Here is a 144,179-nt window from a genome sequence, read left to right as displayed (position 1 = left end):
AGCAAACATTTGAATAAACAATATTAAATTCAAACTATTGTGGTGGCTAGGAAAAAAGGGGGCTTTAATTAGTGAACCATTTTCAGAGTGAGAACTTGTAAAGTGATATAAAAGATGTCTCTTCAGCCCAGCCATGAGTTTAAGCTTTTTATTTTTGGCATATACAGTTTAAATGTTACTCTAGGGCTTTTGTACTGACATTTCAAGGATCAACCATTACAGAAGAGTCCAAAAACATTTAGCAATGAATTATTGTTTTCTTCAAAAAGTGATCACCAGCCGAGGGTGGTAGCATACACCTGTACTTGGTTTAGGACCAGCCGCAGCAACTTAGCACTCTTTGCAACCTAGCAGGATCCCGTTTCAAAATAAAAAGTAAAAAAGCCTGACGTGGCCCGGCGTGGTGGCGCACGCTTGTAATCCCCGCGCTTGGGAGGCAGAGACAGGAGGATCTCGCAGGCTCATAGTCAGTCTCGCTGGCTTAGGAGACCCTGTTTCCAAATAAATAAAAAATATAAAATAGGTCTGAGAGTGTACCCCGGAGGTGGAAAGGCTTTCAGGAACCCCAGTACCACCACCATAAAAAAAAAAAAGCCTGACGTGGTGGTACACACTAGTAATCCCAGTACTTGGGAGGCTGAGACAGGAGGATCACGGGTTTGCAGCCAGCCTCTGCTACTTAGTGAGACCCTCTGCAACTCAGTGAGACCCTGCTTCAAAATAAAGAATTTTTAAAAAGAGGGTTGAGAGTGTAGCGCGGAGGTAAAATGCCCCAGAGTTCATTCAATCCCCAGTTCTGCAAAAATACGTAAATAAATAAAATTTTAAAAAAAAGGTTAGGTGTAGCTCAGAAGTAGAATACTCCGGGGTTCAATCCACATTCCAAAAAAAAAAAAAAAGAAAAGAAAAAAGAAAAAAATCTCTAGCATCGGAGAGGTGAATGTGGGCAGAGGAACAGCTAGATACCAGGTTTCTAACTCTCTCATTGTCTCACCGAAAGCTGCCAGTAAACCCTACCAAGCCAAAACAAAGAGCATCCATCGGAGGGGCTTGTCCAGCCAGGGACCAAAGCAAAGATTATCCGGGGAGCCTGATCGCTAGGGAAGCATCTTAAGAGGGCAAAGTCTGAGCGAGAAAGACTAAGCATCCTGCACATGGAGAGACCACTCAGGGGCCTGTCACTCACCGCCTGCATCCCACAGCTCCGGGTACCCAAGACGCTCCCCCTGTGAACGGTCTTTTCTATGCTGGAAGAGCCGCGCCTAGGATCCCAACCGCACCTCCCGCTTAGATTTAAATCTTCTCCCGGAACTATTATTGAATGAACCTGCGCCTGCACTCTATTAGAAAGAAACTCGAGCTCCAGGCTCCAGAAACACCAGCGGCTACCTGGGCGCACGGGAAAGCCAACACCCAAACCAGGTGAACCAAGTCTCCTCTAGGAGCGAAATTGTAAACTGATAGGCTTCACCTTTGCGCTGACGCCGTGCTTTTTTTTTTTTTTTCCTCCCGCGGAAAACAGACTAAGGGTTCATTAATGTGTATTTACAACAGCTGAGCCCTTTCGCATAGGAAACAGTCATGTACCCTGATATTTTGAAAATATTCCTGGTGTTACAAAAGAACGTGTTTTTGTTTTGTTTTGAAGTACTTTGGTGGAAGGCAGGATGCCTAAAAAATAAAAAAATAAAAAAATAATATGCTTGCTTTTGCCCATTTTTTAAAACTCATGTGTGCTAATGGCTGTGGTTGCCTCTGGTAGGTAGGTGGCTCCTTACAGGTAGTCAAAATAGAACAAGGTGTCAAAATTAACAAAATAAAAATAACAAAATACAACAGGGTAACAACAAACGAGTCAGCCTAGAGTTTTCTTTAAAAACAAACAAAATGCCCCTTCAAATTCAAATAGTTCTTGTGCAAAAAAAATGGGTGGTATTAGAGTGAGATGCTGTATTTCATGCCGTGATGTGCAGAGAAGATACTTGTCTACGTCAATGTAAACCATACTACGTATAACCAGAATTCTTACTAGTGAACCTGGGGTTTGAACTCAGGTCCATTTCATTCAAAATTGTTTCTGTGCCCGCCGGATATACATCAATTTTCTGGAAACTATAATGTAAATATACTTTCATTAATTTGCCAGTTTTAGTCTAACCCTAGAAACTTCAAAAGGTTTCTTTCCTTTTGTTTTTTAATTAATGGATTCTTAGAAATTCAGACTAGTCACTGAGACAGGGACAGCTGTGAATAAGACAATTCTGAATTATGCAAATATTAGGGCAGGAAAGATTGAAGCATAATAAAAAGCAATGATCAAAATATAGTTTAAATGCATTTTATTTTAGAGAGTGTAAAATTTAAGTTCTTTAAATATTAAATAAAGTTTTGATAATTATTTTTAGATTTGGGGAATATATCCTTTTACCCTATAATGGCAATGCATTCAGATCCTCAGGAGATATTAAGAGCAACCTAATACATTGTTTCTTTACCCTATTTTCATGTTTATTTAAATACCGTTTATTTACTCTATTTTTATATTTATCAGCTTCTTGTACTAACATGTTTTGCTCAGACAAAATTTAGGGTAATTTGGAATATATTATTCTAATTCTTCACAAACTAAAAATGATGAAAACTCTGTTTTTTGGGGGGAGTGCCAGAAATCATTTGGAAATTAATTGATTTGCTTTTATTGTTAAAAGTTACATTTATTCGTATCTCTAAGGGTCAGGATTCTCTAGGAACATTTCAAAAGTATAGAGGCGTTTCCCAACAATGCTTGTAATAACAGCAGAAGCTAATTTCTATGCACTCTCAAAAGTAATGTTAAATGACTATCTTTGATGTTATTCTGAAAACATTTAAAAATGTAAATTGTCAACTATCAGGTTTATTGAAATATCCACTTACTTGAAAATGGTCGATTATTTTAATTTGGAAAGAAAAATGAACATAAAAAGCGGGAATTTCGGGGAAATTCTACGTTTGATAAGATGCAAGTCTGAGGGTGGAATTGTGTGCAGAGAGGCAACAGACACATCGTCCGCGCCCTAGAAAAGGCGACCATGGAAGCGTCATTTTAATCAGAAACCCGTACAGATTTCAGGAGAAGGGAAGGGAAGTTTTGAGGACATGACAGTTGGTGTGTGTGTGTGTGTGTGTGTGTGTGTGTGTGTGTGTGTGTGTGTGTGTGTGTGTTGGTACTGGGGATGGAACCCTTCTACTTCCGGGCTACACTCCCAGACCTATTTTATATTTTATTTGGAAACAGGGCCTCTTAAACCAGCGCGGCTGGCTCCGAACCTCCGCGATCCTCCTGTCTCTGCCTCCCAAGCGCGGGGATTTCAGGTGTGCGCCACCACGCCCGGCGCAGTTTGGGAGGACTCCAGCTTAAAGCTGGGAAGAGAAGGCGAGGGACTGCTAAAGTTAGGGAAAACAAAAGTTTTTCCCCACACCCCGGCTTTTGGCTTCCGCTGGAGGCGCGCCCTGCCCTTGGGTGGACTTTTCTAAGCCAGCCTTAAGGTGTGTGCCCTGGGCGACCGGGAGCCATCCATCCTTCCTTCCTGATGTGCTTTCCTCAGACTGACCTCAACAGCCTTCTCCGGTCTTTTGCCAACCAAAGGGTTAATGTCGCAAGAGGCGGGAACCCGCATCCTCCTGGCGGTCCCGCGCACCCCTGGCCCGTGCCGGGAGCACGCTCCGGGATGCCCAGGTCTAGAAGTGCGGGTGCCGGGGCTTGAAAGGACGCGGGTTCCGGACACCCTAACAGCGTTGAGCCTTGCGGGGTCCGCTGGTCCTCCGGCAAGAGATCACCGTGGAAGCAAAGGCTGGGGGTTGGGGGCAAAGAAAGACTTCAGTGTCCGCAGTTGATGTCTTTAATTGTGTCCCTCTGCGGTGAGGCCGATGCCCACGGGGGAAGAAGGCTTCGTCTCGCCCGGGGGGCGCCACATTGTCCTCGAGGGGGTTCTATAGGCTACTCTTCCTACTTCCAACAAAACAAAACAACCCCCCTCCAAAAAAAAAAAAAAAACAACCTCCTAAGATTGTACGGGGGTAAATATGACTTTGGCATGGTATTTCCACAATAGCAATAAAGATTTAAAAAAAAAAAGAATTTGTGATCATGTGGATGACAACCGAACAGCTGAGAGTTCGCAGAACCCCAGCCCCTTATTTAACACATAAAAAATCTGAGGCTCAGGCGGCGGCAGCAGCCCGGAGAGCTACTTCTGAGCTGGGGCGGCGGAGCTCACTTTGACCCTCTCTGCCTCCCTGGCCCAGGCTCCCCTCCTCCAGCCGCCTCCAGCCGACTTTCTAGGACTTGCCGAGTCTCTCTCCGGAGCCCGGGTGCGCCTAGGCCCGTGCGCCCCCTCGGTGTCCGGAGCAGCCCAGCACCGGCTCCGGGACAGGCTCTTAGGGCTCCAGAGAGCGCGCACCTGGACACACAGAGCAGCGCCCCCCGCACCGCGCTCGGAGCGCGGGCTTCTGCGACCCGGGAAAGCGCGCGCCGCGGGCGGGCAGGTTCCACGACGGTGCCCTCGCCCTCCTGGGACTGGGCGTTAGCTCTCAGTGGACCTCGCGGGGACACCTCTGCTTCAAAAGGCTCCATGAAGCCCTCTCCCAAACCACCGAGCCCGGGGTGCGGTTACAGGGCCAAAAAATTACTATATAAATTTAATTTATATATAAATGTATTTTTTTCGGTACTGAGGATGGAACCCAGAGGCTAGAATCTACCTGCGAGCTACACCCCCAGCCCTATTTTTTATTCTTTATTTTGAAACAGGGTCTCACTGAGTTGCAAGAGGGCCTCACTAAGTAGCTGAGGCTGTCCGCGAACCTCGATCCTCCTGTCTCAGCCTCCCGAATGCTGGAATTACAAGCGTGCGTTTTTTTGTTTTTGTTTTTAAATAAAAATTGCAACTGCTCCCTGTTTCCCTTCGATTTAAGGGCTCGGTTTAACCTCCTCCTGAGTTCCTGGCTCTGTCGGGGAGCGGGTGACTGTGGCCAGGAGACGAAGAAAGGCGGAGCCGCGGGGGGCAGTGTCTTTATAAACTTGTCCGCAGCCAGACAAACGCTGCTGCTGTCGGGTGGAGACATTTCAGCACCGAGGCTCAGGACAGGGCTACCTCTTGTTCCTCTTCCACCTCAGGATCCCTCTCTCTCTCTCTCTCTCTCTCTCTCTCTCTCTCTCTCTCTCTCTCTCTCTCTCACACACACACACACCTGATTTATTCCCTGGCGAACCTCTCGCTTTTTCTTCTGTCTTTCAGATCCTGGAGGGAGTGTGAGCGAGGCTGGGCAGATGCCAGCAGACGGTGTGTGCTCCAATGGGATGAAGACCACCTGGGACATCAACGACCCGCAGATGCCCCAGGTGAGTGCCACCGAGTGTGTGCGGGCACGCGCGGCGCTGCCTGCCCAAAGGAGAGGACGAAACATGCAAGTTTTTGCAGACTCGAGAGGGTCTTCGAATGTAGAAGCAAATTCTCTGGGCTCTACAAAAGGCAGAGTTGGGTTTACAGATGTATCTACTCCTAGAAGTTTTCTCTTAATTATCTGAAAACGCACTGATAATAATAATGCAAAAATGGCTCATCCCACCAGCATGTTCTAGACTGCCCAATAAATAAAGATGATTTTTTCCTTTGGGAAAATGGATCTTAATCAGGGAGTATATATAATATCTCAAAATGTTTAATCTCACTGGCAGATAAAAGGGGAATGGGAGAAACTTAGCATCCCAGCTCTGCTCCAGCTGAGTGAGAAAACACACACACACACACACACACACACACACACACACACACTCTTGAGAGAGTCCTTGAGTTGTCTTACTCTCAGGCCACTGACCTGTCATCAGGTGGTAAAACTATATAACAATCTCAAGCTCTTGTCCGGATCTGCTGTCATATTCTGTGTGTGTGTGTGTGTGTGTGTGTGTGTGTGTGTGTGTACAAATACACACATGTGACAATATATTAAAGGAAGTGAAATTCATTCTTGGATATGCTCTGCTGTTGTTTGATTTAAAAAAAAATACTTTCTGTGGTTTCACCTCCAATATCCCTGCCTCAGGAACTGGTGTGAGACATGGGGGACCTAGTCTACACCCTTAAAGGAGAGTACTAAGGGAATTCTTCTAGAAAATTGTTGATTTGTTACTGAGACCCCTAAGTGGAAACATTCATATTTAAACTCAAGATATTTGCTTTTAATATAAGCTCAGAGTTCATAATACACTATTATATATGTTATTTGTGACTTACCTTATATTAATGCATTAATTTTTATCAATTCTTATGTTTTAAAGAAAAAGATCAGTTGTGCTGGTTAGGGCTGAAGGTGTAGCTCGGAAGTAAAATGCCTTTGGGTTCAATCCCCAGTACTGAATACATATATATATATTTTTTTTTCACAGATTAAACTGCATTTCAGTGATAGAGAATTTCAAATGCTTTTTGCCCTGATATTTTGATACTTAACTTGAAAATGTTTTTAACATTTAAACACACCAAGAAGTGGAACATACTGAGAAGGAATACAGACTCTGGAGTCAGACAGCCAGGGCCCAAACCCCTAAAGTCAAGTCTCACTAACTGCGTGAACTTGGATGAGTTGATTAATCTCTTGACCTTTTATTTCCTGTTCTGTAAAATGAGCATACCGATCGTACTCATTGCCCGCATGTGCTCTGGAGACTGCACAAATTTATACGCGTGCAGCGTTTAGAAGAGAGTATGATGCAAACATTATTAGCCAGTCGTCAGAAGTCTGCATAGACAGGAGGGGTGGTATTTTGTAGTAGCATCATCTGGGAAGTCCACAACACTTCTGGCTTTTAAAAGAACCTATTTTCTATTCAAATGCACTTGGAAAAAGTTACAAGCATGATGTGTGTGACTTGGGGTGGGTGCAGTCAAGCGCCTTTCCTTTCTGCGCTCTCCTAGGCGCCAGCTCACTTTGACCGTTTCTGTGAGTGGCCGGACGGGTACGTGCGCTTCGTCTACAGCAGCGAGGAGAAGAAGGCGCAGCGCCACCTGAGCGGGTGGGCCATGCGCAACACCAACAACCACAACGGCCACATCCTCAAGAAGTCGTGCCTGGGCGTGGTGGTGTGCTCGCGGGGCTGTGCCCTGCCCGATGGCACCCGCCTGCAGCTGCGGCCAGCCATCTGCGACAAGGCTCGGCTGAAACAGCAGAGTGAGGGCCAGCCCGGGAGGGGTGGCCTTGAGTCCCGGCTTCTCCGTCTCCTTGTTATTAATCTTTCTCCTTCTGGCTTTGGCAGAGAAAGCATGCCCCAACTGTCATTCGGCTTTGGAGCTGATTCCTTGTCGAGGGCACAGTGGATACCCTGTAACCAATTTCTGGCGGCAGGAGGGCAACGCGATATTTTTTCAGGTAAGGCGAGGTACAATTTCTGATGGCTATTTGCATGGAGTCCAAAGAACCTGTCATCTGCTTGGGAACTCTGAATCGAACCAATTACGGCTCAGAAATAGGCAGTACAGCCCCCATGCCCTACCAGCTTCAATGGCATTAACATAGGCAGGTGTGCTTTTTAAGGGTTAGACGTAAACAACCAAATTATAGTTATAGTTCATGTCTATTATCGATGGTGTTTTATCTTCAAGATTTTTTTCCTCTTTCATTTTGAAAAATTAAAACAACTAGGCTCTCGGGGAAGGTATGATCTTTTTTTTTTTTTTTAACCAGCTTCAAACATAGCCAACTTTCTTTAAAGGAAGAAATAGATGACTCATTTCTTTATTAACATAGGCTAAGGGAGTTCATGATCATCCAAGACCAGAAAGCAAATCAGAAACAGAAGCTAGAAGAAGCGCCCTCAAGAGACAGATGACCTCTTTTTACCAACCCCAGAAAAAGAAAATTCGAGAACTGGAGGTAATGGGGAGCCGATGTTGTACTGTGGTCTGTGTTCATTTTCATTGTGAGATATACTGATAATTAATTGAAACATGAATGCCATGTGTTAATTACAAAGGTTTGATCTTATGTGATAATTATACATCTCTGAAAAAATGTCATTTAACATTTTGATAGGATTCCTAATGTTTTCTTTAAAAGAAGCAATTTCTACAGACAATGGTAGATTTAGGATGTGTGCTGCCATCCTAAAACAGGGGCAATTATCCAACAATAAAAACAAAGAAAGACAGTAGGATACTCTTATCCTCAGAGAAAACATTCAAGGCTCACCTACCTCTTTCAGTGATGCCTGAAACTGCAGAAAGTACCAAGCCCTATATATACTATTTTTTCCTATATGTGTTTGCCCATGATAAAGTTTAATTTATAAGTTAAGCTCAACAGGGTTAACAGCAACTAATAATAAAATAGAATAAGTATACCAATATACTACAATTGAATTTATTTAGAATTTATACATTTGGGCTGGGCATGCTTGTAATCCCAGCATTCGGGAGGCTGAGACTGAAGGATCACAGTTCTAAGACAGCTTCAACTACTTAGTGAGGTCCTTTGCAACTCAGTGAGACCCTGTTTCAAAATAAAGAATAAAAAGAAATAGGGCTAGGGGTGTAGCTCAGAGGCCGAATGCCCCTGGGTTCCATCCCCAGTACTGCAAAAAATAAAAATAAAATAAAATTTACAAATTATTTATTTCAGGAATTTCCTATTTATTTTTTACATTTGGACCCTGGTTGACCATGGGAAATTTAAACCTCAATAAACAAATCTTTGGCTAAGGAGATTCTACTGTTTTGTGCATTCCAATAGTAGAATAACAGGGCATCTTTGAGAGGGCCTTTTATGTTTGTGTTAGTCCGCTTCCATTACTGTAACAAAATGCCTGAGATATTGAACTTAAGAAAAGGAAGGATATATTTGCATTTACACTGTGGGAGGTTTTAGTCCATGGTTGGTTGGACCATTGCTTTTGGTTCCCTGGGGAGGCAGAGCATCACGATGTAGAGTACACTGTAGAGGAAGCTCTCGCCTCATTGCCAGAGGCAGAAGAGAAAAAGAGAGCAAGGGGCCAGCTCCCAAAACCCCCCTCAAGATCATACTCCCAATGACTTAACTTCCTTCTACTAGGACCCACTTTTTTTTTTTTTTTTTTTTTTTTTTTTTTTTTTTTTTTTTTTTTTGCGGGTTTGGGGATGGAACCCAGGGGCATTCGACCTCCGAGCTACACCCCCTGCCCTATTTTTTATTCTTTATTTTGAAACCGGGTCTCACTGAGTTGCAGAGGGCCTCACTAAGTAGCTGAGGCTGTCCACGAACCACGATCCTCCTGTCTCAGCCTCCTGAATGCTGGGGTTACAAGTGTGCGCCACCACGCCCGGCTTAGGACCCACCTCTTAAAGGTTCCCCACCTCCCAATAGTGCCATTCTGAGGACTAAGACTTTAATATATGGACCTTTTGAGGACATTTAAGATCCAAACCATATCAACACTATTGACACAGGAACAGATAGAATTTCTCTGGGCAACTTGATGCAGCTTGGGTTTCCACAAACACGCCAACCAGGCAGCATATGAGTGTGAGGATGTGAGAACTTGACCTGGTTTGAGCCCTTGCATATGCCAGGCACTGGTCCAAGAGTTGCTTATATTTAATGATTACACAAACTTTATGACAAGATTACTATAATGAAGCCCCATATTTAAAATGAGAAGCCTGAGGCTCAGGGAGGTTTAGCTAGTGAGCGACAGCGCCACCTGCCGAAGGCCAGCTTAGTCCAATCGGGGCGCGAGTTTACTCGCGGTCGAGAATCTCAGCAAAGATGGGGAAGGATAGAGTGAAATACTGCAGATTCTTATCTGCAGAGTCAGGGTATGAAGGTAGCTCTGTAGCTCCCAAGCCTCCACCATTGTGATCGCTATATGGATAAGAACAGGACCATCTCCACTCAGACCCATCCTGCCTGGGTGTCATGGACCCTGGCACTTGGTGCGCTGCATTCATATCTTAGCAACCTCTGGACCACAGTCTCAAGTCACTAGCAGTCCATTCTTTGCAACACAGAGCCTGCTAACTGGAAATTTATTTTTATTTACATGGTTGGCTATTGTTACAAGTGAGGGTGTCCACAGCATTTATATATTATACATCTATCGTTTTTTCAGGCAGGAGAGAATCGAGACAGAAGTGGACATTTCAGCAACACACTTCTGGAAAACTCTGAGCTCTTTGATATAACGACTGACACCAACTTCCCGATTCTGGGGCACCCGTGCCCTGCCTTCCCAAACCCCGATGCTTACAAAGCTATCAGTGACCTAGCCACCTTTCAAGGAGAGATAGTGCCACCCTTTCAGAAGTACCCAAACCCAAGAATCTATTGGCCTCGCCCACCTTGCAGCTATGAATTGGCAGGCCCTGGATACATGAATCCAAGCCCATATCCCACCGTTTATAAAGATTCTCCCAGTATCCCTAATGACACAGACTGGATTCATCTGAACGGGCTGCAATATAATGTCAATTCATATGGCAGCTACGAGAGGAGCTTTGATTTCACCGAGAAGCAGTGTGGCTGGAAACCTGGCCTTGTGGACAGGACTGACCATGGAAATTTCCAGGCCATGGCCACACACCCTTATTATAACCCAGAGCTTTACCTGGCGACACCCCCAGCAAGTGGCCCAGCCCTGCAGACTGTGATCACCACTACCACCAAAGTGTCCTACCAGGCCTACCAGCGTCCTGCGTGGAAACACAGCGACAGTGTGCAGGAAGCTCACAGCCTTTCCAGCTGTGACTATGCCTCTGACAACGCCCCGATGTCTGTCTATCCAGAAGTCATGCACCCTCCATCTGCAGTCACTGGGGCAGCCTCTCCAGCAGGGAAAATTCCTTTGAAAATTCCAGGAGATTGCCAGACCATGAGATCCACTCTGGCTTTTCCTCAAGAGGCAGCTCCCTCTAAGACAGATGGGGCAGATACTTGGGATGTCTGTCTGTCTGGGCTGGGCTCTGCCACCAGTCACTTGGATAGAGCGGGGCCACTCTTCTGCTATGACAATGAGGACTTTTGAAAGGTGTTCTGGGGTGTGTGTGGGAAGTGAAATGCAAAGTGACAACTCTCTTGTTGAATTGGGAGAGCATCCTGTATACTCAGAAATATAGGTGGTAGTAAAAATGCTCGTCAGCTGAGGAGGTTATCTGTGGGAAATGTTTCAAGAGAAATGGGGAATTTTGTGCAGGATTTTGCAGCCAGCTCTATTACACAGAATTAGGCCAAGAAGATGTAACTCTCTCAAATGAACAAATAAGCAAATTTGAAACCAAAAAGCTTAAAAATATTGGCCTAACATCACTTCGCTTAATACCTGGGGCAGAAACCAGGGCTCTTGGTTCTCATTCTGAGCCTTTTTCCATCACACTATATTAGAGAATTTCACACATCCTTATTTGGCCTTTAGAGGATGTCTAAATAGCTTTAGGTAGAAATCTTTACAATTTACTCCCCTAAGTCATTTCATAGAATTTTTGTTTAGCACTTAGAACCTGTTAAAATAACCTGAGAAAATAATTGGATTATTATTTTATGTCCAATGTATATATCTATAGCTTTTTTAAAAAAATCTCTTGCAATGGTAAAGTACAAATGTTTTTAAAAGAATTTTGGGTTTTCTTAATTAGCTGAATACCTTTTGTGTGTTTGTATATGTATGTGTGGTAGTGTGGACTGAACCCAGAGGCATTCTACCTTCAAACTCCACCCCCAGACCTTTTTTAATTTTTAAAAAATTTTAAACAGTGTTTTGCTAGGTCACTGTGACTCACTAAATTAGTGAGACTGGTTTTTTTTTTTTTTGAAGATTTAAAGAAGTTTATTAGAAAGATAGAAATACAGAAAATAGAAATACAGCCCCATGCCAAAATGGCATGGGGGGGTGACTCTAAATGAATACACCCGTGAGACTGTTTTTAAACTTGTGATTCTCCTGTCTCAGCCTCCCAAGTGCTGAGATTACAGGCCACCACATCTCATTTGAATACCTTTTCTTAACATGATGTTTTTTGTGACAGAGATAGCCTAACAATGATTATGTGATTTAGTGGATTATTAGTAAACTAAATGTATTTTTCTGATTAGGTATTAAAGTTAGAAATCAAATGTTTTGTGCAAATATCGCTTGCTATTCCTTTGTTATTCTTCATAATGTAATTGACAATGTTCAGCTAAATGTAATAAGGACATTTTAAGGTACTGTAGCTGAAGCTTTAATTATTTCAAACCAAAAATAGGAACAAATATTGTTCATGTTATGACTTGGGAACTTGTTATGAAATATTAAAACTTACTAAATAGTTTGATGGTTTTGTAGTTCATTTCAGAAATACTTATTTTGATGATCCAGCAATACCACTTCTGGGGATCTACCCAAAAGAATGGAACTCAAACTACCAAACTAATGCATGTGTATCTATGTTCATAGCTGCACAATTTTCAATTGCCAAACTATGGAAACAGCCAAGATGTCCATCAACAGATTAATGGATTACAAAATTATAGAATATGTACACAATGAAATTTTACTTAGCCATAAAGAACACAATTACATCATTTACAGGGAAATGGATGGAACTGGAGAACATTATGCTAAGTGAGATTAGTAAGTCACAAAAAGTAAGAGATCGGATGCTCTCCCTAATATGTGGAAGCTAGGGAGAAAATGGGTCATAGGAGGAACTTTAGACAAAGAAGGAGATACTATAGATCAGCAAATAAGGTGACCTAACTGAAGGGAATGGGAGGGAGAAGAGGGAAGTTCCCGAATGTACATGATGTACATTCACAAAAATATCAAAGTCAATCAACGAGCCAAACATGGGAAGGAGGGAGGGGAGAGCACATGGGGAGATTTGGGAAGGGCGAAATGAGTGATGTGTGCCTGTATGCCTTTACCATCTTGTACTCCATTAAGATGTATGACTACAATGTAGCAATAAAATTTTTTTTAAATAAATACTTATTTTGTACTCTGTTAACAGAGAGCCTCTTCAAAACATTTGGGACAGGAGCTGGGGGTAGATTCAGTGGTAGAACTTAGCATGCTCGAGGATCTGGGTCCAGTCACCAGCACTGTAGAAAAGGAGAGAAGAGAAAAGAAAAGAAAAAGATCTGGAGTATACACAAACACTTTTATATTGCTTCCTATATAATTGCCAATATATAATTCCAATATAATTCTAATATATTGCCACTGAGTGGCAATACTGTCTTCAAGTAATGATAACAAGCTACATAAAAAATAAAGTTTTAAAAAAGTGGGAGAAAAAGAAGCATCGTTCTCAAATTTGTGTAGAATATCAAATGTGAATAACTGAATTGTAGCAAGCTGGTTGGTTTTTTAAATCCCTGCATGCTCTCTATAGGTTACTGGATTCACAAAGCCCTAAAACCCTGAACTAACAAATACAGGCAACACTTACCCCAAGATTAAACAAGTCTGAGTTCACACCTATGGTTCCTTAGCCAAATTTTTTCTCAAAGGAAAGGATGCCCAGCACACTTATGAACTCTTTTCTTTAAACTTCTATCGCCCAAACTCACAGCTTGTAATAAGACAGTGTTTTCAGCCCTGAACACAAGTTGGCATATCCAGTCTTGTGGAGTCCCCTGAGCTGCCTGGGGGAGGTTCGGGGGTGGGCGGGGGAGACTTGTCCCTACTGTAGAGAGAACTGGGATTTGAAGCCAAGTTATCTCCAGAGTCCGGTTCTTATTCTACACATGATGTTAGCTTTGGTAATAGGTATTTATCAATGAAATTTCAGTTGCGCTTAAGTGTTGTACATGGCACAGAGTAGCATATTTTGTGAATCCTAATTGTGAGCAAGACCATAAAAAGAAGGGCCTGGACAAGACTGGGCAGACATGGAGGCCCAGTGGGGAGCGTTTCCCAAAGTGCAGTACTGTGTGAGTCTAGGCAGTCCACAGAATGTCTTATTTCATAGTTATGGATTTGTTTAATAATATCGTAAAGAAATAGAAGTAACACATTGCTTTCAGTATATTTTTGCCCAAAGTAAATTAGAATTTGGATTTTGTTTGTTTGAAAGCAGGGCACTTTAAGCAAAAGTGTTAAGCAAATAGTAGTAGGGGTGACAAAGGTCATGAAAATGTTTTGAGAAACGACTAAGGAATGACACGCACTGCCCCGTGGCAAGGGGTTGGGGCCAGGTGAAGGGAACTGGCTCACCTGGAAAGAGGACGTGACCAGACAGTGAGACTCTGCAACAGGAGCCGGCAGGAAAACAAGGTCCACAGCAACTGGACCTGAAGCCTGGCCACAGAGCTGAGGGAGTCACAAGAGGGATGCAGCAGCCAGAATGCAAGGCAGATGCCAGGACAGGAGTGTGGGGAAAGAAAGGATGGATCCCAGGTGTTGGCCAGCACCCCAGCTACACCATCTCTAAGAAGCCTGGATGCAGGGCAGAATGGCTTCTCAGAGCAGCTCTTGCAGACTGGGCCAGCTGAGGAAGGCTGAGTCCCAGGGTAGCATGCATCACACCAGAAGATGACTTGTGAGGGAGGGGAAGAGCTTCATAGAAAATGAGTGGAGGATTGCAGGGTAGTTTATTTTTTTATTTTTTATATTTTTTATATTTTTTATATTTTTTGGTGTGGTACTGGGGATGAAACCCAGGGGCATTCGACCTCTGAGCTACATCCCCTGCTCTATTTTTTTATTCTTTATTTTGAAACCAGGTCTCACTGAGTTGCAGAGGGCCTCACTAAGTAGCTGAGGCTGTCCGCGAACCGCAATCCTCCGGTCTCAGCCTCCAGAATGCTGGGATTACAAGCGTGCGCCACCACGCTCAGCTCCTATTTTTTTATTCTTTATTTTAAAACAGGGTCTCACTGAGTTGCAAAGGGCCTCACTAAGTAGCTGAGGGTGGCTGCGAACCTTGATCCTCCTGTCTCAGCCTCCCAAATGCTGGGATTAGAAGCGTGGGCCACCACGCCTTACTTGCAGGGTAGTTTAAATCCATGAAATCAGTTTGACTTACTCACTCAAGTCTCCAATGAAATAAATACTCAGTTTTTTTGAATAATCCTCATTCTTCCCTTATAGATCAAACTGATTGGTAGTCATGTATCTGAGTACAATCAGAGCCTCACAGCTTGTTGAATGGAATATTGGTACAAAAAGAGACTAAATTTCAAACTAGAATGAAAATCTACTGAAGTATCACATTCAGTTTTCAAACCACTTACACGCATAACAACATATTTGGCTTAAACCCCTCTTCTACACATTCACACCTACAATAATACCCTAGACACTGATCTGCTCTGGAACACAGGCCATTTAATCAGAGATGGGATTCTCTCAACCAAAGTTTAAATAGATTTTTAAAAAGTAATTTTTTCTTTAAAAATATTTTTTCTCACTTCCTCATCTCTTATACTGAAAGAAATAAGGGGACGCAGGGCACTTACAAGAGCCTGTCCTGTTATTGATAATACTGAATATTGCACGGCGTGGTGGCACACACCTGTCATCCTAGCCCTTGGGAGGCCGAGACAGGAGCACTGCAGGCTCAAGGGAAGCCTCAGCAACCTAGCAAGGCCCGCAACAACTTGGTGGAGCCTGTTTCAAAGTTGTTGTTGTTGTTGTTGTTGTTGTTGTTGTTGGTGGTGGTGGTGGTGGTACTGGGGTTCCTGGAAAGCCTTGTACCTCGGGCTACACTCCCAGACCTATTTTACATTTTTATTTGGAAACAGGCTTTCTTAAGCCAGCGAGTCCGGCTTCGAACCTGCGCGATTCTCCTGTCTCTGCCTCCCAAGCGCGGGGATTACAAGCGTGTGCCACCAGGCCCGGCTTAAAAGAATTTTTTTAAGTAAATAAAAAGGATCGAGGGTGTAACCCAGAGGTAGAATGCCCTTGGATTCAATCTGCAGTACCAAAAGCCAAACAACATAAAAGTCCCTAAATATTAACTAGAAATAGTGATTATTAACAATAACTACTTACTTAGTGGTTTTCTAATTAGCTTTTAAGTATGGGGAGCATAAGTGAGAGGTGTCAAGGCTGCTCTGAACTGGGAAGGGCCACGCGTGGGGCTGTGTGGCGAGCCGCCATTAGAAGATGGCGCCGGCTTCCTGCCTCTGAACTAGAAAATGGCGCCGGCTTCCTGCCTCTGAGCTTGATTGACACATGGCTGTGCAGGAAGCAACTCCATATTTGGAGGCTAAGGTTATGTAACGCATGACGTGGTGGTGGCCTGAAGAGCATGAGCCAATGAGTGAGGGAGACGTGGCAGGGAGTGATTGGGAGGGTTAATGTTTATAATCCCCTGCGCAAGGCAGATCTTTGCCAGGCCATGCCATTCTGCCATTACTAGTATCCTGAATAAACGGCTTGCAAGAAGAGCTTCGTGTCGTGTCTTAATCGCTGGTCGAGGGACGCGACAACTGGTGGCCCGTATGGGGAAGAGAATCAGCTCCCGTGCGTGAAGCTCAGAACTTGCTGTCGTCAGGGAAGGTGCACCGGTAAGTCCCCTGGTAAGTTGGGGGGTCCGCGAAAAATGCGGGTAACCGCTCTCACCTGTGGATAAGGGGAGAGCAAATCAAGTAGATCTGCGATCAAAGCAGACGCGGGAAAGTAAAAGTAGAGCTGCGGTCAAAGCAGACGCGGGAAAGTAGAAGTAGAACTGCGGTCAAAGCAGACGCGGGAACGCGAAGGTAGAGCCGCAATCAAAGCGGACCATTTTTGAGTTTCATATTGAGCTTAGTTTTGGGATGGGGGCTTTGCAATCTCATCCAATTTTTTTGGCTCTTCAGGAGCTATTTCATTCTAAATCTCATCCAATTTTTTGGGCTCTCCAGGAGCTACTTCATTCTAGAAGTTTAGAAATTAGAAAGTCTACTTTAGAAAAATTTTTAAATGACTGTGACAACGTCGCTCCATGGTTTTCTGTCTCAAGTGCCCTGACAGTTTCTAGTTGGGAAAGGCTTGGTCGAGATCTTGAATATGCCGAGCAACAGGGAAGCCTTAATCCCTGTGTTCTACCTATTTGGAAATTGATCAGAGGTTGCTTAGAAGATCAAAAATATCATGATGCAATTAGGGAAGGGCAAACTGCCCTAGAATTACTCAAAGAACAGAAATCTGAAAAGCATAAGTCAGAACGGGCAGTTAGTAAAGCAAAGGAACCTGTCTGTTCCTCACTCTATCCGAATTTGTCTGAATTTCAAGGGCCAGACTCCTCTTCTGATTCTTCTGATAAGGAAGAAAGTTCGTTAAAGAAAAAAATGGCATATGTGTCAATTCATTCAGCCTCAAAAAAATCCCATTTGCCTAAATTAAATCCGGATTTTCCTATGCCCTCAGGACAAGATTATCCTCCTCCTGAGCCACCACCATCCTTACCATCCTCCACTCAGGGATCTCATAATTCCTTTTGCCCTCAAGTTTGGTCACGTGTTAGAACTGAGCTCCCGTTGGCCTTTCCTATTTTTCAAGATACACAGGGTGCTTGTTTTTATGAACCCCTTGATTTTAAGGTCATTAAGGCATTAGCAGAATCAGTTCGCATGTATGGGGTCACAGCTTCCTTTACATTAGCCCAAGTGGAAGCTCTGGCTAGAAACTGCATGACGCCAGGGGACTGGAATGGATTAACACGAGCGTGCTTCACCCCTGGACAATTTTTGGAATGGAAGGCCTTTAACATAGAATATGCCTCTGATCAGGCTGCTGCTAATGCTCTTGCTGGATATCCTCAATGGGATCGAGATATGATTTTGGGACAAGGGCTACATGCCCAAAATCAAACCGGACTTCCTTTGGAAGTTTATAATCAAATAAATTCTTGTGCTATTAGAGCATGGAAATCCCTTAGAAGCTCAGGGGAATCTGCTGGTAATCTAACCAAAATTATACAAGGACCTACCGAGCCGTTCGCAGATTTTGTAGCTCGTCTCCTTGAAGCTACAAGTAGAATTTTAGGTCCTAATGTGGAGGTGGCAACACCTTTGATTAAACAGTTAGTTTTTGAACAGTGTACGAAGGAATGCCGAGCTGCTATCCGACCATACAAGGACAAAAATATTGAGGACTGGATGAAAATCTGTCGAGAGTTAAATGGCCCTCTAACTAACGCGGGTTTAGCAGCCGCCGTTATGCAGTTAACTCAGCGCTCCGGGATAAATCCGGGAGCCTGTTTTCAATGCGGCCAAATGGGTCATCAACTTTAATTAATATGTCCTCCACTGTGGCGCAGGCCTTAGATACTCAAACAACACTGAATAGTCAACTTAAAGGCGGCCTTATGGTAGTTAATCAGCGCATTGATTTAGTACAAGAACAAGTTGAGATATTATGGCAGCTTGCTCAGCTTGGATGTGAATGGAGATATCCTGGTCTCTATGTTACCAGCGTTCAGTATGAAAATTTTACAAAAGCCGCTAACCTATCTCGGGAGTTGTCAATTTATCTTTTAGGCAACTGGACAGGAGAATTTAAAACCCAACTAGAGAGATTACGCACTGCCGTGGTCACCGTCAACTCGACTCGTGTGGACATTAGTTTGGCCAAAGGACTGTCATCTTGGATAACTCGTGCCATGAATCATCTAAAGGAATGGGCTGGATTGGGGACCTTGATGGGATTATTGGTTGTGGCTGTGTTGTTTTATGTCTGGTGCATTGCTCGTCTTCGCCAAAGTGTTAATCATAATACAGCCATGTTTATACAGGCCTGTGTGGCTATCGAGGCGGGACAATCACCCCAAGCCTGGCTCGCGGCAGCTAAGGCATAGTGGCTCAGGTTGCAAGGCAAAGCACTGCAGCTGAGGGCACAAGTTTGGTCCTCAGGAAGAGTACGCTTGACTGCACACGGGTTAGGCACCCAAGTACCCGTCCCTAGAAAAAGGTGCCAGTGATTAATAGGGGTCAAACCTCTGCTCTTACCTGTTGCCTATAAAAACAAAAAGGGGGAATTGTGGCGAGCCGCCATTAGAAGATGGCGCCGGCTTCCTGCCTCTGAACTAGAAAATGGCGCCGGCTTCCTGACTCTGAGCTTGATTGACACATGGCTGTGCAGGAAGCAACTCCATATTTGGAGGCTAAGGTTATGTAACGCATGACGTGGTGGTGGCCTGACGAGCGGGCTGTACCGATGACTCCATTGGCTGCTGAGCGCAGAGGAGGTGGAGGCTGAGGGAGGTGAGGCTGAGCTGAGGGCTGAAGCCTTTGCTCAAGATTCCCCCATCAGCCGAGCGTGGTGGCGCATGCTTGTTATCCCAGCATTCTGGAGGCTGAGACAGGAGGATCGCAGTTTGTGGACAGCCTCCGCTACTATTTAGTGAGGCCCTCTACAACTCAGTGAGACCCTGTTTCAAAATAAAGAATAAAAAATAAGGCTAGGGGAGTAGTTTGGAGGTAGAATGTGCCTGAGTTCCATCCCCAATACTGCAAAATAAAAAAATAAAATAAATTTAAAAAAAAAGATTACCCCAGTCAGATGTCACTGATGCCGGGGACTCCAGTCAGAAACACATTGTTCACGTACAAGCCATTCTGTCCTCTTTATGAACAGCACTTGGTCTTGAAAAAGACTTGATAGACTGCAGGAGATCCTCACAGCATCGGGCTGAAACCTCCAATGAGTAGTTTCCATGGGGCATGGAAACTAGTGACTTCTTTCACAACTTAAGGACCTTGTAGACCAATCTGGACTAATAATTGGTGAGACATTGTACCAAGAAAACTATTGCAAGTAGAATTCACAACTGATGAAGTGATTGGAGAAATGGTCTCTTACTGTGCCCACGCCCTCCCTCGGTGATTCTCCCTTCTATGATAAGATGCCCATGTAGCTCAGAGTTCTTGCAAATATGGCTGACTGATGCAGACACTGGAAGGTTACTCCTGCCTACACATTAGACTCTCCTGGGAGCTTTAAGACTTCCCAGTATCCAGAATGCATCTCAGGCCAATAAAATCAGAATCTCTGAGCATGAGATGCAGCCATCCAAACAGTTTAAAGCTTCTCAGGTAGGCCCAAGGCAGAGACAGTGCTTCTAGCGCACAAGCACAGGACTGGAAACCTCTTTAGAGTAAGAAGTTCCCAGAAGCAGAGAGCAGGGTGGTCTTGTGGAGGAGACATGGGATTCTTGTGGCGATATATCTGTAGGATTCTCGCCTTTCTTTTGAATGCACTGTTCTGTTCTCTTGATGGGAAAGGGAAGAGGCTGGCAGAAGCGAATTTATCTATTTGTCACTAAAGTACATATTTAAAATTGAGCTCTAACGCCGGGCGTGGTGGCGCACGCTTGTAATCCCCGCGCTTGGGAGGCGGAGACAGGAGGATCGCGCAGGTTCGAAGCCAGCCGTGCTGGCGTAAGAGACCCTGTTTCAAAAATATAAAATAGGTCTGGGAGTGTAGCCCGGAGGTAGAAGGGCTTCCAGGAACCCCAGTACCACCAAAAAAAAAAAAAAATTGGGCTCTAAGTCAATAAAAATTGGGGTGTAGATTTAGCCCTCCATATCCATGGGTCCTGAATCCATGGATTCAACCAACGTCAGATTGAAAATATACAGGGAAAAGACTGCATCATTGTTCTCTAAACAACACAGAACCGAAGCTATTTACATAGCATTTATGTTGCATTAAGAATTATAAGTAATCTAAGCCGGGCGTGGTGGCGCACGCTTGTAATCCCAGCATTCGGGAGCCTGAGAAGGAAGGATCCAGGTTTGCGGACAGCCTCAGCTACTTAGGGAGGCCCTCTGCAACTCAGTGAGACCTGGTTTCAAAATAAAGAATAAAAAATAGGGCTGAAGGTGTAGCTCGGAGGTAGAATGTCCCTGGGTTCTGTCCCCAGTACCACAAAAAAAAAAAAAAAAAAAGAAAAGTAAAAGAAAAAGAATTAAAAGTAATCTAAAGATCATTTAACGTATTCTGGGATATTGTGCAGGTTACATACAAATACTATGCCACTTTATTCAAGGGACTCGAGCATCCATGAATTTAGGTATCTGGGGGAGGAGGGCTCCTCAGCCAATCCCCTGCAGATACTGAAGGACAACTGTATTACCCTGCCTGCAAATCAGATCGCCAGCTATTCAATTCGGACATTCATTCAAGAGCTATTTACTGAGCCCCTACTGGGAATCAATGATGTGCGAGTATTAGGTATACAGAGGTGAGAATTAGTGGCTGGAAAGATAGAAAGCCAGGATAGAGAAGGAGGTATCAAGTCAGAGGGACAGAGGCCAATATTTCTAAGTGCTGCTGAGAAGTTAGGATGGGGATGAAATAGTGTCCAAAGTGGATCTGGCAACATGGAACTTACTGGTGACCACCTGAGAGCCATCTGTTGGGCTGAGGAGGCCCTGCGAGGCAGATTGGAGTGGGCTGTGAGCCCACAGTGGGCCGGGAGTTGGAGATGTATACTCTATGGACCATGGTGAGCTGATTTCCAAGTGTGAATAAAAATGATATCTTCATTAAAAACTGTACTGAGAGCCTCAAATTTCTACCAGTAAAGTTTACTTTGGTGATGGGGTTGCCAGAGTTATCAAGTAAAAATGCAGGCTACTCAACTGCATTTTGAATTTTAGATAAAAAGGATAGCTTTACATATATGTTTACCCCAAATATTGCATGGACATAACAAATATTATTCATAATTTAGCTGAAAGTCAAATTGAACTGGGTATCCTATATTTTACCTACTTAGGGAAATACTATAATTTAATTTCCTTCTTGTCTAAAATATGCTAAATGATATTTGATCAACATGGAGGCTGAGAGTACTGGGCATGATGGTACAACCTTGTGGTCTCAGCGCTTGAGAGACTGAGACAGGAGGATCACAGGTTCAAGGCTGCCCTTGCTCAGCAATGCAGTGAAATTCTCAGAAACCTGGCAAGATCCTGTTTCCAAAAAAAATAGTTAAAAGGCTAGGAGTATAGCTCAGAGATAGAATACCCCTGGATTTAACCCCTAGTACCACCAAAAAAAAAAAAGCTAAGAATATTGTTATAAATACAAAATTTCTTTTAATTTGGCTCCTTTTGTTGTTGTTGTTGTTGTTGTTGTTGTTCTAGAATTTCTAGAACATTCTACCCAGGAGCGTTCTACCTTTGAGCTATACCCCTAGCCCAATTTCTTATTCTTTTTTTTTTTTTTAAACAGAGTCTCACTGAGTTGCAGAGGGCCTAAGTAGCTGAGGCTGTCTGCGAACCTCCTGTTGCAGCCTCCCGAATGCCGGGAATAAAGCTTGAGCCACCACACCAGCTTAGTTTGGTTCCTTTTAATTTGCCTCATCTACCAATATTTATTGATAGTATTTACAGACAATGAGTTGTATTTATTGTTACAAATAAGAACAGCACAGTAATCTTTGAATCTCCTTCATAAATCCATCTGCTCTTTTAGTTGTGTTTATTAACCTAAATGAACAGATAAGTATTTTAATTTTTACAAAAAGCGGTAAACTTTCCTATAGGTCTTGCGAGATTTTATCTTGTCATGGGGCAAATACTGTCACATGATGCAAAAATGTCTATTTATGTATTCATTTACGTACTTATTTTTGTATTTATTTTATTTTGAGGATTGAACCTAGGGACATTCTACTGCTGAGGTACACCCCAACCCAATTTTATTTTGAAACAGGTCTCACCAAGTTGCAGAGGGCTTCTCTAAGTGGCTGAGGCTGACTGCAAACCTGAGATTCTCCTGTCCCAGCCTGCCAAATGCTGGGATTACAGGCATCCACAACTGTGCCCAGATAAACTAAGAGTGCTTTTCTATAAAACAGTCTGGTTGCTGCACATTTAATAGGATATAATAGTTATTAACTGCACATTCTAATTTGTGGGAGAAAAACATTATCATCCTTAAAGTGTGTATATTATAAATGAACACATGTAAGATCTTAAAAAGCCTCAAATCTCCCCTTTTTTTTCTTTCTTGCAGGTCTAGGGGATGGAACCCAGGAGCATTTGACCTCTGAGCTACACCCCCACCCCTGTTTTTTATTCTTTATTTTGAAACAGGGTCTCACTGAGTTGCGGAGGGCCTCAATAAGTAGCTAAGACTGTCTGCAAACTGCGATCCTCCAGTCTCAGCTTCCCGAATGCTGGGATTACAAGTGTGCACCACCACACTGGGCTCCAAATCTCCCTTTGCAGCTTGTGTATGAGCCCTGCCAGCCTGAGTTCCTGCTGCTGACCTCGTCGTCCCGTTCACCCACAGTGCCATTCCTCTTGGCTTAAAGCAAACCTGTGCTTTCTGGATGCTACATCAGTAATGTATTTTCCATTAATCAACCCATTAGCATTGGACTTTCTGGTCCTCTCTCAGACAGCTGAGCTCCCCTCCTACCACTGTGTTTTATGGCTCGTCTGATACATCTTTTCAAGTGGGAAGTATTCCAGGGCTGGCTTTCAGCATGGAGGGTCTGGGTAAGGCTTTATTGAGTAAAAATGCCACCTGTCTGCCTACCCATGCCTCTGCCTAGGGAAAACAAAGATTTCCTTTTCAAATGCTTCTTAAGGGTGAAGTTTAAAAACCCTCAATTAAAAAAGCTTCCTGCCTGGAGTGGGACTATTTATTAGACTGCGGTACAGATCCAGGTTTCTATGAACCACCTGAATCCCTCTTCTTAACCCCCCAAGTACCATGCTTTTAGAGACCCTCTCCAGCTCTTGACAAGATATAGCAATAAGACCCTTTCATTCAGACGCACCCAAAATTGAGATACCTGAACAGACCTGCATAAATCATCAATTCCAGACTTCTGTCTTCAGGCTAGAGTACCCCCCACCGCTTCCAAACAGAAGGACATATGATACTTGTCTTTCTGTGTCTGGTTTACTTCATTTAACATAATGTTCTTTAGTACCACCCATGTTGCTGTAAATGACAGGATTTCATTTTTTATGTCTGAGTTCCATTCCATTGTGCATATATGTTACATTTTCTTTACTCATTCATCCATTGATGGACACCATGATTGGTTCCACATTTGGGCTATTGTGAATAGTCCTACAATAATTATGGGAGTAGAGCTATCTCTGTGGTGCTAATTTCATTTCCTTTGGGTATATACCCAGTAGTGGGACAGCTGAATTATCTAGTGGTTTGGGTGTCATGGTCCTTATGGCAAAAACAACTCTGTCTTTATGGAACTCTGATAGGAGCTTTTAGAATAAAGGTACAACTGTATGTTGTGTGGTTGCGGTTTAAAAAATCCAAGTTCTCCGGTCACAGTGGCTCATGCTAGTAATCCCAGTACTTGGGAGGCTGAGACGGGAGGATGGTGCAAGTTTGAAGCCAGCCTTAGCTACTTAGTGAGGCTCTCAACAACTTAGTGAGATCCTAATTCCAAATAAAATATAAAATGGGCCTGAGAGTATATCCCAGAGGTAGAAAGCTCCTGGGTTCCATCCCCATCCCCAGTACAAAATAAATAAATAAATAAAATAAATCCAAGTTCACATCAGAGTGATTTGGGAAAAAAAAGATGATTTGGTGGGAAAATCATGACACATTGAACAGAATATATTTTTCACTGGTTTGCTGCTAAGTGCTCACTGGATGAATTACGTAGACAAGTTACTTAGACAACTTGTGAAATGGTGACTTGGGGCTTAAATCCTGCTCTCTCTGGATCTAAGAGCTTGTCCTTAAGAACTTAGTTACACTGTGGCTCAGATAAGATGGTAATAAGAGGGTGGGGTGGAGCTCAGTTTTAGAGCACTTGCCTAGCATGCAAAAGGCCCTGGGTTCCACATCCAACACTGAAAAAAAATTATTGTTCTACCTTGCATTAAACCTTGGATTTATTAGCCAGGTTATGAGAAACCTGAAACATGTTCAAAAAATAAGGAAGATGAGAAAATGGAAAAAATATAACTTTCTTTCATGCTGTAAGAATCACAGTACTTGGGAGGCAGAAACAGGAGAATCGCACAGGTTCAAAGCCAGCCTCAGCTACTTAGTGAGGCTCTCAGCAACTTAGTGAAACCTTGTTTCCAAATAAAATATAAAATAGGTCTGAAGGTATAGCCCAGAGGTAGGAAGACCCTGGATTCTATTCCCAGTACCACAAAAACAAAAACAAAAAAAAAAATTGCTAACCCCTAAAACTCAACTTGACACACTAACACGTTGAAGTCTTGACGTATTTAGAAACAATTTAGTAGCAACAGTCTAAAATCAGATGAAAGTATGCATTAAAAAGAATAAGATTAAATGTATTCAGCATAATATCTAACTAAGGTATGGAAAAACATGTATATAAACCATTAAAATGTTTCTGTGATAACAAATTTAGTCATTTCTGACAGACTATATTTTGACCACTTTAGATAAATGAAGTGTCAATGTATTTCCTAGAATTTATCACAATAATATTAGACTGTAATTTTAGTGAATTCTTATTCAGAATTGTGACTATATTCAGTGCACTGGTTTTCTTAGCTTTTGTTTTGAATTCTCTGCTGGCCCTTTTAGTAGCCCATGCATTCAGTCTCCCCTGGGAGTTTTCTTCCTTACATTTCTTCTTGTTTTCTGGTATCCTGTGATGATGGACATTTTAAGTCTTTGTTATTGGCCATGGATTATAAAATTGGCTGTTGTAAGGCTGTTGTTATCTGCATTGGGGATCCAGAAGTTGATATGATTTTGTGATTTAAATAATTAAAATGACCAGATTGCAAGACAATGCAAAAAAAAACCCAAAAAACAAAAAAATAAAATAAAAGCTAAACGTATTTTATATGGAGAAGCAAAGAGGACTAATAACATACAAAGTTGATATATGCAAGACTCCATGTTTACTAACCAGGATGGTGAATTCATGAGCTCTGACTCTGTTGCAGGGCATTCGGTGGTAATAACTTTCTTTTGCACTCTGCGTTACTGATAGAGAGGTGCTCGGCTGTCAGTGTGGCGTGAGACCTTGCAGATTCAGTTCTCTGATGAGGACAAGGTGTCTTGTGTCTGTGAAATGTTATGCCCTGCATCCGCTGGACTTGAGGGGAGTTAGCACGTGCAGAGAGGATACCAAATGCTATCGGCGGCCTGAGTCAGCAACGCCAAAGCCAGCAAAGTCATCTCAAGGTGATTTTGCAGGTATCTGTAATAGACCGCAAATCAAAAACAGTTGGTCACCCGGAATGCCTTGCGCCCCCGTGTGACTATCTAAAGTATACCCTGGCAGGGAAGTATGAATTAAGAGCTGTTCTCAAAACATACATGTCTCTTAAATGACCCATCAAAGAAGGGACAAATGAAATTTGAATCCCTCACGGTTACCTCCAACTCTTTAAATGTTCTCCAAGAGAAATTCTAGGGTAAGTGTGGACTCCATTCTAAAACAGAACTCTGGAGTCAAGAATAACTTACCCGCTTTTTGAACTTTGGCAGTGGTGGCCTGCCTACCCCACTACATTGTACACTGCAGGAGGTAACAGCGAGGCACTCCTCAAACCTCATCCCTGCCAATGTTGTCTAAACAACTCTGGCTATAACCCACTTGAGACTACTGTCTATACTGGCTGTGGAATCATGGAAAATTGGTGCCAGGAAGTGCAAAATCCAGGAAGGAAGGAACCATATTAGTTATTAGTTAGGGTTCTCCTGAGGAACAAAACCAGTAGCACATTCTCTCTCTCTCTCTCTCTCTCTCTCTCTCTCTCTCTCTCTCTCTCTCTCTCCAGTCCCTGAGTTTTTGATAATGTAAAAATGATCGCATTCAGCAGAAACTATACTTTGGATGTGGCTCTTTTCCCAGACTGACGACAGGAGGCCTGATCCTCTCTCGGGATTCTGGGTGGTCGCAGCAACGACAGCTCCAAGTCAGCCCCTGGTCAGGAGGGGAGATAGGCAGTGCCTGACAAGGTGTGGTGTGGCTCAGCTGGGATGCCTGGTAGGTCAGGGTTAATCAATGCATTTGTGTGTGTGTGTGTGTGTGTGTGTGTGTGTGTGTGGCACTGGGGGTGGAACCCAGAGGCTTTCCACCTCTGGGCTACACTCCCAGACCTATTTTATATTTTATTTGGAAACAGGGTCTCACTAAGTTGCTGAGAGCCTCACTACACTGAAGCTGGCTTCGAACCTGTGCGATCCTCCTGTCTCAGCCTCCCAAGTGCAGGGATTACAAGCGTGTGCCATGCCCAGCAAATCCATGCATTTTTAAACTGTGATGAGCCTATTGGGACATAACCCTATCGTAAACCCAGGAGCATCTGCATACACACACACACACACACACACACACACGTATGTGTATGTGTATATGATGTGTGTGTGTGTGTGTGTGTGTATGTTATAGGTCTCTGCTCAAATGTCATCTCACAGGGACATTCCCTGGCCACCCATCTCTTCGTGCCTAGCACCCTTTCCATGCCATTTTAACACAGTGTTGTCCTGTTTCATTTGCTTCACAGAAATTAAATTTTTCACTTAGTGTTTCTCTGCCCCCACTAGAATGCAATTTTATTGGTACACTGTAATTTCACATCATTATGGAGTTCAAGTGATGGGGACATAGAGGCACACAGGACTTGGTGAACTCTCCAGCTCCCTTTCCTCTCCCTCTTCTCACCCATACATGATGAGAAAGTAATTTCTATTAGCCCAGCGTGGTGGCGCACACTTGTAATCCCAGTACTTGAGACTCTGAGACAGGAGGATTGCAGGTTCGAGGCCAGCCTCAGCTATTTGGTGAGACCCTCCATAACTTAGGGAGACTCTGTTTCAAAATAAAGAATAAGAAATAGGGCTGGGGTTGTGGCTTGGAGTAAAAATGCCCCCGAGTTCAATCCCTAGTACCACATACACAAAAAAGAATGTAATTTCTATTATAACAGATCTACCAGCTCAAACCCTTGCCCTCCCTGATATTCTATTCTAGTTATGAACATTGGCGATACAGCACACAGTACCAATAAAAAAATAAGTCGTATGGCATAATGATAGGTGCTAAGAGAGAAAATAAAGCAGAGAAGATGCTGTAGTGTGCGTGTGCCCCAAAGCTCACGTTGGAAACTTAATTCCAAGTGTGACGGTGGTGAAAGGTGGAATCTTTAGGAGGTGATCAGCCATGAGGGATCGACCCCATCAGTGCATTAATACCCTTATCATGAAAACAGGTCTGCTTATAAAACGTGAGTTCAGTTCCCTCACACCCTCTCACTTTCTGCCACAGGATGGCATAACCAGAAGGCCCTTGCCAGATACAAAGATCTTGATCTGGAACTTCCTGCCTTCCAGAACCATGAGAAATATTTTTAAATAAATTATCTGGTCATTTTGTTATAGCAACACAAAATATACTAAGATAGAAAGGGAATTGCAAATGTGTGCAGGGAGACAGTGAACAAATTTATAGAGAGAATCCATGGACATTTGGGTAAAAATATGCAGAAAATGAGAGAGATGGCCATAGGACATATGGGGTAAGATGTAGGCAGAAGGACCAGAGAGCGCTGGGACCACCTGTTCACTCTAGCAGAATGAGTGCGGGGAAAGTGGTGAGAGAAGAGGCAGGCTTTGTAGGTCTCGCCGAGAGCGGTGCCTTTCACTGGGAGTGACATGGAAACCCTTGGAGGGTTTTGAGTAAACAAAATCCATGCTCTGATGTGTGTTTAACAGAATCCCTCTGGCTGGTGTGTAGAGGAGAGGATAGACCAAAGTGAGGCTAGTGTCGAGACAGCCAGCTCCTTAGACGGCTGCAAAAACACGGATCAGAGGTGACAGTGACCTGGACCAGGGCTGTGGGCAGCGGAGGTGTTGAGACATGGTCGAATGCAGGACATGTTATCAAGGTAAAGCCTTTGAAGTTTTGTTGATGTGGAGAAAAAGAAAAAAAGCTTGCAAAGCAAGACATCATGTACTTGGTCTTAGCAGCTGGAATCATGAAGTGGCTATCAATGAGATGGAACTGGCTAAAGAAGGAGAAGCTTGGTGACGCAGGGGAAGGGGAGGATGATCGGGAGCTCAGGTTTGAACATGTGAAGTGTGAATTATTGGATTCCTAAGTGAATTTGTTGTAGGTAGTTGATTATACAGGTCTGGAGTTCAAGATGGCGGCACAGACTTAGAGAACCATCAACATACGCCTGACATTTGTAGACTGTCAATGCTTGTAAAATATAAAGCATCATTATCTAGCAACTACCTATGAATACAACATACCATCAAACATTGGTACACTTAAACCCTCTGCTCAGAACCCCAAAGATGCACTTTAAAACATATATATTTATTTTTGGTAGTACTGGGGTTCCTGGAAGCCCTTCTACCTCCGGGCTACACTCCCAGACCTATTTTCACATTTTTATTTGAAAACAGGGTCTCCTAAGCCAGCGCATGCGCTCACGTCTGGCTTCGAACCTGCGCGATCTTCCTGTCTCTGCCTCCCAAGCGCGGGGATTACAAGCGTGCGCCACCACGCCTGGCTAAAACATATTTTTAACAGAACACCTTTTTTTTTTTTTTTTTAAGAAAATAAGACATATACGATCTTAAGTGTTTTCTACTCTACCTCTCAAATTTTTTTTTTTTCAGTACTGGAGATTGAACCCAGGAGCATTTTACCTCTAAGCTACATCCCCAGCCCTATTTTTTATTCTTTATTTTGAAACAGGATCTCACTAAGTTGTGGAGGATCTCACTAAATAGCTGAGGCTGGCTGTGAGACTGCGATCCTCCTGTCTCAGCCTTTCAAGTCCTGGGATTACAAGCATGTGCCGCCACACCCATCATTCTCAACTATTTTATTGCTGGTCTTAATACAGAAAAGTTCAAGCCAGGAGTTGGTGATGCATGCTTGCAATCCTAGTATTTGGGACAAGCTGAGACAGGAGGTTCGCAGATTCATGGACAGCCTCAGCTACTTAGTGAGGCCGTTTGCAATATAGTGAGCCCCTGTTTCAAAATAAGGAATAAAAAATAATTCTGGGGGTGAAGCTCAGAAGTAGAATGCCCCTGGGTTCAATCTCCAGTACTGAAAAAAAAACCTCAGAGATTCTTAATTTAAATGGGTTTACAAAATACTATCTATTGGAAGTTTTCAGAAGGCTATGAAATGACATACTGGTTGAAATTGCTTATCTTCCTAAAAGTTGAAAAGCTCAAATGTGAAATGCATAGTCTTAAAAAGGGCAGAAGCTGCCAGGTCAGCCACTGCCTGGTGATAGCAATCATGTACTGAAAAGTAGTCTGACAATTTTTGATAAGAAAGATGATGGTAGCTTTAACACATACATACTATCAGATATTCTACCCTTTAAGGGGAATTTAAAAAATCTCTATTAATATCGATTATTTGAGGATGAAAAGACTTACACAAAACACAAAGATAAGTGTATGGGGGGGCAAAAATAATGTTTTTCTAAAACGGCAAATCCCAAAGTTATGTTGAGAACTAGAACATATCTTTTGCCATCTTCCTTTGACATACATACATGCCAAGCCACAAAAATACAAACAGAAATATTTGGGTCAGAAAGGCAATCTTGTTCTGAAATGTCTGGGTTGGTCATACTGAAAATAAATTCTTGAATTTTGGCTCTAGAAATGGTAGAGTGACTTATATTAGACTAACTCTTCTGGTTATAAACTCTAAATGACTATATAAACTCTAAATGACTTTAAAATTTAACTATTTGAAGGCCCTGGAAAAAAATCACAGAAGTTAAGTAGAAATTGGAGGGAATTTGACCCTTGAGAGAAGGAACCACACTGGCTGAGACTCTTGTTTTACAGTTTCTCCCCCTCACTCTGCAGCTTATGAGTTATGGAGTAACTGGAACACAGTGTTTGACTTGTCAGAGGATGGAGCCCGGGGCTGCCACAGCAGCTGGAAATCAAGGGGACAAATCTTGGGAAAGATGGAGCCATAGAGAGGAAGCCCCCAAATCTGTGTATAAACTCGCTTTGAATTTTTGGCTGATCCTTAACTGTGCTCACATAGACAAGACTCCAGAGATACAGGGGGAAATCAATAGCCAGAAAGCTAAACACACACACACACACACACACACACACACACACACACACACACAGCAGCAGCAGCAGCAGCAGCAGCAGCAGCAGCAGCAGCAGTCTCATCTGCTGCCCATTGTCATGGAGAGAGGATGTGGACTTTGTATATTACCAAGCTGGAAAGATTTTGTAAATACTGTATGCTTACCATAGAAACCCCAGAAGAGCTATGCGTTTGGAGTACAGGTTATGTTCTAGGTTTAAGGAATTTGCCCTAAAACTAAAGGTAAAACTAAAACAAATTCATCTTTTAAAAATGTAATATCAATATTCCCAAGTTCAAGGGGAGTGGTTGATAGAGTAAATGACTTATAGTAAAAATCGACACTCCTATATTAAGAGACATAACAAAATCTAAAGATGCTCCAACATATTATCTATAATGTACAGTACATAAACCAAAGAATTACTAAACATGTGAATAAGTCGTAAAAAAAAAAAAATCACAAGGTTAAGAGGAAAAACAATGAGTAGAAAAAAATTTACCTGAGGAAACTCATCCGGAAAAGGAAAAGGCAGAAAAGAACTTTCAAAGAGCTATTATGAGTGTCCAATGATCTAAGGAAAATGTCATAATGAGTTGATACACAGGGAATTTCTATGGAGATTCCATTTAAAATTTGAATTCAATTTAAAATTCCACTTAAAATGGAAACTCTGTAAACATTCCAAATTAATAAGATATCATTGTAGATGATCCTTTTTATTTTTTTTATAAGATTCCAAAAGCACAAGCAACAAAAATGAAGCAAACGCGATCACATTGAACCAGGAAGTATCTGCGCCACAAAGGAGACTGCCTGACCATCACCAGGGAGAAGACTGGAGCGAGCCTGTGGAGCAGATGCTCACAGCCCGCTCATCTACTGGGGGAGTGGCGTCCAGAATACGTAAGGAAATCAAACAACTCAAAAATAAAAAATCTGATTAAATATGGACAAATAATCTGAGTAGACGTTTCACAAAGGACAAGATGCAGATGGCCAATGTGTGTATCAAAACAAAATGCTGTCACTTATCGTCAGGGAAATGCTAATCACATGCAAATCATGATGAGTTTTCATCGCACTCCAGGTAGAATGGCTATAACAAAATAACAAATGCTGGCAAGGATGCAGAGAAAGGAAAACTCATACACTCTGGGTGGGACTACAAGTTAATACAGCTATTATGAAATTTACTCTGAAATTTACTAAAAAAATGAGAAATGAAGCTACCATATGACTCAGCTGCCCCACTGTTGGGTACATGCCCAAAGGAAATAAAATTAGCATCAATAGCCGGGCGTGGTGGCGCACGCTTGTAATCCCCGCGTTTGGGAGGCGGAGACAGGAGGATCGCGCAGGTTCGAAGCCAGCCGCGCTGGCTTAAGAGACCCTGTTTCCAAAAACAAAAAATAGGTCTGGGAGTGTAGCCAGGAGGTAGAAGGGCTTCCAGGAACCCCAGTACCACCAAAAAAAAAAAAAAAAAAAAAAATAGCATCAATAGATAGCTACACTTCCCTACTTATTGTAGCACTATTTACGGTAGCCCAAACATGGAATCTATCCATGGATGGATGAATGAGTAAATAAAATGTGGTATACATACACAAAAGAATAGTATTCAAATGAACCAGGCATGGTGGCACTTGTAATCTCACTGCTTGGGAGGCTGAGACAGGAGGATTGCAGTTTCGAGGACAGCCCCAGCAAAGTAGTGAGACTCTCATCAACCTAGTGAGACCCTGTTTTGAAAAAAAAATGGCTAGAAGGATGGGTAGCTCAGAGGTAGAATGTCCCTGGGTTCAATCCTCTATACCAAAAAATAATAATAATAATAATAATTGTATTCAGACATAAAGACAGAATGAAATTCTATCCTTTGCAGCAACATGGAGGAGACTGGAGGACATTATGTTCAGTGAAATAAGATGAACACAGAAAGACAAGTAAGTACCATGGGTTCTCACTCATAGGCAGAAGCTAAAGAAGCTGATTTCATAGAAGTGAGAGTCGATTGGTGGTCACTAGAGGCTATGAAGGATTGGGAAGGTGGAAAATGGAGGTCAGGTAACAGTTATCAAAATACAGTTACATCAGAGGATAAGTTCTAATACTGTACAGCACAGTGGGGTGACTATAACTTATAGCAAATTTTTTTTTTGTACTAGAGATTGAACCCAGAGGCACTCTACTTTCAAGCTACACCCTCATCCCAATTTTATTTTTTATTTGGAAACAAGGTCTCGGTAGTTTGATGAGATTCTCACTACTTGGTGAGGTTGTCCCCCAATCTGCAATCCTCCTGTCTCAGCCTTCCAAGTACTGATATTGCAGGTGTGCCCCACTATACCTGGCTTATAGCAACTTATTACATAATTTATAGAGAACCAGAAGAGAGCACCAATGGTTTCTAATACTGAGAAATGATAAATGGCTGAGGAAATGGGAATGCTAATCATCCTAATTTGATCATTACATATTGTACACAGGTATCAAATTATCACACTGTTCCCCAGCAACTTGTACAATTTAAAAAAGAAAAGCAAAAAAGTCTAGAACTGAAAAGTTAAGTATTCAAAGTGAAAACAAATATAGTCCCAACCATGAGACAGGTTTAATAGTAGATTGGAGAGGGTACATGTGTCTGAAATTTGAAAACTGTTTGGTAGAAATTGCCCAGAGAAAGTAACCTTCAAAAGTTATATTAAAAAGCCTCAATAACTTTTGGAAAAAATTAATAAGTCTAAATACATTTATATACTTATAGTCTGTATAGAAATAGAAATAAAATAACTTTAGATAGAGGCAAGTAGTCTAAAGGAAATCCTTTAATCCTACTGAAAGTGTTTTGGTGAGGAACCACTATGTTCTTTGAAGATGAATTTTAAAATTATATAACTAGCAAATTTAACAGAGCAAGCATTCTTTTATAGAAGAATCTATATAAATCAATGCTATCAATCTTGACTAAAAAAACACCTTAAGAAATATGTCTAAGATCTCTGTTTGAAGCCATTTTAAAAACTACACCAATCAAAGGCTTATGTAGAGTTTCAAAACTGTGAAGGTCGTATTTATCTTCTGTACTGAAAAAAGCTGCATAAATTTTTTTTTTGCTTTGTTTTTTAACACAACCTCATGCAGATATTCCATAGTAACCAAAATCAGGAATCATGCATTTTAAGAAATCAAAGAGGCTAGTAACAGGAATGAGAATTTTATTAGTCATTTGACTTTATTATGTCCCTGAAAACCAGTTGGTTTTCAGTTTTGTTTCAGAGCTCTTGAATTTCATTTGGGGTGGTAAGTTGAGCTATATCGTATTACAGCAAAATCATCTAAGTCAGTGAATAAAACATAAACAAAGTTGCCGGACCCAGAAATGTATCGATAAAGATCAGTTCTACAGAGTCGTTTTGACAGAACCAAACATTTGAGGTGATATAATTTATTACTTCCTCCTACACAAGGCAATCTCAAGACTTATCTGTGAAAGGAATAAAGTTAGCTAACACAGGGACTTGACAGACAGGCCAAGTCTCAGGTTCCCAGCCTGACTCCACGAGTCACCCCCAGGGTCATTTTCTGCCTGATGTTCCAGCTGAGAGTTTGGGATCACTGTCTTTTGATCTTCCAGATCCAGACCCTGGTTTTGCCCACAACCTCAGGGACCACCATGAGACAGGTGCAGAGGGTCCCAGTTCTGCAGTGCTATTTAGCTAAGATGCCGCTGTGTGTCACTGAATAGCATGGGTGTGCTTGCGCTTGTAAAAAGCAGCAAACCATGAACACTGGTAAAAAAAAAAAAAAAAAAAAAAAAAATCAACATAACCACACCTATACTTTAGTGAAAAGCTTTGTTACAAATTGGTATGGGGAAGTACTCTCTTAAATAATATCTGCATATTTTTTGAAACCTTATACTCATTGAAAAACTCCCTAATCCTGGTCCCCTACTCCCACCAGGCCTTAGCAACTAACGGTCTACTGTTTGCTTCTATGTGCTATTTTAGATCCCTGATCTCAGTTGAATCATGCAATATTGTCCTTGTGTGACTGGCTTATTAAACTTCGTGTAATATTCCTCATGTTCTTCCATGTTGTAGCATGCAGTTTGATTCCCGTTTTTGAAGGCTGAAACATATTACACTTATTATGTATATACCATTTCTCCTCCCTCCTCCTCCTCCTCCTCCTCCTCCTCCTCCTCCTCCTCCTCCTTCTCCTCCTCCTCCTTCTCCTCCTCCTCCTTCTCCTCCTCCTCCTTCTCCTCCTTCTCCTTCTCCTCCTTCTCCGTCTCCTTCTCCTTCTCCTTCTTTTTTGCAGTACTGGGGATGGAACCCAGGGACATTCTACCTCCAAGCTACTACTCCAAATTACTACTCCAGCCCTACTTTTTATTCTTTATTTTGAAACAAGATCTCACTAAATTGCAGAGGGCCTCACTAATAGCTGAAGCTGTCTGAGACCCTGCAATTCTCCTGTCTCAACCTCCCAAGTACTGGGATTACAAGTGTTCACCACCACACCCGACTTACACCGTGTTTTCTTCCTTCCTTCCTTCCTTCCTTCCTTCCTTCCTTCCTTCCTTCCTTCCTTTCTTTCTTTCTTCTTTCTTTCGCGGGCTTGGGGATGGAACTCAGGGGCATTTGACCTCTGAGCTACACCCCCTGCCCTATTTTCTATTCTTTAATTTGAAACAGGGTCTCACTAAGTTGTGGAGGGCCTCACTAAGTAGCTGAGGCTGTCCACGAACCGCAATCCTCCGGTCTCAGCCTCCCGAATGCTGGGATTACAAGTGTGCGCCACCACGCCCAGCTCACCATATTTTCTTAATGGACATGTAGGTTGTTTCTATGCCCTGGCCATTGTGAACAATCCTTCAGTGAACATCAACAGTGCAAATATAGCTTTGAGATCTTGATTTCAAGTCTTTTGAATATATATCCAGAATTAGGATTGCTACATTGTAATTGGTAGTTTTATTTTTATTTTTTTGAGGAAACTCCATTCTGATGACTAAATATGATGCGAAGTTCTGAATGAGATCCCAGACCAAGAAAAGAGCATAAGAAAAATACTAAAAAAAAAAATGAATAAAGTATAGTCCTTAGTTAATGGTAATGTGTCTGTGTTGGTTAATGATTTGTGACAAATGTACCAGAGTAATGTTATATGTCAATAATAGCAGAAACTGGTTATAGGGCAAGGCAAGTCTCTGTACTATCATTGCAATTTTTCTGTAAATCTAAAACTATCCTAAACTTAAAAGCCTATTTAAAAGTTTGAGGCTGGACATGGTGGCACACGTTTGTAATCCCAGTATTCAGGAGGAAGAGACCTGATCGTGGTTCCCACACAGCCTCAGCTGCTTAGCAAGGCCCTTTGCAACTCAGTAAAATCTTGTTTCACAAAAGACAAAGACTAGCTGGGCGAGGTGGCACAGGCTTGCAATCCCAGCATTTGGGGAGGCTGAGACAAAAGAATCATGGTTCATGGACAGCCTCAGCTACTATTTAGTAAAACCCTTTGAAACTCAGTGAGACCCTGTTTCAAAATAAAGATAAAATATAGGGCTGGGGGTGTAGCTCAAAGGTAGAATGCCCCCTGGGATCCATCCCCAGTACCGAAAAAAAAAAAAAAAAACTCAAATGAAGTTGAAATTTCTAATCATGGAATTCATAAATGGCTAAAACATTGATTTCCTGAAAAAAAAAAAAGACAGACTATTGCTCTTTTCAGGATTACAGTATTATAGAACACTGCTACCTTGAGATGACTCATGACCTAGCAAGTAAATGATAATGTTACACCTCTTTTCTAAAAACCAGTATCTAGCTGGGTGTGGTGGCGCACGCTTGTAATCCCCGCGCTTGGGAGGTGGAGACAGGAGGATTGTGCTGGTTCGAAGCCAGCCTTGCTGGCTTACGAGACCCTGTTTCCAAATAAAAATATAAAATAGGTCTGGGAGTGTATCCCAGAGGTAGAAGGGTTCCATCCCCAGTACCACCAATAAATAAATAAATAAATAAATAAATAAACCAGTATCTAACTAGTAATTTTGATAAATATACCTAGATTTAATTAAAATGGGGAAAATTGACAATATAAGGGTTCCTACAACCAGCCTAGGTGTCAATTAACAGATGAATGGATTAAGAAAATGTGGTACATGTACACAAGGGAGCTTTATTCAGCCATGAGAACAAAATTATGTTATTCATAGTAAAACTGATAGAACTTGAGAACATTAGTTAAACAAGATAAGCCAGACTTAGAGAGTCAAGGGTCATAAATTTCCTCTCAGATGTGAAAACTAGAGAGAAAAAAAGGAATAAATGGGGGTTTGGGGTCTCTTGTAAATACAAGGGAGAGCAGTAAAGGAAGAAGGTCAATAACGAGGAAAGAGGGGAGGTATTAGGGAATGAGACTGACAAAATATGTGAAAAGATATAAAAATGTATCTCAGTGTTTTGTATCATTATACTGCATCAATTTAAAAAATCTTAAAAATAAAAAGTTTCTACTCCATTACATCCTTACCAAAACTTATATAAAAACAGTCGGCTTATTCATTTTTAGTGTTTACTATGAAATGCACATGCATGATTTTTTTAACTTTTCTTTTTAGTTCGTTGTCTTTTTTTTGTACTAGGGACTGAACCCACGGCCTCAAGTATGCTAAGCAAGCATTCTTCCACTGAGCCACATTCCCATCCCCTGTCACTTTGTTTTGAAATGTAAGATTTCATGTGTAGTCAGAATATTCATTACTATCTGTTGACTAATATATTTTAGTTATTTGATGATCATACTAGAAATATTTCCTCCGTATTATGACTTACATTTTCCCTTTGCATTTTTTGTAAACAGAATACCTTAATTTCAGTGTAGTCTAACTTATTGCTTCTCCTTTAGAGTTGCCATTTTTGTGTCTTGTTTAGAAAATCATTACCTACCCCAAAGCCACAAATATATTCTTAAATATACTTTTCTAAATATTTAAAGTATTTGCCTTTCATAAATAAGTCTTTATCATCAAATGTTAATAAATACTATTATTGAATGTGGTATAAGTTAAGGTTGAATCTTATTCCATGGAATATCTAGAGTATACCTGGGCATGTGTCTAATACCTCTTCTCTGACTTTTTTTTCCAGTCTTTCTTTCCTTCACCTCCACTTTTATTTCCCTACTTCTAAAAAGATGGTATTTTTTTTTCAGAATCCCACCCCTCTTCTCGTCTTGCTGTTTATTTCCATGACTTATCCATCCACGATATCCAGTATTTCTGTATTTTCACCTCCACTCTGACAGACCTTAAGTTACAAATTTATATTTCAAACTGTCTCCTTATAGCCTCTAGTTGAGTTTCCCTCAAACTTAACGTTTTCAAAACTGGGCTTGTTGTCTCTACCACCCTCCATCCTCAAATAGTCTTCCAGTTCTTCTCATCTTGATGGTGAACACTATCATCTACCACTCTTCTGAGCCAGATATTCCCGTCAGCTTTAATTCCAAAGCAGTCCTTGAATTCTACCCCTCTGGTTTCCGTCTCATCATCACTGATATGCCTGGATCCTTAGCATTTCTTCCAAGCCCTTGCTTGGGAAGCCCTTGCCTTTTCTGCCTCTCCTCCAGCCTGGCTGTTCAAAGTCACCCCACTCACCGAGGCTCCTGTGATCTTTCCTGAATGCAAATCTGAACGTGTCACTCTGTGGGCGACTCTCCCTTGGTTCTCCCTTTGGACATAGGTTAAAACTTGGGCTGACAAAACGGGCATATGAAGACATCTAAGATCTAACATGATTTGCTTTGCTTCTTCACGAGTTTCAAGGGAGACAGCGTGTCGGTACCATCTTGGCACTATTCTCCGCGCCAAGCCCTAGCCCACACCTGAAAGAATCATTAAGGAGGTGAATGGACACCGGCCACCTCAGCCCTCCTTGCTTCTGACTCGTGGTTTTTTTCTTCCAGCCCATCTGAGTTTGTTTTGTTTTGTTTTGTTTTGTTTTCCAGCAAGACAAGTATGCTCTCCTCTCACAACTCTGGACCAGTTACTATTTACTCCTTTATTCTCACGTTCATTCATTTACCTTGGAATCACCAATGTCTAACCCTGCTGAGGAGTTTCTCTGAACAAATAAATGGAAACCTACGTAGAAGTGCAACCCAAGGCGATATCTGGGCAATCAACAATATAAGGAACTGCTATATAAGATCAGTTTTTGCCAGGCAGTGCAGAAAGTGCTGTGAATAGAATGCAAGTAGGAAAAAAACCCACATGTCCTTCTTTTATCCTGCCCAAACTGAAAACCAGATTTAATGAATCTAGACTTTGTAGAATGAATCTGAGCAAAGCCAAAATAAAGGGCAAACCAAACTCTGATAGTCAACTGAAAAGGTTATTGAATCTCTCCCAGGCCCCAAATCTAAATAGCAAAAAGTATTAGTTCAACAGAAAGACAGTCCAGGTGTGCCCTGACGTCCCTCCCCCTAGAGGGCGGGGCTTTCTCTGATAGGCCACGCCCCGAGGGCGGGGGCGGGGGCCGGGCTGCGCGGGAGCTGGCGCGCGCACGCCGTTTCCTAGGAGACGAAACACACAAGACGCCGGAGCTTCACAAGGGAGTGAAAGAGGTAAGCGGCCGGCGCGGGCAGGCAATCCCAAGCGGGCTGTGGGGCCGCCACCCTGTGTCCGACCCAGCCCACGCCTGTCCCGCGAGGCCGGCCCGGCATGTCCCCTCGGGGCCCACTCCTAACGGGGCCAGTCTCTGCTGAGTGACGCCAACCGGACGCTGGTAGGGGAAGCCGGGCCGAGGAGGGTCCCGAGGTGGGCGGAGCGGCGGGAGGGTCCGCGGGAGGGTCCGCGGGCGGTGCGCCCCCCCTCCACCTTCTGGCCCTGCACGGGGCGGAGGTCGTCGGGAGAGGCAGGAGGACCGTGGCATCCATCAGTGTGAGAGATCGCTCCGAATCCGCCCCCACCCCGGTATCCCACGCCTCTCCCCTCCTCCGCTGCCCCTGCAGTCCTGATGGAGGGGAGACTGTTGCTAGGGGCCAGGGGCGGAACTGGACCTCGGGAGGAAGCGGAATTGAGCTCTGAACTGTTAGAAAATAAAGAAGAAACTGGGTCTAAATCCGGCCCGCGCCGGTGCATCCCAAATGAGACAGGTGGCAGGCGCCCCGCGGAGCCCTCCGCAGGGAGGGTCCCAAACCTGGTGCGAGGTGCCAAGGGTCGCCCACCCGCGGGGACCGGACACTCGGGGCCCTGGGCGACGCCTTCCCGGCAAGCCTACATGACACCGGCCCCTGGAGTCTTTTTAAGGGCCCTGGATTGCGGAGAAAGATCAGAGCCTGGGTGACAAAAAAAGCCCCTTAACTGCAAATAATACGTTTTAAAAGTTGGGTGTCGGGAATGCTTATAATCACTATTCCACAAAGAAATTTATGAAATTGTGCTTAGATTTTGTTTTTTTAAGTGAACAAACATTTGCTCTGATAATAATCAGAAAAACAATGCATTGAATCTAAATGGCAGGAGGAACAGAGTTACTATCAGCCTTTGCTTGGGCAGTGTTGGGGAGGGAGAAACTTTCTGCTCCACTGAACAGACCTTTGGCAGATCTCTCCCTTGGTGTAAGTTTGTTTGGTTCTTTAATTTAGTTTTTAAATAACTTAGCACAGAGCACCGTGCTTTTTATTTTTAACCCATTTTTTCTAGCATCCCAGATACTTACTCAGTGCTTTATTTATAGGAAGACTTATATATGTAAAATATGCTATCTTGTCCCAGTGTCCTACTTATAAGACAATCTGTACTTTTGAACATAATGATAATAAAGAAGATCTAAACTCCAGACTATGAAATAAATACACATATGTCAATTTCATTGAGGTATCCACCAAATTAAAAATTCAGGACTTAATGGGTTAAGACAATTTTTGTTTCCCATTATAACTCTTATTTGAATTTCTATAAATATATCACTTGATTGGTTTGAAATTTCTTTAACCAGTGTAGGACTTTTAAAAATATTACAGTTTTGTTTTACAAATGTTAATGCCAGGCCTAGAGTGATATCATGGTAGTATGTTCTACTGAAACAAGTTACATATACTAATGCATCTTTATCCAAACTTTATCTGTTCTATGATTGGTAGACACAGTTTTACCCTCCATTTGCCCTCCACGCTAATCTTTTCAAATCCTATCTAATCCCTTATTAACCGGCAAAAGCTGTTGAGAATAAAGCCCAGTTTACAGTAATTGTGCACTTAGACGGTACTTGTGCACTTAGATAAAAATAAGAAATATGAAATAAGAGGTAAAGTTTAAGGGTATTTATTTAGTGAAAGTCTATAATTGAACTTTAAATAAATGTCTTTAAAAAAATACAATATAAGGTCGTTTAACCTCAAAGAAATGTCAGAAACTATTATAACTATATTGTAGAAAATTCTGAGTTCCTAAAAATTCTGTTATATTAATTAAGGATCACAGTTGTATTACATGTTGTTGCACATCTATCTCACGTATGTTCACATACATAACAGTGTTAAATACATCCCTGTTTTGCAGAATTAGTTTTCCCTAGACCAACAAAGAAGAATAGATGATTTAACTTATAGAGAAGTATTACTGTATGTGAGCCTATGAACCATAGGCTCTTGGGTTATATATACTGATTTTTGAGAGTAATCATCAGCTCATGACTGAGCTATACTATACTGATAAAGGTAATTGTGTATGTGATATCAGTGAGTAGGTACATATAATTAAATATTGATTTAAAAAACTACCGTCATATCCATGCCTTTTTTTTTTTTTGGAGCCAGGACTGCAGGCCTCAACCTGCAATCCTCCTGCCTCAGTCTCCCAAACAGCTATGACTACAAGCATGTGCTACTGTGCTTAGCTATATGCATGTCTTTTTACATTAGACCATTGTCCGTATATTTTCAGAAGATGGAAACAACAGTTGAATATTTTAACCAGAAAGGATCAGTAAAGCTACAGAGAGCACATTTCCACAAAAGAGAAAGTATATGTCACCTTAACTAGGGTAGCTGGAAAAGAATGATTAACAATTTAATGTGCTGGCAATAAGTTGCAAAAGACTGATAAAATCCTAAATTGCAACAAATATATTTTAGTCTTTGTTTTGTTATTATAGCACATACTACAAAACAAAACAGACATCCTATAAGACCTTGCATAACAGATTTGGTTTCTACAGATAAAGGGAAAATTGTGTTTTAGTTAGGACCCACGTACAGAAATGTTGACTTTTTCCATATTAAAGCCTTAATACTTTGAATCAGTATCTTTTTTTATATATCAAGACCACTTACAAAGATGGTTCTTTTTTCAGGCAGTTTTTCAATAACAACATTATGTAGCACACAATAGTTTTTCCAGAATACCTCCCAGGCTTCTGTAATGCACACAGGGCTCCTGAAGCTTCTGCTCCAATGTGGCTTGTGTCACATCTGCTGTTTCTCTGGCCTTAGTGTGTCACATGGCCAGTCAGGGGTGGGACGTGTGAGCACACTCCTCCACAGGCTGCAGCAAGTCAAGGGCAAGCCAGGGCAGGACTGTATGATTCTGTACAGGAAGAGTAGAAAATAACTGGGCACAAGGATATAATCTACTGCCCTGTGTTTATTCCATTATTTGTTTAAAGGTACATATCATATTCATTTTGTGTGTGTATGTGTGTGTGGTACTAGGGATGGTACCCAGGCGCTTTCTCCAGGCTACATTCCTAGACCCATTTTATATTTTATTCGGAAACAGAGTCTCACTAAGTTGCTGAGAGCCTCACTAAGTAGCTGAGGCTGTCTGTGAACCATGATCCTCCGGGCTCAGCCTCCTAAATGCTGGGATTACAAGCGTACGCCACCATGCCAGGATCCTCTTTTTTTACTCTTTATTTTGAAACAGGGTCTCACTAAGTTGCAGAGGACCTCACTAAGTAGCTGAGGCTGGCCATGAACCTGCAGTCCTCCTATCTCAGCCACCCAAGTACTGGGATTACAAGCGTGCACCACCATGCCCGATGCAGTTATACAATTATTGCTTAGAAACAAAAAAAGACATTTACGTGCACTCTCATAACTGAAAGGAGGGCTAACATGCCAACTAAAGTAAAAGTTTAGTAGGATTGGTGTTTTCTTTCCATTTCTTCATTATCACAGTGTCTCTGCCCCAGTGGCATGTGTGTGAGAGGCACTAAGCTGTCAAGGGCCAGGTGATGAGTGACCCATGTCATCCTGTGTCAGTGTCTCTCTACATCCCCACGTTCTACAATTGACTGGAGGCAGTGGGCAAATTTGGCAGCAGGTGGGCTACTCTAAAGTTTTTTCTCTTACACCGTAATGCAGCATACCAAAGTAGAAACCATCAGCAGGAATCCCTGTATACATCTTTGTACAATAAGACCTCCAGGAAATTTTTAGGGAAAGAGCCTAATTATATGAGAGTGTAATCTTCCAGGTATTCCAAACACAAATCACAGAAACAAAGCTGTAATATCCCTGAAAGTCATTAAACTCAAAACTCTCTTTTGATGGCTAATGTTTTCCTCCAAATTGATGCATGTTTATTTTTCTACTACTTAGTGAGGCCCTGTTTCAAAATAAAAGAATAAAAAATGGGACTGGGGGCATATACCTCTGACGTTGACTGCCCCTGGGTTCAATCCCCAGTATCATAAATAATAATAATAATTATAATTATAATTATTATTATTATTATAATTGCAAAACTACACTGAGTTGAGGGGGGTTGGAAGTGTTTAGAAGACACACATTCATAGTCTCATGGGTTTTAGAGCCCAGTGTCCGTGCTTTGCAGTTAGGTGAATTGAGGTGGAGGAGATTGGAAGCTTTGCTCAGGGTGCAGGAAGTTTTAAGCTAGGCTGAAATTCAAGTCTTAGTTTCTGTTCTCCTAATCCAGACTCTTAGTAATTCAGTAAGATATGGCTTTCCAAAAGTTTACACGTGTCTCGCCGGGCGTGGTGGCGCACACTTGTAATCCCCACACTTGGGAGGCAGAGACAGGAGGATCGCGCAGGTTCGAAGCCAGCCGCGCGCACTGGCTTAGGAGACCCTGTTTCCAAATTAAAACCTAAAAATAGGTCTGGGAGTATAGCCCAGAGGTAGAAGAGCTTCCAGGAACCCCAGTACCACACACAAAAAAAGTTTACACATGTCTCTTGATATAGATTGTATACTATATATATGGTATATAGTATAGATATAGATATTAAAAGTAACCCCATGTATCCCCAAATAGACAAGTATGTGTGTGTGCATTAACAGTTTTACCTTTCTCATTTTTTATGTGAATCAAGAGTGATACTCATTCCTTAAATTTTTCTTGGTTCAATGTAAATTAAATACCATATTATTTAAACAGAATATGAAGTTTTTTCTTTTTTGTGTGGGTCTGGGGATGGAAGTCAGGAGCATTCGACCTCCCAGCTACACCCTCTGCCCTGTTTTTTATTCTTTATTTTGAAACAGGGTCTCACTGAGTTGTGGAGGGCCTCACTAAGTGGCTGAGGCTGTTGGTGAACCATGATCCTTCGGTCTCAGCCTCCTGAATGCTGGGATTACAAGCGTGCGCCACCACGCCCAGCTGAATATGAAGTTTTTTTATGCTGTTCTCTTCATCTAAAATAAGTTTGCTTTGTATTTGTCTTACCTGGTTGGGGTAGCTATATTTGGCTGGGATTTTTTTTGCAAAGGATATGATTTTAAATTTTTATGCTGTTAAATATGATACACAAATTGATTCAAAGAATAGATATAGTATAGATATCAGATTTTCCAAGGTCATTTTTGGGATAATATAGGTTCTATCTAATAAAGGAGTCATCTAAATCATCAAAGCCAATATTGAACCAATGCAACATAAATAGTGGAATATAATGTAAATAAAACAATCAACAAATCAAACTTCCACATAGAACACTTGATTTGCTGACAAATGGCATTTACGTCATTCATGTTTTTTCTCTGTACTCTAGGTTGCCAGTAAATGTCTTGCAAAGACTCGTTGAAGACAATTCACTTTACTTTCATTTTTTATAGGATGTTGATAAGAATGGAAGCAGTGTTTCCTCTCCAAATTCCTTATTGCTGTATCTCATGAACCTACATAGTCCTGAGGAAGAGTCTACGTTTAAGGATGACGAACCTGTCATCAGTATAGCAACAACAGAGTGAAGGCAAAAGCAAATAAAAATAGAGAAGTATTCTAAGTTTGCATTCGACAAGGAGGTCATTTCGGGGAACAGCTGCTGCTGCGTTATTTTTCCAAGATGAACCGGTATACAACCATGAGACAGCTGGGGGACGGCACGTACGGGAGCGTGCTCATGGGCAAGAGTAACGAGTCTGGGGAGCTGGTGGCTATCAAAAGGTAGGCTGCATCGCGGCGAAGCTCCCTGTCAAGCCCTGACCTTTGTCTCCCTTGGTTTGCCTGAGAATAAGAGATACAAGTACAGAGAGGGAGGTCTGGGTCAGACCTCATGAGGGATGCTATGCTGGAAAAAAGAAAATTGCCAGGAAGGAATATTCGGCCGATCCGAGTATATGTTTAATTTTCTGCTTTGTACAGATGCGTCGAAAACCCCAGAACTGAAGTGCTTTGCTTTTTAGGCATAATGCATTTAGACTGAAGCTAAAAGTACTCTATGTTTTTCAAATTTGGTAATTCCATTTTAAGCTGAATACTGAATAGAGCTTATTATTTCTTTAAGAAAATAGACCTCAAAAATAAGATAGTATTTATAATGTCAGACTGAGTTCTGAATGGCATATGGCATTTTTCTAACCATGCCAATTAAATATCATTAATTATTGTTCATTATTTATTTGTGTGTGTGTGTGTGTGTGTGTGTGTGTGTGTGTGTGTGTGTGTGGTACTGGGGTTCCTGGAAGCCCTTCTACCTCTGGGCAACACTCCCAGACCTATTTTTTTAAATATATATATATATATATATATTTTTTTTTTTTTAATTTGGAAATGGTCTCTTAAGCCAGCACAGATGGCTTCGAACCTGCATGACCCTCCTGTCTCCGCCTCCCAAGCAGGCAGATTACAAGCGTGTGCCACCACGCCCGGCTATTGTTCATTATTTTAAACAATTGTATTTATCCATTGCTACCTAACAAAATACCTCGAAGCTTAGTGATTTAAATAAAGAACAAACATTTATTTACTTGACACAGTTCTAGGGTCAGGGATCTGGAAGTGACTTGTGGGTAGCTCTGTCTTAGGTCTCTTGTATGGTGGCACTCAGGTCTTGGCCACGGCTGCAGGGGTTAGAAGGCCTGACGAGCTGGCTGGTCCACGCCCAGTGTGGCTCACGGTGTTAGCTCTCTACAGCTGTACACAGACCGTGTGGCTTAAAGAACAGAGATGTCCTCCTTACTGTTCTGGAGGCTGGGAATTTGGGGGTGAGGTGTGGGTGTGCAGGACTGGTTTCTCCCTGGGCCTATCTTCTTGGCTGTGGACAGCTGCCTTCTCTGTGGTCTTCTCTTGGTGTGTGTCTGTGTCCTGATCAATCTCAATCTCTCTCTCTCTCTCGTATTGAGAATTGAACCCAGAGGCATTCTTCTTCTGAGCTACATCCTCAGTCCTTTTTATTTTGAAATAGGATCTCACTAGATGGCTGAGAGTCTTGCTAAATTGCTGAGGCTGGCCTCAAACCTGTCTCAGCCTCCCAGATCCTTCTGTCTCAGCCTCCCAAGCTGGGTGTACACCACCCCACATGCCCAGCTTTGTCGTGAAAAACTTTAAGCAGAAGACAAAGAGGTCAGGGTTAAAGACAGGTGACCCGTTAGAAGGTTGACTCGGTCATTTTAATAGATGTGGTGTTGTTCTGGTATAGGAAAACAGAATTGAGGATGGACATACATGGATATAGTCAAAGGAGGCAGGTTCTATAGAAACTAACAGAGAAAAGGAGTGAAAAAAGGGAGTCCAGGCTAATTCCTGGGATTCTGGCTTAAAGAGCAGAGATACCATTCACCATGACAGGAAGGAGGTGTCACAGGCTTAAGAGGTAAAGCTGAGTTCTGTTTTGGGCATAATGACTATAAGATGACTGCAGGCAACCAAATATTTGCATTTAAAGCTCAAAACAGAGGCCCAGCCCAGTGATTTGGAATTAAAAGGTTGCTCTTCCCATAACAAATACGTAAACTAACAGTGAATAACAGAACCTATGACGTAAGTAAGTGATTTACTTTTCTCATCTATCAAGAGATCTGGAGTTTCAAGGTCTTGAACCTGCGATCCCTTTTTCTCAGCCTCCCAAGTACTGCTATTACAGGTGTGTGCCACAACACCCGGCATGAACTGGCCTTTTATTCCCCCTATTAGCCAGGTTTTCCTAGATATTTCTGTCTTCATGAAACTTATTTTTCTGTCTTCTTAGTGACACCCTGTCTTATAACAAAAACAACAATGGGGGAAAAACTTAAGACCCAGAAATATATTTTGAAATATATTTTAAATAAAAACACAACATACAATTAATGATAGAAGCTAGTAGGAAGATTCCCTAACCTCATTAAGTAAATATGTATTAATCTCTCTGCCCTTGAAGATCTGGAGAGGTAATTCCATTTCTGAGGTCTTCCTTTGCATGGGAGCCCCTGTCCACAGTGGGCCCACCTATGGGCATAGACAAAGGTATAATTTGTACCTTGGAATATCAACCCCATACACTGAATGTTTCTTTCTTTATTTCAGGATGAAGAGAAAGTTCTATTCTTGGGATGAGTGTATGAACTTGAGAGAAGTTAAGGTAAAATCTCAGAGATGAAAAGAATTTAAAGCCCTAAGTCTACCTCATGCCTGGGGACAATAGCAAAGGAGCTGATTCTGCTCTCTGTGCAAAGCATCCCAAAGATAATTAGGCTCAGGATTTTTTTTATTTCCCTAAAGCAATTTCTCATATCTTCTTGCTCTTATATTAGTGGAGAAGAGGGAAAAAAAACAATTTATATTAGAAGGCTATCTTTCACTTTTAAAAGATCATTTTAAAGGAAAGAAACATGTTAATTACTACATACTATTTCCTGATCATTTTTGCTCAATGACTTGGATAAATTTTTGGAGACATTCACACGCACAATAGCAAAGAAGCTGTTTCTACTCTCGGTGCAAAATATCCCAAAGATAATGAGGCTTAGGTTAAGTCAGGGAAAAAAAAAAAGTCAGACCTATTCAATACACTTAAGAAGAAAAAAGTGCCAACTTGGAATGTGTGGCAGCTATTGTTGACCTGGTTTATTTTTGTACTTATTAGTTACTTAAAACATTTATTGTTTGTCTTTAATAGGTATTCTAAGATTTTTTTCTGAAATAATTTTTATAGACTTTTATTGGTGCTTTAGTCTCACATCATAATGTAAATCATGTTGACAGCCTCATACATGCACACAGCACTTGGTGGGTCCTCTAAGATATTTTTAAATTACATAGATATTAAATGTACTTCAGTAAGGAATCTAGAAAAAAGGAAAATTATGTAAAGCAATGATTGTGAGTTGTGATATTTTGCCAGTTTCCATCAGTTTTCTTTAAGAATTGTAATACTTTGCTCTTTTGCAGTCTCTGAAGAAACTTAATCATGCCAATGTGATCAAACTAAAAGAAGTTATCAGAGAAAATGACCATCTTTATTTTATATTTGAGTATATGAAAGAAAACCTATATCAATTAATGAAAGACAGGTATATGTTTATTTTATGAATACTGTATTTTCCCCTATTATTTCACCCATGAATTCTTTGGATGCTTTAAATATGTCATACTTCTCTGTTATTCTAAGAAGTGGATTTAAATTAATTAGTTGTTATTTTTGTCGAAAATAAGACAAAATCAGAAAATCCAAAATAGGAAAAATCAGCTATGACACAGCCGCCACTTTTATGCTGTAATTCCTTAAAGGCCAAGGTATATTTTATATAAATACACCTACCATCTATACTTTTCAAAATATAAGTCTATCTGTAGTTTAATACTCAGCAATAAAGCTGCCTTCTAGGCAGAAGTGAGGACATTATCTTCACTGTGCTCTCAAGCATCTTGTGAAAGGTCTGCAGAGGCTGGGAAGGTAGTCAGCGGTAGGGTGCTTGCCCAGCATGTGAGATGGCAACACACACGCGGGCGCGCGCGCGCGCACACACACACACACACACACACACACACACACACACACACACACGGCATGGAGAAGGGAATGAAATTCGCAGCCGGCCTCGGGTACATAGTGAGGCTCTCCACAACTCAGTGAGACCCTGTTTTAAAGAATAAAAAGTAGGGCTGGGGGTGTAGCTCAGAAGTAGAATGCCCCTGGGTTCCATCCCCAGGACTGAACTGCAAAAAAAAAAAAAAACAAAAAAAATAAATAAAAGACAGTGCATAGATGAGTGGTGGTAAAACTGAATGTGTGTCACCAACCCCAAGGAAATTCTCATTTTGATTTTTAAATTCATGGACAGAATCTCTAAAGGTAAAAGAAAAAAATAGTCATTGATCACTTAATTGGTGGTCCGGCAGAGATGAATAATTAATAAGAGATTAATCATTGTCAGCCTTACTGTAGTCCTCATTAGGATCGCACTGTAAACACCGTTTAAACACCATGAAGCCGCATCATCCACGGCAGCCACTTGCCATGCGTGGCCATGGAGCGCTTGAAATAACTCAGCTGAACTATGCTATAAATATGCAATAAATTATACACTAGGTTTTGAAAACTTGAAACTAAAAATGATATTTTCTGCATTTATTGTTAAAATAAACTAATGTGTAACTTTTATGTATATGTATCAGTTAAAATAAATTTAAAAAATTAAAATTTTAAAATAAGTTTAAAACTTAACTTTTTCTGTTTCATTTGCTTTTTAAAATGTGAATACTAGAAAAATTACAAGTATATAAATGACATGATACAGATTTTCACACTTATCTCATAGTTATTTAATTTTCCAACTTACTTTGCTCCTTGTGGAACAATTTGATTTTAACTATTTATTGACTGTTCACTGTTGGGTTTGAATTTTTATGAAACATCAGAACAGAAAAAAAGTTTCCCATTTTAAATTTATGATTAAGATGTTTCACATCTCAAATTTAAATTTCATATCTATAGATCTATAAACTATACCTCTAGCCAGTATCATAAGGCCAACAGAGGAATATCTGCCATCTTTGTACTGGTTGGCTAACAGATTTCATTCATTTCTTCCAGAAACAAATTGTTCCCCGAGTCAGTCATCAGAAATATTATGTATCAGATATTACAAGGGCTGGCATTTATCCATAAACACGGTAGGTTTCATATAAGTCTCATTTCCCTGCCTCTGTACTGTCATGATCATGCATAGAAATTGTATATCAACTATTAATAATTTTATATTAGATAACCACAGATTTGGGTATCTGTCTTCACACGGGGACTTTTTATCTAAAAATTTTTATTTTTTATAATTCTACATCAAGTAGGATATATCTATATTACCATTTTACTTTGTGGCAGATTTTTTTTTTTTTTTTTTTTTTGGTGGTGCTAGGGTTCCTGGAAACCCTTCTACCTCCGGGCTACACTCCCAGACCTATTTTTTTATATTTTTATTTGGAAACAGGGTCTCCTAAACCAGCGAGGCTGGCTTCAAACCTGTGCGATCCTCCTGTCTCCGACTCCCAAGCGCAGGGATTACAAGCGTGCGCCACCACGCCCGGCTGTGGCAGAATTTTTCACAGTCTGGTCATCAGCCTGTAGTCTCAGTTGTCATAAACCCACCCTGCGACCTCATGTCCTCTAATCCCATCATGGAAACAGAGACAGTAAAAGGGCTTCTTCTGAAAAAGTCTGGAATCCTTTGGTCTAGCACGGCAAGTCCCTGACACTTCAGTAATGATGCTCCTCTGGTGTGGGGTTTCAGAGTTGTCCTTAGCACTTATATTCAGTTGTTCCTATTCTTGAATGAAAGTAAAGCAGATACTTATTTTTATTTTCTAGGAATTTCTGTCATTTTAGCTTGCTCTTTTTTGCATATCTATCAAGCCAAAATAATTTTTAGTCCAAAATGCTAACACAGTTATTTTTCACGCACATTTGTTCAAAAGCACCATGTGTTTAGGTGATAAGTTAGAAAAGCACATCCTTCTACTACTGCCTTCTGAAAGCAGACTGAGGACTGGCGGCTGGCACCACAGGCTCCTTCCCGGTCTCATCATACATGTATATATAATCACATATAATATGTAATATAATATCATATATAATATATGATTATATTTTTTCCCTTAATTTTTACCGGAAATAATTTGTCCCCCCAAAATGCTATGTAGAACTCCACATAAGTACCTTGAGAACTTTCTTGAATTCCCAAGTGTTTTATTAGATATGAACTACTCAGGTCTTTTTAAAATTCCCGCACCCTTGAATAGTCCATTATATTTTGTTGGTAAAGGTCAGTCATTTAAATAAAAATACAGGATCCTATGCTGTTTTAATTATTCATATTGAATAGCTGGTTTTCAATGCATTTTAAACTCTGCTCAGCATGAAAACTTTTGTGTTTCTTCTCTTTCCTTTTTTTTTGGGGGGGGGGGTACTGGAGATTGAACCCAGGGACATTCTACCTCCAAGCCACACCCTAGCCCTTTTTATTTCTTATTTTGAAACCAGGTTTTACTGAGTTGCCAAGGGTCTCACTAAATGGCTGAGGCTAGCTTTGAACCTGTGATCCTCCTCTCAACCTCCCAAGTACTGGAATAACAAGTATGCACAACGTGCCTGGCAGCATGATAATTATTAATATTGCTTGAGTTGATTTATTCTATAGTCCACTTTCAAAGCATAACAGGTTGAAGGAGGAAGTTAGCTTAAAATTTAAAAATTGTGGCTTAAGGCCGGGCGTGGTGGTGCACGCTTGTAATCCCCACGCTTGGGAGGCTGAGACAGCAGTACTACACAGGTTCAAAGCCAGCCTCAGCTACTGAGTGAGGCTCTCAGCAACTTAGTGAGACCCTGTTTCCAAATAAAGTATAAAATAGGTCTGGGAGTATAGCCCGGAGATAGAAAATTTTGCCCCTGGGTTCCACCCCCAATGCCACCAAAAAAAAAAAAAAAAAAAATTGTGCCTTAAAGTAAATAACACGAATGATCGAGAATCGACTGTATTCACTGTGGACTACATAGTGATTTGGGGAACCAGGTTCTAAGGGCAAGGGACAAAACACAGATGTCAGGTGTGATATTTTGAGAACAAAATTTTAAGTAGTAGCTGTCAAGTAATGAAAGCAATATTTAGTTAAAATAGGACCATATTAGCCAGGCGTGGTGGTGCACGCTTGTAATCCCAGTACTTGGGAGGCTGAGACAGGAGGATCCAGGTTCGCAGCCAGCCTCAGCTATTAGTGAGGTCCTCTGCAACTTAGCGAGACCCTGTTTCAAAGTAAAGAATTAAAAAACATCAGGCTAGGGGTGTAGCTCAGAGGTAGAATGACCCCGAGTTTAATCCCCAGCACCGTACACACACACAACACACACACACACACACACACACACACACAAAGGATCAAATTAACAACATATTAGTAAACCTTGGGAAAACCTTGGGTAAATATTTAATTGGTGAGTTCCCAAGGATTTCATGGATTAATGCCACTTTACCATCACATGTCCACTCTCCTGTCTTTACATTGTGAAGTGCAATGACTGTATCTTGGACATTAGTGAGATGGACCTTAACAGCTATTTTAAGTAAGATGTTCCAGAGAAACTGAGAGTATAAAACTGTTGGAGATGTCGCAAACATGGAGCCCACACTGGGGTTGAAGTGACTGAAAACACTTAGGCTCAGGAATCCTATCCCCAAAGCTACATGAAACCCCTCTTGTGATAATCATCTACAATTGTGACTGGCAAGCCATTAGAGCCTCAGCCCTCTGTGTATAGCCCGTACGTGTGAGACAGCCCTGAGCACAGGATTCCCTTCAAGTCAGAGACAGACAGATAGACAGACAGACACTGGGAATTGAACCCCATAGCATTCTACCTCTGAGCTACACCCCCCAGCCCTATTTTATTTTTTTATTTTGAAATAGGGTCTCACTAAGTTTTAGAGGACCTCACTAAGTTGCTCATACTGGCCACAAATCTGTGCTCCTATCTCAGCCTCAAAAGTATGGGGATTACAAGTTTGTTTGTTCCACTGCCTGGTTAAATGGGTGTTTCTTTTTCTTTCTTTCTTTTTTTTTTTTTTTTTTTTTTTTTTTTGGTGGTACTGGGGTTCCTGGAAACCCTTCTACCTCCGGGCTACACTCCCAGACCTATTTTTATATATTTTTTTGGAAACAGGGTCTCTTAAGCCAGCGCGGCTGGCTTTGAACCAGTGCAATCCCCCTGTCTCCGCCTTCCAATGGCGGGGGGATTATAAGCGTGCGCCACCACGCCCGGCTAAATGGGTGCTTCTAAATGATCTTATATACCCTGTGAGCGCTCTTGTCAAATCATTTTGAAAGCAGGGTCCCCACATCCCATCACTTTTTAGACAATAGGTGTAGTTTGTTTTTCTAAAGCCACGTTTCTAATTACAATAGAGAGACTCGCTTATGTTTTGTCCGTGAACCAAATAAGACTGTGTTTAAACACGATAATTTATTATGCTTTTTCCTTTCTGTCTTGTCAAGGCTTTTTTCATCGGGACATGAAACCAGAGAACTTGCTCTGTATGGGTCCAGAACTTGTGAAAATTGCTGATTTTGGACTTGCGAGAGAATTAAGGTCACAACCACCATATACTGATTATGTGTCTACCAGATGGTATGTAGTTTTATGCAATTCCCCTGAGCCATAAGTCTTTAGTGAAGTTTTCCTATGAAGAACTATTACCTTTCTTTCTGGAGGTTCCATATTGGGTATTTAAACAAAATATAGAAATGACTTTTGTCATTGATTCTGACCAATGAAATAAGGACAAAGGATTCATCCTAGCTAGGTAGGAGGATTGCAAGTTGCAGGCCAATCTGAGTAACTTAGTGTGATCCTATCTCAAAGTAAAAATATAAAATGGGCTGCAGGTGTAAGTCAGTGGTAGAAAGCTTGCCTTGCATGTATAAGGCTGGGGTTCAATCCCCAGTATCTCAAGAGAAAAGGGATCTCGTTCAGCACATATTACTGAACACCTGTAACAGGCCATACATTGTTTTAGGCATTGGAACACAGCCACGAACAAAACAGAAAAGAAGAATCCCTGCCTCGTCTATTTATATGATAGCTGATACACAAGCGAGCGTGCCACAAGTACTGTGAGTCACTAACAGAAGGACAGGCGGGTTGACCAGGTGTCACACAGTAGTCCCCACTGCACACTGTCCAAATACCATCGGCAGCAGCAGGGTGCGGCACGAGAATGAACAGTCTGTACTATAATGCAGCGCTGCAGCTGAACTGCACAGAAATAATGTTGACAGCAAGACGCCAAGAAGAAAAAGGATATGCTTTAGGGTTTCATTTAAATAAAGTGAAAAGATAGAGAAGACTAAAGGATGCCACTTAAAGTGAGGACCGTGGTTCTCAGGGGAGGTGTGGAGAGGCAGAGGTGACTGGGCAGGTGCACAAGGGGCCCCTTGGATGCTGCTAACAAGCATTTCTTGACCTGGATGCTGGGTCCATGGGTGCCTTCTGATTGTGAAAATTCATCAAGCTGTACTCTCAAAAGTGCATTTTTCTGTATGTATATTATACTCTGGTTTAAAAAACCCCATATATATATATATATATATATATATATACATACACACACATACACACACATATATATCACATAAGAATATGTATATATCACATGTATGTATCACATGTACATCAAATGTATATACCACATGGTGATTAAAATATGGAGAAGAGATCAGGGAATTGGAGAGAGGGGGAAATGCTGTTTTAATGGTGGGTCTCACTTAGAATAGCCCTGGGGCAGATGCCAGAGCAGGTAGGATCTTTCAGACAGAGCGAGTGCTAAGAGAAAGGTCTTGATACAGGAGTGTGCCCTTAGTAAATTCTACAAAGAGCAAGATAAATAAGGGGGCAGAAGAAGGAACTGAGGTCAGAGAGTCCGTGGGGTGGCCAGTTCACGCAGGGCCCTGTGGGTCACCGTAAGGGCTGGTGTTTGAGTCTGAAGGAGCTGGCGTGCCACTGGAAGGCTGAAGGAGGAGGTGTGCCACGGCCTGATACATTTGCAGGCATTCTGGCTGGCATGCTCAGGACACTTTAGAGGCTAAGGGCAGAAGCAGAGAGTCCAATAATTTGGACCCCAAAAAATGACTTGGACCTGCAGGTTGGAGTTGGTGAGAACTGGGATGCTGGGCATGTTTCCTGATGAATACAGTATGAGGGATAAGAGAAGGCACAAGCTGTTTATCCTGAGTAGCTGGAAGGTTGAAGGTACCACGAGTTGAGATGGGGAATGCTGCGGAGATGTGAGGGGAGAAAGCAGAGTTCTGGGTTGAGTGAGATGGCTCTGACACAAGTTACAGGTCTCAAAGTAGTCAGCAAGATATATAATCCAGAATTCAAGGGAGAGGCTGGGCTGTAAGCATCACCACAGATCTGAGTGTTTAAAATCTGAAGAGTGAATGAGATCAGTCAAGTGTGGTGGCTCACACCTATAATCCCAGTACATGGGAGGCCGAGATAGGAAGATCACAGGTTCAAGACTGACCTCAGCAACTTAAGACTCTCAGCAACTTAGAAAGACCCTGGTTCAAAATAACAAAAAGAGCTAGAGCTAGGTATGTTGCTCAAAAGTAGACTGCCTCTCAGTTTAATCCTTAGTATCACGCACACGCGCGTGCACACACACACACACACACACACACGTCAGAATTTACAAATCATACACATATTTATAAAGGTAGAGTAACTGAACTTCAAAAATTTTATGAAGAAACTGATGTTCACTACAAGAAACAAATTGACCATGGCACCTTATGCCTTTGCTGTCTATTATTGCCCTTAATTATTTTGTAAACCAATTTATGTGATTTGCAATGGCATCTACCTTAATTGTACATTCTTTAAATTTTAGTTATGCTTTGTTCCAAATCACTTAGAAATCTTTAATCAGAATTTTTGATAAATGAAGGACCGACCACAAACTCAGAGCCTTTCAAGCTTATAGCAGATGCAATTATTGAAAGTAAAATCTGAAAACAACGAACAAATTGATAAATTCAAATAATGTAGATGTTTCTGTGATATGTAATTCGGTTTGGAAAAATCTCTTGTGGAAGATTCTTAGGAAGGAGATTCTGTTTTTAATTAGGTAAATTTAGATTTTATACAGAAATGAAAGTGAGAAGATTTAAAGCATCTCTACCTCCAAATTTGGCAAAACATTGAAGACAATTCTGTCTCATAAAAATAATTGTCAAAGTGGATAATAACAAGTGTTGAGAATGTGGGGAAAGGAGAATCCTAACACAGTGGTGACGGGAATGTAAAGTGATCAGATGCTCTGGAGACAGTCTGTGGCTCCTTGGTGGTTAGACACAGTCAGTATGGGGGCCGGCAATCACACACCCAGGTGTAGACCCAGAGAAGTGAAACATGTGTCCACACAAAAACCTAAACATGAATGTTCATAGCAGCTATTCATAATAGCCCTGAAGTAGAAGTAACCCACATATCTATTGACTGATAAATAAATAAATATGGCATGTTGATATATTGGAATGTTATTCAGCAACAAAATGGGTGAAGTGCTGGTATATGCTACAGTGTGAACAAGCCTTGAAAATGTTATGCTAAGTGGAAAAAGCAAGTCACAAAGGGCCAATGAGTGTACAATCCATTGTTATGCATAGGCAAATGGAGACAGAAATTAAATTAGTGGTTGCCTAGGGCTGGGAACATGGGACTATTGGGAGAGGGGTGGGAAGAGGTGTGGGGTTTCTTTTTGGGATAAAGAAAACATCCTAAAACTGATGGCAGTGATGGACACACAGCTCTGAATATAGTAAAAGCTATTGAATTGTACAGTTTAAAGGGTCAATGATGTATTATGTGAAATATATCTCATTAAGCCGTTAAAATATTTGTCAAGGAAAGAACTGAATAAAAACAAAAAGACAATCTGCACGCTTGTAATTTTTGCACTTGGGGGGCGGAGACAGGAGGATCGAGAAGGTTCGAAGCCAGTCTCACTGGCTTAAGAGGCCCTGTTTCCAAATAAAAGTATAAAATAGGTCTGGGAGTGTGTAGCCCAGAGGTAGAAGGGTTTCCAGGAACCCCAGTACCACCAAAAAAAAAAAAATGTTAAAAACATGTGAACTACAATATCTACAGATTTCAATGTGGAAAAAGTTAAAATTAAGACTATTTTCTATTAGCAAATTATTCTGGGTTTACACAGTTTCTTTGCTCTTGTGAATATTTTTTCCAGTTAAAATACCATCTACAGAAAGGAGTGGATTGATGGTATGAGTGCTAAGAACAAATGAGGTAATTCACCACTACAGGATAACCTTTCATTTTCTACCCATTCTGTAAATCTGTGCCGGGAATAATGCTTTGTGTATGTTTTTATTAATACATCAGAGTACTTATTTTCCTGTTATTCGTTGGTGTTCCTGACTCAGCTACATGGGCATTTTATCTACATTTATACACAGCCCCACTAATAGTCTTTGGTCAGGGAACACATGTCACATCCATTTATCCCAGCACATTGTACAAATGCCCAACACACAGGAGGCACTTAATAAATATTTGTTGATAGAAATGCCCACCTACCTGTGAAATCATACTCCAAATAGCCTTTCCCTGTCTTCTTTTCTGTTTCCAAAGGTACCGAGCTCCTGAAGTTTTGTTAAGATCTTCGGTGTATAGTTCTCCCATTGACGTGTGGGCCGTGGGGAGTATAATGGCCGAACTATATACATTACGACCACTTTTCCCAGGGACAAGTGAGGTTGATGAAATCTTTAAAATTTGTCAAGTTCTAGGGACTCCCAAGAAAGTAAGTATTCTTATGCCAAAGCTTTGACAACTTTTCATTATTTCCAACGTGTTCTATGTTGCTTTTAATTTTATAACTCAGTTATAACTTTTGCCTGGTTATCTGATATTTTCAAATACTATTATTCTTTATTGGTTTTCTCATAATCTTTTTTTTTGTGGTACTGGGGTTCCTGGAAGCCTCTGGGCTACACTCCCAGACCTATTTTTTATATATGTTTTTATTTGGAAACAGGGTCTCTTAAGCCAGCATGGCTGGCTTCGCGCAATCCTCCTGTCTCCGCCTCCCAAGAGCAGGGATTACAAGCATGTGCCATCACGCCCGGCATAACCTTTATTTTTTTTAATTGGGGTGGGATAGGATTGCAAAAAGCAGAATCCCACCAGACTAAAGAAAAAGTGCTTATCTCTCCATAAGATCTTGAGGAGAGTTGTCTAGAGTATGGCCTTGGGGTGATGGCTACTTGAGGAACACGTAGACAGCTCTCTGGGCCTTCCCTCCTTGCTCTGTGAGTGCCCCCTTAACATTGACTCATTAGCCCCTGGGGCCTTGGACCTGATTTTCTTTTTTGTAATACTGGGGATTGAATCCAAGGGCACTCTTCCTCCAGGCGACACCTCCAACACTTTCTGTGTCTTATTCTGAAACAGGGTCTTGCTAAGCTGCTGAGGGCCTTGCTAAGTTGCTAAGGCTGGCCTCAAACCCGCAACCCTCCTGTCTCAGCCCTCAAGTACTAGGATGATAGGTGTGTGTCACCATGCTGGGCTCCTAGACCTTATTTTCTCTTAACCTTTTCTCATTTCCATTTCTATACCTCTGCTGTGGATGTTTTCAATTAATATTACATTTCAGGTAAACCTTACTTCCTGAGATGTACTTAATAAGTGCAACCATTATGTATAATTACATCCTAATTAAATCAGTATGTTCCTTATAGTTAACCTTAGACAAGTAAATGTAGATAGTAAGGCTTTGACATAATCATTATTTTCATATACTAGTTGTGTATAATTCTTAACATTAGGTGCAATATATATGATGAGGATTTTTGTAGGATTTAGCATTTTTGCAAAGCTCTTATCCTCACTTGTTCAAAGTCACCAGTGTCGTCATCATCAAGATCCAAAACCAGGTGTGCTGGCACACACATGCAGTCCCAATATTGAGAGGCAGAGACAGGAGGATCACAGGTTTGAGGCAGCCTCGGCAGCTTACTGAGACTCTCAACAACATATCAAGACCCTATTTCAAAGCAAAAAACAAAAAGGTCTAGGGGTATAGCTCAGGGGTAGAATGTCTCTGGCTTCAACCCTTAATCCCTAATACCAAAATATAAGAAACAAGATAGTTTAATTTTGAAACTTACAATAGTGCTTTCTCATTTTCCCTATAGAATGTTCTATCATATAATTACATGTTCTTTCTATATTCAGTCTTTTGTTTTCCCATTTATTTATATGAGTCAACATTAAAGTTTTATGCGTGAATGATTTTTATATTATTACTGGTCTTAAATTGGTGACTAAGCACACTTTTCTTTTGCGCCCCCTGCCCACACATATGTTCCCCTACAGAGTGACTGGCCCGAAGGGTACCAGCTTGCATCCTCTATAAACTTCCGCTTTCCCCAGTGTGTCCCTATAAACTTGAAAACTCTTATCCCCAATGCCAGTAATGAAGCCATTCAGCTTATGACTGAAATGTTGAACTGGGATCCAAAGAAACGACCAACAGCAAGCCAGGTAAGACACATTTGTACACTAAACCTTTTACACCCGTACCGTTTTATAATACCAGGGGTGTTTTTCATTTGCAAAGACAAGTCTGTTCTCAAGCCGGGTCTTACCAAGAGAAAAAAAAGCCCAAAAGCATCTGATGTGATAATGAATCAACTTGTAGGCAGATGAGATTCTTAGGAGAATTTCCAAAATAGCCATTGTAATAATTTTCCTTGTTTTGTGTTTCAAAAGAGGAATAATACAAGGCTGAAATGGAATCAATTTATCAATCTGTAATGATCATTCAGACACGTGATAAACTAGTTCTGGAACACTTATCACAGGCAGCAAAAAAGGCATCTCCAATCCTCAGCACAATAGAGTTTGGTATGCTGGCCTTCGGTTGAGGGCTGGCATCCTTGATCACTTTACACAACAGCAAACCATCCCTCCCTGGGACGGGGGTAACCATGTAGAGCCTCTGGCCCCCACAAGAGGGCAGCATTGCGGCACCCACCCTTGGTTTCTTTGTGACTCCTGGACCAAGTGTCCAGGTCTTTAAAATGCTGTCTCTTTATTTGTAAAAAAAAAAAAAAGACTTTAAATTTCAATAACTTTTATTGTACTCTTATTATTTAAATGTGAAAATCACTCAAGAGTTGCTTTGCTTTTTAAAATCTTAAGAAAATGGCTGGGCATGGTGGTGCACGCTTGTAATCCCAGCATTTGGGAGGCTGAAACAGGAGGATCGCAGTTCATGGGCAGCCTCAGCTACTTGGTGAGGCCCTCTGCAACTCAGTGAGACCCTGTTTCAAAATAAAGAATAAAAAATAGGGCTGGGGGTGGAGCTCGGAGGTAGAATGCCCCTGGGTTCCATCCCCAGTACCACACACACATCATTTAAAAAAAAAAAAAAAAAAAAAAAAAAAACTTAAGAAAATGTCTTCTAAAGGCCTTTTGGATGAACAACTGGAAAACAAATAGTCAGGACATGTTTGAACAATAATAGATAGTGTGCTAGGGTGGACAGCTTGCCTGTTAGATACTAAAATGATCTGTGAAGTGATGATTATGTCAACAGTGAAAGTACTGGCATAAGAATTGACAAATGGCTTCATGTTGCAGAATATATAAGTTAAACGTGGCGTTACCAACAGGAAGACAGGCAGGGCTGTTCAGTTCTTGGGGCTGGGACGACTTGACAGCTCTTAGGGAAAAAGTAAATTTAGGTTCTAATTTCTCATTATGCTTTATACATAAGTCACAGAGGGATTAAATAATGTATGTATATATTTTAAAAGCTAAAGTATTAACTAAAAGCATGAATATTGTGCCAGGCGTGGTGGCACACGCTTGTAATCCCCGCGCTTGGGAGGCGGAGACAGGAGGATCGCGCAGGTTCGAAGCCAGCCGCGCGCTGGCTTAGGAGACCCTGTTTCCAAATAAAAATATAAAAAATAGATCTGGGAGTGTAGCCTGGAGCTAGAAGGGCTTCCAGGAACTCCAGTACCACAAAAAAAAAAGCATGAATATTTGATCTCAAGGCGAGAAAAACATTGGTATAAAAGAAAGTATGAAGGGGAAAATCACAAAGATTTGATTACTAAAGAATTAAAATTTGGGGTGCCGGGGATATAGGTCAGTGGTGGTGTATCATGAGCAACCGTAAAACTCTGGCCCAGTGTCAGGGAACAAACATTCACTGTTAATAGTGGGCAGCTTATTCCAAGTAAAGGGTGTGCATAGTTTAAGTTTGGAAACATTTAACTAAATGTAAATGTCATGTAATAGACTATTTCTGTGCTTTTGTAGGCATTGAAACACCCATATTTTCAAGTCGGTCAAGTATTAGGCCCTTCCTCACACCATCTGGAATCAAAACAGCCTTTGAATAAGCAGCTGCAGCCACTAGAATCGAAGCCATCTTTAGTTGCACTAGAACCTAAGCCTCTGCCAGACATAATTGATCAGACTGTAGGGCAGCCCCCGTCCAAACCCAGCCACCCACCGCTGCGGTCCATTCAGCCTCCGCAGGACGTGGACGCCCTGCAGCCTCCAAAGCAACAGAGTCAACAGAAACCGCCGCAAACACTGTTTCCAAGTATCATGAAACATGCGTCAGCTGTAAGTAGCCAGAGATAGTCGGGCGGAGGGATCGGGAGTCTGTCGAGGCATCTCTCATGAGGTTGGGGATGACAGAAAAGACCATTCATTCTGTGTCAAAGTCCCTGCTGCCTCTGGTAGGCGTTTGATACAGCATCCTAATACGGTGTATGGAAAGGAAAGCTTCCAGAATGGAAGTTAAGCTTCCCTGTTACACATTTCCTTTAACAGTTCCTTTAAAAGAGTTCAAAGACAGAATTGAATGATCATAAGCCTTAGGATCTTGGCAGGAATTTACTACTGCTTTTAAACACGTCAGGGATAGATCAAAGTTCCTCTTTCTGCTCTTTAATTCCTGGAGCTCAGCTATTCTCTCGGGTGTATTCTTCCAAGTACATTTGCACCGTGGCCTTTTAGGACTAAAGATCATTTTAATATTGTATCTCATTCCTTGCCATCCTAGTATAAGCGAGGACCCCCACCTCCACAGCCCCCAACAGCACTAATCATGTCCTAACATGCCATTAATGACTCGTGTCTTACGTTTACTGTGTATTATCAGGCCCTTCCCACTAAAATGCAAAGTCCACGAAGTCAGGAATGTCTTGTTCATCAATACAGTCCCCAAACCTAAAAGTGCTTACCATGTGGTAGACTCTTAATAAGTTTCTGTTGAATGAATAATTACTCACACTATTTTAAAACTACCTCCATGTTCCTAAGGAACTCACTTTGTCTTAGAGACAGTTCTGAATATCAGCAAGTTCTTATTATATTGAGCTAAAACCTGATTTTCTGCAGCTATTTAATAAAAGCTGCTGGGCATGGTAGTACACACTTTTAAGTCCAGTACTTGAGAGGCTGAAACAGGTTCAGGGCCAGCCTCAGCAATGTAGCGAGGCCCTCTGCAACACAGTGAGACCCTATTTCAAAATAAAAAATTAAAAATAGCCAGAGGTGGAATGCCCCTGATTTAATCCCTAGTACCACATAAATAATAAATAATTAAATAAATCAGTAAGTGAAACAGTAAGTTAAATAAATCAGTAAGTGAGCTTCTCTAGAAAGGCAGCCTTTTAGGTATTTGAAATAGCCTGTACATGATCTGACTTTTCTCTAGGAAAAGGAAATCTCCCCTGTGCTCTGCCTGGGCACCACTCCTGGCGCGCCTCTCAGTCCCCTCACCATCCCCTTCCCTCTCAGGACGAGGCTGCCAGAGCCAGGGGCAAAGGGGGATGGAGAACAGGAGCAGGAGAGTCACCTCCAAAACTCTAGAACTCGGGCCCACCGCTGCCACCAAGGGTTACATTTGGGTTTTATTTTTTTTTTTTTCTTGGAAGGTGCATCAAATACTAATACAAATGGAGAGGGAAGGAGAAGGGGAGTTAATATTTAGTCAGTAGCTGCTAAGTGCTGTGCACTCGTGTGTGCGCATTCTCTAAAGTCCTCAGTAACCCAGCCTAGATCTTGATATAGCCAGTGGGTTCCGGAGCTGGGATCGAGCCTTCTGTTATTTATACATGCTTCTGCTAAGTGACATATTCTGTAGCTCTACTTGTGCATTTGATCCCTAGGATTCACAAAGCTACAAGACCACATTCTTATCTCTCAGTTTTCTCATTATGCTTGAACCCCTCTTTTTTTTTTTCTTTTCATTTTAACCATTCTGCCCAATTTATTGTCAGCTATGGGTTTGTTTAGAGACTTATTTTTTTTTCCTTTATCTTCATGATGAACAAAATAGCGGTGACCTCATGAGAAGACACTAGAACCTTCTTCTAGTGGCCCGTTACTCCGTATGCTGTCAAATTATTGAACCATGTACTAATCCACTTTTGTTGTTGGTAAGGATACCATAAGAAATTATCTTATGAGCATAGTCCACATAATACCACACCTAATGATTCATGACTTGCTCTTGGTGAGAGACGGTGGTGAATATGACTCACCAGTTTTGTTTTTTCTTCCCCTTAGCCCTCACACAAAAAGGTGATTTTAGAATCTTTCTCAGGCCAAGTTAACTGATGTGGAGTTTGCCAAAATCTACCCTCCACACTGAAAATTATTTTCTCCTCTCCAGTCTTCTACACATGCAGGGTTCCTTGGACCTTATACTTACACATGCTGCTCATAAGTGCTTGGTACCGGAACCCCAAAACAGCTCAATAGACACGGGGCCAGCACTCAGCTGCAGGGATCTCCCATCAGCTCCACTTCAGATCTTTTTTTTTTTTTTTTTCTTTCTTTCTCTTCAGTCTAGAGATTGTTCTCTCGGGCAAAGAAAACAACAGTATAGAAGTTGGCAAATGCCTCCTCCTGTCATTGTCTGTCGCGGTGACACCACGGGCGGCTTCACGCACTAGCAGAGCCGATCCCGCAGCATCCTCTTGCTCCCAGCAGAGCTCACCTTCCTTCCCAACTCCATTCGCCGATCTTCACTTGCCTTTGAGATTTGTCAGTCCATTTGCCCCCAAGCCACTCTCTGTAAATGTGTTTAAACAAGCTCATTATCTGCCTCAAACTTGGACTTCTTCCTCATTCTTTATTTCTGTTACTGTGCCACCACGCCGAGACAGCCAGACTCAGACCTTCAAGTCATCCCTGTCCTTTTCCTCTGTGTGCATGAGGATTATGTTGTTACGAAACCTGACCACTGTGACTTGAACAAACAAGGATTATTTTTCTCAAATAACAGGAAGCCAGGAGATGGGCAACCCAGAGCTCCTGCAGCTTCCAAAGGAACCAGGCTGCTTCCTTCTTCCCCTGCCACCCCTCAGCAGGCGGCTTTCAGGCCCCCTCGCCACAAGATGGCTGTTGTTCTTTCAGGCGTGGTGTCTGCATTTTGGAGAGGCAACAAGAAAGACCCTGAGATATGCCAGCCTTAGGTCCTCCTTACTAAAGGATGTCCCCACATAAGAAGGACATCAAGGCTTTGAAAAGTCAAGTCACTTGCCCCAAAAGTCACAACCAAGTTTAAGTTTTCTGGATCAACAAAATATCAACTCAGATCCCAAATCCTAAATATTTAAGCCCCCCTCCCCCGATCCTAAGTTCCTCTCTCTGAACACCTCTCTTGTTTTTGGCATGTGCTACTTATTTTTGCCAGTGCTTTTAAGTGTGTATATATATATTTTTTATTGGTGTACTATAATCTCACATCATAATGTGGATCATGTTGACAACGGCATATATTCACACAGTACTTGGTGCCCTCCCCCTCTTCCCCATTTCCCTCCCTCCTGATACCGAGTGTCCAGGTTAATAATGTTATGTTCACACGTATACACATAGTCACGGGTAGTTTTTTCTTATTAATTAACCTTACCCTTCTTCTTCCCCTACCCTTTCTTCTTGGCTTTGCTAAGGTTTTTCCTCCATTATCTGGAGTTCCTCTGGTATCCCAAATACTCCCTAGCTTGAGAATATTGTATAAAACATGTCCCTTCTCTTTCTGTGCTTGGCTAATCTCACTTAACATAATGTTCTCCAGGTCTTTCCCTCTTCTTATGAATGACATAATTTTGTTCTTCTTTATGGCTGAGTAGAATTCCATTGTGTGTATATTCCATAATTTTTAATCCATTCATCTGTTGATGGACATCTAGGTTGGTTCCATATTTTGGCTATTGCAAATTGTGCTGCTTTGAACATGGGTATGCATATGTTACTGTAGTTCCCTGATTTTACCCCCTTTGGAAAAATACCCAGTAGTGGTTTTGCTGGATTGTATGGTGGATCCATTAGCAAAACAGCCCAATCAAGAAATGGGCAAGCTGGGCGTGGTGGGACACACTTCTAACCCCAGCATTCAGGAGGCTGAGACAAGAGGGTCACAGTTTGAGGACAGCCTTAGCTACTACTTAGGCCCTTTGCAACTCAGTGAGTCTGTTTCAAAATAAAGAAATAAAAATTGGGCCGGGGTGTAGCTCCGTGGTAGAATGCCCCTAGGTTCTGTCCCCAGTACCACAAAGAAAGAAAGAAAGAAAGAAAGAAAGAAAGAAAGAAAGAAAGAAAGAAAGAAAGAAAGAAAGAAAGAAAGAGGGAAATGGGCAACTGAATTGAATAGACACTTCAAAAAAGAAGACATACAAATGGTAATAGATACATGAAAAAATGTTCAACATCACTAGCCATCAGGGAGATACAAATCAAAACTATACTGAGATTCCATATAACCCCAATCAGAGTAGTAAGCATAAAGAAGTATGCTTGCTTCTTTAACATTTGTTCAAATAACAACAAATGTTGGCCAAGATGTAGGGAAATAGGCACTCTTCCACACTGTTGGTGGGAGTGCATGTATGTGATTTCTTTAAATACACTCATGCACTGCATAGCTATGTTTCAGTCAACAATGTACTATACATATGATGGTAGTCCCAGAAGATTATAATGGAACTAAAATATTGCTATCATTTTAGAAAGTGTTTCTATTTTAACCTCAGTATTATTTCAAAAAAGTTAAAGTAATTAAGCTAAGGTTAATTTATTATTAAAAATATTTTTATAAACTTAGTGTAGCCCAAGTGTACAGTGTTAATCAAGTCTACAGCCATGCAAAGTAACATCCTAAGCCTCATGCTCACTCTTTTCTCCCCCAGAGCAACATTCAGCCCTCAAACCCTCTCCCTAGCCGGGCGTGGTGGCGCACGGTTGTAATCCCTGTGCTTGGAAGGCAGAGACAGGAGGATCACGCTGGTTCGGAGCCAGCCTTGCTAGCTTAAGAGACCCTGTTTCCAAATAAAAAAATATAAAATAGGTCTGGGAGTGTAGCCCGGAGGTAGAAGGGCTTCCAGGAATCCCAGTAACAAAAAAAAAAAAAAAAAACCTCTCCCTAAACGTGCATATCATTTTTTATCTTGTATACTATTAAAATATAATATATAGTTAAAATACTGTGCCTATTTGTGTATATGCTGAGGATTGAACCCAGGGCTTCAGGCCTGCTTAAACATTGTTGTGCTACTGAACCACACCCTTAGCTCCTTTTACCTTTTCTCTATATAAATAGAGAAAGTGTTTAGATACACAAACACTAACCATTCTACTCTGGCTGCCCACAGTATTCAGTACAGTAACATGCTGCTCATGTTTGTAGCCTCTGACCTACAGGTGATAGATTATAGCCCGGGTATGTACTAGGCTATACCGTCTAGGATTGTGTAAGTACATTCTGTGATGTTTGCACAATGACAGTGTCATCTAAGGATACATTCCTCAGAACGTGTCCTCATCCTTAGGTGAAACATGGCTGGTGGAAGGCTCCTTGAGAATGGGGATCCTTCGTGCCTGGTAGAATGGTTGTGCATAAAAGGCCTTCAGCAAAGGATTCCAGATCATGATGACTGTCTTTCTACCACAGAAGCCAAACGGCACCCTGGGTCATCATAAAAGTGCGAGGAGGCGATGGGGTCAGACTGTCTTCAAGTCGGGAGATAGCTGGGAAGAGGTTGAAGACTGTGATTTTGGAGCCTCCCATTCCAAGAAGCCAAGCACGGGTGTTTGCAAAGAAAAGAGGAAAAAAGATTCTCCACTTCGGTAACATTTCAAATATCTTGGGAAAATAATTTTTTGCAATTTATCAACTTTATTTTACTCATTAAACATAATGAATGTAGACGTTAGGGAACGAAAAAGTAGCTTAATATTTTCTTCTACAAAACCCAAATCTTTATGTATACCTCTGAAAACGTAAGAATCTGGATTCCCCATAGTAATGGATGATCAGTGCGTGTGTAGGTATGGTGTAATTGTATGTGTGTGCGTGTAGGGAGGGGTTCTTGTTTGATTTTCATGTTGCTTTTATGGCTTTTTCCGTTTTTGAGATGAGGATCTTGCTACAGTACTTAGGCTGGTCTTGAACTCCGGGCTCAGGCGACACTCCTGCTTTGGCTCTCTAAAGCGAGGGCCTGCAGTGTGGGCCAGCACGCTCAGCTGCTGGATTTGTGGATTAATGGTCACTTTTCCCATTTGAAATTCACATGCCACAGTGTATCGAAAGCAAAGATAATGGTGTCCTCCAGTGGTGTCAAGATTTCATTATTAGCTTGCTTGTTGTTCTAACCTTTATTTGGCCATTTCCTGAAATTTCCCTGCGAGTTTAACATCTCCAGCAGTTCCTTTTCTTTTTAAGAGTTAGGTCAGCATTTAGGCATTATTCAGCTTGGAAGTTAGGATGGGTTAAATTTTTATGAACACTTTGAAAATATACTTTATTTTCTCATCTTTGGCATAGAGTAATAGGGATAAAAGTTGAGTCAGAGAAAGTTATCGGTTTGGCATTCGGCACTGCTGTAGTTTTCCCTTTGGGGTCCACATACCCCTGAACAGATCCTCAGTTTCCATAGGTACTCTTCCCTAAAATACATGAACTTGAGAAAAGGCCCATTTAATCTCTCCCCCGCTTTCGGCAAGAAAGTCATACCTCTAAGCCATTTCAAGTCTCGCACAACACTAGGGTGTAACAGTCTTTGCGATGTTAAGCAAAGGGGAAATCCAAGCCCTGTACCTTCAGCCCAAAGGCTTTCTATTGTTCCTTATACACGTGTCTCTTGTAGGGAAAACCGTGCACTAAAAATTGGGTGTTTTAGCCAGGACTTAGTGGCATACACCTGTTGTCCCAGCTACTCAAGACTCTGAAACAGGATGATCACTTGAAACCAGCCTGGGCAACACAGAAAGACTGTTAAAACAACCACCACCACCACCTTATAGTAGAAACAAAAAAGCTGAGCAGAGTAGCACATACTCACCCATGATCCCAGTACTTGGAAGGCTGAGACAGGAGGATTGCAGGTTTGAAGCCAGCCTCGGCAACTCTGCAAGACCCTTTTTCAAAATAAAAAGGGCTGGCAGTTTAACTTAGAGGTAAAATTCTTAGAGGGGAAAAGAAGGAAGGAGAAGGATGCGGAACAGAGACAGGCAGGCAAGAACAAAAATCTGGCATTTTAGTCTGTGTTGGGAAGCATGGAGATTTGACACCACTGAAGCACAAAAGGTTAGTGACAAGTATTCTTTTAATTGTACTAGAATGTTCTATAGGACCAGCTGAGTTTTCAAACCCTAGAGATACAAATTGTGCATACTATTTTGAAGATCCAGAGTGTTTTAGAGAGTGAGGTAGTTAAAACATGGTTTATCAAATGCTGAGCCACTGCACAACTTTGTTCTGCCTCTGGGGGAATAGGTGCGTCTCAGAAAATGAATACCTGTTTTCTGTGCAGGCGGAGGTTTCCTGGCACTTCGTTCCCCTCTTCAGTTCATCCCCAACCATATTCCCAAAGAACCTTACTAATTATAAAATTACTTTAGTAGGCAGATGAAGATGGCTATGGCCATCTACCATCCCAGGGTACCAGCTTTCCATATTTTGAATCCATAACTGCAGCAGTGTCGGGAAATACAGAGCCATATTATACAGAAGCAAGTTATTGAGGGTTGTAAAGCTTTCTGTCACATGGTCTGGCACTGGAAGCAATTCCATGTGCTGCCTAATATCTTTGGGGGCCTTTAGCATTTCTATCAGGAAAAGGACTCAGGAAACCACGTAAGTACTCCACATTGGCAGGTCTGAAACACTGTACAGGGAATGGGGGAGAACATTTCGATTTTCATGCAGTAACGCTACCTTATGTCAACTTTCAAGGCTTCCAGAACCAGTACCCTCAGGCTCCAACCACTTGATAGGAGAAAACAAGAACCTACCTCCTGCTATTTCCCTAAAATCTGATTCTGAATTGTCAACTGCTTCAACCGCTAAACAGTACTACCTGAAACAATCAAGATACCTTCCAGGTGGGTAGAGAAAGTGAAAGGTCCATTGCTGACCAGAATATAGGTACAGCAGGCCCAAAGGCCTTGGATTCTCTGGTAAAAGGGCACCAGTGAAACAAAATTTATGATCACAGGGCCCTCTGATGGCAGCATCCATCGCCAAAAGCTTTAAGGTCCTCTGGCCACTGCTACTAGTGGTAGCCTGCTCCAGAAAAGCTAGGTGTCTATCAACAGATGAATGGATTATAAACTTATGGGATATACACACAATGGAATTCTCCTCAGCAATAAAGAACAAAATTATGTCATTCATAAGAAGATGGAAAGACCTGGATAACATTGTGTTAAGTGAGATTAGCCAAGCACAGAAAGAAAAGGGACATATGTTTTCTCTCATATGCTCAAGCTAGGTAGGGAGTATTAGGAATACCAGAGGGACCCAAGATAATGGAGGGGAAACCTCAGCAAAGCCAGAAAGGAGGGGTAGGGGAGGAAGAAGGCTGCCGTTAATTAATGGAAAAGCTACCTGCAACTATGTGTATACATGTGAATATAACATTGTTAACCTGGGCACTTGGTATGGGAGCATGGGAAATGGGGAAGTAAGGGAGGAGAGGGCACCAAGTACTGTGTGAATGTATGCCATTGTCAATGTGATCCACATCATGATGTGAGACTATAGTGCACCCCCAAAAAAAATAAAGTCAAAAGAAAAGCAGAGCAGCCAGAAATGAAGAGGATGCATATGCTCCCCTAAACACCACCCCTGGAGTCAACAGGTTCTCAGTGTTTCTATCTCTAGAAATGAACAAGACAGATAGACAGACAGACGAAGGGAGAGAGAGAAAATAAATGAGAATATGAATGAGAACTAGGAGCACTGGTGCTGAGCCCCATGTGGAGCCAGAAATAAATATTCATGTGTTGAATCATAAGCTGCTTGAAAAAGTGTCATCCTTCTCATGAAGAGATGTTTCCAAGAGAACTTAGTTTCATATTTAGTAGTCACAATTTATAATACTCTTCTTTTTGATGAATCACATGCAGTGAATCATTATAACTAGCTTTTCTTGTGGTGATGGGGATGGAACTCAGGGCTTTGCACTTAGCGAATGCTAACTTCATTAAAGCAATTCTGCATCCTCATTACAACTTTCTATAAAATGTAGATTTTTGTACTGTTTCCTAAATGATCGGATGTATGCTTTGACAAGATCAATCTGGCTGCTGGGAAGAGCACCCCAGAGGTTCACAGAGACAAAGGAGACTGGTCAAGAGGCCACTGCTTACGTGCAGATGAGACGAGGTGACCCCTTGCTCCAGAGCAGAGGAAGCAGGGGGTGGGGCGGTTCAGTAGGGGAACCAGGAGGGGTGGCTGAAGATTAGCATGGGTGACGGTACAGAAGAGAAGCAATTGGTTCATCATATCTTCTGAGCATTCGGCTCGGCAATAGGGTAGGTGGTGACTTTAACTGCAAAGGGAAGATTAAGGGGAGGACAAGAGAGTGGAGGTAGAGAGTCGAGTCTGGGACATCTGTTAAACACCTGGTGTACAGATCTGGAGCATGGGAAATGTGTAGACAGGCAGCGGGGGGTTATGATGTGACTGAAAGCAGCATTTTGTCCCCTAATCCAAGTAAAAATGAAATTTAAAAATTTGTCTTACTCTAAAAAGGAATCAGTTTTTAACAGCACTGTATTATCTACACAAATGTATCAGGTCCACTGAGGGGAGGAGATGGTCCTTTGCCTTGGTGTTTCTGTGGAGTCATGAGTACTTTCTAGACACCGTGAGTAGGCCACGAGGTTCATGTGAAGACTGTTTATCTTTCACATCTAAGTCTCTGAAAGTGAGCCAGAGTCTTTATTTCCCAGAAACTCATTTGGAGTATAGGGGTAAGGCAGATGAGAAAAAAGGCTGAGAGTAGACAGTTAGCCAGAGACTGCCAGATAACACATTTTTCTGAGTACTTTTAGGGAGTCATATACATTTCAGTTCTGGCGATCCACCTGGGACCCACTCCCGTTGTTAGAAAAACTGGGAGAGAAAAACATAAAACTAGCCAAAAGAATGGGAATGGAAATGAACATGGTAGACAGGAGAAGGCATCGTGGGCTTAGAGGCTTGCCATGGGGAAGCTGAAATCATCCTATAGAGAGTGAATCAAGGCCCCGGCTCACTGCGGTGCCGAGGAGGAAGCCACTGCTGGACACGGAGTGTGTGGGAGCTCCACAATGGGGAAAAGGCTCTAGGAGCTGTGGGTTGTGTGAGCATCCATTCTTGATTACACTGACTCATTTGTTTAATCCATTTACTCAGTGATAAACATTAAATAACTAAAATGTACCAGGTACTTACTGCTCCAGGCACTGGATATATAGCATTGACCAAGACAGGTGGGGGCTTGTTATAGTGGATAGCAAGGAAAAGTAACTGGTAAAGAAAAGAGCTGTTATGAAAGCAGAGAGATGACCTAGGCTATGGCTGCTGCAAAACCATGCTCATGGGGGAGGAGGGGGTTCTGAGAAATGCTCTTGTTTGGGAGCAAAAGGCTTCCCATCTGGAGCTTCCTGATCTGAGGGAAGAGGGGGAAGAATCGAGGCTTTGTTCCTGGTCTGCTGCAGGGCATGGGAGGAGCTGAGTGGCATCTAACTTAGTGTCACGTAGACCCTCTGCTGTACAAGTCACTTGAGGATAAGACTAGCAGCAGGGAGGTGGGTTAAGAAGCTACAGCAGTCAGCGAGGAAAAGATGACGGTTTAAAGGGTGATGGGCTCTTGGACTGTTTTGGAAATGAACATGCTGATGGATTGCTGGTGGAAAATGAGGGAAAAGGTGATTGCTTGATGTTGGCTCTTGGTTGGCTGGTGGTGACAGGTACTGATGGTGTGATGGGGGAGGCTCAGGAGGAGCAGGCTTGGGTGGGGGAAGATGCTGTCTTTCCTGCGTGAGGAAGAGGCGTTACATTTGAGATGCTTGGGAAACATTCCAAAGAAGAGAGGTCAAACAGATAGTGGGATGGAAGAGCCCGGATCTCCAAGAAGGGACCTGGGTCCAGGATAACAGATTTGGAAACCATTAGCATGCAGACAGCCTTTGAATCCACAGGATTGGATAAAATTCCTCAAAGGAAAACAGAAGGAAAGTGGGCTTCTCCGTAGAGGTGGGAAGTAAAGGAGGAGGCTAACAAAGGGGGCCTCAAGGAAGCAGCCTGAGAGATAAGGGTGGAAGGCCAGGAGAAAGTGGTGTCCAGAGGCTGAGCTGGGAAAATTCACCAGCAGCTGTATAGGAAGGGATAGAAATGTCTAATTAAATTTGACAGCGGAGAAGTCTCTGATGACCTTGAGTGGTTTCAGTCTACAAAGAACTATTTGAGATCTAAACGTGAGCCTTGTCGTTGCCCTATTGGCATTCTTTGTCTTGAAGATGACCCTGCTAGAGCTGTATGAAGTAGACAGGAGGTTGAAGGGAGATCCAGCTGGGAGTGTGGCTTCAAAAGGGATGAGAGAGCCGGGCGTGGTGTCGCACATCTGTAATCCCAGTACTTGGGAGGCTGAGACAGAAGGACCTCAGGTTCGAGGACAGCCTCAGTACCTAGTGAGACCCTTATCAACCTAGTGAGGTCCTGTTTCAGAATAAAAACAAAGTAGGGCTGGGGGTGTATTTCCAACGTAGAATACCCCTGGGTTCAATTCCCGGTACCACAAATAGAGGAGAGGGGACAGAGATGAGAGGCGAGGAGTTAGGGAATGAAAGTGCAGACTACTCTTGGAGTTCAGAAATGAAGCCACCCTGGAAGGGGTGCAGTGGAGACTTGGGACTTGGAGCGGGTTTGCACTTAGGTGGGATTGATCGCTTACAGGAAGAAATGATAGTGAAGGACAGGTGAGGGATGCTTCAGGGGCGGAAGTGAGAGGAGCTGCAGTTAAGGGTTGGGGCACACTTCTGAAAGGAACAAAACTGCTTGTGTTGGAATCTCCAGGTACCAGCAGGTCTTTAAATTTTGGTGTTGCAGCCATGTGAGAGTTTTAATCAGACTACAAAGGCAGGGATGTGCTAGAGTTTCCAGAACATAGATTCCTGGAAATTAAAAAAAAAAAAAAAAAAAAAAAGACATTTCACTGACTGAAATTTGTCAGTATTTGTCTCTCTTTCCTAGAAGGGATCCCTCTGGTGGTGAAAATGGCAATGTAACTCATTGGCAAAGAATAAATGCATTCCTAGTTTTGCTTCCCAACGTGTTTTTCAGGAATACATTCCAGGGTGTTTCAGACCTGTCTGATCATTTCCTTTTTAACTGGAAAGATATGAAAATTACTTGGGATCAGAAGTATGGCTGTAATTGAGATTTTAAAACCAGGTCAAAATGAAAAAGCACTGTTGAGAATGTAAACCTGAGCCTTCCGGTTACCCTGTTGGCATTACTATCTTGAAGATGGCCCCTCTAGAGTTGGATGAGGTTATAAACTATACTTGGGCTCAGTTCAGTCACTTGACAAACATTTATTGAGCACCTATTATGAATCAGCAACTGTCAAAAGATAAAAACCCAGATAAGAAGCAGGTTTTAACACATATTTATGACCCCTAGTTATTTTTATGATTGAACATCTTCAGGAATAAGAAATAATGGTGTCATTGTAGAACCTCTTTTCTACCCTAAAACCAAATATAAAAGATCTTATTAAGCGCCAACCTGTAGGATTATGGGAGCTCTAGAAATGTACCATATAATTGCAGGGCAACATGACATTATCCTACAAGGACTGGCAGATCTGTGACACTGGCCTTCAGGGAAAGAGACGCAAGCGCCCTAGTTACTCACCTGCTACTGACCGGCTGTGTACTTGGATCAAGACTTTGAGATTGTTTTCTGTTACTTACAATGGGACTGCGGTCATCTATCAGCTCACCCTGTAAGCCTTAGGTACTTAATTATCACAGGTAGTTGCAAATAGAGCATGCGATGGAAACACTAACAGTCTCTCAGCGGTGCCCTCTGGTCTCACCCTCTCTACTCCTGGCCCCAGGACTCCCAGCACCAGCCAACGCCCTCCCCACCAGCCAGCACAGCGGCTCACTGCAGAGCACTTGTGAAACCCTGGTTGGTGGTCCTCATCTCTCCCCATTTGTCACTTACCATCTTCCTTTCCACCCTGTGTATTCAAATGTCCTGAGGCGTTTCTGTGTCAGCCTCTTCTCCACTGTAGGTTTCCTAACATGACACAGAGAGTCCTGCATGCTTCGACCCCTGGCCCCTGGCCTGCTGAACGTTGAACCACACCCTGTCCTTGCTGCATTCATACTGAACATTTCTGAGTTCTTGCTTATCCCAGGTCCTCGTCCAAAACGCGACCCCACTACCCCCCTGGACATGATTCACATTCAACTCAAAATGGCTTTTGTTAAAGACTCAATTGCTTCTGTTATTCACCTCTTCCACACCAGATTCTAGTAAACAGCTGCACACTGTGAATTACTTACCCATGCATAACTGTGAATGCTGCCCTCCTAGACTAGACTGTAGGAAACTGAAGAGTAGACACTGGGCTGTTTCGTTTCTCACTTTCTGTCCAATGCCACACACATTGCCTGGCATGCGGTAGGTGCTCAGTAAATATTTGCTAACTGACTTTTTAAGTCTCCTTTGAGGTGAGAGATTATCATCATGTAATGATATGTATCATTAAAGTAGCATTATAATATCAAATTATATTTATTTTGCCTCTTCCTAACTATTGATATATAGAAGGCGTCTAACATTATAATTCTAGGATGTGTCTCATTCCAATGAAATTACAATCTTTATCTTAAAATCAATTATCTTCAACAGAATATGCATTTACTTTTTTTTTTAAAAAAAAGAAACCTATTTAGGGATGCTGCCAAAGTTAGCTAGATTAACAAAATAATTTAAATATTCAGTACTTACTCTTTGTTGAACCATATTTATAAATACTGTCCTACTCAGCAAGGTATCTTGCTGAGTTACAGGTGGCAAGTGTGTTTTCCCTACCATTTGTCTGGCCCAGAGGACACACTTGGAAGCACAGATGTGACATGGAGCTGTCCTGTTTCCGAAGGAAAATTTTTGTGCCTCCCCAATTTTTATGAGATATGTAGCACGAATGTCAAGTGCTTACCATTACTTGTTCTATAGAAGGTATGTTTTATTCTGTTCATAAAGTCCACCGTCAGTATTTCAGGTATGTACTAAGGGCTTAGGATCATGTTAGGATCATCAAAAAGCAAGTATGTGCTACGTTTTAACTTAAAAATTAACTCTACTGTTTTGTCCACACCATGTCTTTGAATATCTTATATAATTCTTCTTCAAGTTTATGATCACACTCTAACCTGAGAAATGACTGCTTTGTTCTTCTAAGGTGTAAATCCCAAGAACGTGACCTTCGTAGCTAGTGGAAAGGATATAAACTCCTACGCGTGGAATAACCGGTTATTTCCTAAGTCACTGAGACCTATTGGGGCTGAACTTGCTTTCAAAAGGAGCAATGCAGGTAATGTAAGAACACATTTAAAATGTAAAAGTACGTTGTCTGCCTTCTGCAGATGTTTACTTTTAAATACGCTGCAGCCGCCTTCTTCCAGGGGAGGTACGTGTACCTCCAGAAGACGTGCACAGGTCGTTCAGATGCTGCTGGAGCACAGACAGTTATCAGAGATCCGGGTCTTCCACTGTGCCCTTTCCTAAGTGGATCTGCCTTACTAGCCAGGTGTCTCTGAATTCCACTTTACAACAGAAAAGTCTTCTCACCGATTGAAATAGCACCTTTCTGTTTCCCTAAAATGTAAAAATACCTGGGGTGTCAGTCAAAGGCACAGTTTGATATGCTGAAGTCAGAGTTGGAAAAGTAACACAGATGAATGGGAAGCAAATCGTTTTTAAGGTCAGGTGGATTTCAGTTCTTAGCTTTCAGAAAATTAAAGGAAGACCTGACATCCCCAGCCTCAAAAATATTTTAATGTGGTTAGGAAATTTTAAAAATGTTTTAAGTTAACAAGTATTTTTGAGCGACTGTTTTAAAGACATTTATGTCTAATACTGTATTTGGATAAAATTTGGAAGCTGAGGTGTGAGGGAAATATAATTTTAGGGGGTAAAGGAGATTTGTGTAAAAAAGGAATTGGCTTTTCCATCAACACCGGTGGACATAAATCACTATGGTGTTTAGATTCCAGTGGTTACACTCAAAAGATAAATATGATAATTTTATACTTTAAATGTTTATACTGTGCCAAAACTAACATCCTTTGCAAGCCAGGTGTGATGATGCATGCCAGTAATCCCAGCTACTTGGGAGGCTGAGGCAGGAAGATAGAGAGTTCAAGGCCAGCCTAGGCAACATAGGGAGACCCTGTCTCAAAAAAGAAAGGAAGAAAGATCATCGTTTGCAACTGCTGAACTTAAAAATGAAAAAAAATTTAGGTCACGACTTAAAAGTGTCTGAAGAGGGACAACATTCTAAAAAATGTGGGTGGTACTGGGTCACAAAAGTTTGACAGCTGTGGTTGAAGTACACAAGCCGTCTAGTCAGTTATTCTGATTTGAAGAAACATACTCAGGCTTTTTAAAAGCTTTTCAGACTCACCTTACCCATTTGATAGAGTCGAGAGGCTTTGAAAAATAATATTCTCAGAACCAACCAGTCGTACAAATCAGTTCAGCTGGCGGCAACTCAGCTTGGAGTCTCAGGAGAATCTACGACTGGCATCGAGTACAAGCTTGATGGGAACAGGCTCTCATTTTCAGAGTTCTTTCTGGAGCCTCTCATCCATCATCTCAATCAGTTTTTTCTGCATTTCCTGTAACATTCTCCTTACTGTTTATTCTTTCTTTCCATCTGCCTTCGCTTTAGAAGAAAGCATAATTAAACCAATTGAAAAACTCTCATGCAATGAAAGTTTTCCTGAAAAATTAGAGGACCCAAAAGGTAACTTCTGGGCATCATAAATGAGTATAATTTGCTCTTTGACTCTCTTATCAAGTTGTCTTCCAGACCTGCTTCTCCTCCTAAACTGCTATTCTAGGATAATCCACCCAGTCACCCAGCCTACAAACCCTGGGGCTCACTCTCCTCTGCCCCTCCACCACAGCCCTGGACACCCATTCTGTCCCTTCTTCTCCGCACCTCTGGCTTCCAACCCTCCTCTGCTCTCCTTTCAACCTTAGCAGTGACCTCCTGCCTTTAGTTTTCCTTTTCAGCTCATCCCCACGCTTCCCCCCAGATCCATCATTTGCTCCTAGTGGTGATTATGGTTGTGACAGAGATGGCAGTAACAATGACATTAGCTGACATTTCGTGGGTACAGGCTGTATGCCAAATGCTTTGCATACACTTTATCCAATTTTTACAGCAACCATGTCAGATAAGTCCACTCTTCACAGTTTTGCAAAATGAAGAAAGACACAGGGAACACTTCAGAGATATGGCCTTCCTGGAAGAAAACTTGCCTTAGTGTTAAGAACTGGTGCTAGGAAAAGCCTGGTGTGTTCGGCGTGAGCCGGACAGGCCTTGACCTTGAGCTCAAGAGTCTCGCTCAGTCCTTAGGCAAGTCATTTAACATTGCACAGAACCCTGCAGTAGGTATAGCAACACGCACCTAAAAGGGTTGTTCTCGGGACTGAAGAGTCTCTGTGATGCCCTTGGCACAGTGCCTACCTAGAACACAGCAGACACTCACAACAGTGTCCAGAAGTAACAGGTATAGTGTGCAAAGTTACTGTGCAGCCCTTTTTAAAGTCATCTTTTAGCCGGGTTTGTAATCTTGGGAGGCTGAGAAAGGAGGATTGCAGGTTCTTGGCCAGCCTCAGATCTTAGTGAGGCCCTCCACAAGTTATTAAGCCTGTTTCAAAATAAAGAATAAGAAATAGGGCTAAGAGGGGCAGATGTGGTGGTGCACACTTGTAATCCCAGCATTTGGGAGGCTGAGACCAGAGGACTGCAGTTCACAGACAGCCTCTGCTACTTAGCGAGGCCCTTTGCAACTCAGTGAGACCCTGTTTCAACAATAAAAAGACTAAGAAGGGTATAGCTCGGAGATAGAATGCCCCTGGGTTCTATCCCCAGTACCGCAAAAAAAAAAAAAAAGTCACTTTTTGACCATGAAAATTTGATACATCACTAGGAAATCTTGGAAATTATACTACTTACAGCCCGTCAGGATATATTCCTTCCTTTCTCAAAAAAGACGTGTGGTCGACTGGCCAGAGGATCCATTTAGCACCTCTCAGTGGGACGGCTTCAGGTAAGAACAACCAACCCACGTGCGGTGTTTGAGACTTCTGAGCAGGGTAGCTTTTCCTTTTTAGGTTTATACAGTCACTTGTCCTGAGTGAGAACTTGTGAATTTGTCTCATTAACACAGTCCTAACAGTTTTTATCAAAATGTCCTGTTTTTTCTTCCAAAAATATGAGTAGAAAGTCTAATAGTGAAGAAAGCACTGCCTTTGATTAGGTGGTTACTCTGACCAGGCACAGAGGGCTCCAGGGGCCACATCATTTATTCCTCGTACCCCCAACATGTAGACCCCTCCTTTACGGATGAGGAGATAGATGCTAAGTAACTTACCTAAGGTCACACGGCTCATGGGCACCGAGCTTGTCCATTTCCAAAGAGTGTGCACAAGGAGATGTGGGAAGAGCATTGTTCAGAGCTTTCCCTCAGACCCGGCACAGAGCAAAGGCTAACCAGTGGGGACACGTGGTGTCCATGTGAGTGACCTGTGGCCACTCTAAGGCTCCATCGTAGAGTATAGAAATGAATGGTAGCAGGACTGTGGCCCCTGGGTTTTGTGGTTCCGCAGCATCAGGTTATGAGAGGGTCTGTCCCTCCACTCTCAAAGTCGTGGCTTACTGAGGTCGGCTTGCACAGGTGGCGTGCCGTGTGACAGCCACGTGAAACTGAAGGGGATCATTCTTACCCAAGCCTCCCAGATTTGGTTATAAATGTTCTCTAAATTATTTTAATCTAAAAATTGATATCTTTATTGAAGTACCTAAAAACATGAAAGCAAATAATCAGAAGTTTGGTAAAGATAAACCTAGTTATTACTTAATTTATAAATCAACTCCCAAAATATTCTCACAACTGGTCTTAACCAAGATCTTATATTAAAACTATGGATTGGAATGGCCACGTGTGTGTGTGTGTGTGTGTGTGTGTGTGTGTGTGTGTGTGTGTGTTGCTGGGGATTCAACCCAGGGGCATTTTACCTCCATGCTATGCCTAGACCTATTTTTATTTTTATTTTTTAAATTTGGAAACAGGGTCTTGCTAAGTTGCTACGGCTGACTTTGAACCTGTGATCCTCCTGTCTCAGCCTCCCAAGAATTGGGATTACAGGCATGCACCACCACACCCAGCTCAAAATTACCATCTTTGAAGTACATACTATTGCAGCCCAATATGCAAAACAAAAAGTGCTTTTTATTTCTGACCACAGTAAAGTGCGTAAGTAAGTAGGACTCAGTTTTCTTACCTATAAAAAGGAATGCTCTATTGTCTCTCTGCTGAAACAAAATAAAGTTAATACTTTAACTTTTTTTTTTACAATTTTTTACAAAGCTTCAAATATTTTAAGCCAGCCTTACAATGAGTCACTCATCATGACTTAGCAGCAATATTTAATATAAAAGTAGAAAATTATGTTTCAGACTCTTTTGTTATCTGGGTACCTGCTCTTAAAAATTGAGTCTTTTAAAAAAATTTATAAGGACCTTATATATTAGTTATTCTGTCAGATTAGCATGCATATTCCTGTTTTCTTTCTTTAAATATTTTCTCATAACTTGTTATCTCTTCATTTACTCTGCTTATCAGATTTTCCTACAGATGGTGCTAGGAGGAAAGGTAAAAAAAAAAAAAGAAGTAAATATTAATCTCTCAAGTGGTCCATGCATATCCTTAGGAAAACACTGTTCTGTAAGAGATGTGTCTTCCAGTCTCCCACTTGGGTGGCAGTATCCCACAAGAAAATAAAACCAGGTCATTACCATATTTTTTCAACTATTTCCTCTCCGTTCAGTCTCCCTCTCTGCCCTTCTCACCCTCAGGTTTGGAGAAGAAAAATTAAACTAATTTCTAACTCCCTTCCCATGTAATCTCTCTCCAGACTCCCTGATACCTCTTCATGCCCTGCTTTGAAAATAACCAGAATGGCCAGGAGTGACTTCTTGCATATACAGCCACTCAGCACAGGGTTTGTTCTAAGCTCTCCACGTACACGAACTCATTTAATCCTCCCCGCTGCCCTATTACAGAGGGTATTAGGATGATCTCTCTCCTAGAAGGTGTTTTTTTTTTGTTTTTTTTTTTTTTTTTTTTTTGCGGTACTGGGGATTGAACCCAGGGGCATTCTACCTCCAAGTTAGGCCCCCAGCTGTATATTTTATTATTTATTTTGAAGCAGGGCCTCTCTAAGTTGTGGAGGGCCTCACTAAGTAGCTGAGAATGGCCACGAAGCTGCGATCCTCCTGTCTCAGCCTTTCGAGTACTGGGATTACAAGCGTGTGCCACCACGCACAGCTTCTTAGCAGCTTTTTATCTTGCTAGAAGTTACATCACAGTGGCATCACCAAATTCCTTCCCCAACTGCTTTCTTTAGCATTTTCCACAAGAAGCCAAATGCCCTTGGTAGTCCAAACGCAGCTTTTGAAATACGCACACAGCATTACAGAGCTGACTGCCATGCTTCTGGGAGGCGGCAGGTGCAGAGCACCTGGCTAAGGCACAAGGGTATTTCTGGCCCTGCCACAGGATCCGGGCTTCATGGTCAGCTACTAGGTTCTTCACCAAGAAGAACCCTGCCATTTCTAGGAAAAGAAAGCTAAATCTCAACATTACCACTCTCTTGTCAAATGATTCCCTATTTCTTTCTTTCTTTTTTTTTTTTTTTCCCAGTACTGGGGGTGGAACTCAAGGGCATTCTACTTCCCAGCTACACCCTCAGCCCTATTTTTTATTCTTTATTTTGAAACAGGGTCTCACTAAGTTGTAAAGAGCCACACTAAGTAGCTGAGGCTGTCCATGAACCGTGATCTTCCTGTCTCAGCCTCCCAAATGCTGGGATTACAAGCAGCATGTGCCACCATGCCCGGCAATGATTCCCTCTTTCAAGAAGATTTTAAAAATATTGGCCCAGACACAGACATTTAAATGCATTTAGGAGATGGCTTCGACTCAGGACTGGGAAACATGCTCCTCTTTCTGCTCCTTCCCAAACCCCTCACTTCTTACTCAGAGCCTCTCCCATGACCACCTACCTACCTTCCCACTCCCTTTCCCTGAATCACACATGCCATCACTCTCCCTTTCCCTCCGCTCCCGTCCCTCGCATACTCTCTATCCACCTACACGCCATTTTGATCTATGGCCCTCATGTGTCAGCTCAAATTAAAAAGATGACGGCTTAAAAGAATGATGTTTTGTTGTATGCCACTGGTCACAACTAAGCGTCTGCTCTTGGAAAATGTGGTGTCTTAGCTAGCCCTTCTAGACACATTGCTGCCTCTTAAGTAGCTTTCGAGTGGCTTTATCTTTGAGAATTTTAAGCTGGGTAAAAATGGGATAAATGACCTGCCATCACCCTTGGTCCCCCCCTGCCTTGGCCAAACTACAGAGCAGCCAGGGGGGCGTCTGCCCGGGGGCCGTCCACACTCCACGCTGTGTCCACTGTAGGCTGAGGCCGTCGGCACATCAGGACCACGAGCTCACGTAGTTTCCTCCTCCATCTTGTAAAATTCTAGTAAAGGATAAGAAAAGCTGGGTGGATCATGCCAGTAAGTGTGCCGAGCGCCAGTCAGGGGCATGAAATGGCCAGGCTCACCTCAGCACTGACCCCTGGGGCTTACGATGAGGAGGACAGCTACACAATGTGAAATGATGATTTAAACCCCAAAGGAAAGGTGGAGCATCCCTCAGACAGAAGGCCTGTGAGGCCCGGCTCCTAAGTCTAAGTGAGGGGGCAGTGAGAGGGACCGGAGGCAGTAAGGTCCTCCAAAAAGTGATCTGTCACTCACTCTGCCATTTGAGTTTAATCAACTTTGCCGAATGGGTAAAACAAAGCTTGTGATTAAAGGTTTGGGATCCTAGAAACAGGTTGTCATTTCAGAGGTTGTGTTATCATCCATAATTTTCCCCATAAAAAATGAAGTTTCTTGCCAGGCTTGGTGACACATGCCTCTAATCCAAGCTACTCTGGAGGCTGAGGCAAGAGGATCTGGAATCTAAAGCCAGCTTGGGCAACATAGAAAGACCTCATTTCAAAAAAAAAAAAATGGAGTTTAATTCTATAAATCATTATCATTCTCATTCATATCCTTCCTCCCTCTCTCTGTCTCTGTCTCTCTCTCCCCTCCCTCCCCACCCCCAGGGCATTGTGCCTTGAACCCACAATCCTTAGTTTCAGCCTCCCAAATACTGGGATTACAGGCATGTGCCAACCACACCTGGCTCCTTATCTTCATTTAAAAAAGGAATCTGCTATAGGACCCCATATATGTAGCTCTATTAAGCCAAGCTTTTACAGGATTCACAATCCCATGAATATATTCCTGTAGTGCTATTGTGTTTTAATATTATTTAGCTGTAACTGGAGTGTGATATCACAAAGACAAACTACCACGGGCATTGCTCATTGATTCTGGACCAAGAATCTCTCTTGGTCATTTTACTTGGCACTGCCTGTCTTAATGTGAAGTATTAGAAATAGCAGCAGCATCAGAATGATAAATAAAAAATACTGGCTCAAGCTTCCAGAGATTCTAATCGGCAACGACATAATATTACACTAGAACCTTTACTTTTAAAATTAGAGAAAAAAAAACTTCAGAGGCCACTTAATTAATCTTTTAAAGGTAAATTAGTCCTCCCCCATAAAAATGAAAGAATAAACTGCTGTATTTAAATTTGATAGTCAAATGAGTAAGTTCTAATTTCTGATTGTGAATTCTTTCAGAATATACCTGGAACACAAAAGCTGGCCGGGCGCAGTTTTCAGGACCTACTTACAATCCTACAGCAAAAAATCTAAATATCATGAACCGTGCGCAGCCAGTCTCCTCTGTGCACGGGAGGACAGACTGGGTGGCCAAGTACGGGGGCCACCGGTAGGCCCTCTCCAGACAGTGCTCCACAGAGCACGCGCAAGCCCCCTGGCCCTGGGAAATGTCTACAGATGTCTATTTCTACTGAGTTCTGGAAGAAATATGCAAGAGTGGGTACTTCAAAGAACAGAGAAAAAAAAATCATCTCCTATTTTATTTCTTTCCTAGAAACGAAATGCGTTTTCTTAGCATCATGGCCCACAGTACTGATATATGAGTAGGACTTTACAAAATATTGAATAAACTATTTGCCAAAGTATCAAGTATTTGATAACAAATTAATAGATAAGTACAATAAGAAGCCTTTTTTTAAAAAAAAAAAAATGCCTCCAGAAAGCATTGTAGAGTGTTTTGTTTTCATTTGTTTTATATTGGCCCAAACTACTCAACATTTCAGCACTTCACAGTGACTGACACAAACTTGTTTGCTGTTTTGTTTTTTCCCCAAAAGAGAGTATGGCGAACCTGGGCGTGCTGTCCATCTTGGGCCTTGCCTAGCTGAGGCTCTTCTTTCCCACCCTGGTGATGGCAGAAGGGTCGTAATTATTGTTTGTCTTTCTACTTTGCAGCTATGAGCTCAGTGACAATTCCAGTCTTGAGCAGAATGTCTTAGAAACAAGCTTATGCTTAACATAAGACATCAAAGTCATGCTGCCAGATTTTTGTGGAGAAGGAGTCTGTTGTCTGATCTTGACCAATACCATGGCCATGAACTAGGGGCAGCTGCTAGATAGACCCAGGGGCTTCATGGCCTCTGTAGTAAGCATATCATGGGTCTCCCATCATCACATTAAGAAAGTTCCTGAAAGTGTGTTTGTGAAGCTTGTTCATCTGACTTGCAGAACACGTTGTGTGTCCATGTTCCTGCCAGCCACAGAGATGAAGCGTGCCAGCTTTCCCCGGAAAAACCCTTCTGCTGCGGTCGCCACCTGCCTCCGACCTCCACCTTCCCTCAGCAGAGCAAATGCATTCAGTTGCCAGAGCAGTGGTCTCACTAGTACATTTTTTTTTTAAGTTTTATTCTTAAATTGGCATTTAAAATAGACCTTTTGAATTTAGGAGTACTTGCCACTATATGGACTGAACATTAGTACTGTATATTCTTTTTAAAGAATAATGTTATCAACTGCTGATATTTGTATGTATTTATGACTTTGTAACAAATGTTAGTGCAATTGGTATCACCTTGTTGGCATTATCCAAAGGCACAGTATAAAAAAATATTTTTGTATAGAAGATACAGCTGTTCAGGTTTTACATGTTGAAAATCTAGAGTAATTTATCCTAGTGGTAATGATTATATACATATGTACAGTTTTAATGTCTCGAAGTTAATAAAAATTTTTGTGTTTCTGAGAAATTTGCACTCTGACTAGATATTTAAATAAATATGGTTAGTGGGCTTTTTTTTTTAACATTTTAAAACTTTATCCCCTGAAGCCTATTTGGTGTTGTTTTTATTCATAGTTTTTTTTGGAGCAGTTTTAGGTTTATAGAAAGTACAGAGAGCTACAATACCCTTACGTCCTCCTTCCCTAATACTCCCTGTTCTTAACATCTTGTATTACTGTGGTCTATTTGTTAAAACGGATGAGCCAGTATTGTTATAATATTAACTAAAATCCGCATTTTACATCAGGGCTCACACTGTGTTGTCCATTCTCATGAGTCTTGACCGTGTGCAACGGTGCCTGGCATTACGGTATGGTGCCCAGCAGTTGCCCGGTCCTCACCCGATCCCTGGGCTCCACCCACTCGCCCTCCCTACCCCTGAACCTCAGGCAAAGGGCAACTGCTCATCTAGTAACTCCTAGAACAACCGTCCTACCTCCAGAACATCAGAGGTGGAATCATGCAACATATCACCTCTACAGACTGGCTTTTTTCACTTAGTAATACACGCTTTATCAAATTGAGAAAGTTTCCCTCTATGCCTGATTGGCAAGGATTTTTTGTTATGAATGATGTGGGATTTGGTGTAATCCTTTTTGTGCATTTATTGATGCGATCGTGTGATTAGTCTGTTGATGTACTGGATTACATTAATTTATTCTCTAACTGAACCAGCCTCACATACCTTGGAGAAACTGCACTTGGTTGTGGTATATAATTCTTTTTATGTATTGTGATATTTGATTTGTTAGTATTGAAGATTTTTTTCATCTGTGCTTACATACACACAGAGAATATGTGCTTAATTTTGACTTTAGGTAAAGTGGTAAACTAAGATTAAGGGTATACAGGTGCTCATGAAAATCACTGAAACTTTTCAGCATACTTGAAAATTTCTAAACTATTTAAAGAAAACGAAAGTATATAAGGCAAATACTTACTGTAAATATAGGAAGAAGCCAGGCATGGTGGTACATGCCTATAATCCCAGTACTTGGGAGGCTGAAACAGGAAGATTGCAGGTTTGAGGCTAGCCTCAGCAACTTAGTGAAACTCTACTTCAAAATAATAATGGCCAGGCGTGGTGGCATACACTTAAAATCCTCGCGCTTCGGAGGCAGAGACAGGAGGATTGCGCTGGTTCGAAGCCAGCCTCGCTGGCTTAAGAGACCCTGTTTTCAAATAAAAATATAAAATAGGTCTAGGAGTATAGCCCAGAGGTAGAAGGATTTCCAGGAACCCCAGTACCACCATAAATAAATAAATAAATTAATTAATTAACAACAACAAAGAGCTGGGGTATAGCTCAGAAGTAGAATGCCCCTTGGTTTTAATCCCTAGTACCAAAATAAGTTTAGGGATAAAACTGTATGATCATAATGAGAGTGTGAGGATTTTTTTTTTTTTTTTTTTTTTGTGGTACTGGAGTTCCTAGAAACCCTTCTATCTCCGGGTTACACTCCCAGACCTATTTTATATTTTTATTTGGAAACAAGGTCTCTTAAGCCAGTGCGGCTGGCTTCAAACCTACGTGATCTTCCTGTCTCTGCCTCCCAAGCACAGGGATTACAAGTGTGCACCATTACACCCGGCTTGAGTGTGGGGATTTTCTAAGAAAACAGATCTGAGGGCCTAAAATAAATATATGAATAACACAGCAGATTTTATCCAATGTATACGAAATAAAATTTTAACCAGTAAGGAAAATATTCAATATTATTCTTTCACACATGAAAAATCACAAAAATCTGACCTATGATAAGCTTCAAAGAAAATAACACTCAAATGTGGAAAATATATATGCCATATTCTCATTCTGCAGTATGATAAAACAAGAATATAACAAAATCAACTCACAACATTCAAAAATATTATTCTAAACAATGGTGTGTGTGTGTGGTACTGGAGATTGAACCTAGGGGCGTTCTACCCCTGACCTCTACCCCTAACCCTATTTTTTATTTTGAAACAAGGTCTTGCTGGGTTGATGAGACTCTCAATACTTGCTGAGGCTGTCCTTGAACCTGCGATCCTTCTGTCTCAGCCTCCTACATACTGAGATTATAGATGTGCCCCACCATGCCTGGCTCTAAACAATGACTTAAAAAGGAAAATCAGGGTTAAAATGAAAAATTCTTTATATTGAACAGTGATAGAACTATTTAAGACTTATAAACATAGCTAAAACATATCAAATTATATACTTGATCCATTTGTGAAAAAAGGAACATCAAAAATATGTTCAATTTGCATTTTCCACTTGACAAAGAGTAACAAAAAGCAAAATGGAATTAAAGATAAAAGCATGAAACAATAAAGATTTTAAAGCAGATTTCAAACCAATAGTGACACATGTTCCTAGCACCCAGATCTGGGTTTCTAATACCGATGTCCAATAAAAAGAACCAGGGCATTGGGAAAAATGGCTGTGAGAGCCCTGGGGCAGGAAATAGACAAGATGAGCCCAGGTCTTACAGTGCCAGACAGTAAGGAAGTTCTAAACAAACACAAACCAAGAAAGCTACACTGATGGCTATGCCCCAGGACATGACGCACGAGCCAATTAAAACAGCTCCAAATGGTCACGCTGCAACAATTTGAGGAAGAAAATCAATAAAGCATTATAACCCAAAGAAATTATGAGTCCACGTTGAATATATGAGGGAGGGAGAAAGATAAATATCCCATGTATCAGAATTTCAAAGGACTTACATAGATACTCCGCCCTGTAGGAGGGGAGCACAACTTCCCACTCATGTGTGGGGCATGCACAGCGACTCCCTTCAAAAAAAAAAAAGATTCCAGTTCTGACATCAAAACAACAAAGTGGTAGGTAGTTAAATTGTTATCAGATATCAGATTGACTCATAAACATGCTATAGCATGCTATACAGATAACAGATACCATGTTATGGTTCAGGGTAACCACAAAGCAAAAATCCTTAGCAAAAACACACACATGTAACCCCAGTACCTGGAGACAGAGATAGGATCATAGGTTCAAGCCTCATCAATTTAACGAGATTCTCAGCAATATTGTGAGACCCTGTCCCAAAACAAAACAAAAGAAAGGGGGCACGGGGTGTAGCTTGGAGGCAGAATGCCTCTGAATTCAAGTCCCAGTCACACACACACACACACACACACACACACACACACACACACACACACGATTCAAAGTATACCGAAAAACATCAAAGGAAAGGAAGACAGCTGGAGAGGAAGAAACATTCAGAAAACAACTGAAAACATGGGAGTAGTAGGTTTAACCTATGAATAATTATCTTGAGTGTAAGTAGATTGAATTCTTCAATAAAAAGACATGGAGTGACTGAATGAATAAATAAGACTCAGCTGATGTGCCTACTTCACTTTTAAGGACAAAGATACACTGAAAATGAAAGAACCAAAAATTATTCTGTATAAACAGAAACCACAAGAGAGCAGAGGGAGATACACTTGTATCAGACATAAGCTAAGTACAAAGAAGAAAAACATCACATAATAAAAAATAAGATAAATGATAAAATAGTTATAAAATATGTATGCACCAACATCTAAGTACCTAATGTAAATACAAATGTTAAAACTGAAAAGAGAAAGAGACAGCAATACAATTCTATCGGGATTTCAATATTCCACCTTCAACACAAATCATCTACACAAAAAATGAAGAGGAACGATGGGCTTAAACATATCCGACCAAATAGACCGGACAGACTTATACAGAAAAGTCCATCCAACAGCCACAGAATGCACATTCTTCACATGTGCTCAGGGAAGAGTCTCCAGAATATGTTACGTGTTACTGCCATGCTATGAACTGGAAGGCAACAATAGGAGGGATTTCTGAACAATGCACAAATGCATAGATATTAAACAATATGTTACTAAACACATGTAAGCAACCAATAGGTGAGTAAAGAAATGAGAAATTTTTAAAATGTCTCAAGACAAAACAAGAATACGACAGAGCAAAACTTATGAAATAATACAAAGGCAATTCTAAGGGAAAAGTTTATAGTAATAAAAATCGAAATCAAAAAAGACCTCAAATAATCCAACATTACATCTCAAGGAACCAGAAATAGAACAAACTAAGCTCGAAGTAAGCAGAAGGAAGAAAAGGTTAGAGGAGAAATGAAAGAGGACAAAAACAATATGAAATATCAACAAAACTGTTTCTTTTTGAAAAGACAATCAAAATTAACACAACTTTAGCCAGACCCCCCCCCCAAAAATGGGAATGACTCAAATAAGTAAAATTAGAAATGAAACAGGAAACATTACAACCAATACTACCAGAGTATAAAGGAGTGTAAGAGACCACAATAACATATGCCAATTGAATAACATAGAATGAATAAATTCCTAGACAAGTTCCGCCTACCAAGACTGAATCATGAAGTAGAAAATCAGAACAGAACTGTATTTAGTAAAGATATATTTTTTTAATTTTTTATTGTTGCATTGTAGTCATACATCTTAATGGAGTACAAGATGGTGGAGGCATATATACACACATCACCCAATTAGCCCTTGCCCATTCCCGCCCCATTCCCTCCCTTGACTCCTTCTCATGTTTGGCTAAGTGATTGACTTTGATATGTTCGTTAACGTACATCATGAGCATTAGAAAATTTTCCTCTTCCCCCTCAGGTCGCCTTATTTGCTCATCTATAGTATCTCTTTCTTTGTCTAGAGTTCCTCCTATGACCCCTTCTCTCCCTAGCTTCTGCATATTAGGGAGAGCATCCAATTTCTTGTTTTTGTGACTGACTAATCTCACTTAGTATGATGTCCTCCAGTTTCATCCATTTCCCTGTAAATAATGTAACTGTGTTTTTCTTTATGGCTGAGTAAAATTCCATTGTGTACCTATCCCATAGTTTTGTAATCCATTCATCTGTTAATGGACATCTTGGCTGGTTCCATAGTTTGGCAATGGTGAATTGTGCAGCTCTGAACATAGATATGCATGCAATAGTTTGGTAGTTTAGTTTCCTTTCTTTTGGGTAGATACCCAGAAGTGGAATTGCTGGATCAAATGGTATATTTGTTCCCATTCTTCTGAGGATTCTCCATACTGTTTTCATCAGTAATTTTAAAAGTCTGTCATCAAAGAAAAGCCCAGGATCTGATGGTCTCACTGCTAAATTATACTAAATATTTAAAGAACCAATACCAATACTTCCCAAACTCTTCTAAAAAATCTGAGAGAAGGGAATACTTCCAAATGCATTTTACTTAGTTCAGCATTGCCCTCATACTAAGCCAAAGATATTACAAAAAGACAAAAAGAAAGGCCACTATTCTTGGTGAACATAGATGCAAAAATGTTCTACTAAAAAGTAGCAAGCAAAATTCAACAACACATTTTAAGGATCATCTACCATGATCAAATGGGATTTGTCCCTGGAATGCAAAGATGGCCTAGTATATGCAAATCAATAAATAGAATACATCATATTAACTGAGAGGACAAAAAAATCAAATGATCAGTTCATTAGATGCAGAGAAAACATTTGAGAAACATGTTTTCTAATAAACAAAAAAAACCTTTTATCTAATTAGGTGGAGAAGGAATGGAACTCAACACAATAAAAAAAAAAAACATGTATGAAAAGCCCACAACTTATATTTGGTGAAAAATTGAAAACCTTTTTTCGCCTACCCTTACCACTTCTATTCAACATGGTATTTAAAAGCCCCTGTCAGAACGGAGAGGCAAGAGAAAGAAATTAAAGGCATCTAAATAGAAAAGGGAAAAGTGAAATTGTCATTGTTTGGTGATAACATGATCTTATAGAGAGAAACCCTACAGACTCCACCAAAAAACTGTCAGAATAAGCATATACAATATAGTTGCAGGATATAAAGTTAACATGAAAAAAAGAGAAGCACTTCTATTTACTCGCAATAAAAAAATCTGAAAAAAGAAAGCAAGAGAAAAATTTCATAATACCTATAAAAGTAAAATTCTTCGGAACAAATTTAGGTAAAAGGGCTGTACACTGAAAAATAAAAGTGGTGAAAGAAACTGAAGCCAACACAAACAGAATATCACCCCATATTTATAGACTAGAAAATTAATAGTTAATATATCCATACTACTCAAAGCGACACACAGATGTAATTTCTACCAAAATTCCAGCCATATTTTCATAAAAATAGAAAAAAAATCCTAAAATGTATGTGAATCCACAAAAAACTGCAAATAGCCAAGGCAGTCTTGAGCAAAAGAACAAAACTAGAAATATTACACTTCCTGATTTCAAACTGTATTTAAAAGCTTCAGTAATTAAAACAGCACAGTATGGCAGAAAACAGGTACGCTGGCCAGTGGAACAGAACAAAGATCAGAAGTAAACCCAAGCATCTACACTCAATTTTCAACAAAGTCACCAATAACACACAATGCGGAAAGCATAGTTGTTTCAATAAAGTGTTGAGAAAACTCGATATCCACATGCAGAAGAATGAAAGTAGACCCTTACCTCACACTGTATTCAATTTTACCTAAAATGGATTAGAGACTTAGACACTATAAAACCACTACAAGAACACTTTTGGGGGAAAGTACATAGTCCTGGTCTGGGCAGTGTGTTTTGGATTGGGCCCCCAGACTGCAGACTACAAAGCAAAAAAAGGGCACATGGGACTCTATCCAACTAAAACGTTTCTGTGTAGCAAAAGGAGTGTGCAGAGATAACCTGTAGACTAGGAAAAAATACCTGCAAGCCATACAGCCAACAACGGGTTAATACCCACAATAGAGAAGAATCTCAAACAACTCGATGACAAGAAAAAACAAAACATTAAAAAAATTAAAAAGCCAGGAATGGTGGTGCACGCTTGTAATCCCAGCACTTGGGAGGCTGAGACAGTAAGATCTGAGTTCACAGACAGCTTCAGCTACTTAGTGAGGCCCTCTGCAATTTAGTGAGATCTTGTTTCAAAATAATAAAAAATAGGGATGGGGGATAGCTTGGAGGTAGAATGCCCCTGAGTTTCATCCCCAGTACCCCAAAATAAATATTTTTTTTTTAAATGGGAGCTTGGTGGTGCATGCTTGCAATCCCATGTAATCCCAGTACTTGGGAGACTGAAACAAGGAGGATCACAGGTTCACCGCCAGTCTCAGCTATTTAGTGAGGCCCTCCACAACTTAGTGAGACCCTGCTTCAAAATAAAGAATAAAAGCTGGGTGTGGTGGCACAACCTTGTAATCCCAGCATTTGGAAAGCTGAGACATGAGGATTGCAGTTCAAGGACGGCCTCGGCTACTCAGACTCTGTTTCAAAATAAAGAATAAAAAATAGGGCTGAGGATGTAGCTCGGAGGTAGAATGCCCCTGGGTTCCATCCCCAATACCACAAAAAGGAAGGAAAAAAGGAAGGAAAAAATAGGACTGGGGGTGTAGCTTGGCAGTAGAACGTCCCTGGGTTCAATCCCCAGTACATTAAAAAAAAAAGAAAAAAGAAAGAAAAGAAAAAAAAAACTAAAAATGGGCAAGGAATCTGAGTAGACATTTCTCATAGAAAAAGAAATGGCCAACAGATACATTAAAAATCACTCCTGGGTATCTTTCCAAAGGGGTTGAAATCAGAGAACTACAATAACATATGCATACCCATGTTCATAGCAGCACAATTTGTAATAGCCAAAATATGGAACCAATCCAGGTCTCCATCAACAGATGAGTGGATTGCAAAATTATGGGAAATACACACAATGGAATTCTACCCAACAATAAAGAACAAAATCATGTCATTTGCAATAAGATGGAAAGACCCAGAGAACATTATGTTAAGTGAGTGCAGCCAAGCACAGAAACAGAAGGGACGTATGTCTTCTCTAATATGCCCAAACTAGGGAGAATTAGGGATAACAAAGGGACTCCAAATAATGGAGGGGAAACCTCAGCAAAGCTGAAATGAAAGGGCAGGAAAGGAAGAAGGCTGAGGTTGATTAATAGAAGAGCTATATATGAATATGTGTAAAAGTATGAATGTAGCATGGTTAACCTGGCCACTCATTGTTGTGGGGGGGAGAGGGCACCAAGCACAGTCTGAACGTATGCCATTTTCAATATGATCCACATAAAAATAAAAAAATCTTAAAAACGCTTACCATCTCTTATCATTAGGAAGTTGAAAATAAAAACGATGTTATCATCCCACACCTGTTTGAATGGCTACCATCTAAAAGTGGCATGTAAATTAGTACAGCCACTAAGGAAAATGTATGGAGGTTCCTCACCATATGGCCCAGAAATTTCACTGCTATGGTTTAGATCTGGAATGTTGTGGGGAGTGTAGGAGGGCGGGGTGCGGGTGGAGGCAGCAGGTCCAGGGCGCCTGCCCTTGGTGACTGTATCTGGTCCTTGGTCTGTCTCTCTCTCCTCTCCGGCTGCCATGAGCCCTGTAGCATTTCTCCATCGCACCTTTCCACCATGATACTGTCTCACTCCAGGCCCAAAGCAACAGGGCTGGCCAACCATGGACTGAAACCTCTGAAACTGTAAGCCAAAATAAATCTTTCCCCCCTCTAAATTATCCCTGTCAGATATTTAGGTCACGGTGATGAAAAGCTCTCGGTTTTTATCCAAGAGATTTGCAATCCGTGTGTTGAAGAGGCATCTGCACACTCATGTTCACTTTGGCACTACTCAAATAGCCAAGATATGGAATCAACCTAAGTGTGTGTCAACAGGAGAATGGACAAAGAGGGGGGACAGTCAAAGGGTACAGTCACAAACAAGACGAACGGCTTATACACAATAAACTGTAGAGTTCTTCTATTACGGTCATTTCATATCACATAAATCCTGCTATGGTCAGGGGGAAAAACCGGGGAAAATGCAGGTTAAATTCAAACTCCTTAGCTTAGGCTACAAAGACCTTCTGGACTTGACGTCTGCTTTGAAGTCTTTTTCTGATGCCCAACCTCACGCCCTCTGCTAGTCACACCAAAGCACTTGCAGTTACCCACATGGGTCAGTTTCCTGCCTCCTGGGCACTACATACATTGCTTCTTCTACATACATTTTGTCCCTGTCCTTGTCTATGAAGTTCTCACTTTTAAGACTCAGCTTAACTATCACTTCCGCTGTGACTCCTTCCCTGACCTCTAAGTAGAGCTGCCCGCTCTCACTCCCTTCTTTGAATTTCCACCATAATGTGTACCTACCTCTCGTATGCATTTTTTGTGTGTGTATGTGTGTGTGTGGTACTGGGGTTGGAACCCCAGAGTGTTCTACCTCTGAGCTACACCCCAGCCCTATTTTATTTTTTTATTTTGTAACAGGGTTTCACTAAGTTGCTGAGATTGTCTTCAAACCTGCAATCCTCTTGTCTCAGCTTCCCAAGGGCCAGGGTCACAGGTAAGCACATGGGCACACCCGGCTTATGCGCTTACTTCTACTTCTCTTTTTCCAGTCAGCTGTGGCAAAGAAGACACCAAAGAAAACGTTATTTATAGTAAACTTTATTGTCACTGACCTTTCATTTAACATAATTTCAAAGTAGGTTTGTACTCAAAGAGCAAAAGAATGTACATATGAAATCTCAAGAGACTTTTTCACACTTCTCCTGAGCAGGGAATAAGGCTTCAAAGCCCTCAATGGTGACATCTAACATTTTATCCCTTGTATTTTCATCCACTGATACAGAAAGAAGAGATAATATCGTCATATAAGAATTGAGTCCTATGAGGGTACCATTAAGCTCTTGTGTTATACATTATATACCACCAATCAATGCTACTTTGTTTTTGGAGTAAAATGTCAGAATACGCAAATGTGCTTCTTTCCTTAATACAATAAAAACAGTGAGTTTGGAGATTATTAGTTCTTCATGAGTCCAAGCTGGGATGTGACTACTACGAATGGGGTCTATTAAACAGAGTAATTCCAACTTTGGCAACCATCAGCAAACTGAAAGAAACACAAACAAAAACACATCAGGAAAAGGAAAGAACAGGTGACTACTCTCTTTTAGAGGACTAGGACTCTGCAGCTACCTCACAACCAAGACAGAGCCATCAGAAATAAGCCAGCCCCCCCCCCGTAGAGGGCTGAACACAAAACATGCAGGGCAGTGTTGTACTGAACTCTTGGAACAGAACCCGTGCGCTGCTGATACAACGGCACATACTCTGAAGAGAAGACAGAATAGAAGATGAAAGAGATGAAGGCCTCGCAGGCCACAGAGCTAACTCGGGGTCACTCTCCAGCCTCTCAGGTATAGCTCCTGACCTTGGTCTACAACGACTCTTTTCCTTCAAATAGAGGAGGTTACAATCCTCAGTGTAAATATGGCCAACAAGAGGTACATAATTTTTTTGAAAGAGATTTTTAAAAATTCCCCTGCCTTCAGGATGTCTTTATTATACTTAGGGATTAATAAATTTAAGACAATTTAGCTTTGTTTTATCATCAAAGTTAACTTAAAAACACGATTTAATCAAAATTCTCTTTTAGCAAAATCTTCAATAACAAAGGACACCTAGATAACTAAGAAATATGGAGCCCACAATGAAAGCCAGACGGCACACACAGAGCTGCAGTCGGGGCTTTGTCTTGACGTGTCTGCCACTTTGGAAAGAACCAGGACCCATCAAAGAGGAAATGCAAAAACAAAACCAATTTCAGACAAAATGAATATATTCAGACCATTTTGAAATCCATGACTGCTTTTCTAGCCTTTCCAGATCAGGTATACTGAAACAAGTAAATTTTTGAATGCATAAAGAATCTTGGGCCAGGAATTAACTCTATGCGGGTTAAAATTAAAAAATGAAAATAAAAAGAGAGGCAGAGAGAGAAAGAGAGAAATAAAATGGAGAGTACCTGGCACCTGCAATTAAACCTGCAGGCATAAATTTCCCAGAATGGTAGAATCTCATTCCCATAATGCCAGCCAACGTCCCAGATGTAGCTGATGAAAGAGAGAAATTCCAAAGTCATCAGGGAAATCAGAAGTGAAAAGAGTCCCACCAGCTTCAAGGCTCAGATTCCATCTTGTACCTGCCCGTCTGCCCTCCTCAGGTGGGGTAAGCTTCACGGCTTCTCATATCCTATTGGTCTAACTACAAATACTGGCCAAACAAGAACCTTTATAACCTAGGCACAATCTGCCTTTCTGGCCACACCTCTTACTCTCCTATGAAACCTATACTTTAGACATAAATGTCTTAGTTTTCTCCAAAGTGCTATAGGATTTCCCCCTTCCTGGTAGATACCAGTTCTTCTACCCTATATGCTCTTCATGTTGAATATCTACCCAAACATCAACTACATACCGAGCACTACACTGGGTGCTAAAAAAAACAACCGTACGCAGTCTCTACCAGCTGGGCGTGGTGACACATGCTTATAATCCCAGCATTTGGTAGGCTGAGACAGGAGGATCAACGGTTCATGGACAGCCTCAGCTACTTAGTGAGGCCCTTTGCAACTCAGTGAGACCTGTTTCAAAACAAAGAATAAAAAAAACAACTAGGAGTGTAGCTCAGAGGTAGAATGCCCCTGGGTTCCATCCCGGTACACACACCAAAAAAGTCTCTACCCTTTTAGAGTACTTCAAGTCAGATGGGGCAGTCTAGTTCAAAGACTAACACAAAAAGTAAGTATAATTTGTGCTTAAGGTGCAATTAGTGCTCTGCAAATAACATAAGAGAGAGATTAATCTACTCAAGAAGATCGTGCAAGGGTTAGCTGAGGAAGTAAAGGGTGAGCAGAGGGCTGACACTGTGGCCAGAGCTAATGAGCTGAAGGGGAAGAAGAGCACATCTCAGGCAGAGGGAACAGTATATTCAGAGGCCCTGAGGGGAAAAGGAAAAGCCTTGTGACACAGAAATCAAGATTCGGTTAGTGAGACAGAGGTCAGACCACATGGAGCCTTGACAGCTGCAGGGCTCTAAGTGGAGGGCTTTATGGGCAAAGTTGCATTGGGAAAACATAATTGTAGCTGTACTGTGTCTCCACAAAGGGCGGAGAAACCCAGTGTGTAGGGGTATCAGTGAAGAAGGCCCCTCAGTGATGCAGGCAAGAGAAGTGGGACTAGGAAGGTGGCCATGGAGATGGAGAAGGGGACAACCTAGGGTAGTGCTGGAGGAGGTACTACTGATGGGACCTGCTGACAAATGTCAGAGGCTGCAGGGAAGAGAGCGGTCAACACCTGAATGATGGAGAGGAGACCATGTGTGAGATCAGACAGTAAGGTGTGGGCGGCGGCTGGAAACTTCCAGAGGCCTCTACCAGGCAACTGCATACATGAGAACACAGCTAGGAGAAAGGAATCCATGTGTCATTTGGTTTTATTTGGAAGTAATTTAAGGGATGACCTTCAATGATGCGGTCAATGGAAAAGAGTATAAAAAGATTAAAAAAAATTGAACTTTTTTTTTAAGAAGTTCAGTATTTACTGGCCAGAAAGGAAGATGGGTTAACAAAAGAATCAGAGAAAGGAACATTAAGAGAATAAAAAGTGATGGGCCCACTCTGCTCAGAACAGCCAGCAAACCATGTCAAATGAAGACTGGGAGGCGTGCGCTGGACTCCGTGGAGATACAGGTCACTGCAGCCTCAGGGAGAGACACTTCCATGGATTGTGGGTGGAAACAGAGAAGCGGGTGATTAATGTGCACAAGGAACACATGAAATGAAATGGAGTATGAGTGGAAAGTTCCTGAAAGGAAGAGGCAAGCAAGTGAAGAGGGAAGTGGAGCCACACGAGGTCCTTTGCTTTTATAGACCGGTGAGAGACAGCACGTTGAGCACCAGTGCGAGGGCTCCACCTAAACGAGGGATACAAGTAAAAGATAGTGCCCAGCTCCGGGGAAGGCAGGAGAAGGGATCCAAAGCCCGAGGAGGGACTAGGGCGTCCTGGGCGCTGATGGCCCGAGTCCCCACAGTGCCTGCTGTTTTCACTTAAGTCAGCAAGAGCTCAGAGAGGAGAACCAGGGGAATGGAAGTCACTCCAGAGCAGGAATGAGGAAGCCATGAGGCAGGGCTGAGCTGGGCGCTTTCTTCCCCTGCCCGCCCCAACAGCCATCGCCGGCCCCCCTTCCCGCTGCCATGTGCAGACCACTGTGTGAACACGCCTGGCCGCCACCCGCCAGGCCCGTGGCTGCTTGTCACACTGATGGTCGGGTGGAGCTTGACAAAAATGGTGTCAAAAGCCACCTGATAAGTAGTATTCCCTTCCCCCATACCGTTCATGGCCTGGTCAGTTCATGGGGCTCGTTCCTGCGGTTCCACAGTTATGTTTTATATCCATGTCCAACTTCCCCCGGTAGGCTGATAGCTCCCTCAAAGCAAGGCCTAACTCTTAATTTAATTAACTGGCTGTTAAAGGTGAGAGCGATTTTCAAATGGGAAAATGCAATACAGATGCAAACCTAACCCAGACGTGTGATAATTCATTAATGCCTGTCTGGTGCAAGCTTCAAAGTAACCTCGCTGGGAAGAACGATTATGCATGAAAACCTTTCTACATTCTACACATAAAAGAAAAACAGAAACCAGCACAATTCCCCATTTAAAAAATTCCCAGGGCCTTGGCAGAAGCTGCAAAACTTGTCAGTGTAAAGAACCTGCCACATCTCACCAAACTACAGCTTCTTGTTAAAGCGGATTATACTGAAGCAGACATACCTAGGAAAACCCAAACGTTCCTGGGATCCTGAGACAGCTGGTAAGCACCCAGGCCTGCTAAACCCCCGAAGAGGAGCCCAGCAGCCAGGGACGGCACACTACCTGTGGGGAAGGAAGAGAACACAAGCCTGCATGTTAACACCTGACCCTTACTTCATTTACCAAATCTACCAGCCAACCCTGTCCTACAGAGGAAAACAGCAAAGAGAAGCTATCTCTGCTCAGCTTTTAACCACGGTGTCCTTCAGCAGGAACATGTCTTGGGGAGCCTGCATCTTACAACAGATAACAGGGTTTTACCACCCTATTCCTTTCTCCTGTAATAGAGAGGAAATTTCTAACCTACGGAGAAAAAAAGGGCATTTCCATCCAAGAAAAGAAAAGATCTTCCTTCCTTGGTTGGAATTGTGTTAGGCTTTTTTCTTTTTTTCTTGGTGCACTGTGATCATACATCCTGATGAAGTTCAGGGTGATGGAGGCACACATGAACACAGTACTCCCTGAGCCCTTCCCCAGTTTCCACCCAATCTCTCCCCCTCCCCCTACGCTCAACACACCGACTGGCTTTGATAAGTCGGTGTATGAAGATCATGTCCACTGAGGTGTCTTCAAGTTTTCCTCCCACCTCCCGTCTCCCTCAGGTCCCCTCCTTCACTCCACTTAGGCTTTTTCTTAATTCATCAACAGCTGCAACCATGCACAGACAGGAGTTCAGGCAAATCATAAAAGAAAAGGGAAATAGGGTCAATCAGCTAAAAACAAAACAACAATAAAAAAAAAACCAATTTTGAGAATTAAGAATACTGGTATGTTTTTGTATTGAGGTAGAGATGTAGGCAAAGAAAGAGGTAGAAATAAGCACAGTGATGCCCCTACATGCACATGAGTGAAGAGACTTTTAGAAAGTACGTATGTGAAGGACCGGGGTTGCAGCTCAGTGGCAGAATGCGTGCCCCACTTGAGCAAGGCACTGGGTCCCAGCCCTAGCATACACACAGGGAAAAGAATAAGAGAAAACGAGAGGTCTTCTACTTGCAAAGTCCAGAGATGGAATTCTGGGGTCAAGGCTGACATATGGTGGTAGATGATAGTAACATTCCACCACCACCCTGCCTATCTTTAGATAAAAGGGCAGAAATGTGAAGCCTGGCTTAGTTCAGACTGATAACCAAAAGGCAAGTGCTATGTGTATGGCTGACAGTGCTGGCTGCACAAAGTTTAGGGACCTAAGGCAAACTCCTCACTAACAAGACAACTCTCTTGGAGACCCCGGGGACTCTTCACGAAAAAACGTAAAGAATTTAAGAGGCTAAGTAGCCACACACAAGACCTTACCAGCTTTTGCGTAACCAATGATCCCACCAGTAGCAACCAGTGCCGCATAGCCAAAGCCAAAATAATGTAAAGGCGCTCTGAAAAAGCAAGAGGGAGAAATTAGTGCCAAATGTGTTTTCTTAGTGCAATCATTGGGTGGGATGTAAAGGTTGTCATTCCAGATAAATCTAACCACTGTATAAGTGAAAATAAGCCCAGAGAGGCAGGATGACCTGCCTTTTCAATAGGAGCATTGGAACTCAAAATTCAGTCCCTGTTCCACACATCCCATGATCCTCCCCCACTGCAGGCAGGGCACTCTTAGGGATCTTTTCAGATAAAGATTGCACTCAGGTTATAGAAGTTTCTAGCCATTCTGCTGTCATTTACTGTGCACTTACATCGGGCCAGTGTCCTTCTGCATTGTCCTCTCTCTACTCTGATCAGCCAGGAGACTACACCAGGCCTGCACCTGTGGAGGACGGGCTGGATCAGAGGTGATTACAAGCACAGCTCCCCAGCAGTCAGAAAGAACAGGTCCAGGCTCCACCTCAAACCCTTGGTAGCTAAGAAGTAACATGCCCTCAAGCTACAAAACCTCTGAAGCCTCAGTTTCTGTTACTGAATCATAAAGATGACAATAGTACAAATTTCCTACAGCTGTCCTAAGCATTTAAAGCTGGAGGGGAGTAAAACTCCTTAGCACAGAGTCAATGCTGAACAAATACCAATTTGGTGGTAAGCTCATTTGTAACAGAGGCTCACGGGAAAGTGTGCAAAGTTCACTGATCAGGCTTGGACAGGTACCGAATTAACTTTTTCATCAGCTAACTAACTTATTACTAAATCAGAATGCAAATACTCTGCACCTTTAATTCAACTACTTCAAGGGTCTCTTTGGAGTGCAGGTGAGGTGCTACTTTTTGGCTCTGCCTCTAGAGTCAAATTGCTTCAATAAGGCTCTAAAAAAAAAAAAAAAAAAAAAAAAAAACCTTCTGTATCCAACTCACAGCTCTTGTTAGAGTGGAAGGAGGGGAGAAAATATATGAAAACCCGAGTCGTAATTATATGTGACACTGCTCCTTTAGAAAATTCATTTCTATTTTCTTCCAAAAAAAGTATCCAGGAGCCTAATCAGGCTGTAAGTAACACAAATCCGTGTTGTTCTTTTTAAAGAATTAGGTTTCTATGGAAAAGGTCGAGAGGCCTTGGGGTCGCGTCCAGAGTGGTTAAGTTTGAAGAGGCGCTGAGATTTTTAAAGAAAATGGGCAATAATATCTCCATAAAACTAATCAATACTGCGCTACACAGGGAGTACTTGTCTGGAGCTTAGGAGTTCGGCAGAATTCTCAACCTATTTTAAGAGAAGCAGAAATAGGCGAGGAGAAAAGCACCCAAGACGTGACCCAAAGCCCTCGCCTAGAGACTGGGGAGACGAAAAGCAGGCAGCAGCGAAGCCCCTTACGTAATCCTAAAAGTCGAAATGGGTAAATTACAGTCCCTCAGGTACCCGGGGCCGCTCTCGCGAAGATCTGCAACGGCGGACGGGGCCCACAGGCGCGCAGCGAGGAGCCAAGGCCTGGATCAAGGTCTGGGAATGACGCCCTGCAGCTCTGCGCCAGGGCCGGGTTAGGATCCTGGAAGAGCGGCGCGCGCAAGGTCCCGGGAAGTGGGGCGGGGCCTCAGGACCAGAGTGCGCGCGCACCGTCCCGGGAAGCGGGGCGGGGCCTCGGAACCAGAAGTGGCTGCGCGCGCATGGCCCTGCTGAGCCCGAGACTGGGGTATGGGGACTTGGGCGCGAAGCCCATTTCGAGGGGGCGGGGCACGGGGGGCTTTAAGGAGCGCGTCCTAGGTGTGGGTCTTGGACGAGAAGTCAAGGCCAGGCTGAGACACGCACTGGTCAACTCCAAACTCAAGTAAGACTGAGTGGGACTGGGGTGTTGCACGAGGCCGAGTGAGCTGAGCAGGTCAGAAGCTGGAGGCCTGAATACCAAAGGCTCCCTTAATAGAGGGGGTAGTTGGTACGTGTAAACCAGATGCGAGCCATGAGGAGGACAGAATCTGGTAGCTAAGGCTCGAAAGGAGGCTCGCTTCAGATTTTTTGTTTTAGAGAGCAAGGCCACTTGAGAAACATTTTAAAAGGGGGAGAATAAGCTAAATATAACCTCCACCCATCTCTGGGGATCCTGAGCAGCCACAGAATGGCATTATCTTTGTTCCTACCATAGATTTGCTTTTCTTCTCTGCATCCTCCCCCCCCCACCCGGCACTGGGGGGTAAAAAATTTATAGCCTTGTTTGCAAAGCAAAACCATTTGTTCAACTACCCTTTTTTTCCAGTAAGTTTTTTTTCTTTTTTCTTTTTTGCAGGTCTGGGGATGGAACCTAGGGGCATTCGACCTCCAAGCTACACCTCCTGCCCTATTTTTTATTCTTTATTTTTATTTTGAAGCAGGGTTTCACTAAGTTGCTAAGGCTGTCCGTGAACCGTGATCCTCCAGTCTCAGCCTCCTGAATGCTGGAATTACAAGTGTGCGCCACCACACCCAGCTAAATAAATTTATTTTAAAAATCACGCATTTTCTCAACCAACCCTGTCTGGCATGTGCTTTGACTTCATATACAGAAGCCATGAAATAATATTAGCAAATGCATACACCATGCTATTACTTGGCAGACACTGAAGTGCTTTTCACAGACCACGTATTTGCTCTTAATCTCAATCCTGGGCAAGGACTACTTTTCACCTGCTTTTTACATGGAGAAGACTGAGGCAGAGAGTACAAGATCAAGTTATCAACTGGCATAACTCCTTTAGTGCGCCCTCAATACAGGGACCAGAACATTCCTTTGCTGAAAACTCTTCAGTGCTACCTTTCCTCATGCTGTGGTCTGCAAAGCCCTGCACATGGACCTACCTTAGCTCCTCTTCCCACGCTCCTGCTGAGGTCTCCTTACTCGGTCTCCTTACTCAAACCTGTTGCTTCATCTGCCCATAATCTTCTCCTAGATAACCTAACCTGCTCACTCCCTAGGCCCCTTTTAAGTCTTTACCTACTGTCACCTCAGCAGACCTTCCCAGATCTCCTTAAAAATTGCAACTTAGTGTTAACACTTGCTCAGTGGTAGAGCATGTGACTAGCTGGCATCATCCCCAGCACTGCAACAATGTCAAGAGACAGACAGACAAAAAGCTAAGAAGCTTCAACTCATCTCTATTTCTTTCCATCACATTGTTTCCCCATGACACAAACCTCCAAATATGCTCTGATACAGTGGAGTGCACTTCTCCACTCTTAGCATATAAATTCCAGGAGTCAGGATTTGTACGCAGCACTCAGCACAGTGCCTGGTCATGACTGCTCAATAAATACGCATGAGATGGACAAGGAGATATGGAGTGAGAAGTGAGGTGTGGTCAGCAGAGTACAGAAGACCAAGACAACAGCACAAAGTCAGAAACAAGAAGAGACTGAGCCGGGCGTGGTGGCGCACACTTGTAATCCCAGCATTCAGGAGAGGGAGACCAGAGGATCAAGGTTTGTGGACAGCTACAGCTACTTACCGAGGCCCTTTGCAACTCAGTGAGACCCTGTTTCAAAAACTAAAGAGACAAAAAAAAAAAAAAAAAAAAAAAAAAGGACTAGGGGTGGTAGCTCGGAGGTAGAATGGCACTGAGTTCCATTCCCAGTACTGGGAAAAAAAAAAAAAGAGGGAGAGACTGCCCTATTACACTCTATCTCTGCCTCTTCCTGCCAGTAAGTTTATTGAGCTGTATAGGTAGGAACCAAAAGGTGAAAGAACCAGCCCTTGCTCAACAATGATATAACCAAGTAGTTGGAAAAATAGAAGGGACACAGAAAACCCTAACACTATCACGAACAGGATCTAATCATTTACATAACACTGCTCCACAGCAGCAGAATACAGCTCCGCTTCAAGTGTCTGCAAAAGACATGACCTGGCCTGTGAAACAAATTTAAAAGAATTGGAGATATATAAAAGGAAATTTTTCAAATGTAGAAACTAAGTACTTTTAAATAATCTGAGTCAAAGGGAAAATGCTGTGGGTCTTGAGAGAAATAAAAACTAGCTGAGTGAAAATGAAGCATATTAAAGTATGTGAGACAACTAGCAATGATCTGAAAATAAAAACTATTCATAATCATAAAAATTTAGTAGTAAATTTAAGAAAAAAGTGCAAAACTTGTAAACTGAAAACACTGATGAAAGAAAAATATGGAAAACACTGATGAAAGAAAAATATGGAACAGCTGAAAAAAACAGTCAAAATTGCAAGAGCCAGGTTTTTGTATTTCAAAGCAACAACCAAGACTGTATGGTGGCACTGGAGGCTCATATGAATCAACCTGAAAATCCAAAAGTAAGCCATCACCTTTAGTCAAATGATTCCACAGCAATGAATCAGGAAAGAAAGGTTCTTCCTTTACGTATTGTCATTTTCCAAGTCCTGGTTATGATACTGTATTAATATAGAACACCAAGTCAGGGCCTTAGAAATATTGCCAGTTCAGACCTAAGATGGGAAAGAGTTAAGAGTTGCCCAACTCCTCCCCCTAGTGGCCCATGAGCAAGGGAGCAGACACTTCTGAAAGAAAAGCTGTTCCCTGTGCAACCCATTGTCAAGATCCAGGAGCTCTCCCTAATGTAAGCAAGAAAGAGCCAGTTAAAAGACTGAAGAGAGCTGAGGGACAGTGTGTAACTTAAGCACCTTGCTAGGTAAATAAATTTCAAACTTCCTCCCCTCTCCAAAGTGAGAACGAGAACATAAAAATTATGTGAGCCCTTTGAGGCTCAATCCATGATTTTGTCAACTGAGCCACTTACAGGTAAATAAGTAGAGAAACCTGTCTGATTTTTGCCTCTTGGAAATCCTATCTCAGAAATTAGAGAGAAACTCAAGAAGGGGGACACTGAGTCTCCTAAGACATAATTTTGCAAGGAGCTTATTACCAATGGAAAAAACTGGTTAAAGGGAACATGTGATATCCCTTTCTTACAATGCATGCAAATCAATAATTATTTCAAAATAAAAAGGCAGCTTGGCATAGTGGCATATGCTTGTAATCCCAGCATTCAGGAGGCTGCTTAGTGAGGCCCTCTGGAACTCAGTGAGACCTGGCTTCAAAAAAAAAAAAAAAAAAAGGGCAGTTATTAAAAAAGGAAAAAAGAAGACCCTGGTTCTAAATAAAAAAGTATAAAAATAGGTCAGGGAGTGTAGCCCGGAGGTAGAAGGGTTTCCAGGAACCCCAGAACCAACAAAAAAAATAAAAATAAAAAGGTAGAACTAAGAAAATATACCATTTTTATTTTTGCTTATAGGACTGAAGTTAATGAAGGGTAGACTGAAATATTTGACACAACTAGGTTCAAGCTGTAGATATCTACCTCCTACAGAGTGGCAAGTTCAGAGCCCAGAAGGTAACATCATTCTAATGGCCTCAGGTACCTGACATCTGTCCTGCTAATTCAAATCTAGGAATCTCATGTTAATGTATCCTTTCAAAACACCTAGTTATCTACTGAGAACAATGCTTTCACTTTCTAGATATGATTTAACAAGATATACTTGGATTTAAGACAATATCTTATTAGATAAGTGAAATTTTTGGTAGTCTGAAAGCATGCAAAAATAATGGAAAATGGCATTTCCAACCCTTGAATTTTCTTGTCATCCACTGTTTGGAAGAAAAATGGCTTGAAAAGTAACTTGTATCCATTTCTGGTAAAGAATGTGTTCATCAGGCTGCTCAGTGGTAAAACATCTATGTAGTATGTTTGAGACCTTGGGTTGGATCTCTAGCACTTTAAAAAACAAACAAGAATGTCTTCAAGATTTTATATTATTTTATACTACAATATTTTGAGAAAAGACCTTTGCTCTGCACAATAATAAAAATTACAATTAACATACACCATCAAGATATATAATAACATGTCATTTTCCAAAAATAATTTTAACACTGTTAAAAAAAAACACCCACCTAAAAGTGGTTTTTAAGCTGTACATTTTCTTTAGAAGATATTCCTATGTTTTAAGTCAGAAAAAAAAAAAAATTTAGGTGAGCGAAAGTTCTCTAAGGGAACCTGGGATTTGTTTCATCAGTTATACTGTCTTCTTTTTTTTTTTCTTCTTTTCCGAAATGCCTACCATCCCTACCATCTTCCTCTTCTCAGATGACACTGGCCTCTTTCCTTTGGTTGGCTTATTACTGTCACCAGTTAAACCACATTTCTTTGAGATAGGTTTCGATGTTTTTTCTTCTGGCACCATGTCGGCAGATTCCTTTTTGCTGATTTTGGACTGTTCTTTACTTACTAAAATACAAGAGACAGTGCATGTAAGACTTTCCCCTATGAATGAATTAAACAGAGGCTTATAATAAAGTTATCTGGATATCCTCCACTTTAACAATTTAAGAGTTTAACTGTTCAAATCTTTTCAACAATCAATTTCATTTACCAGGAGAAGGCTCTGTTGCTGGAGGAAGGATCTCTTTTGTGCCCCTGTCTAACCACACTCCAAGACACGTCAGCCTGGCATTAGTGTTCACTTCACAGAGTAAAGATGGGAGAACTTTCTAAAACAGAAGGGAAAAAAATTTTAAGTGACACAAAGGAAACTTGAGTAATTATTTTCTTGTTCTATAACCAAGTTATAATTGAAAATTTATTATACAATCATATACTGCAAAACAGTGTTTCAGTCAATGTCAGACTGCATACACAATGGTACATTTCACATAGACTGTGTAAGGTAGGCTATACCATCTGGGTTTGTGTAAACACACTGGATATTCATAGGATGAGGAAATCACCTAATTTTGCATTTATTAGACTATAATCCCACTACTATATTTTATATATATTTGGAAATGATCTGCTATTTTAACTCATGATTGGTTTGACTGTATTATTCATAGAGCCAATTTCCTAGAAATACCCCAAAATTATAAATTCTAAGGAACTGGACTATGTCTTGTTCATTTCTAAGGCTTAACAAAGAAGCTTGCACAAAAGTACACACTCAAAGAACAGTATTTGCAGAATGTGTTTAGGAAAGAATAAAGAAAAATAGACTATAAGGAGACTACAGAGGAAATTTTTTTTGGTGATCTGGTTCCAAACTATTGTTAGTTCTATAATCAAACAGGAGCCTCCAAATTGTTTTCGGTAATTGCAGTCTTTTAACCTTGTTACCTTATAGATAATCCTAATATACAAAAAATAGGGTTTTTTTTCTGATTAGAACAGTGGAAGGTGACCCAAGATCCTATCAGCTCAGACTGACAAATGCCAACTCTAAGACAGTTCTGTGTGAAATTTTAAACTATTAATATCAATCATATTGAAAAAAGTTATAAAGCTTAAAGGTCTATAGTCTTTCCCTTAAGAAAACTGACCTCACTTAAAGTGACACTGATAGCGATACTTGCACTGTATTGTGCCCGGACACTGACCTTATCCTGCTTAAGCTTCCACATCTTGATGAAACCATCACTTGATGCTGTAACAAGAACACGATGCTCTGGAATTTCAAAACTGAACATGTCTTTTACCCTAGGATAAAATATTAATACTATAAGACATTTTCTTTCTTTCTTCTTTTTTTTTTTTTTTTTTTTTTTTGGTGGTACTGGGGTTCCTGGAAACCCTTCTACCTCCGGGCTACAATCCCAGACCTATTTTTATATTTTTATTTGGAAACAGGGTCTCTTAAACCAGTGTGGCTGGCTTCGAACCTGCGTGATCCTCCTGTCTCTGCCTCCCAAGCACGGGGATTACAAGCGTGCGCCACCACGACCAGCTGCAAAAGACATGTTCTCCTAAAGAGTTTATTATAGAACTTCTATACAAAGTCTCTTGCTTTTCAGTGCTTCAAAAGTATTACCAAAATGCTCAATGAATTGTGCTTTAAACTATAGATAGGCTTCACATTCCCTTTAGTCAATGAGTTATTTTAATGGTAAAACTGTCACCTGTATTTTAAGGAGATACTGAATTGATAATAACTATAAGTAATTAGGTTATCAAAAAAAAAGATATCTAAAACAAAGCCCTCCCCTCAAGGGTTCCAGGTTCAATGAGGAAAGACAACAGAAGGGATGATTCAACGCCCCTTGAGGCTTCCACCCCTCCATCTCTCTTGCTGACCTCCTGCAGTACTTTCTCTCCAGCCTTATGGAGACTGCCCAATTGGCCTTTCTGCTTCTATTCTTTCCCCATAATGGCTTTCTTTTCTCCACCCCCTTCCACTAATCCCCCCATGTTATTTTCTAGGGATTGAACCCAGGGGCATTTTACCTCCAAGTTATACCCCCAGACCTCTTTTTTAAAACAGGGTCTCACTAAGTTGCAGAGGGCCCCGATAATTTCTCCAAGCTGGCCTCAAACCTGTAATCCTCTTATCTCAGCCTTAGGAGTATTGGGACTATAGGCAAATGCCACCACCCCAGCACTAAGTTTTCCTAAAGGAAGTCAAATCATGTTACTTTCAGGCTTAAAACACTATAGAATTACAATGTGCTTTGAAATGAGAGGTAAGTGGCTGGGAATAAATGAAGCAACACTGACCCCAAAGTGACAACTGCTACAGCTAGAGGTGGATCTATGGGATGAGGCTAGTCTGCCTGCCTTTAAATTATTCCACAAGTAAACAGAATGAAGGCTGGGGACATACCTCTGGGTAGAGTGCTTGTCTGGCATGCACAAGCCCTGATTTTCATTCCCAGCACTGACCTCCAACCCCAAACAAGGCAAACAAAATAAAATTTAAGACACAGTGTAAAATCCAAATTCCTCACCTTGGTCTACAAGACAAAGCACCATCTGGTCCCTACCATCCTCCCTCTTACTCGCTAAGACAGAGTCATACACTATTCTATAACACACCATGCTCTTCCTTGTTCCTTAAGGCTGGGGAGAATAAGTCAGTAAAGCACTTGCTTAGTCCTTGAGGCACTAGTTTCCATCCCCAGCACCATAAAACAATAAACTTTCTTTTTTTTTTTTTTTTTTGGTGGTACTGGGGATGGAACCCAGGGGCCTTGGGGCTACACTCTCCTACCTATTTTCTATTTTATTTGGAAACAGGGTTTCTTAAGCCAGCTAAGGCTGGCTTTGAACCTGTGCGATCCTCCTGTCTCAGCCTCCCAAGTGCAGGGATTATAAGCATGCGCCACCACGCCCGGCAAACTAGCTCTTTTTTAATCCCTAAGTTCTTACTGTTCCTTTCCTCATTATCCTATTACTTTTGTTATTCGTTAGCCATTATACGTTTTTCTTTATGATTTATTTATCACCTCAGTACAACATAAACAAGCACAACTACTGTCTTTTTGTGTTCATTATTAAATACCTAGTGCATGGCTGGAGTTGCTGCTGTATGGCAGAGCACTTGCCAAGAATGCACGGGGCCCTGGGTGCCATCACCAGCACCACACAAACCCAACATCAACCCAAGTACAGTATAGTATGTGTGTGTGCGTGTAAGTATGGATGGAACACAAAGGTAGTCTCTCTGAGCCTCACCCACAGCCCTATTTTATTTTGAAACAGGGTCTCACTAAGAGTGTCACTAAATTGCTGAGGCTGGCCAGGAACATGTGATCCTCCTGTCTCAGCCTCTGAATAACTGGGATTGCAGGAGTGTGCCACCAGGCCTGGCTCCGAGTGCAGTACTTTATACTGGATGTTCAATGAATATCTGCTGGACCGAATGAAAACAGATGATCAGATATCCTTCTTAAGTGTTAGCAACACTTCCTTGAATGGGTACTTTTCTAAATATAGTAAAAAAGATAAGGCCTGTATTAACAATTCTGTACTGACTGAAGGATTCTAAGTACTTTCCAAGACAAATCTCTTAAAACAATTATTTTTTGGAAAATAAGAATTAAGACTTAGTTAAGATGTACAAAAACTTGCTAATTCTGTATGTTCCTGCCTTTTTCAAAATTACAATAGAAAAGGCAAGAACATAAAAGTCAGATGAACTGGGTCTGGGCCTGCTTGATTGCTTAACAGTGGAGTCATCTCAGCTAAGTCGATGACCTACTTACTCTGGAATACACTCGGCATTAAGTGATGGAACCCAGTGTTGTTTCATTTTTCTTGCAGAGGTTAAAAAAGAAAGCAAGGAAAGAGAGACATGGGCCAGGGAAACAAAGTAAGAAGGCAAGAGTGGTCAGACAAAGCTCAAGATTTAATTTCTCTAACATGCGTGATTTCAGGCTCTGAGTCTAACAAGCTTGCTTGAGAAAATGACTGACCTGATAATAACTTCACTACTTTTGCAATACAGTCTTTGGGTTTTTTTTTTTTTTTTTTGGTGGTACTGGGGTTCCTGGAAGCCCTTCTACCTCTGGGCTACACTCCCAGACCTATTTTTACATTTTTTTATTTGGAAACTGGGTCTCCTTAGCCAGCGCGCATGGCTGGCTTCGAACCTGCGTGATCCTCCTGTCTCTGCCTCCCAAGCACGGGGATTACAAGCGTGCGCCACCACGCCCGGCACAATATAGTCTTTGAAGACACATGTCCTATCATCAAGAGTCCAGATATCCTATACATGTAGACATGTTTGGTTATCTCTGCAGTAGGCAGATACTTTGCTTTATGAACCTATTGTATAGGTAACATTTATTAAGACTCTACATATACAAACACAAATTAATTTAAAAAAATACCTGTTTTCATGAGCTTTAAATTCACAGAGGCACACTAGTGAATCACAGTCAAAAAACCTTACAACTTCTTCATCTCCAGCTACGGCAAGGACAGAGTCCTGGGACAGAGAAAAGAAATTAATATCCAGAACGTCATCAGCAGTTCTCACCATTTCTATAAACTTGCACCACTGAGCTCTGTAACTTACTGAAAGAAACGTAACAGAGGAAATCCTCTTTTCATTTGTGATAGTGCCACTGATGGACGCAGTGTCAAGCTGATAGATGTCTATTTTATTTAGTATGACAACTACATATTTTTCTCCACTTGGGGACCATTCTACTATGTGAGCATCTGTAAGTTTAAAAGCCAAATAAATTTTCTAAGTAAAAAAGATCAGAGTAATAATTAAGACAGAATATTTAAATTGCGCATTTTTATACCCATTTTCCTGTTTTATCTTCACAACAAGCTGATGGCATACATTTTACAAGTTAAATTTTAGACAGTAAGCTGAGCTCAAAGAATTATTGATGCTCATACAGCTGGTGTTTGGCAGTCACAGAAACCCAGATCTAAACAGTAAAAGAAAGTAACCTGAAACACTTGCTTTCATCGTATGTGCCATCATGCAGAAAATAAAACATAAGAATGGATGTGTATCCATTCACATCATACAATCACAAACTATTGTAAAATATATTTCAAATAAAAATGCTCACTTTGTTTTATATTCTTTATGAAAGCTGATCTTCCCTCCACAAGATTCCATGTTCTGCAAAACAGAAAGCTTGCTTATTTATTAATTTTTGGCACCAGGGATTAAATTCAAGGACATTCTGCTGAGCTACACCCCTAGACATTATTATTTTGAAACAGTAACTTTGCTAAGTTAGTTGGACTAGCCTCCAACCCACGCTTCTGTTTTAGCCTCCCAAGTACTAGGATTGCAGGTATGGACCATCATGCCTGGCAGGAAGCTTGTTTATAGCATGACCATTAACTTACTAAAGAGGAAAGCAAAAGTATAATCAAGACACGCTGGATGACACTTTACTAAGTATATGAGGATATATGCGGGGCCTGCCGTTTGTATTATGGCAATGTTTTCCCATACCCTTTTACTATTTTGTACCCACTGTAGTTTCAGAAGGTTTCCCCTCCTCAAACATTTCTCTCTAGGACCATCTTCCTCTCTGCTTCAGTTTATGATGCCTGGGGCATAAGAGCATGTTTGAATATAGGTCATTTTTATTATCCTTCCATTATGAAATGGCTCACTAGCTTTCCCTTAAATCACAGTATCTTTAAAAGGCTGAAAATTGTGCAACAATACAGAAACACCTATTTTTTTTTTTTTTTTTTTGGTGGGTCTGGGGTTGGAACCCAGGGGCATTCGGCCTCCGAGCTACACCCCCTGCCTTATTTTTTATTTTTTATTTTGAAACCGGGTCTCACTGAGTTGCAGAGGGCCTCACTAAGTAGCTGAGGCTGTCCGCGAACTGCAATCCTCCTGTCTCAGCCTCCCGAATGCTGGGATTACAAGCGTGCGCCACCACGCCCAGCTAGAAACACCTAATTATTGTAGTAAAAGATAAAACTTAGTAAAAACCCCCTTGGGCGTGAATGATTTACCTTAGTGTCTTATCTGTACCAACTGACAGGGCCAACTTGCCAGACGGATGAATAGAAAGGAAAGTCACATGTCCTCTGAAAAGAAACCAACAATTAGTCCCCAACTTGAGTGTAACATGGAGAATGCTAACAGGAAGGAGCCGACTCACTTGTGTGCTTTAATTGACTTCAGGCACTCCCATTTCTTTGCATCCCAGACACAGATGAGTCCGTCTTCTGCTCCACTGATTAAGTGCCTGTTGCCATAGAATTTTAGGCATGTTATCGTGCCTGATGACAAGCCAAAAATAGGGAAAATTACATTCAATTTGAACACAAATCCACTTCTGGTTGGAAGGCTACTCTACATTAAATAAAACATTGGGCTGGAGAGGTAGTTCAGTGGCACAGAGCTTGAAAGCATGCACAAGGCCCTGAATTCAATCCCTAGTACTGGGGGGAAAAAAAAAAAAAAAAAAAAAAAAAACCTAGTGTCTTAATATTACTTAAACTATTAAATATACTACTAAACTCAGTATTATGTGAACTACTGCTTAGTATTAAGCTAAAAAAAAATCTTAGGTGAAGAAATTACATTTTTTTACATAAGAACTTAATAGAGTTTTTGTCTGTTTGGTTTGCGTAGTACCAGAGACTGAACCCAGTGTCTCCTGCATGCTAAGCAGATGCTTTATCAATAAGCTAAACCCTCAGCTCAAGAACAAACAGATTTAAGTTTGTGAAAACATTTCCATCAGTTTCTCCAGCTGTGGATACAGAATTGAGTTCATTAGTTCATTTTGTTACTTTGTCTCCATAATCATAAATTTAGGAGAGGGCTGGCTAAGTTATATGAATAGAAATCAAACAAAACTGCCTAAGCAGCTTATGTACAGCACCATGACACCGTGCCCTCATTAAAACACCCTAATCCTTTGATGTTTGTTGTCACTTTGCTTTAATGCCCTATAGTTGAGGTCAGCAAACACTGCCTGCAGCAACTCTAGCTGGGATCTGTTTTGGCAGAGCCAATTTTATTGGAAAATCCACAGTTCTTTCAGTTAAAGTATATGTGGCTGCTTCTATACAACAGCAGCACAGCTGAATATACTGTAAGCTATTTAGTGTGTAAAGCTTAAAGCATTTACTGTTTGGCCCTTTACAGGATACAAATGAAAACACCTGGGTTACTGTTTCCCATCTATATACTTCCTGGTCAGTCCTTTACACTGTACTTTAGACTGAATAATACTATGTGGGCTTATGTATATCTTCTTCTCAGAGTGGAAGCCTCTGTCCATGTTTTCTCTCTCTTTATCATCCTATTGGTTACTCTGGAAATTTGGTTTTCTCCCATCTTCTCCTCAGGACTCCATACGTTCCCAAGAAAAGACCTTACCTATTACCAAATATTAGAAAAGGAATTTACATTAAGAATGAAGAAACCAGAAACCCTAATTCATTCCCCCCTCATCTAAACTCTTAAGAGCCTTTATTAGTGTTGAATGAGTTTGAACAGAGCAGATTTATTTAGCTTAGTTCCTCCATGCCTAAGAGACATAGAGCCTTCCTTGTATGAAATGGGATTGGGAGACAAGAAAAAGAACATGTTGAAATCACTCAAAGCCTAGCTTCTGTTAAAGAGGAAGTCACTTGTCAGGAGAAGCCAAGCACGATGTAGTAGAAGGCAAATGTTTATCACTCCAAATTACTGCTAGTATACTGGAGTATACTGGTGTATAACCTCTGAAACATGAAAGAGAGGGAAAGGAAAAGGGCACTCAACTTTCCTGCCTTTCTTTGCAGAAAACCAACCCCCTTGGCCGAGTTTCTCCAAACTAAGTATATATCTAATTAACCCCACTATTTTGAGTTCTCCCTTTCCCTTTCCTTCTACAACATGTCTCTCATCTCTATCCCCCAGAAAAGAGCATAAAAAGAGCAACAGAGAGCATCAAATGTTCGATACTAAGGAAAGAAATTACCGAATTCAGTCTTTCTACCTCTTGTTCCTGCCACTATCCTGGGCAACTCCACCATCAATGTGGAAAACCCAACCATGATCAGGGAATTACTAATCCTTGACTTCAACTCCAGTGGCCTTTGCCCCATCTGTAGTTTAATCCTCTACATCTATAATCTTATGGTAACAGTGCCTAGGCTGTAGGTATATGGGACTGATACACAGAAGACACTTTTTACCTCCTGAAGGACTGTGAGCTACCTGAGGGCAAATAGCTACTTAGTTTTTTCCATTTCTGTATCTCCTAGCACAGAATTTGCTACATGAGGGGTGTAATGAACAGTCCAACTGAAATCAAACTGTAAAGTAGAAACACTTCCACATTATGCGATACAACTTCTTACCATTGTGATGTACTAATGCCCCATGGTCTATCTTCTTTTTCATGTCATAAATGTGAATTGTTTCATCTTTGCTCCCAGTGACTACAAAACGACTATTCACAGCCACGGCTGATAGGGAGGCTGTGTGAGCGTGGTGTGTGAAGTCAGCCACAGGAGTCCATTTCTGCTGAAGAATAAAACATGCTTAGTATCAGTCATGTCACAGTTATCTAGAAACAAATGGTTCCACGATCCATATAAATCTAATGGATCCTACAAATGGAGAGAAACTATGCAAAGACAGTTACATAAAAACAAAGAACCTGAGAAATGAATGAGGAATACAAGGAGGTAGGAGCAATAGTGATAGTGAGTATCAGGACTCAGGAATGGAAATGGGACTAGATACTTTAAAGTGTCATTTCAAATATTCAATTCTTTAAGATGTTTACTGGTATGTGAGATTCCACAACATTCATTTATTCAAATGTTAAAATTTTATTTGAATTTATTCAGTCAAATGACTGCCCAAAACCATATGCTTCATACTACTTCAGGCTACTGACATGTTGCAGGAACAAGAGCCCCTATTTTAATGGAGCTTCTACTCCACTGAAAGAGCTATAAATAAATGACACTACATGGAAATAAGTATGATGACAAGTCCTATAAAGAGCTGGACACGGTGATACGTTCCTATTATCCCAGTACTTTGGAGGATGAGATAGAAGGCTCACAGGTTTGAAGTCAACCCCACCAACTCTGCGAGACTCTGCTTCCAGATAAAAAATAAAAAATGGAGGTGTGGTGACACACATTTGTAATTCTTGTACTTGGGAGGCTGAGACAGAAGGATATGGGTTCACAGCCAGCCTCAGCTACTTAGACCCTGTTTCAAAATAAAGAATAAAAAACAGGGCTGGGGTGTAGCTTGGAAGTAGAACGCCCCTGGATTTCATCCACAGTACCATAAACAAACAAACAAACAAATGGCTGGAAGGTAAAATGACCCCCTGGGTTCAATCTCCAGCACACAAAAAATAAGAAAAAAAGAAAGAGAAACCAACAAAGTACAGGTATGTTTTTATTAGTACCAACACGAGCCATAGAGACTCACCAATGAAGTCTCACGAACCGTATGCTTACTGACATGTGACTTCTGGATTGGAAAGTGTGGCTGGATAGTCAAAAAATATGACAGAATACATACATACATACATACATACATACATACATACATACATAAAAGGGTGTTGTGAGGACTACTTGGAACACAGTAAGCAAGTTTACCATAAAGAAAACACATCCAAGTAGTACTCAAAATAGAGTTCTAGCAGACACCTGAATGAAAAAATTAGTATTTTATATTTGAGGGGTTGATCCTCATCCATTCCTAATGTTGTGTAAAATAGCAAAGCAAACATGAGTGAAAGAGCAATTACAGGATTTTGAATAGCTACATTGGCTGTAACTTATATCTATCATCTAATTCATTTTCCCATTTGCAGAAATGCCAGCCTCCTTTACACCCTGCGACCAATTTTGTCTCATTTGTCATTTTTAATGGATGTAAAATAACTGTACATTCATAATAATTTGTACAGTGTGCAAAAAGCAGACTAAGGTAACTAGTATATCACAAGCATTTATCATGTATTTGTGTTGAGAACATGCAAAACCTTCTCTACTAGCTACTCTGAAATATGAGTTGTAAACCACTGTTATCCCATTATGGGGAAAAAAAAAAAAAACACCCACTGTAAGTCATTCCTCCTACTCAGCTGAATGCCTGCACCGGGTCACCATCCTCTCCATTCCCTCCCTACCCGTTCCCAGCTTCTTATTGATAACCACTACTCTACTCTCTCCTCTGAGACTTTTTTCATTTCACCCTACGGACACTTTTATCTATGACAAAAAAAAGTTACCTCACTTTGCAAAAAATGCTTCCTTTGTGCTTTAAAAAGGTCAAGTTTTTACTCAAGACTCCCAAGTCTGATTCATCAATTCACTGGCGATCAGACAATAAAAAGCAGGCGCCGAAATGTTTACCTCTGCAATGGGGAACCAAACCTGCCCTGCCCCGTACCTTCTCGGGCAGTACCTCGGCTGGTAATATCTCACCTCGTGGTCGCCATTCGCCTGAGGCTCCGGGTGTACAGTGAACCCAAAAAGGACCTGCTCGTAGCTACCAGCGACCAGCTCCATTCAGCAACACACGTGCCTTCCCAGGGACCCTGAAGCAGGGCTGCGGGTCGACAAAGCCGGAAGTAGAGGGATGGGTCCTTCCTACGTCGGCGCGCTAATTTTACGTCACATCACAGGGCTGTCTTTTAGGCGCCTTATCCGTGGGAATGGTTTTGAAGCTCAAAGCCTAGACTTTCTTTCTCTGAGTAGGATAAGTGAGAGCGCTACGTGAGGAGATCCTCGTTTCAAAGAGAAAAATTTAGGGCAAAGCAGGCAAATTCTAAGGCGTCTTGCGCTCGGCCGTCAGAGGGGAGTGGGGCGGGAGGTTTCCTGCGCAAGCCCCTTATTTCCGCAGCGTCTCCGGAAGGGGCGGAGTCAGCTTCCGGCCTGGGCAGCGAGGGCGTAACCTGCGAGCTGCTGAAATCCGTAGCTTTGCCCCCGGGCGCTCTTCTATGGGCCACGTTTACGGGGTTTTTATTTCCTTTTTTCGCTGAAAGCAGCGGAAGGAGCCTTTCTGTTCTAACAGGGTGAGGGGTAGTGAGCTCTAGGGTGGTCCGCGGTCCTCGGAGCTGAGGGCGGCAGCGCCTGGGCTGTAGCGACAGGCAGTAATGAGACACTGGAATCGGCCCTGGAAGTGGTTTCCGACGAGCCCGCCTGCCAGGCCATCGCACGCCGCGCACCTTTCCTTCTAACTGGGTTCACCTGTCGTAACCTAGGGTCGCAGTAGCCACTTCACAGCATCCCTGGAGAAGGAAGAGGACTCTTCCCCCTAAGGGGTGCATCCTTGGTGAACAGTCCAGAAGGAGCTCTATTATTCCAGTTCACACCTCTTCCTGACCCCCAACCACCCCGTTTAGGGACAGAAATCAAACATTAACGAAAGCAAAGATGGCCTTTTACATTTGATGTTTTCACAAGGCTCAGAGATTGTGGGATATTTTAGAAACTACAGCTTTGTCACGAACTCCCAGTAGGGTTGGTCTAAAAAGCTTTAGACCAAGAGTTTTCATAAATGCTATAGCAGGTCGATTTGATAAGCAGGAGTTCATACACACGTCCACTTCCAATTTTCACACACAACTACTTTGAACTGTAATAAATCTTTAAGTTCCTAGACCCTTTATTTTCAAGCACGTTCGTTTTTTACTTGTGAATTATTCGAACGTATTTAAGTCAGGACATATTTTAATTGATGCTTTTTTGGGTCTTGTAGAAATTATTTCACTTTGGCCGGGCGTGGTGGCGCACACTTGTAATCCCAGCGCTTGGGAGGCTGAGACAGGAGGATGGCACAAGTTCGAAGCCAGCCTCAGCTACTTAGTGAGGCTCTCAGCAACTTAGTGAGACCCTGTTTCCGAATAAAATATAAAATAGGTCAGGAAGTATAGCCTGGAGGTAGAAAGCTTCTGGGTTCCATCCCCCGTACCACCAACCAAAAAAAAGAAAGAAATTATTTCACTTTGGACGCGTTGTCACTGCAGCAAAAGGCAACTTGGACTACCCTACCTATAAGTACTCCTTAGGCACTGTAGACAAACTAGTCACTCCAGTGGGAACCTTTGTACTAATTCACTGTTCTATACTATTTCCTTCAGTTGTTCCTAATTTTATTATGTTATAAAAAGTCTCAAGTTACTAGACCATGTAAACTCTTTTCTATTTACTGTAATTATTTCCTCCCGAGAACCACTGGGGTCAAAGGAGTATGACGGTGCCTCCTGGGCATGGGACAGAGAATGAGTAAGAAAGTAATATCTTAAATATGGCTTTCTGCATTTTGCTCTTTGACCTGCTAGTTTATTTTATTGTTTTATTATTTTATTTTTTTCTATTGAGCGGGTTGCGGTGGCACACGCTTTTAGTCCCAGTACTTGGGAGGCTAAGACAGGAGGATTACAGGTTAAAGGCTAGCCTCACCAACCTAGCAAAATAAAAAACTAAAGGGCTGGGGGTATAGTTCGGAGGTAAAATTCCCCTGGATTCAATCCCCAGTACCCCACAAATATTTTTATTGGTTAATTTTTATTCATGCATTGATTATACATGATAGTGGGATTTGGTATTACATTTATTTGTATATGCATATAGCATAATTTGGTTAATTTTGTTTCCCAGTATCTCCCTTTTCCCTCTATATTAGTTCATTTAAAGCAATACTAATAGTTTTGCCTATAAAAAAAAAATAAAACTTTCAGAATCACATGCTTTTTACTGTTGCTTCTGGAATGTCTTTTACACCCTGCCTTAAACCCCCAGGGAAATCTCAACTGCTGTTTCTAATGTGTTTTTTGAAACTAATTTAAACTTTGTATTGGGATAAAGTAATTTCTATAGAAATTAAGAGAAAAATTATTTTCCAATAAAGTGTGGTGGACCAATAAAGTTTATGCTAGAAAAACCAAACATGACTTGCAAACTGGGCAGCCCCCAAACCAGAGCAGATTCTGAGAATTCCCTGAACCAATGTGACCAGACAGTATAGAAAAATGGTGGTGTGATATTAATTTAAAAAAAACTGGCTACAGCTTAGTCCATTAACTAGTCTGTTAATTATCTGTTATATCTAGAAATCAGTTAATTGGCTACAGAGCCTCTAGTAACCGCAGCTCAGTCCTGTGATTTTATCAGTTTGGTCTGTTGGGCCCAGTGCAGGTATCAAATCCAAATCCATGGCCTCTCATAAATTTAACACTATTTAACACTTTTGCCTGCTGAAGTATTTGTTGAGTTTTAGAGGAGAATCTTAGGACTTGAAAAAGTCTTTTGCCCCAACCGGGAATCTTAGAACATTGTTGGTTCTAGAATGGAAACCAGAGTGTACGTAGCATAAAGTGAGTTTACTCTTTAATCAGTTAGAAATTAGCAGAACTACTCAAAGCTCAGCAGATTTAATATTTAAGCTTAGAAGTCTTAACACTTAAGATAAAATATTAAAATGGGGTAAAATTTTAGGCTATTATTTATCATGGATAAAATTTAAGGCTATTGAGTTCCTTGAAATGTACAAAACTGGATGTCAATTTTTGGAGAAGACTATTGATAACATTTAATTACATTTTCAAAAAGATTAATACCTCATTAGAAATAAAACTGACAATTTTAGATTATAAATGCTGAAATCGATCCTGAAAATGACTTTTTCAAGAGCTCACAAGTTACAGCCAGTATTGCTGGTGCTTTTTACATTTCCTTGACCTTGAACATTCTCTTTCATAGAAAACAAAACAACAGCATTTCACTTTATTTCACCATGGCAATAGTTTCACAACTGCTCCTGTTGCAGGTATTCATTGTCTAAAGGAAAACAATGCAGAATTATTTACCTGTTCAACTGGATTTGAACTGAGCCTCCTTTCTTTAAAACCTGTTCTCCACACACAAGATGCAAAAAGCCCATCTAATCTCATTGTGAAAACTGCAGTTGCCAAGAAGCAAGAAACTGTTGAGAGTTCAATAGTCAACATTAAAGCGCAACCAAAAAGTTTTTCTTTAGTTTTCCTTTTAAATTATTGATTAAAAAGTATTTTTGTACTTGAGCCATGCCATGATTTAGCAAATAGTTATTGAGTTCCTGGCTTTGTTTTGCCAAAATAAATAGTTTTCTATTTTGGTTGGTGGCAGGTTAAATATCCTGGACTAAGAGCAGGAGAGAGTAGAGAAAGATCAGCCCCATTAGAAATATCATGAGAATGTTAGTATTCCTGGTCAATTATCCTCCTTTCTTAATGTGAAAAGTGGTAACTCTAAATTTAGTCCTAACTAAATTTTAGTACTCCTAGGGTTACATGTGGTATTTCCAGAAGACTTTGTATGTCTCAGCCAAGAAAAGCAGAGATAGTAGTTTGTCACAGCTTTTCGTTGCTGTGACAAAATACCTGAGAAAAAGAAAGGTTAGTATGGTTCATAGTCTCAGGTTTCAGTCAGTAGTCACCCAGCAGAAACAATCATGGAAAAAGGGCAAAATCGTGCTGGAGGAAGGCCACTCATGGCATCCAGAAAGGTGCTGGGGACAAGATACAGTCCCCAAGAGTACACCCCCAGGACTCACCCCTTTCAACTAGGCCCCACTTCCTGCAGTTTCTACCATCTCCCAGTGTCCCATGCAGCTCTGAATCCATATTGAGTTGGTCCACAGATGAGGCTAAGGTCCTCATGATCTAGTCACCTTCCCAAAGCCTTACCTCCAATCACTGCTCGCCTTCAACACAGGAGCCTTTGGGAGACATTGCAGATCTAAACCACGACTGTGGTTCGCTTCCCTTGAATGCTAAGTCTGCTCTCATAGAAACTTGCTTTTCTTACTTTATGGAAGTAATCCAGGTAAGCTAAGAGACATTTATAATTAAGGGTTCTAAGAGAAAAACAATATGAACCCTTCCTTGTCATCGTCCCCTCAAAGTCCCTGAATGCCTCTGTTCATCCTGGAGCTTTGATCACAGTCTTCTCTCCTGAAGCTCCGGGCATCTTGGGTGGTTTTAACAGGGTACTCTAGTCTCTGCCTTCCGTAGCCTCTTCGCTGCCTTATCAATGTTCAGCTTCCTCGTTCCTTTCTACAAGTGAAACCCTCACCCATTCATAGCCACAGATCTGATTTTCTTTCTCTAAGATAAAGTCAGTTCTAATGATGATAACAAAAAATAAAAGTTTTTACAGAACGAAGTTTTAACCAATTTATTTTATTCGATGTCTAAGCTGCTTTAGTAGTCAGGAATTGTGTTTAACTTGAAAAAAACAAAACAACAGTGGCCTAAACAAGACCTTTGTTAAGTTTAAAAAAAAAAAAAGCAAAGTAGGCCAGTTTAGTGCTGGTAGAGGAAGTCCATAGTCATCAGGGCCCTGGACCTGTTCTTTGAGATTGTTAAAGAAAAACTTATGTACTAATACTTGTGAAAGCATAGTAGAGAAGACTTTGTTCAGGATTGTAAGGTGGGTATAAGGTCTTGTAGTTGGGGAGATTTGTTTACTTCATCTACAGTTGAAAATTTATAGCTAAGGGTCAAGGTGAGAATTGGTGGATGGAAGATTATGAGGAGCTAACATCAGGGTAAAGGGGGATTCTTGCTAAGCAAACCTAACAGGATGTGTAACGAAAATAACCCAGGGTGATCAGATGTCACCTGGGGGATAGTGGAGAATGAGGAACCTGATCACATATCCAGGGGTTTGGGCTGAACTGACGTAGCAGGGTTTGTTTGCTAAAACTAGATTTTATGAACAAGTGTGCAGATGGTCTTACATGTATAGAAGCCCTAGTAAAGTTTGGCCAAGCAAAGACTCTGTCAGGATCCAGTATTCTTGTGAATAACTTTCTCCCTTGATGTCACTTCATAGTTCAAGGCAGCTGCAGAGATGTTTTGGTTCCAGGTATCATATCTGTAATCTCCACACCAACCTGGAGAAAGACTGGAGAACAGAAATCCTATCTCCTTTATCTAAGCCAATGCCCTTTCTTCAGTCTTATTATAAGCCAACTTTCTTCAGTCTTATTATCTAGAGAACACACCTGGCTGCACCTAGCTGCAAAGCAAGTGCTAGGAAATAGTCTTTTCTTGGGCCTATTGCTGACCCCAATAAGATCAGGACTCTGTTATTAAAGAAACCAGTATTGGATGGCACTGGCACTATCTGCCACAGCGGTCAAGAACCTCTGCCTTGCATAAAGTAGGAGCTCAGCAAAAAATTGGTGAATGGTTGAATTATCTGCATTCATCATGTTTATTATTTTTCACATTGTAAGTAAATATAGAACACGTGTGTGTGTGTGTGTGTGTGTGTGTGTGTGTGTGTGTGTGTTTGCGGGTCTGGGGGTGGAACCCAGGGGCATTCAACCTCCGAGCTCCACCCCCTGCCCTATTTTTTATTCTTTATTTTGAAACCGGGTCTCACTGAGTTGCAGAGGGCCTCACTAAGTAGCTGAGGCTGTCCGCGAACCCTGATCCTCAGGTCTCAGCCTCCCGAATGCTGGGATTACAAGCGTACGCCACCACGCCCGGCTACATTATGTGGTTTTTTTTTTTTTTTTTTTTTTGGTGGTACTGGGGTTCCTGGAAGCCCTGCTACCTCTGGGCTACACTCCCAGACCTATTTTTACATTTTTATTTGGAAACAGGGTCTCTTAAGCCAGTGCGCGCAGCTGGCTTCGAACCTGCGCGATCCTCCTGTCTCTGCCTCCCAAGCGCGGGGATTACAAGCGTGCGCCACCACGCCCGGCTACATTATGTGTTTTAATAGCAGAATAGTAACAAGCTTCAGGGAAATAACCAAAGTGTCTTTTTGGACTCAAAGTTATCTTCTTAAATTTTGATGTTTTGTGTAGTTCTATTACTTACAGTGGTGGCAGTCAGCTAGAAGTGTATAATCTGAAGCTCCACTCCAAATCTGCTGACTTAGGATCTGACCTAAACATGCACAAGTAAATGTGTGCATGTCAAAGTTTGGAAGCACTGCTTGCCTTATCATGCCTTTTTTCTGAAAAGAAAACTGAACAACAAAAATATTTTCTTAAACCAGGCATGGTGGTGCACACTTGTAATCCCAGCACTTGGGAGGCTGTCATGGGAGGATAGCAGATTTGAGGACAGCCTCAGCAATGTAGCAAGACCCTCTACAACTAAGTGAGACCGTGTTTCAAAATAAAAAATAAAATAGGCCTGTAGGTATATCTCAGTGGTAGAATGCTTCTGGGTTTAATCCCCAGTAACACACACACACACACACACACACACACACACGCGCGCGCGCGCGCGCGCGCGTGCGCTTGTACTGCATTAACAGGATGTGTGTGTCAGGAGAGGGAGAGGGTTAGGGAGAGGGAGAGAGAGGGGAGAACATACTTCTCTCCTTTGTGATTTTGCAGCTGGTTAGGAAAACGGTTTCAATCTGCAGAGGATAAAAAGAAAGTCACCAAGTAGCTGAGGCTGGCCGCGAACCTCTGATCCTCCTGTCTCAGCCTCCCAAGTACTGTGATTGCAAAGCTACTTAGTGAGGCCCTCTGCAACTTAGACCCTGTTTCAAAATAAAGAATAAGCCGGGCGTGGTGGTGCACGCTTGTAATCCCCGCGCTTGGAAGGCGGAGACAGGAGGATTGCGCAGGTTCGAAGCCAGCCACTTGCTCTGGCTTAAGAGACCCTGTTTCCAAATAAAAATATAAAAATAGGTCTGGGAGTGTAGCCCGGAGGTAGAAGGGCTTCCAGGAACCCCAGTACCACCAAAATAAAGAATAAAAATAGGGCTGGAGGTGGAGCTCAGAAGTAGAATGCCCCTGGGTTCAATCACAGGTACTGCAAAAAAAAAAAAAAAAAAAAATCACTATGTGCTGGTTCTAGTAGGAATTCTTAGCAGATAACTGAGGAGGGAAACATCAGATTGTGGTATTTGTCTTAAGGTTTTAGTCGTTAAAAGTGACACTCTTATTAAAATGTGTGTGTGTGTGTGCACTGTGGAGACATCTGGGACACACACACACACACACACACACACCCACCCTCTGCTGGAAGCCAGAAGAACAGCGTGCAGAAGTCCCCCCAGGTGACCCCAATGAATCCCGCCTCCACCCGCAGCCTTGCCCCATTGTCAGGAGAGTTGAGCAATTAATTGCCTAGCAGGAATTGCCACTAAATATCATTACTCCATCTCCTAGGTGGTTATAAGAGGTATTTGTAAGGGTAAGCCCACTAGCTGGGATTTTTGACACAGGAATAAAAACCGTGGAGTCCAGTCTTCTTTTGTGAAGTTTCCGGATAAATGGCCAAGTGGGAGAATTTTGCAGGATTTGGCATCACTCAACAAAATGACTATTACTATTACTGGGAAAGGTGAGTGATTTTTTTTTCTCCTACTTTGAAAATGAAAACCAGTAGTGTTCTAACTAATATGGTACCTTTGGTAACTTACAGACTTGCTTTGAAAATAAGTTTTTAAACAGTTGGAACAGAAGTCACGCTTACTTGAAGCTGGAAGGAAGGGTGTTGTGAATGATTCCGGTGATGGCTGACTGTTATTCCTGCATTTTCCCTCTGTTAGGGAGAAGCCGGAGTTGCAGCCTGGCCAGTGTTACAGCTATAGCAACTGGTACGAGCAACCACGCAGCTCTCACCCTCCCGGCCACAGCTATGGCGGCGCTGTGGATGGGAACGGACTCCGCATTTATTCCGCACCCGAGATTCCTGAGCACCCTGCTGGAACTTCGGTTGTGCCTGAGGTAACCCTTGCTTGTTCATGTGTCCACTAACGTAAACATCTTCTTCTGTCTTTACACACCCATGTCTTCTCACTCAAACTCCACGGCCATGGCTCTGTTCCTTGTTTCAATACCAGAGAGTAAAGCTGATGACCTAACACAGCCTTATTGAGGAATAATTGATATTAACCCCCCCCAAAAAAACTTCTGCACCTCTTTAATGTGTACAGTTTGATGTATTTGGCCAACCTAAGAAAATTTGACTTGCAAATTTGACTCACTTTCTTCTGGAACCAAAATAATAGACTGATTTTTTGTCCTAAATCCTTGCTACTAAACTTTTTTTTTTTTTTTTTTTTTTTTTACCATGCTAGGGATCGGTCCCAGGGATTTGCTCATTCCAGGCAAATTATCTTCCAATGAGCTATATCCCTAGACCCTTAAATTTTAGATTATTATCACAAAAGACTTTTTACTCTTTAACATGTAAACTAGATTAGGAGGTAGTTTGGAGTTTTATTTGACTCTAGCAGAGGATGTGAACACACTTTAGAAAAGATATTTTAGTTCTTTGATTACTAAAGTAACATATTTCTAAACCATATTAAGATGAATCGGAGTAAGGGAGAACCTCCCATCCCCTCCCTCTTCCTCATTTCCTCCCCACCTGGAAGAAAGTGCCTATGGGATGGATCTGAGCCTTCTGTCTAGATATTTCCCCTGAGCTCTTGCTAAATCCATGTGGCTGGGCTTGGTCTTTGAGGAGCGAGGTGGAGTGCTTAGGTAAGAATGGTCTATATGATGCACATCGGCTTGTTCTTTGCTTGCTCCGGCTTGTAGGTTGAGAACTTTGTTGCTGTGGGTCTTCCTTGGCCTTGATCCTCCTTTCTCAGCCTTGTAAGCACTAGGATTATAGGCTTTAATGCACCAATAAAACTATAGTTGAAAAATGAGAGCTTTCTTTAAATATTCCCCATCTAGGGCCTGAGGATATACCCCAGTGGTAGAGCTTGTGCTTAGTATGCAGTTTAATCCCCAGCATCAAACAAACAAACAAAAAAAGCCCCTGTTAGTTGGGCTGTGTGGTTTTTTTTTTTTAAATCTCATCCGTTATCTGACATTTAAAATGTTTTCAGTACTTCAACAAACTTCCCTTTTCCTATCTTTAAACATTTGTCTGAATGATCTTATTTTGCCAAGAATACATTTGTTGGAAGTACAGGAGCTGGATTAAATGATATAACATTTAAAATTTTAAACAGCAGATTACTCATCCAAGAGGCTGCATGAATTTGCCTTTGTTATGATGGCAGGTGTGTTTGTTTCTCTGCGTTCTTCTGTGTGTGATTGGCCAATCTGATGGACAAGGAGGCATTGGCGTCCTACTGAGGGCAAATATCTTTCACAGAGCACCTTGCTGTCTTGTGTCCCATGACTCTTCTGCTGTCCTCTTTCTACTTTTTTATGCGGGGTGGTGTTCCTCTTGCTTGATCACGTAAGAGATTCACGTATTAGGGAAATCAGCACTCTGCCATCTGTGGGCTTTCTCTCCCTGTTTCGTTTTCTAGTTTTCTTATCTGTTATGAGTTGGCCTTTGCCTTAACCCAAAATTGAATTTAATATCTAGACTCTTGGTTTCCATATCTTACACTTACCTTGTAATTTTGGGCCCAAGTTTTCATTTTCAAATTTTTTAGTCTATTTTAGATGCCCCCTATCTTGCTAGATTTTTTTTTTCTTTTAACTCAGTTTGGGTTTTTTCTTTTTAGCAGATGTCCAATAGGGTATCACTTTTTTTTTTTTTTTTACAAAAACCATTGCTTGAAGTTTAACACTTACCTTCACATTCTTTCTTGCTCTTTTAGTTATTACCTTTATATCTTTAAACATAAAGGTATGGGTATGAGTACATGGTCAACTTTAGCAATTAAAGTATTTTTTAAATTTCTTTCCGATCATGAGAATATTTGAAAATGTTAACATCTGCTTTTCTCACCCTGCCAACCCTTCCCTCCGTTCTTGTAACCATTTTTCATTGGCACATTCTGGAACTTGTTTAGCTCATTCTGTAGTCGAATGATTGCTACAGTATGCATTTATTTCTTTAAGAATTACAAATATAGTCTCTCTGGTGGCTGCACTTACCACTGTGCCATTTGCCTGCCATCCTGGTAGGTATTTCCAGAAAAAATGCAGGTGGTATGACTCTATGGTAGGGTTTTCATTCACATGGATTCAATTCAGTCTTCTCTAATGAAGCGTGTCCCTGCGAGGTGCCATACCTTTATCCCTATTGCGCCAGGCCCTACCTTATAGCCCTTGGCTCCTAAGTGAAGGCGCCAGGCCCAAGCGCCCTCTCCTTTACATTTTGACATTCTGACTTCCCCAGGATTAGTGAGTCTTCAGAATGATTCTCAGATGTTTGGGGTCCATAGCACAACTTTTCTAAGCTACCTCCAACTCTTCATACACATGACTTTCTTTAAGGACAACCGTCAAGTGGCCCTGGGCACGGAGAATGCTCTGTCTCCACACAATTTCTACGTTCCCTACCTTGGCCTTTTTAGGATTCACTTTACCGGAGCACACATTGAGAAGGAGACAATGTGAGCTTATTTAGACATTGTATTACAGGAAAGAACTTTAAGGAGATTCAGGGAATCTTAGTCATTTCACAACAGAAAGGAAAAAAAAAAAACACGGATGGTATGATTACATTCAAGGTAACGATGTCATTTATTTATTTATTTATTTATTTATTTTTTGGTGGTCCTGGGGGTGAAGCCCAGAGGCTTTCTACCTCCGGGCTATACTCCCAGACCTTTTTTTTAAAATATTTTCTTTGGAAACAGGGTCTCACTAAGTTGCTGAGAGCCTCACTAAGTAGCTGAGGCTGGCTTTGAACCTGCGTGATACTCCTGTCTCAGCCTCCCGAGCGCGGTGATTACAAGCATGCGCCACCACGCCCAGCTCTGTCATTTATTTTTAAAACTAAAACAAATTTCAGAATGAAGGGGCTTACTTTCAGATAGGTTGAAGAGATAGTAAATCTTTAGCAGTAAATGTTATCTTGTTCTTATCAGCAAGAGAGGTTTAATTAAGTTCATTTAGTGTCAGGAGCCTATACATCCTTAAAAAGAAAAGTTCTCAGTAAGTACATAGAAAAGAGTTATGAAAATGTATGCTCCTGCCAGACATGGTGGCACACAGCTATGATCATAATACTTAGGAGGCTGAGACAGGAAGATCACAGGTGTGAGACCTCAGCAACTTAGTGAGACCCTGTTTCAAAATTTAAAAAAGCTGGGGATGTAGCTCAGAGATAGAATGCCACTGGGTTCAATCCTCAGTACCAAAGAAGTAGTAGTAATAATAACAACACAGCCGGGCGTGGTGGCGCACGCTCGTAATACCAACATTCGGGAGGCTGAGACTGGAGGATCGTGTTTTGCGGACAGCCTCAGCTACTTAGTGAGGCCCTCCACAACTTAGTGAGACCCTGTTTCAAAATAAAGAATAAAAATAGGGCAGGGGGTGTGGCTTGGAGGTCAAATGCCCCTGGGTTCTATCCCAGACCCACAAAAATAAATAAATAATAATAACAACAACAGTCTGCTGCTCTAGGTAAGCTAGCAAAGCCTGAGTTAACCAACCAAGATCTATTTTAGGAATGCTTCTAGAATTTACTTCTCTCAGGTCAGAGTGTGACTGATTGGTTTGCTGTTTTGTAGCTTCTGCTTGTCCTTGAACACCTAATATCCAGGTCCTTAACTGAGCCACGGGCTTGTGCCATGAGGAGAATGTCCTCATGGAGCTTGCAGATAGATCGTCTTCTGGAAAGGAAGCCAGAGCTCCTTGTGGGGAGATGGCCTCCAGGAATAGGATGTCTGGGTGCCAGGGCCTCTGGGTCTGGCTCCAGCGCCAGCCTAGGACACCTGTTACTTCCCAGAAGACTTAGCTAGACATGTTCCTCTTTTGTGACTTTTCTCCTTTACCCTTTTCACAACTCTAGTATTATATTATTTAAAGATTCTTCTAATCAAAATTCAAAATCAGCTGGGCGTGGTGGCACATGCTTGTAATCCCCGTGCTTGGGAGGCTGAGACAGGAGGATCGCATGGGTTCGAAGCCAGCCTCAGCTACATAGTGAGGCTCTCAGCAACTTAGTGAGACCCTGTTTTCAAATAAAATATAAAAAAGGTCTGGGAGTATAGCCCGGAGTTAGAAAACCTCTGGGTTCCACCCCCAGTACCACCAAAAAAAAAAAAAAAAAAAAAAAAAAATTCAAAATCAGTTTGCTCTGAAGGGAGCTTAGTGTTACAGATATTATTTCTGAGAGCTAGATTTTTATCAAGAAAGCATGTATTGACATTAAATCTTTATATAAAAAGGTTCCTTCTTAAGATACTGATTTTCTTTGCAGGAAACCACAGCTCCAGCTGAAAACCAAGATGAGGATCTATTAGAAGGTAACATACCACCTGTGTCACGGTGGCCGAAAACAAAACATACGTCCTCTTCTAGTTCCCTCATTCTCTCGACTTGCTAGAACTTAGATGTTACTGGGAAGTTCCAGAGTAGGTGGCTGACCCCATTCTCTCTAGTAATTTGTCCTGTTTTGGGAAACTGTTTCTGTAACATCTGCGTCAGCTGAATCACTTCTGAGGGGCTTCCTGAGGGACGAGGAAATGGGAACATTTCCAGACAATCAGCAGACATTATGAAGTTTTTAAGATATTTCCTCCGTTAGTTTAGGTTTTGAATTTTGCTTTGCTTTAGATGAGTCCCCTAAAGTTCCTCTCTAGGAACTTAATCCCCAAGGCAACAGTGTTGAGAGGTGGGTCTTGAGCGCGGTGCCCTAGTAAATGGATGGAGGCAGGTATGGTGGGAGTGGGTTCCTGAGAAGAGGAAGGAGCAGGGAAGCCCTTCCCAGCGCCCTTCCCTCGACCTTCCCTCTCGCCTTCCACCATGGGTGACACAGCAGGAATGCTCTTCCCAGAGGCAGCACCTCAATCTTGAACTGCCCAGCCTTCAGGAGGTGACTCAAATTTCCATTAGAAAAATGACCTAGTCTCTGAGCGGGGCGTGGTAGCTCATCCTTGTAATCACCGCACTTGGGAGGTGGAGAAAGAAGGATCCCGCAGGCCTCTCTGGTTTAAGAGACCCTGTTTCCAAATAAAAATATAAAATAGGTCTGGGAGTATAGCCTGGAGGTAGAAGGATTTCCAGGAACCCCAGTACCACCAAAAAAAAAAAAAAAAAAAAAAAAAAGAAGAAGAAGAAAAAAAAAAAAGAAAGAAAGAAAAGAAAGAAAAAGAAAAAAGAAAAAGACCTAGCTTCAAACAAAGAACTAAGACAGGGCTAATCATGCTTTTGGTTTTTGTTGCAAGGACAACCTTGGCTCTTGGCTGGTACTGAACTCGTGCTCTACCACTGAGCTACACCTCCAGCCTTGTTTCATTTAAGGGAGAAAGGCAGGAGGCACTGGCTGTGGTCAAGCTTCCTGGCTTCCTTCTGGGCTGCTGGTTCCTGGGGACCAGACAGGTGGCTCTGTCGTGACAGGCTGGTGGTGCTTCAAGTAATTCTTCATCTGTCCTAAGAAGAACAAAGGGTTTTGTTGTCTGAGAAGGATCCTGTTTCTGAATGTGTCTTATTTGAGGAAGTGAAGAAAATGTTCTGCTTTTAAGTAGTGGGAGAAAGAAATAAAGGAGACATTTTGGGGTTGGGGTGGGTAACGCGGATGGAAGCCAAAGGTGTTTTATCTCTGAGCTACACTCCATCCTTTTTAAATTAAATCAATTTTTTTTTGTTTTGCTAGGTGACTGAGAGTCTCACTACATTATCCAAGTACTAGTATTACAAACATGGGGTCTCTTTCTCTTGAGTGAGCTGCTGCCGGACAAACCCACTCGCAGACTTTGTGATCTCTATCAAAGAAGGGAGGGAGCTCGGTAGGGTGGCCCAGGACTGTAATCTCAGTACTTGGGAAGCTGAGACAGGAGGATCACTGGTTTGAGGCCAGCCTCAGCAATGCAACAAGACTAGCCAGACCTTGATTTAGAGTGGGGGAGGGCAGCCGGGGGTGTGGCTCAGAGGTAGAATGCTCCTGGGCCCAACCACAGGATCATACACACACAAAAAGAAGGGGGCATGCTGTTATCCTCTCTGTGGCCTAAAGACCAGCGCAAAATCTGGGCTTAAATGATTGATACTGGTGTTTAAAAGGAACCTTTACTTGCTGTCAGGCAGTTCTGGTTTTCAGTACTTGATTTACATTTGAAAGAAAGTCCCTTATCTCAGCAGCTGGGCAGGGGATTTATTAATTTTTGTTTGTTTATTTGGTACTGGGGATTGAACCCAGAGCCATTCTACCTCCAAGCTACAGCCCTAGCCTGATTTTAGCCTCTCTGAGTTGCCGAGACTGACTTTGAATCTGTGATCCTCCTGTCTCAGCCTCCCAAGTACTAGGATTACAAGCACTGGTTTAAAGCATGAGCTGCTCTTGGGGCCTCCATTGGCTGTGTACACAGTCAGTAGCAGGATGGAGGAAAAGCATGTCTTAACAGTGGGCTTTCGGGATCCAAAGTGCCAGGGAACAAATCCCACTTATCAACTCTTTCAGCCTGAACAGACTAGCGTTTCCCTTCAGCAATGTGGGGTCCATTCGTACCTCCTCCATTGTGTTAAGGATGTAGCAGCACCTGGCATATAATAGCCACCCAGCGATCAGCTGCCCGTGGACTTGGAGGAACACAGTCCAGTGGGGGGATAACACAAAACACAAAGGTGTTCACATGGAGAATGTAAACTCTCCCAGAAGCCAAATTACAGAGGAAAACCAGAAACAGCTGAAATTAATTTTTTTTTTCTTTTTTGCTGTACTGGGGATGGAACCCAGGGGAATTCTACCTCTGAGCTACACCCCCAGCACTGTTTTTTGGGTTTGTTTTGGTTTTTTTTTTGTTTAGTTTTGTTTTGTTTTTGCGGGTCTAGGGATGGAACCCAGGGGCATTCGACCTTCGAGCTATACCCTCTGCCCTATTTTTTTTTTTTTTTTTTTGTGGTACTGGGGTTCCTGAAAGCCCTTCTACCTCTGGGCTACACTCCCAGACCTATTTTTACATTTTTATTTGGAAACAGGGTCTCTTAAACCAGCGTGTGGCTGGCTGCGAACCTGCGTGATCCTCCAGTCTCTGCCTCCCAAGCACGGGGATTACAAGCATGCGCCACCACGCCCGGCCTCCTCTGCCCTATTTTTTATTCTTTATTTTGAAACCAGGTCTCACTGAGTTGCAGAGGGCCTCACTAAGAAGCTGAGGCTGTCCACGAACCACGATCCTCTGGTCTCAGCCTCCCAAATGCTGGGATTACAAGCATGTGCCACCATGCCCGGCTAGCCCTGTTTTTTATTCTTTATTTTGAAACAGGGTCTCACTAAGTTGCAGAGGGCCTCACTAAGTGGCTGAGGCTGTCTGTGAACCGCAATCCTCCGGTCTCAGCCTCCTGAATGCTGGGATTATAAGTGTGCGCCACCACACCCGGCTGAAATTAATTTTAATAATATTTCTTACTTAACCTGTCTGTCATGGGATGAGTGTTTGCATCCCCAACCCTAGTTCTTATGTTGACCCTAGCCCCCAGTGTGATAGCGTTGGGAGAGGGCTTTCTGGAGGAGTTGAGGATTAGAGGAACCCTTGAGGGTGGAGCCTGCTGAATGAGATTAGTGCTCTGGTAAGTTTCCTATGTCCTTATCTGTACTATTTTCCATTTTTTGTGGTAAAAATAAACATAACTATTGATTTTTTATTATTTGTATTTTTCTTTTTCAATAACAACCTACATATGCTATTTTACTTTTTTATTGTGAAAATACAGATAACATTAAATTTTTCATCTCAAACTTTTATGAGTGTATGTGTGTGCATGGTACCAGGGACATTCTACCTCTGAGCTACACCTCAGCCCTTTTTATTTTTTATTTATTTTTGCAGGTGGAACCCAGGGGCATTTGACCACCAAGCTACACCCCCTGCCCTATTTCTTATTCTTTATTTTGAAACAGAGTCTCACTAAGTTGAGGAGGGCCTACGTAGCTGAGGCTGTCTGCGAACCACGATCCTCCCGTCTCAGCCTCCCAAATGCTGGGATTACAAGTGTGCACCACCACGCCCGGCTATTTTTTATTTTGAAACAGGGTCTTGCTAAGTTGCTGAGGGTCTTATTATGTTGCTGAAGCTGGCCTTGAACCTGTAATCCTCTTGTCTCAGCCTACCAAGGTATTGGGACTGCAGGTATGTGCTACCAGGCCCAGTTTATCTCAACTTTTTAAAGTGTACAGTTCATTAGCATTGACTATATTCACAACATTGTGCGGCTATTGCTACCACCCATCTCCAGAACTCTTTTCATCCTGAAATGGAAATTCCATACCCATTAAGCAATAATTCTTCATTCTTTTTCCCCCAGCCCCTGGCAACCACCATTCTGCTTTGAGTGTGGTGTATATTTTATCCCTAACATCACATCTCCCGGCTAGCTACACTCACATGCTCAGTAGTCACCTGTGGTTAGTGGCCATTATATTTGGTGGAGAAGGAGTTCAGGAAATAACACCCCTAAATATGCCACTTTGGTATGCTGATTACTTCAAACCAGGGGTTCTTGGGGAAGAGCAAACGCAGGGAAAAGCTTTCTCTAAACTTCCTTTATCTTCCTGGAGATAGATCCTCCAAGAGGAACTCAACTATCATGAATCCCCTCCCCAGGAATCACTGCATCACAGGAACGGAGACTAAGAGTGATCACATGCCCAGACAGACCTTGCCACACTGTCACCTGCTCTGAGGCCCATTCATCCTGCCCAGGAATTAATTCTTTTCTCTCCCCTGCGTTGCCTACATTCTTTACCCTCTCCCTGAGAAGACAGGCTGGATAAACTTCTACATCTCACCAAGTTTCCAAGATTCACTTTTCTTTTATGAGGTGGCCTCATGCATGTGATAAGTTTGTATGCTTTTTTTTCCCTATTAAACCTGCATACCTAGACTCAATTTTCAAACTCTAATTGAATTGAAGGGATTTTTTTTCTTTTTCTCTCTTCTCTCTCTCTTCTCTTCTCTTCTCTTCTCTTCTCTTCTCTCTCTCTCTCTCTCTCTCTCTCTCTCTCTCTCTCTCTCTCTCTCTGTACTGTGGATGGAACCCAGGGGCATTCTACCTACAAGCTACACCCCTATCCCTATTTTTTATTCTTTATTTTGAAACAGGGTCTTACTGAGTTGCAAAGGGCCTCACTAAGTAGCTGAGGCTGTCTGCAAACTGTGATCCTCCTGTCTCAGCCTTCCAAATGCTGGGATCACAAGTGTGCGCCACCACCTCCAGCAGAAGGAAATTTTTCATTCCTCCACAACAGCATAGTTCTAGAAGGCCCACAGGCTTAGGGAAGATGTGTCAATAGTTTACCTTTTATTGACTTGTGTTAGAGCCATGACCAACATCCCTGGAAAGGCCTGGATCACATAATCTGGTGTTCATAGCTGAGCACACTGTTTTTTTGGCCACTGTTTATTGGAGAGGGTGCACACACTTACATATTACACACTGACATTTCCCTTTCCCTCCCTAACTGTGAAGAAAAGGAGCCTGGAGTATGCCATTAAGTAAAAAACTATCAGAAAGTTTGGGGATACAAACAAATATGTAACGTGGCTAGAAGCTTTCAAAGCAAAGATAGCTCAAAGGGGATAAGAAACTCTGAAGACCAGCAGTGATCTGACAATCTCGGTTCTAACATGATTGATACAGAGGTTGCTGCATTAGTGGGCTAGGACTTCTGAATAAAACATCACAGGTGGGATGGCTTAACCAGCAAAAGATTATTTTCTCACAGCTCTAGAAATGGGAAATTCAAGATCCTGGTTCTGTCCAACTTGGTTTCTGGTGAGGCCCTCTTCCTGGCTTATAGATGACAGCCCCCTCCGTGTGTCCTCAAGTGACTGCTTCTTTGTGCATTCACGAGAAGAGAGGGAGCAAGCTCTCTGGTGTCTTTTCATATAAAGGCACTAATCTTATCAGACTGACATCTGACCCTAATGATCTCATCTAACACAAGTTTACCTCTCCCCAAGTTCTCACCTTCAAACTCTTTTACACTGAGGGTTAAGGCTTCAATATGTGAGCTTTAGGGGCACAGCATTCAGTCCCTAACAGGCCTGCAAATTAATAATATGAATCCATGAGAACAAGGGAGCAGAGTATAGTCCTGAGTACATTTAGGCTTGAAAAGCCACACAGGAAAACAATAAATTTACATATAAATTTAAATATATATAAAATATATAATATTTTGTAGCACTGGAAGTTGGGCCCAGAGACATTGTACCTCTGAGCTAAACCCCCAGCTTGATTTTATTTCTTATTTGGAAACAGGGTCTCACTAAGTTGCGGAGGGCCTTACTAAGTTGTTGAGGCTGGCTTCAAACCTGCAATCCTCTTGTTTCAGTCTCCCAAGTTCGAGCATGTGTCATCATGTCCGGCTCTAAATTATATATTTAAAACATAACATTGATCCAGGCATGGTGGCGCATGCTTATAATCCCCGCACTTGGGAGGCTGAGACAGGAGGATCGCGCAGGTTCGAAGCCAGCCTCAGCTACTTAGTGAGGCTCTCAGCAACTTAGTGAGACCCTGTTTCCAAATAAAATATAAAAATATGTCTGGGAGTATAGCCCGGAGGTAGAAAGCCCCTGGGTTCCACCCCCAGTACCATAAAACACACACACACACACACACACACACACACAACATAACAACATTGAGTCAGAAGTGGTGGTGCACGCTTGTACTTAGGAGGCTGAGACAGGAAGATCACAGGTTTGAGGTCAGCCTCAGCTACTTAGGCCCTCTGCAACTTAGTGAGAACTTGTTTCAAAGTAAAGAATAAAATATAGGGCTGGGAATGTGGCTGGGAGGTAGAATGTCCCTGGGTTCAGTCCCAGTACCCACCCCCCCAAAAAAAAGGCCTATAGACTTGTGGAAATCTGACAACTTGGACTAAAAACCCAGGCTGAATGCTTTCATGATAACAGCATACCGCCCTCTTTAGAATTTATTCACTTAGCTCAATCAATGAACTAAACAGATAAAATATGTTTTCTCAAAGCTCCATTTTAGAATCTCTGGTCTTGGTTCAGTTTGGCAACATATCTACCCAGGTGCTCATTCCAGAAACTTGGAACTTAACCTTGACTTTCTCTTTCCCTTTTTCCCCTAAATGGAATTTATCTCTGACATATTCCTTGAATCTCTATTTTTCTTCCTCGACCATTTCCATGTTGGTTGAGTTTGATATTATTAGTTTTATAATTTACATTTCTATTTTCAAGTTTTACAGAAGAAAACTCACAAAATTTAAAAAATTAACCTTCAATGTCTGTAATTCTTTCTGCTAATGATGTGTATAGACTTTTAATTTCTAGCCATTTCCAATACGTGTTCTGTAAAACTGTTTTTCTCCTATTTGTGTTGGCCTTTGTAGATCCAAATCTTCATTTGAATATTGAGGAATTAAACAAGGAATTTATGTTGAAGAGTGAAGAACTCTACGACTCTCTCATGAATTGTCACTGGCAGCCCCTGGATACAGTTCACGCTAACATCCCAGATGAGACCCCCAAGTGAAGCAAGGTGATCAGTAAGCTACCCAACTATTAGATAAATTGCATCTTGTTTTGTTTCTGGAGAAAAAGAATCTTCCAAGAATGTACTAGATTTTTTTTCTGTAAATACAACCTTCTGGGACTTGATGATTGATCTGATGGAATATAAAGTAAATAACTGTCACCAGCACATCCTTTCCTGGAAGCGTGTTACTTTCCTTGCCCAAAGAGCTCACGTGACGTCACGGTAGCATGATATGTAGCATGGTAGCTATAAGACACTGAAAAATAGGTTTAATCCAAGATGGGCTTAAACACAAGTAACTGTGGCCTTAACTATTCTGTTTTTCCGACTTCCTGTAACTTTAAACTCCTATGGAGAAAAACTGTATCCACATAGGATGCAAGGTTTCTTGCAGCCTGTCTAGAAAATGTTGATGAGAACTAGATGTCCAGTCTCCATTGATCCTCAGGAGCATTTAAGAAAGCTGGGTGTGACGGTGGAAGAGAGTGGAGACTCACTTTTTTCAAGTGAAAAGAAACATTCCTAAGCATGGGGAAAGTTCACCTTATTCAGAAAGGCCTGTTAATTTCTAAAATGGAGGAAATGGATTTTTATAAGAGCCAGTTCTGAAACTTGACTTTGTTCCTTATACATTTTATTTTATCTTGAAGATGAGAGTTGTATCCTGTTTATTGTTTTGCTTTGGATAGGTACTTAAGAGATTGCCCTGTGACTAACCTGCCTGAATCGAATGCCAGAAGGTGTATGCTTAGAGGGAGAGTTGTCAGACCATGGGCAAGGGAATTTGACATCCCTCTTCTCTGAAGGTGCTTAACAGATGCTCACCCCACCCCCAAACATGACAGGCAGTTCCCCTTTCTCCACACCTAGGCAAGGCACCACGTTGTTGTCTGAGAATAAGTTCAATCTAGTTGAAAACAAAGAAAATTACATATATTTGAGACAAAGTAGGACTACAGTCCAGGAAATCAGATTCAAGAGGTCTTGAAAATGTACTCTCAAGTTTTACAATATAGTGTCTGTATGTGTGGCTTTAAACCACAAGGGTATTACAGGTAATTATGGTTGGTGCTGGCAAAAGATAAGCTTTTGTAGGAAAGGGATTGGGTGGCATCTGTGTACTTTGGAGGAAGGGGTGTTTTGTACAGGTCAGGAGAGGTCAACAGTGTTTCAAAGGTCAACTCACATCCAGGGACGGACATGCCCGTGCCCCAATTTAAAACTGCAGAGGTGTGGGCATCTGGGTAACAGTGGCTTCCCACTCCTGGGTAAGCACCCTGAGCCAGGGCTGCTCCATTTTGATGCCTTTTTTTGTTTTGTTTTGTTTTTGAACTTGGCACAGCTATAAAGAAAATCTCCGTTTATTAGGGTGTCTCCTTTCTGGAACAGGAAGAGAAGGATGACAAATACTTTTTTTTATCAGCGGTAAAGGCACATAAACCTGCATAATGAGTGTTATCTTTGCTTGCTGTATTTTCCCCATCACCTCCCCTGGACTTGTCTCTCTCACACCCTTCCTTCTTCCTTTGAACTCAATACGATGTTGAAACCTGAATTCTGAGCTAGCTCTTTGGGAGTCACTCATTTTTCTCCGAGAATCTCCTCTGCATTATATACATATGTGTATATGGTATACATCTTGATAAACTTTTGCTTTTCTCTGGTTAATCCTTCTTTCATTCCAGGGAAGCCCACATAAAAACTATGAAGGGGAGAGGAAACATTATCCCCCGCCCATAGAACTGTTAAATGACTCTTATCTGGCTCTACAGAGATGCCAGGTGACGCCCAAAGAGGAAATGCCCACAGAAGCCTAGCCCTGATTGCTCATCCTTTTCAACAGATCTTTTAAAAGGTTTCACTATGATTTGGCAGTGAATTGTAAAGGATACCAAAATGAATTGTCAGCACGAAAATTTGAATTTAGTGAAGTAAATCTTTGTTGTTAGTGAAATGACCACAAATCCATTTTTCTTGCATTTTTATTAAAAAAAACAATTTGCTTCATTTACATTAATCTTGTGTATAAGCAAAAAGGAAAATATGATTTTTGTTGTTGTTGTTTTGTGGTACTGGGGTTCCTGGAAGCCCCTCTACCTCCGGGCTACACTCCCAGACCTATTTTATTTTTATTTGGAAACAGGGTCTCCTAAGCCAGCGCGGCTGGCTTCAAACCTGCATGATCCTCCTGTCTCCACCTCCCAAGCACTGGGATTACAAGCGTGCACCACCATGCCCAGCAGAAAATATGATTTTTTAATAAAATGTTTTTAAAGAAGCTAGCACAGAAATTGAGAAAATAAATATTTTTGAGTCTGAAGGCCATCCTCACTTTGTATCAGCTACTCAACTTCACCACCAAAGGGCAAAAGCAGCTGCAGACAATGAGTAGAAGAATAAAACTTAAAAAATTTTTTAAAATTTAATTTACATTAAAAATTTTAGTTTACTTTTATTTTATTTTATTTAATTGGTGGTACTGGGGGTGGAACACAGAGGCTTTCTACCTCCGGGCTATACTCCCAGACCTATTTTATATTTTATTTGGAAACAGGGTCTCAACTAAGTTGCTAAGAGCCTCACTGAGTAGCTGAGGCTGGCTTCGAACCTGTGTGATCCTCCTGTCTCAGCCTCCCAAGCATAGGGATTACAAGCTTGCGCCACCATGCCTGGCTAAAAAAATTTTAATTTAAAAACGAAAAGGTATTGGTAAAAACATATCATTGTTTATTTGGCAGGTTTGTTATTTCTTGGTGACTCAAAAAAGTATGAGTCTTATCAGTGGTATTTTATTTTATTGGTACTAGAAATTGAACTCAGAGACATTGTACCACCAAGCTACCCTTCCAGTCTTATTTCATTTTTTGTTTTGAAACAGTGTCTCAGTAATTTGCTGAGACTGACCTCAAACTGGGATTTTAGATGTACACCACCATGCCTAGCTCAGTGATATTTTAAATTAAATAAAATACAGTATATGGATTGATAACAAATATAGTATCATACAATGTGGCTTGATGAGAATTCATATTCAAAAGTTAGCAGGTATTTTGTTTATTTATTTTTTCATCGATGTGACCACAATACCTGACAAGGAAGAACTAAAAAGAGGAAAATTTAAACAGGTGCAGTGGCCCATGCTTATAATCCCAGTACTTGGGAAGCTGAGACAGGAGAATCGCAGGTTCATGGCCAGCCTCAGCTCCTTATTGAGGCCCTCCATAACCTATCAGACCCTGTTTCAAAATAAAGAATAAAAAATAGGGTCGGGGTGTAGCTTGAAGGTAGAATGCTTCTGGGTTCAATCCCTAGTATAGCAAAAAATAAAAATAAAAAAAGAGGAAAATTTATTTTGGTGCATGGTTTCAGAGTTATAGTCCATAGTCAGCCAGCTCCAAGGCAGAAGCATCAAGGCAGAAGCACAATGTGGAGGAGGCAAGCTCCTCAATTCATGGCATCCAGAAGCAGAGAAAGGAAAAGACCATGGACATACATAGTCCTCGAAGCCACTCCCCCAGTGACCCAACCCCTCCATCTACGCCCTACCTCTGAATCTTCCTGCATTGCCTGACAAGTGAGCTTTGGGGGGACATTTCAAATCCAAACCATAACAGCAATGATCATGCTTCTAAAGTTTAGGCAGGTCTATAATTTAACCTTAGTTTGCAGGTTCAAGGCAGCATGCGGTAACTTAATGAGACCCTGTTTTGAAATAAAAAATGAAAAGGGATGTGGGTATATCTCAATGGTAGAATGCTCCCTGGGTTCAGTCCCCAGTACCACACACACACACACAGGACCACACACACACCATACACACACATGCACAAGATCAGGCTAGACATATTTATTTGCTCAGCCATCATTTCTTTCTGGTGAAAATGGTTAAAATCCTTCCTTCTAGCTTTCTGAGATAGAGAGCACGTAATTGTGATCTACAGTCACCCTAGTGTACGATCCCACCCCAGAGCCTTCTTACTCCTAACCAGAACTTAGTCTGTGTGGATCAAGAAGGTCTGAATTTAGAATAAGATAAGGTATTTACTCAGCCCAGGAGCCAAGAGCACAATAAAAGTATCAGCCCAAGTTCACGTGTTTCAAGGGCTCCTGCTTTGTTTCTGGAGTACTCCACACTGCCTTGTGTGGAGAGCTAAGTGACTTGCTTGATCGTTGTTAACTTCCATTCAGCCTATCCCGTGGAGCAGTGGAGGTCACAGGTTATCTACTGTGGGTGATATAGTTCTGTTTTGTCAGTCCTTTACCTCTGGGTCTGAGCACACCACAAGAACAGGCCATGCTTCTGTATGTGAGGCAAGAGATAAGAACGCAAAATCAATCTTATACTCACAACTGATGACCACTGCCTTGGAAAAATGTATTGATTTCTGGTCTTGGGCATTCTACCTCTGAGCTATACACCCAGCCCTTTTTATTTTTTCTTTTGAAACAGGGTCTAAATAAGGTGCCGAGGCTGAGTTGTTCTGGACATTTCATACAACTAGAATCAGAACACATATGACCTTTTCTGCCTAATATATTTCACTTAGCATACTATTTTTAAGATCATCCAAGATTGTAGCTTGTGTCTGAATTTCCTTTCTCAGGCCAAATAATATGTCATTGAATATGTATACCACATTGTTTATCCAGTCATCTGTTGATGGGCATTTGGGTTGCTTCCATCTTTGAGCAATTGTGAATAATACTGCTAAGAATGCAACAAGTTTTTAAGACAAAACAGCCTCCAAGGGTTACTTCTGTTAACAGAGGATCATGTACAAACAGCCTTGAACTGTGAGCAACAGAACTCTTAGCCATCAATTTTCTCAACTGACAAAGCATACACCAAGGTGCCATTTGGTCATGGGGGAGGCAGACCTCTGCTACCCCAGAATCCAGATCCACTGGCTCCTTCCTTCCTGGTGGCCATTCCTTCTACTAAAAAGTTAGAATAATTTTTACAAAGACCTCAAAATTCAGAGTTTGGTTAAACCTTTCTCCCGGAATAACAGGGCTCTTAGTTCTATAGTGCATGAATATTCAATCATTTAAGTTTTTTTTTGTGTGGTATGAGAAATTGAACCCAAGGGCATTCTACCTCCAAGCCATACCTCTGCCCTTTTGTGTTTTATTTTGAAACAGAGTCTTACTAAGTTGCTGAAGGCTTCTCTAAGTTTCTGAGGCTGGCTGCAAACCTGTGATCCTCCTATCTCAGCCTCCCAAGTACTAGGATTACAGGCATGCTTTAAGGTAACTTTCTAAGCTTACCTATTTATGAAATAGCTGACCCCCTCTCCTACTAAGGAAGATGGAGAAAACCCACTTGGGGTGACTTTTCCACTGGAGGGACCCCTCTTTGATTGGGGCACTCCACAAAATACATCAGATCACAATATTTATGACTTTGATTTTAGACTGAGTTAGACTCAGAGTCCAGTGCTCCAAAGCAGTCACTTGTATCTGATGTGCCAAGAGTACTCAGCTAACTTAATTCTAACATCTGCCTTCACAGCGACTGAGGATGTACTAACTGCAGGCTCATGACAGTTCACAGATCTGCAGTGTCCCCGGGGAAAGCTAGGAAGAAAGCAAGGCCTGGATTCTAAAATGAGAGTTACTGCCGGGCGTGGTAGCGCACGCGTGTAATCCCCGCGCTTGAGAGGCGGAGGCAGGAAGATCCTGTTTCCAAATAAAAAGTATAAAATAGGTCTGGGAGTGTAGCCCAGAGGTAGAAGGGTTTTCAGGAACCCCAGTACCACCAAAAAAATAAAAAATAAAATAAAATAAGAGTTACTACTTTTTTGCTTTCGTTTCATTTGATATTTTGTACTATTTTCTTTGAAGGAGCTCTTAATTTGGAATCAAGTACCAGTCTGGCTTCACGGTGATTCCACTCTCATTTAGAGTTCTCTCTCGAATCTTCAGTTCTAAGCATTCACAGCCAGTGGCTACATGGCCAACTCCAACTTCTTAGCAAACATGCTGGGCGATCGATAGAGCCGCTTTAAGTCACCTGGTCCCTAGACGCACGTACTTTCTAAATAGTGGCCTGTAAGTGAGCAAAACATTAAAAAAAAGTAAACAGTGACTAAAACAAAAATAGCTTACATTCCAGATTCTTTCTACTCTAAAATGAGTGCTTATTGTATAAGATATGCCACTGTATTTCTTCAATGAAAAGGTCATTTTCAAGTCAGTTTATCAGTTGGGTTTATTTGCAAAAGCGGCAGGGTTGAGTCTCAAATAGAATTTTGTGGCAGAATGCAAGTTTTAAGCTGAGAAGTTCTAGAAATTTATAGCACACATTTATTCAACAAATAAATACTACTGCTATATGATAGTTCAAATTTGCAAGATGAATCAGACATTGGATCACACCCGGAGAGGCTCACAGACTCCGAGAGAACAGACAAAAGTACTAAAATACAAAATGAAATATACAATGGAAGTTATGAGATCAAGATATACAAATATATCTCTGCATAAGATAATATTTTGTTTGTGTGGGTCTGGGGATACACCCCCTGTCCTATTTTTTATTTTATTTTATTTTTTTTGGTGGTACTGGGGGTAGAACCCAGAGGCTTTCTACCTCCGGGCTATACTCCCAGACCTTTTTTATATTTTATTTGGAAACAGGATCTTACTAAGTTGCTGAAAGCCTCACTAAGTAGCTGAGGCTGGCTTCGAACCTGTGCGATCCTCCTGTCTCAGCCTCCCAAGCACAGGGATTACAAGCGTGTGCCACCACGCCCGGCTTATTCTTTATTTTGAAACCAGGTCTCACTGAGTTGCAGAGAGCCTCACTAAGTAGCTGAGGCTGTGCACGAACTGCGATCCTCCGGTCTCAGCCTCCCCAGTGCTGGGATTACAAGCATACGCCACCACGCCCAGCAAGATAGTAAATTTTCAATTGTCTCAAATTATGCCTTAGTTTTACCTAACCACCTATTTGATCAATAAGTTAGGATTTGGACCCCTAGGGAAGAGCTAGAAGCCGTGGCATGGTGAGCTTTTATATGTAACTACGAAAGAAGACTTTGGCAATGAGAAAGATGGCTTACACTGACAACAAAATTGAGAGCTTGCAGGATCTGGCAGGAAAGGACGAAGGGCAACGGCTGTCGAGGGGACTGGCTGAGCCCATTAGGACCAAGGGAAAGGTAACAAGGGACGGGTGCTTTCGTTGGAGCTCCAAGTGCAGAGGAAAGAAATCAGCAAGTTCTAGAGGTGCTATCAGTTGGCATGAAGGAGAGGAAAACTCTAGATTAGTTTTGCTTCTTGGTGAAATAAAATCACAGGGAGAGGTGTGGGCACAGCAACACATCTGCAGGGGAATGGCATCAG

At 41.7% G+C, this 144,179-nt stretch overlaps 5 protein-coding genes across 8 annotated transcripts; 3 read left to right on the top strand and 2 right to left on the bottom strand.

Moving 5' to 3' along the window:
• Positions 1-4,613: 4,613 nt before the first annotated feature.
• GCM2 (glial cells missing transcription factor 2) lies at positions 4,614-11,032 on the top strand (the record flags this gene model as incomplete). Its single annotated transcript, XM_080710275.1, has 7 exons — positions 4,614-4,645; positions 4,957-5,096; positions 5,280-5,383; positions 6,957-7,209; positions 7,295-7,407; positions 7,786-7,911; positions 10,121-11,032. The coding sequence occupies 7 exons, from the start codon at positions 4,614-4,616 to the stop codon at positions 11,030-11,032; spliced, it is 1,680 nt and encodes a 559-aa protein (XP_080566401.1).
• Positions 11,033-45,326: 34,294 nt separating this feature from the next.
• MAK (male germ cell associated kinase) lies at positions 45,327-83,780 on the top strand (the record flags this gene model as incomplete). Of its 4 annotated transcripts, XM_080710749.1 has the most annotated exons (14): positions 45,327-45,427; positions 47,768-47,822; positions 48,632-48,753; positions 50,277-50,356; positions 53,726-53,858; positions 57,882-58,053; positions 59,628-59,795; positions 61,584-61,895; positions 67,237-67,412; positions 69,520-69,668; positions 76,034-76,165; positions 77,525-77,599; positions 78,795-78,914; positions 83,626-83,780. In XM_080710749.1, the coding sequence occupies 14 exons, from the start codon at positions 45,327-45,329 to the stop codon at positions 83,778-83,780; spliced, it is 1,950 nt and encodes a 649-aa protein (XP_080566875.1). The 4 variants fall into 4 exon arrangements, with proteins under 4 accessions (XP_080566875.1, XP_080566876.1, XP_080566877.1 ...); XM_080710750.1 differs by lacking the exon at positions 77,525-77,599; XM_080710751.1 differs by lacking the exons at positions 77,525-77,599; positions 78,795-78,914.
• An 11,267-nt stretch (positions 83,781-95,047) lies between these two features.
• TMEM14C (transmembrane protein 14C) lies at positions 95,048-100,563 on the bottom strand (the record flags this gene model as incomplete). The annotated part of the gene is made up of 5 exons (XM_080710274.1): positions 95,048-95,102; positions 96,018-96,105; positions 98,826-98,927; positions 100,161-100,237; positions 100,541-100,563. 5 exons carry the CDS (start codon positions 100,561-100,563, stop codon positions 95,048-95,050), a joined length of 345 nt encoding a protein of 114 aa, XP_080566400.1.
• Positions 100,564-104,026: 3,463 nt separating this feature from the next.
• Positions 104,027-116,995, bottom strand: PAK1IP1 (PAK1 interacting protein 1; the record flags this gene model as incomplete). Its single annotated transcript, XM_080710273.1, has 11 exons — positions 104,027-104,083; positions 106,311-106,477; positions 106,623-106,740; positions 107,620-107,719; positions 110,848-110,945; positions 111,036-111,181; positions 111,550-111,602; positions 112,463-112,537; positions 112,612-112,732; positions 114,809-114,974; positions 116,912-116,995. 11 exons carry the CDS (start codon positions 116,993-116,995, stop codon positions 104,027-104,029), a joined length of 1,185 nt encoding a protein of 394 aa, XP_080566399.1.
• Positions 116,996-124,717: 7,722 nt separating this feature from the next.
• LOC308273182 (uncharacterized protein C6orf52) lies at positions 124,718-136,829 on the top strand (the record flags this gene model as incomplete). The annotated part of the gene is made up of 4 exons (XM_080710272.1): positions 124,718-124,788; positions 124,997-125,174; positions 129,577-129,622; positions 136,687-136,829. 4 exons carry the CDS (start codon positions 124,718-124,720, stop codon positions 136,827-136,829), a joined length of 438 nt encoding a protein of 145 aa, XP_080566398.1.
• Between the last annotated feature and the right edge of the window lie 7,350 nt (positions 136,830-144,179).

Source organism: Muscardinus avellanarius (assembly GCF_963383645.1).
Source record: "Muscardinus avellanarius genome assembly, chromosome: 14".
Taxonomy (NCBI): Eukaryota; Metazoa; Chordata; class Mammalia; order Rodentia; family Gliridae; genus Muscardinus; species Muscardinus avellanarius.
Note: the sequence above shows the minus strand (reverse complement) of the source record. Positions and strands in the feature narration are given on the sequence as shown.